Source organism: Carettochelys insculpta, chromosome 6, assembly GCF_033958435.1.
Source record: "Carettochelys insculpta isolate YL-2023 chromosome 6, ASM3395843v1, whole genome shotgun sequence".
Classification (NCBI taxonomy): Eukaryota; Metazoa; Chordata; order Testudines; family Carettochelyidae; genus Carettochelys; species Carettochelys insculpta.
In genome coordinates, this window is record NC_134142.1 from 97,873,633 (window position 1) to 98,017,811 (window position 144,179).

Below are 144,179 nucleotides of genomic sequence, written 5' to 3' on the forward strand. Positions count from 1 at the left end.
CAGGGGCTGGACAGAGCATCTCTCAACCCCTCAGCTGATGGTTGCCATGGAGGACCCTGCTATTTTGAAGTAGCGGGACGTGGATCGTTTACACATGCCCTACTTCAACGTTGAATGTCAAAGTAGGGCGCTGTTCCCATCTTCGGATGGGAATAGCAATTTCGACGTCTCACCACCTAACGTCGATTTCAATGTCGAAATAGCACATGGCGTGTGTAGATGCGACACGTACTATTTCAACATTGTGCCAGCTACTTCGAAGTAACCAGCTAGTGTAGACGCACCCTAAGAGTCAGAAGCAAGGCCCACCCAGTGAAGACAGAACAAGTCTTAACATTTACCTTCAGGGGCTTAGGATCAGTCCCAAAGATAGGTACATTAAAAATATGCTCATATGAAAAATATTCCTCTTTCAGTGATATTGAAATAATAAGATAAGACACATTTTGAATTTGTGCAAGTAAACATCGAAGTTATACTTTTTACCTAAATGAGGTATTCTAAGATGGAAAACTTCAACTTCTCTCATTCTTTGCAGCCAAGGGGAGACTTGTCCTCAAGACTGATGATAGAATTTTTGTGTCTTACTGTGCTTTGTTGCACCCTAACATGAGTCTTCAAAGTAAATTACCTTTGATTTTTTACTTTTAATCTGAGAGAAATAATAACCATATTATTAAACTGTACAAACGAGAAGCAGGGTCATATTAGTTTTCACATTTTCCACAATTGAATCTTATATACTTGTGTTAGTTTAGTACTTTATTTCTCCCCTATTATTAAATATTAAAAATAAAGACAATTTACGGCTACAGGTACAACCAGAACTGACACTGCAGTATCCTGTATGGATGCGAAAATTGAAGTTCAATTCTCTATGAGAACATTTAGTTTTTCTGCTGATTTAAAAAAAAATTATCCCCAAAAGGCATAAAAGCAGAAAAAATCTAATCCTAATAGTAATATACACATATTTGCCCATGCTTTGATCTATTGAGCCCAAGATAAAGGATGCACATTAGTGGACTAGGCAGAGTACTGTCATACAGAACTCTGCTATTCTTTCCCTGAACAAGCAATTCATGATATCATACTGTATATTTGATATATATCTGCATACATGGCAGCAGCCTGCATAAAGTTTAAGTATATGTACATACATATATATACACACACACATATATATATACATATATATACACACATACACACACAAAATTAAATTATTTGCACTGCTATAGAACATTTCAAGTCTATATTTTAAGAAGCCATAGAATCACTGTCTAGGTAGATCAAACAGAAAATAACGTTGACAGAGTTATTCATCTGCATGCTACATTTAGCATGGACGTAGTTATTCATTTAGTCTGGAAGTATGTGGCAATGGCCTTTTTGCATATAAAAATGACAAGACAATTCAAATAGCCACTTTTAAAAAATATAGCTGCAACATGGGCAATGCACTGATGTATTCTTTCAATGGAACTATTGTTCTTTGAACTTGCAGGTTTTGGCTTTATCTATAAAGACAGATGAATGAGACATGATGTGCAAACCTTGAACTGCATAGTATATATTGAACAGCCTTGTGTCCTCTTCCTAGATCACAACTACATCCACAATCTCACCAAGAGACTAGATCAATCCTGATGAACAGTAAGCTTGAGGGATCATTAACATCAATTTATGGTCACAAAGGCAACAAACAATCATACTTTTTTTTTCCCCATAGGCATTATAACGTCAATTGAGCAATCAAAAGCTGAAGAAGTAGCAGATATCATTTAACTTGTTTTTAGTCATGCCCTTAATACGAAAATTTTACAGGTGATGCATTTATTTTCAGTACGCTGTTGATGATCAGATGAATAGCATGAAAGTTCATTGCAATTTATTTTACTGGTGCACCCAAGCGCTCAAGCTCTCATTGCAGTTGCTGCTGAATTGGTAGCAACTTCTGGTATTGACACAGACCAGTGACAGATATGGCTATTCATTTTCTTCATTGGAAGCATATGTTTTCCAGTACCCAGCAAAGCTCACTATTTTCCAACTGCAGTGTATATACACACACTGATCCTCATTGCCAGATCTAACTTAGTTTGAGACCTGCATTAGTCAGTTATCATAGTCTTTTTGTGTTGCTATATGGTATCAAGGCCATTCATGGTGATATTGTTTCCCATTCTTTTTCCGCTCTCTCTGCAAATGCTCTAGTTCAGCCTCATACATCATTTCCTGGACTAAGTACTTCTCTCTTCTCATTCTGTCACACAAGTCTTTGGGCATGTCTGGGATCAGGTAAGCAATGAAAGACTTTATTCCAAAAACAAGGTGCTGAAAATGAGAAAGAAATAATTTGTTCATAGATGTGTACATGTTCAGTTTAGGGCCAAATGTTGATGCTCCAGAAGTCAATGGCAAAAGTGGGACCAGAATTTGAGTCATAATATAAGTAAGCATTAAAGCAACCTCATGTATAAGCAACATATTACAATACAGCAGGAACAAAGTGTAAGTAACAACTTCCTAAGAGCAAACCTAAGTTCTAATTATCTAAACTTAATGCACATTCAAGACTCATTTCTTCTTCTTCTATTACTTCACAGAGATTTGTCTTGACATCTACATGTCAGATGAGTTTGGACAGAGAAAATGAGGCCCTAGAAACTGTCTACAGAATTTGTGCAAACTTCCTCAACACAGATTGCCAGTAAGAGGCAATTAACCAGCAATGGTATTTTCTCATATGCCTAAATCTTTGTTGCTTCTCCATAGAGCATAAGATGTAATCACTTAGTTTATTGTGCTAACCAGCACTTTATGAGCCTCAGATCAGGATATCTGATTTACAAAAGGGAACAGCAGTAGTCGCAGTATTTCGCCCCTAGTACTTCACTAACCTCAAATACTATAATGAAAGCCAGCCGTGCAGCTAAGACATGCCAGAACTGCAAAGTGAACTCATAAGGAACTGAACTCCAGGGTGGCGCTCTATAATCTCGATATCTGTAATACAAAGAAAAACATACTCTTGTAAGAAAACACTTGGAATCCTGCAAATATCTCATCTATGCATTGTTACATGGTTGCTGGAATGAAAAGTCATCAGAATGATAAATAGTCTCAGCTATGTTAGTTTTTAGCTTCACAAAAAATGAGCAGTCCCATAACACCTTAAAGGCTAACAAATTTATTTACTAGGTAATCTGAGGAAGTGGGTCTCACCCATGAAAGTTCATTACCTAATAAATAAATTTGTTAGTGTTTAAGGTTCTACGGGCCTGCTTGTTTTCAATCAAAATGATCTGTGGCTTTAGAATATGACCAAACAATGAGGAATAAAGGAATGAAAATTATTTATTTTAAATACAAAATGTTTAAGGATGTATGATAACTATAAACATACTTCAGGAGCATTTCAGTTAAAAAGTTGGAAAATGATTCACAGTGCATGAGAGTACTGAATGTGGCTGAACTTAACATAGTGGATTCATTTCAAATCTTATGTGTCACTTTCATGCAGAAGAATCCTCCAGATTCATTTTGAGCTTCAAGTTCAAATGAATTTCTTCCTAAGCAGGCCTAAATTCATTAGATTTACTTCTGGAATGCTTCAAACAGTCTCAGCTAAGTGTCAATGTCTAGTAAACCTAGACATTGCATAGCCTTTTTTTTTTCCTTCGTCAAATTAAAGGAAAATGTTCTCTTCAGCCTGCATTGTGGGTCTCTGCTGCATTCCCTATACTCATTCTGCCTGCACAGCCTAATCTGACAGTAAATCCTGTGCTGGATTTTAAACCAGAAACATTATACCACTACTGTGCTCTTAATACAGGAATCCCTCAAAATACGCAACTTAAGAGCAGCTCAAAATCCTACTCCCCCCTGGACCTGCATGGCTCCGGTTCATCCCCCACCCCTGCAGCCTGGCTCATACCCCTGTGGCTGCAGATCACCACCCCCCCGGCACATGTGGTCCCAGCTCAACTCTATCCTCATACCCCCCTGCAACCTTAACCCACCCCAAGCTTAACCCCCCAGCCCTCTCCCACTTTCCCAATCCACTTCCAGCTTAACCTTCCCCAGCTGCCCCCCTCCAGCCCAGGACTTACCATTCAAATGGAGCTCCAGGTGCTCCCAATGCTTCCCTGGCCACATAACCTGCATTCCACCAGGGAAAAAAAGCCACCGCCCCCGACTTACACGAAATTCGAATTATGCGAGGGCGCATGGGAATGGAACCCTTGTGTAACTCAAGGGACTGATGTATAGAACTGCAGACCTAAGGTGCTTTATAAAAAGAGGCATCTCCATTTTACAGACAGGGAAATGGAAGTATTGGGACTTGAAATGACTTGTCCAAGCTCATGCAGTATGCCAGTGAAAGAGCCAGCAATAAAACGGAGGTCTTGTCTATTGAGTACAAGTTCAGTGCTTTATCCACTGGGCCACATTGTCTTCCTACAGAGTGGTGAAATCTCTAAATCAAACAAGTTTACAAGGATATTCGATCAACTAAAATACTACAAAAGCTACTTTTTCTGAATGTAACCTAAACCCTTACATCATAGATAGTCACATAAAGATAAACAAGTTGTGTTTTTAACACTCACCTGCAGTATCCTGAGTATCCCATTCCAAGCTCGCTCAAATCAAATACTGATAAACTGCTGTTGACGTATCCCTTTAAACATCTGGAAGAAAAAGACATAATCGAAATATTTTCTGAAAACAACAGTTGTGTATCATAGATTGTGCATGCAAAACATGCTTCACCCATCTCCTGCCATCACCAATGCATGTCCAGGGTTATGGCATGCCTTTCAAATTAGCATTTATTATTTTTAGTGGTAAGGTTTGTGGATGAGTCTCAAAGTCAATTATTGTTCAATGGTAAACCCTAAGACTATTTCTAAATGAATTTTGTGCATTCAAATGGAGTTGGATTCTGATTTTCACTCTTTTTCCAACCATCAGGTACAGTACAGTCAGTAGCAAATCAAGATTCTCCACAATGTCCTGGCAAAATACATGAACCTGAAGGGATCTACGGTAAAGAAAGTACATACAGATCATCTTGCAGAGCTGGCCAATAATGGAGCTAAATAGTGCCAACATGACGGTGATATTTATGATCTGGACTTACTCACTCCAAACAAAATGGAGAGTACCAAACTGCTTTCCACATGTGGCAAAGAGCCATCCGATGGCAAAAAGTTTTGGTCAGTACTGACACATACAGACCGATGACCTAGAGTTGAAAGGCTCCATATAGCCCTGAAAAAATTGCTGAGCCATCTACTCTTCCTCAGAAAACCTATCCTTCCTACTTAAACCAGTTTTGGCTTACAAGCGACTCCTGAAGGACAAAGCGATTTTAAGAAAGAATAATTAGAGCCCTTTAATCTGAGCTACAAAAAAGGTCTTTAAAAGATATGGTAGGAGCATCTGAGGAAGATATTGCAATATAGGTACCAAAAATCACCCTGTTAGTTTTCTTTTAAACTGGAAGTCGGTTGTCATCCTCACCAAAAATCACAATTTGTTCCTCTGAAAAGAGGAACTTTAAAAAGCACTGCCTTTTGCCTCCTCTGCTCCACAGTAATATACTGAGAGTTAATGGGTGAGAGCCACAGCATAATTTTAGTTGGGAGCTTGCCATGGTGAAGTATGATCGAGTTGCCATTGAAGACTGTTTAAGATTCCCACTGAATTCATTGTGAATTGAATGGCTTTGTGGCTTTATGTGATGAAAGTAAGTGCATATTAAGCAGCAGTCTGAAGGCAGGAATATGAAGAAATGCCTTTCCTGATAAGATGTATTGTCCCCCAGATGGGCCAGCATGAGCAGAAGCAGTATCATCCAGTGCAAAAATGATTCATGAGGATTATCTATCAAATCTAGTGAGACCAGAATCTAGCCAATCCACCATGACCTGAACTTTACCAGCCAACAAAGATGAAGAAACCAAAGAGGACACTGACAAGGTGGAAGGAAATTTTAACCATGCAGTAAAAACTAGGCAGGAGGAAACTATAAAGAATGTAACAAAGTTAAAACAATAAACCTTCTCAGAGGAACAAGGGCATATTTACCGCTGATGTTGCATCAATGCAACATATTTTAAAAATCACAAAGAAAACCATGAAATAAGAAAACATAATAAAATCCTGAAACATATTTACAAAGTTAGTCTGAACATTCCACGTACTGAATGCATAATTTTCAAGCCAAAGAACTCTAAATTGCAAGATACCAGCAATGAACAAGAGACAAAGCTGCACATCTTTTTAATCTAGTCATTAATTTTTAATAAGCACTTAAATGCTAAACAAGTACGGCATCAGTTCAAAAGACAACTTTTTCCTCAAATTTCACTCCTTCTATTTTTGTCGGGGTGATGGATGGGAACAATCAACCCTCCACAAAGGTAAAAAGCTAAATGTTAAGGAATAAATTCCAGCAGGAGGAAAAAAACCAACTGCTGTGACTTGAACACTCAGAATGACTTATACAGCCCACCTCAACAAAGGAAGAGAGAGGAAATGATGAATTCTGAAATGTCGAAGCCATTATTTTCAAAATATAGGAATAAAAGATGACAGTAAATTTCAATGATGATGATTGTAAATGCTTATTGCCCTTGACTTATTTTTGCCTGGTGTCTCAACATGACCAACTCTGATGAGCAGCCAAATAGGCCAAAGACAATGTCATGATGTAAAGATGAAAATAATGCTTTAACACTGACCACAGATATGTAATTAATTCATGGCACTCACTGTCATAAGAAAGTAATGCCACTGTACTCACAACCCTGCGGAACACATTGCTACAAGGCCAAAATGAAACACATTAAACATTTATGTGACTAATAAGGGTTACCACAGTTACATTAGGTAGGATAAACATTTGTCAGGGATATAAAGATCCTGCTTCAGCACGTAAGCCAGCCACAAATCGCCTATGGCAAGTTATTCCATAGTTGTCCAATATAGAGCCCTAGCACCTTCCTCTGAAGTATCTGAGATTCGCTCATCACAAGACAAGATACTAGAACAGATGGACAAGTGCTCCCACCTGCTCTGTCAAACTGAGGCGGTCTGTCTAATGGGATCCTTGCAGGGGTGCCTTCTGAATCCAGTACTACTATATAGTTTCATTAGTGGCTTTGATAGGAGACTGAAAAGTGCACTCATAAAATTCACAAATGACACAAAATTGGGAGGTGTTGCGAGCACTTAGGAGCACAAGGTTAGAAACCCAAAGGACCTTGAGAAACTGAAGAATTCTTCTGAAATCAACAAGATTATGTTCAATACAGATACATGCAAATTACTACAATTAGGAAGGAAAATCATGTGGACAACTACAAAATAAGGATTATTGCTGAAAATGATCTGTAGGCTCCTATGGATCATAAACTGAGTGAGTTAACAATGCAATGCAGTTATGAAAAAGTACATTAACAAGGAGTGTTTAGCTAAGAGATGGGTGGTAACTGCCCTTTTCTACTTGGCACTATGAGGCCTCAGCTGGATTAATGTGTCCAGCTCTGGATGCCGAATTTAAAGAAAGATGTGGACAACTTGCAGGGAGTCCAGAGGGAAGCCACAAAAATGATAGAGGTTTAGAAAACTTGACCAATGGGCAAATACTAAAAAATGGGCTCATTCAGTCTTGATAAAAGAAGACTGAGGGGGAATCCTGTAACAGTCTTAAAACCCAAAAACAAACAAACAAAAAGACAAACAAACCAACCCACCCTAAGGATAGGGCCTTTCATAAAGAAGCCAGGGATCATTTGTTCTCCATATCAGTTGGAGACAGGAAAACATATATTGTTCTTAATCTCCAGCAAAGGACATTTAGATTAGTCAAGAAGGAAAGCTACCAACTTCTAACTGGTTACTTTCAAGAGAGGATGTGGAATTCCCATCATTGGAAGCTTTTAAGAGCACGTTTGGACAAGCACCTATTAGAGTTGGTCTAAGTTTATTTGGTCCTATCTCAGCATATCATAGGGAGTTGGAATTGCTGACTTTTTGAGGTCCCTTCAGCCATACATTTCTATAATTCTATAACCTTTTCATACTTTGTGTCTTCAAGTAAATCACACTCCACCAAAATGCAAGATAAAAGTCTAAATTTTCAGGAGTGGTGATTCTGGCAGGGCATCACTATCCAGGAGCTCCAGCTTGAAAATGTAACACTTGCTCCCATCTGGATGTCTGAATTTTAGCACCTCAAAACTGACACACCAAAGTAACTACTCTCAAAAATTAGGGCTATATGTAAAAAAAGGTTAATAGGACCTCTAGCTTTTGCCATCATCCCCAGCTGACTAATGCTACAGCTCTTATTACTCTGTGTAACTCTTCATCACGTTTGATTATATATTTGAGAAAGAAAACAACTTTAAAGACAAAGTTTTTTGAGAACTTCTCTCCTATGTGAAATACACAAAACATGGGTAACAAGCCATCTATCAACGTGCTAGACTACGAACTGGAAGTCATCCATGAGTTCATGTACCTAGGCTCGACGATCTTGGACAACTTGTCACTTGATAGCGAGATCAACAAGCACATTGGAAAAGCCGCCACAACGTTCTCCAGGCTGATGAAGAGAGTATGGGCTAACAATAAGCTCACTGTACACTCCAAGATGCAGGTCTACACAGCCTGTGTTTTGAGCACACTGCTGTATGCCAGTGAAACATGGACTTTGCGCTCAAAACAAGAGCAGCGGCTCAACACATTCCACATGTGCTACCTTAGGTGCATATTCAGTATCTCATGGCAGGACAATGTCCCCAGTAGCGCAGTGCTTGAGAGGGCAGGCACCAACTCCATGTTTACCCTTCTCAAACAGAGGTGTATGCGCTGGCTGGGCCATGTCTCATGCATGACGGATGGCCGAATACTGAAGGACCTCCTCTTCGGCAAACTGGCATCTGGAAAGAGGCCGAAAGGGCGACCTAAATTGCGCTACAAGGACACGTGCAAGCGTGACCTCAGCACTCTCTCTATCAGTGTGAACACCTGGCATTCGCCTGCCTCAGACAGGCATGCCTAGAAACAGGGAGTGAAGGAAGCTCTTGTTATGTATGAAGCTACCTTGGGGAAGGAAGCAGAAGACAGGAGAGCTCTCAGGAAGATCCGTGCCTGTGATACCAGAGCGACATCTGCCTACTGCTGCTCACAGTGCGAAAAGGACTGCCACTCCCGCATTGGATTGTACAGCCACAGAAGACACCACTCGAATCAGTCCAACTGGGGCGCAAACCCATGATCCCTCAGGATCAAAGATGACTACTACTGCCTACTACCTTACTGCAGCAGGTAGTCTGAACAATTTCCATGCTAGGGTTATAAACTTTTTATGACTTGGTATTATGATGATCCAAAACACTTTAATCTAAAACTACAACTTGTGTAATGAGCACACATTTGTTTATTTCACAGTCTTCTCTGCTACAATTAATTACACAAATTAAATTTTGTATGGCCAAAGCGCCAACACACAGCACAGATATCAACTTTTTTGTTACACACTTAAATTTTACATGAGCCTATATGAATCTCTCAATTGTTCCATTCATCTTCTCTGTTCATGTTTAAACCAGTCACTGTATTTCAGGCTGGTGAAGGCAGTTGGAAAAGAAAAATCACGACTGTATTTTAAGAAGACATCTGTGGAAGTTGCTTAGAAAACTATGTGAAACATCAAGAACAAAATACTACTAATTCAGTGTACAGAATGAAGGCAGACAATGGGAAAAACACTTCTGCAGCAAGATAGTATGAGAAAGAAAGAAAGAAAGAAAGAAAGAAAAAAAGAAAAAGTAAATTTAGAAAATGTCTAAATTACTTTTCCTGTCTGTATCCTTCATCTGTACAAGGGCCGTATTTGTATGCATAGACAAAACGTGGGATATAGTCAGAAGTAATTGCAATAACAAAGGCATTAGTGATGACAGCCAGGACTCCAATTCCTTCAAGGATTCCATACCAGATACCTAGGAGAAAGAAAAATTAAAATCAAAAGAATGAGAATATTCTTTTATGCTGTTCTTCTGGTTTATTGAGAAATATGTTTGTGCCAGAAAAGCTATGCTCAGATCTAGAATGGGATTAAGCTAAACTTCAGAAGAATTTTGCAATTATGGGCTATGTTTGAACAACAGGTTTCTTCTAGTCTTAGTTCCAATCTCAAAATCCCAAATCCCCCAGTTTGGCATATCAAGAGAGTGAGGGTGACCAAACAAAGTGATACAATGGAGATTAGAAGGGAAAAATATTGGGAATGTTGCTTAACTGTATGGGGGTATGTATAGTGTTCCCAATGTAAAGTCTCATTTATGTAAGGGTTGTTCTTACTAAAAATCAGTGGGTTTTATTTTTGGCTGGCTAGCTCCTAGTACCAAAATGAAAATAATAGTCCATGAGAAATTGGGACCCAGAGAAAGTCCCCAGGAACGCTGAGAAGAAGCCAATGCTCCAGGTCACCCTGTCTGATGGGTGGGCAGGGTAATTAGGGAGTCAGTAGGCTGGGGGCATGGCTCAGTTCTCTCCTCCATGTGAGCAGAGGTTGCCTGGCTCAGACAGAGCAGGGCTGACCTAAGGAGAGAGCAGGGGCCTGAGCTGAGTTGGGGAGCAGAGACATCACCCAGAGAACAGATTTTGTTTTGGAAACAAGACTGCAGCTACAGGGCCTGAGACAGCCCAGAAAGGAGACCCTGAGACATAGCCCACAGAGCAGATACTGTGCTGGGAGGAGAGCTGCAAGCATAGAGTCAGAGGGGCTGTGGGGAAGCCCAGGGAGCTGGAGGCGGAGCAGCGGAAAGCAGAACTGAAGCTGGGACGGGAGCTGGACCAGGAGTAGTCTGGAGCCCAGTGTGGTGAGTCTCTGGGGAGATTGATTGGGGGGGGCGGGGTCTGGGGCAGAGGCCCAGCATACAGTCATCATCAGCCAAGAGTCTCACATGCCAGACTTAGAGGGGAATCATAACCACATCTGGGGGCTGAGGGTCTTGCCATACAGAAACTGAAAGTGTATGGACACAACCAGAGCAAATGTCTGATCTATGGCATCCCTGTAGAATTGCCAGGGCCTGGGAGGGAGGCCTGGGATCTATGAAGAGCAGACCGAACTGCACTTGCATCCCAGAGACATTGTGACATCTCCATGCCACACAGCAGGGTGTTGTGTTTTCCCTTAACCCTTCACATTTTCCCTTATTTCCTTTTTTTTTTTTTTTTTTTTTTTTTAAGGATTGCTGGTTAATCCATTGTATTTGCTTTGAATTGTGCATAATGATCAGTGGGTGATTGAAAAGTTTCTTGTGGTAAGAGCACCCAGAGTAGGAATGCCTTGGCCCCTACCCTAGATGACCCCAACAAGGTTGGGGGTCAAGTCCTCCAGGAATCCTGGGTGCAACCTTGTTGAGGTTATGAGGACTCAGCCAACAGGAGAGTAGAAGGGAGGCCTTGACATCTGGGACAACAGAGAGTAAAGGAAGTGGAAGTGTGGACTTGGATATTTTCATTAGCCCATTTTACTGGGTAGTGTAGAAGCCAGGAAAGTCCATCTCAATAGTGGGCCCATTCCCCCATTACACTTAGCTCAAGCAGAAAGTCTGGAAATTTCTATAAATCTGACACAGGCTGACACCAACCATAAACTTGTGTTACTCCTTATGAAGGCGATATGAGATATACTGTCATTCTGTCCCAGAGAACCCCAACACATGGCTATCAGAAGGGTAGCTTGTCAGTTTGCATCTTCAAAAACAATGAGAAGTCTTTTGGCACCTTACAGAATAACAGATTTACTGGAGCATAAGCTTTTGTGGGCAAAGACCCACTTCATCAGATGCATGACATCATGCATGCTCCAATGCATAGCTGTGTATTAACATAATTCCTGCCTGGGCACTCCCAGTTGTATCAACAGTACATCTTGAGTGTAGTAGGTCACCTTTATAAAGTCAAAACTCTTCATAAAGGTATAACTAAGTGCCAAAATGTATACATAGAAAGGCCTAAGAATAAGAAACTAAAAATGGCAAAAAGCGACTTAAATCCAATTTGAATTTTACTAGGACCAAACAGTCTCTGCTTATGACAAGATTCAGGTCAAAGAACTTCTGCTTTGAAAGCCTACTGACACTGAATAATTTTGGATATCATTTTAGGTCCAGAGTTCTTTTTTTCCCTCCAAAAATGTGACCTCAGAATAAGTAGGCCTAGTTTCCAAAGAGCTCACCACAGTGATCTGTCATTGGGAATTGTGGTGCTCACTACTTTTAGAAAATGAGGCAATTTACTTAGGTGACAAAATATAGTTTTAAAACCCAACTTCAGACTCCTAGGCTATGTCTATGCTACAGCAGTCTTTCAGAAGATGATCTTCCAGAAGAGCTTTCAAAAGAGTTTGTCCACATACCAAAAAGGGAATTGAAAGATTGAGCCACTCTTTTGAAAAAGCAGGCCACAGGTCAAAAAATCTGGTGCCATGAGGACTGCCCATTCAAGAAAAAAGCCCATAGAGCAGCTACACATGCTTTTTTTTTTTGAAAGAAGCTTTCCAAAGGAGGCGCTCTTCCTGATCCAGGAATGGAAGATGGCTTCCACAGGAAGAACTACATTCTTTCAATTTTGGATTGAAAGAGCACATTTTGTGCGTGGACACTCTGTGTATTCTTTTGAAAAAGGGCCTGATTTTCCAAAAGAATTTGCTAGTGGAGACTTTGCTAGCTATTGTTCAACATTTTGGTCACTGTTGATATTTGTAGTTAATCTGTTACACCCATTTCCTTTCAATTATTTATAAACTTTTCATGGTATTAGCAGTTTTAGAGAATAAAACACACACTGGTAATGCAGTGACTGGGTATCTTCATTATACTCTCTTACCTATATCTGTTGCCCTTGCAGGCATCGGTCTCCTCCACTGTGTAACAAACTTGTAAGCATCAAGCCTTATTTCTATAATATTGTTAAGTAAGGCCAGGAGAGGTGCCAGTGGAAAGGCAGCAACAAAGATGGTGGTAAAGCCAAACTGTAAAACTAACAACACATTGCCAGATTAGAATATGGAAACAAAAGTGGCCTTAAGAAGGAAAAATAAACTTTGGAACTGCTGCTGAGTTCAACAAGAAAGGCACATGTTTCTGCACATTTGCTCACCCATCTCTAAGTACTCATCCATTAAGCCGTGGAGGTTCATGGGCTGCAGATTCCAATCTTTTTCCCATTGAGGTAGCAAAATTTTATGCTCCAATAACTGTCCTCCTTTCTTGATCTTGCGTCGTGACCACCAGTTCTGTAGCAACCTACATTAGACAGATCATGAAGCTTATATCATCACTGATGCCCATTTAAATGTTTACAGGATTCGCTGATATCATCCTGAGTGAGCATCCTAGGCTATTTTGAACTGTTCCAAGCTACTCAAGAGGGCTTGCCTAAGGGGATGCTTTCTCAAGAGGTTTCCTCAGTATTCTTACAGAAGGCTATTCAAGGCAGAGCAGACAGCCTGACCTTACATATAACTAAAGCCACATGTTGAAGGTTGACTTTGAACTTCAGTGAGACATTAGGCACTGATAGGCTCCTTATTCTTGAGGTGAAGTTTTGATGTGCAAACCTAGAGGGATATTTTTAACCATACAGAGCTTTCTTGAAAGAACACTTATTAAATAATATTGTTCTCCCTTGGGGTAAGGATGTGTCTTTAATAAGGTTTTGGTGAACCTACAAATAGAAGTAGGATTATGACCAGCCCTTATGATGCTGTGCAGTGGTTATGTCATAGTGGAGTTATTAATAATGATTAGCTAAAGGCTGTAAAAAGCTAATCACAGAGGCACTGAGACCACTGACAATGGAGATTGAAGTCTCTGCTCTATAGCCTTGGCTGAAGGCCAGCTGGCTTTTAGCTTATGCAGGTAGAGCACATGGCTTTAGCCCCTAAGGTTGCCAGTTCATTAATTTACCCTCAACCTATTCCTACTTTCTGTTTATGAATAAATCTTTAGATTTTAGATTTTAAAGGACTGGGATTGTGTACTCTTGGGTAAGATCTGAGGTATACTTTAACGTGGGAATGTGTTTGGTTCTTTGGGACAGGATGAACTGTCTGGATTTGGTGAGATTGGTTTTCATAACCTCCCATCTGTGTAAGGATGAATACTGGTTGTGGCCCAAGAGAAGATGGACAGTGTAAGGGAATTGTGTGTGTGAGTTTTTGATGGCCAGTCTGGCAACTGAAGTGCTCTTTATGACTGGTTGGTGTGCCTTACAGCAGAGGACCTCCACTCTTGGGCTGTAAGTAGTCCTGTTATAAGCAACTCATCCTGATTTGACCCTCTCAGCATTGCCTGGGAAGCCTCACTTGTAAGGCTGATGAACTTGGGTTCTCAGCAGGAGGAAATGAAACTGCAACTTCAGAGGCTAAAGCAGTGTGCTCCACCTCATGAGCTAAAAGCCAGCTGGCTCCCAGCCAAGGCTGTAGAGCAAAGACTTCACTCTCCCTTGTCAGTGGTCACAGTGCCTCAGAGTTTACACAAGTACTAAGTATTATTTCAACTTGGGCAGTGGAAAATCAGAGACTGCAATTGTGTGTTCTCATTTGGAAGTCACTCAGAGTCACTCATTTTAGGGAGGCAACATTCACACTTCACTGGAAAGGGACTGTGCTGGAAAGTGCTTTCCAAAAGCTTTGTCAATCTGCTGTTATTCATTTCTAAATCCAGTTTATCCTTAGGATTTGCCTTTCTTTTGCTGCTGAAAAGGTCCCAAGGATAAACCAAGGCCTGTCTGACTGCCCAGACTATAGCTTCATGAAAGGGAAAACAATGCACTGAGGAAGCTTGTTCTCAAATATTTGTGAGATAAAGAAATTAAGATATGACTGAACAGGAAGCCTAATGATGCTCTATGTCTTTCTTTTATTCAGTGTTTCAGGTCTAGCAGCAACTGGCTAGTGCCACAAAATTTTTATCAGGTTGTTGGCTCACAATGAACACACTTTTTGGACAGGATTTCCATGCTGGAACTCTAGAATAGAATTTTGATGGGTCACAAGGAAATGTAGTATATTCTGCCAATGTCTTAAAGTTGTTAAAAATCTTGGCATAGCTGCTTTCTTTAGAAACTGCACATTTTGTTCAATATAGATTGTGAAAGCTAATTAATTTTAACAACATGAAGCGATTTGAATGGCTCAAGAATTCCACAAAGCCTTGCTGCTGAGCAGCAATTATTGGTGTACCTGGGAACAGCAAGGTCACAACATTTGATGGGGAAGTGAAATAACAAGGAAAATCTTTCTGAAATAGTTATTTTAGTCTGACTAGATAATTCTAGCACACAACTTACTGGGGAGGGGAACAGTGTGTTATGATGTTCCCTCAACTGCACTTGTGTGCTCTCTTACCTGTGCTTTTAAAGCTAACGATGAGTGCCAGGTAATACAGGCAAAGGAAGGCATTGCCTTCCCAAAAATACTTACCTTTTGTGCACATTTGAGGCTCAAACTACGGCTCTTATCTGTTCCAATCTGATATTACTTGCATGGAACTAAACTCTGTGCCAAGCACTCACTGCCTCTTTGAGGAAAGCAACATATAGAAAAGGTGTCAGGGTAAAGTATGGAACTGAATATAGGCATGAGTTCGAGTCCCACTCCAGGCACATTTCTGAGAATGCACATTGGGCATAGTAGTGTCACTGCACCTACACCATCCAGAGGCTCTTTCTGGAAATATTGGTTTGAACGCAAAGCTTCTGGTTTAAGAGCTGTTGATCAAAGAGGCTGTGATGAGCATCAGGGAATACCCCATATGAGAGCTTAATGCTAGGGACAGGTGTAAGTTCAGCATTGATCAAAGTGGTGCTAGGATATGTGGCTCTATATAAAACAGTCACAACAAACTCAATAACCCTGAACTGTTAGAGAAAAATCAAGACACATACCAGCTGCCAAATATTTTGAAATGATAATTAATCCAAAAGAAATATTTTGCAGACCTTTCTGCATTCCTATTAAAGCAAAACTGCTGGTTCAGCCTTAACTTTCCTGGAGCTACCATGCTACCATAAAATTGTTGTGCCACACTAGATGTAGAATTAGCAATGCAAGGTACATTCATCTGGTCAAGGGGCTCCTCAGAAACCATGCTGTCCCTCCTAAAATGGGGAAGTAATCTTAATAATCCCAGCTACAGTTACACTACAGTGCTGTGTCAACAGAATTCACTCTCAGGAGATATTTCCTGACAAAACTTCTGTTGACAGTATGCAGCCACACACAAAAGCTAATCGGAAGAGTGCTCAGCTCTATTTAGATAGCAGCTGGACTGCCCACTTGCTGTCTTGACAAAACAGGCACCTGTAAGCATAGCAGACAGGTCTGTCCATTGTTCTGGATGCCCTGTCTATCGAGAGAAACCCCACCCCTACCCCCGAGTATCTGCACAACATTTTTGTTGACAGAATCTGTCAACAGCAACGTTATGCTGACAAAAGTACTGTGTTTTGTCCAGAATAAACTGCATTTTGTGTGTGCATGCTCCACGAGTTTTGTTGACAAACCTGGGGTTTGCTGGCAAAACTTGCTAGTGTAACTATAGCCAAAGGTGCACAGAGAGCAAGGGTAGACACTGTGACTCAAATCAGCAATTGCTCATGAGGTTTCAGAAATACACCTTCCCTAAAATAAACTGCTTATAATTTCCAGAGCATACTACAGTCCATATGCACATGTAAATTGCTTTAAAAATGTATATGCTGCAAGATTTTATTGCAAATTTGGGATGTAAACTAGAACTCTGTATCCTAACCTTCCTAATCTTGAGTAAAATGTGGATCTAGATTTCAGCTTTGCTTGTGGCCCTCTCTTTCTACAATGAGCTGTACTCAGCCTTCAGATCTCAACACTTTATCCTGGGATATACTGAAATCCACTTTGGTACTCACATCCACATACTAAAAAAACAAGGGGACTGTGCTTGTTTGACATTCAAAAGATTTAAAACAAATCATAGTGTTCTGTATTTCTCGTACAGTTGTATGCTAAGGTGTAAATTTTGCTTAGCTAGTTAAGATTTATAATTAAAAGTCTAATCTGCCCTCACCTACATTTGGATTTTTTTTACTTCTGCATAGGATGTGATTTTTTATTTCTTTAATAAAATAATGCTCTCAACAGCTGAACTTACGGATAACCCAGTTCCATGAAGTTGTTCCACATTTGTTTTAAAACCATGATAACTCCCATTTGCAAGCAGAGGTCTATCAAACAGCCACTAGGATGACACTGAAAGAAAAGGAAAAAAAGTTATGTATTAGCATATATCTTTTTAGAACACTTTAATATTTTAAAGCATTCCCCTGGTTTTAATGCGTACTTCTGCATGAATGGACAGTGTTTAAATTCCCAGGATGAAGTGCTCACCTCACAGACATCAACAGGAGTATTGTCATTGATTTCAATGGAGGTAGACTACCACTCCTGGGCTGCGTCTACACGTGCACGCTACTTCGAAGTAGCGGCAGTAACTTCGAAATAGCACCCGTCACGTCTACACGTGTTGGGCGCTATTTCGAAGTTGAAATCGACGTTAGGCGGCGAGACGTCGAAGTCGCTAACCCCATGAGCGGATGGGAATAGCGCCCTACTTCGACGTTCAACATCGAAGTAGGGACGTGTAGACGATCCGCGTCCCGCAACATCGAAATAGCGGGGTCCTCCATGGCGGCCATCAGCTGGGGGGTTGAGAGATACTCTCTCTCCAGCCCTTGCGGGGCTCTGTGGTCACCGTGGGCAGCAGCCCTTAGCCCAGGGCTTCTGGCTGCTGCTGCTGCAGCTGGGGGTCCGTGCTGCATATACAGGGTCTGCAACTAGTTGTTGGCTCTGTGTATCTTGCACTGTTTAATGAAAGTGTGTCTGGGAGGGGCCCTTTAAGGGAGCGACTTGCTGTTGAGTCCGCCCCGTGACCCTGTCTGCAGCTGTGCCTGGCTCCCTTATTTCGATGTGTGCTACTTTGCTGTGTAGACGTTCCCTCGCTGTGCCTATTTCGATGTTGGGCTGAGCAACGTCGAAGTTGAACATCGACGTTGCCAGCCCTGGAGGACGTGTAGACGTTATTCATCGAAATAGCCTATTTCGATGTCGCAACATCGAAATAAGCTATTTCGAAGTTGGGTGCACGTGTAGACGTAGCCCTGTAGTTTAAAGTTGTTTCTAGGAAAATATGGCTGCAGCATATATTTTCCTTTTGGTTCACCTAATAGCAATTACAATTACAAGGGGCAAAAGCTGGGATTTGGACAATGGTGTTCTGGATGGTAACACTAACTCATTTCACAGCTGCCAAAAACATGCAACAAAATGAAGAACTATTTGACCTTGAATGACCTAAGCAGCATTCATAGTTTTGACTTGGAGTTTCAAGTCTCTAAACCTTAAACCAATCTGCTAAAATGGCTATGTTTACACCAGCCCCCCCTCCTTTCGAAAGGGGATGCTAATGATACACTTTGGGACATGCTAATGAGGTGCTGCAGTTAATATGCAGTGCCTCATTAGCATAATGGCGGCTGCAGCACTTCAAAAGTGCCACTTTCAACCGCACGCACCTAATGGCTGCCACAGCACTTGGAAAGTGCCACTTTTGATTACGCACAGCTTGTCTTCATGGAGTCCTTTTCGAAAGGACCCTGCAAACTTCGAAATCCCCTTATTCCTATCTGGTTATAGGAATAAGGGGATTTCCAAGTGGGCGGGGTCCTTTCAAAAAGGACCCTGTGAAGACAAGCCATGCGCGATCAAAAGTGGCACTTTCTGAGTGCTGCAGCAGCCATTAGGCTAATGAGGCGCTGCATATTAACTGCAGCACCTCATTAGCATCCCCCTTTTGAAAGTGAGGGGCTAGTGTAGACATAGACTTTGTGTTTTTAAATTAGATAATGAGTTATCAATCATATTTAATAATTCATACCAACTTTTTCAGACCTGGGCATCTAAAGTTATGCTCCTAAATCAATACATAGGAAGAGGCCTAAATTTCGGAGGCCCTGAGAAGCCTCGGCCCCCACTTAAATCAAGGGAGTTGGTATGGTTTATGGAAACTTTGATTCTAATTTGTAAAGAAATACTCGAGAGGTTGAACCTTTCTAGTCTGGCACTCTCTTGTACAGCAACATCCATGGTCCAGCATGATTTTAGTTAGCTGGATATCCACTAATCATAGTTGTGCCCAAGTTTCCTGTGGTCCCACAGCCATGAGTCCTGGCTCTGTGTGTTCTGTGCTGTTGTTTAGCTGTAATTTACCCCAAATGTCTCCTAAGAACCCAGTGGAAGTGTTGATAATGCTGCTAGACAATACTGACCTCCTGCAGTCTGGCAAATTCTCTTGTGTGGCACCCGTCAGCTCCTGAGGGTGCCAGACTAGAGACATTCAACCTGTACATTAGGAAAAACATGAGTCTATCAACATTAGCAGACTGCCTTTCCATTGTGCCTTCCATACAAGAGTCTCAACAGTCCTCACAAACACTAATGATTTCAACCTCTTAACAGGCCAAAGAGATAAGGTGGATTACTGCCTTCTTTCCACAAATAGGGGGACTGAAGTACTGAGAGGGGAGCATCCAGCCCCAAACTGCACAACAAAGCTGAAAGCTCAGAAGGGAAGCCATATTTTCCATTTCCAAGTCCTCTGCTATGAAAACATATCTGTCCTTCCTGACTACAACTTAATGGAAGAATAAATCATCACACATGACGTTAGTTTACATCTTTGAGACACACTACAGTTTTCTTTTTTGCACATAGGCTTTACAAGAAAAAAATGAAAATGTTTACCTCTTCCAGTCTCCACCTATTAAAAAGTTTGTTGTATTTTCCTGGACGGCCTGCAAATCTGTGAAATGAGATTTTTGTTTCTTAGTGGAAATTCCAAAAATATTTTGTATTACTAGAATTGTTGAATGTCTCTACTGATCAAACCTGTTAACTATCAACAGTTTAAATAATAAGTGGCTGAGGGCCATGTGTTCAAATATGGCATCTAAAGGGAGCTTGAATCTGGAGGGTAAAGGTTGTAGGAGTCATTTCAGAATCAAAACCAGTACAGACACTCACATTTTGCAGGTAGCCCAAACTCTAGAATTTTGCAGTTCTAGTCAAAGAACTCAACTATTTTGGAGACATAAATTAATTACTATTTCCAACAATATTATAAGGTTGGTAAATATTATCAAAGCTATTTTAAAAATGGTGAAATTGAATCAAGGTCAAGAGGTTTGCCCAAGAGTTCACAGTGAATTAGCGACAGGTACAGAAACAGAATCCAGGAATTCTGGCTCCCAATCCTGTCTGCAAATAGCTAAACAGCATTGGCTATTTATAGGATTTGTGTTCCAGGAAACATTACCATAAGGAGATAGAGGAGCAAAAAGGAATGGAACCAGGTCCAGATATTGTAATTTATCAGCCTGTTAGACAAAAATCTGTGTTTAGGGATCTAAATAACTGGCCTGATTTTCAGAGTAATTGAGCATCCCCAGTCCTATTATTGTCAATGAGAATACCAAATGCTCAGCACCCCTGGAGAAAAAAATAACAGATTGTTTTAGATCTTAACTTACGCCCTGACTTGAAAGTTTTGGATTTAGTATATTCCAAGCTCCAAAAACTCTGCTGATCCATACATCTCAAACTACTATCATGTTAAAATATTTTCCTTAAAGCAATCCAATATATTGCCGTAATGAAATATCTAGCACTATGGGTTTGACATGCATCCCCCCTATTCTTAGTAAATAAAATCATGACCATTAATAACTTACCTGCCAAGGAAGAAAGCAATATAAAAGATCGAGCTGTTTAAGTTGACAAACTGGAAGAGGAACATTTTCAAGGCAAAACTGTTTTCCCATTCAGATTCTGTTCTAGGATGCTCTAAAAGGAGTGACATATTATACATTACACATTAACAAATGAAATGAATTGCAAGTATCCTACAGAATTCCAGAGCCAGCACGCCTCCTATAGAATAAATGATAGGGTTGAAATTAATTTAACCCTTGAAGTAAATGTTTCTTTTTTCTTCAGTAATGTATGTACCCCAGCCATGGTAGGAATTGGTTTTACACACAAATAAAAAATTGTGTCCCTGAACAAGGAAACACCAAAGAAGTTTAAGTAAGAGTTCCAGCCTCCATTCTGATGACTCTCTCTTTTTGAATTCAGTTTGAATCTTTCTAATCCTTTGAGGAGATGGCTTAATTCTTCTCTTAGCACATTTCCTAAACATTAAGAAGAAGAGCTCTGTGTAGCTCAAAATTCTCTCTCTCTTACTAACAGAATTTTACTAGCACGTGTTACCTCAACCATGTTAGCTCTTTGAGTCTTCTCAGCAGCTGTGCATGATAGTGCTTAGCAGCAGCAGCTCAAACACAGAAGTGTGGTAGATAAGCATTAAAGTGATCAGCACTGGCAGCAACCTCTGCTTCTCTCAAACATTTGCATGTCTTATTCCATGCTATCCCCCGGGAAACATACTCACTTGTCAAGACCCATCTCTCTCATTGTTTCTCAGGTGTCAGGAAATTGACAACACCATGGAGGCAGATGGAATTAACTTAATTTTTTATTTAAAAAATAAATCTGCATACAGAACCTCAAAGAGTTTATTTAATTCCTCTCTCCCTCTCTTTACATGTTACTTGTCTACTTAGATTTTAGACTCTTTAGGGCGGGGATTCTATCTGGCCTAGAACTGATTGTTTATTATTGAAATGTAACTTTTAATGGAAATTTCAAACTGCTTTGAAAAGTTAATTATGGTATACAGTATGTGGTAAATTATTCAAAATCTTCAGAGTAACTTAGGAGTCTAAGCCACCATGAAATCAGCAAATACATTTTGGAGTGTTTAAAATAGATGTGGTCACAATTATTTCAGAGAAAAAACCCTGCATTTTTTCACTGCATTCTTTAATAGAAACTCCTTCAGAGTCTGGGTACAAGATGTTTAACTGGAATAAGCAAAATTAACCAAGATAGGACGCACTTTTCTAACATTGGGAGAGAGACTCAATCTTCTAATATTGATAGGGTTGCTTAGGGACAGAATAAACAAATACATTACAAGGCTGTGGTATGCGTTTCTTTGGATGATCCCAGCCTGTTGTAGATACATAGATTAAAGGAAAATCATCAAAACAGTATCTACCTATCTATGGTCAGGAAGTATCTAGCAATACTTGGGCAATAAAAAGTCATTCTTTGTAGGTGAAAAGGAGCCAAACATTTTCTTGTTGAACTCAGAAAACATTTCAGAGGGGTAGCTATGCCGACATGGCAGGTATTATTTTGAAATATGTTGGTATTCTGAAATAGCTGCCCATGTCTAAGAAATGCACCCATTGTCTTGAAACGGTTTTCAAGATAATGGGTGTGCTACTCTAGCATCCCTGTACTCATTGCAGGAGGAGTACAGGGGTGCCTTGAAATAACACTTTATTTTGGCATGGGGTGCCATTTAGACAGTGCCACATGCTGAAATAACCTATTTCAAAGTTAACTCGAAAGAAGTTGCGCAAATTGCATAGCTTATTTCAAGGTTAGGCTATCATGTAGACACAGACTATCTGTCAAACTAACAATAGATGTGGCACCTTAAAGACCAACAGATTTATTTGGGCATAAGCTTTCATGGGTAAAACCCACTTCTTCAGATGCTTATCCTCAGAAAACATTGCAGGTGAATTTAAATGTGACTAACATGGCATTCAAGGAAACAGAAGTGCTGGCTTTTTAAATTTTAGTACATTTGTTTTATTCTAGTTCCATTTTAACTGGCATTATGAATGAACGAACACTTTCCTGTGTGTTTGTCAGTAGGAAGACCTTGCAGTTTATCTGTATTTGCACACCAGAATTTGCCTTCACAAAGGAAGGCAGTTCTAAAAACTGGTGTTGGATTACTTTGGCAGGGTTTATGCTGTCTATCAACCAATTGTGTGGCATATTTGTTACAAGGGCTGTTATTGGGCAATCCTGCTGTCTACCACTGCTGGCTTTATGCAAGACCTCTTTGACCATTTTAACTTTGCCAGTGCAAAAAGTCCCTTTTAGGAGCTCTGAAAGAGCTCTTCTTACTACTAAGGCTCATATTAGTGTGGGGATGCCTGCAAATTGGAGGCAAATACATATTTCTTGATTCATACTTCTGCCCACCATCCCAGACCAATGAGATTAGAACTATGGAAGCACTCAGCCTGGGTATGTGGCCTGAACATTTTGGGGGGCAGTAGCTTGTAAGGAACTGCAGGTGCTTTTAGGTTTTACAGTTAGGGCAGGGGCATTTGGACTCTGAAGCACTATTATCACCTCTGGGCCCAAAAGTGGAGAGGCCTGTAATGGAAATGGGCTTATTAGCTTTCAGCTGTAAACAGGATTGCCCTAATGATTTTAGGAATTACTCTGTAATGTTCTGTTCATTTAGTCTGCAGTCTTTTGGCTAGTTTGATATCTGTTTGAATGGTCTGTCCTCACTAGTTCCTACCTTCAGCAGTCTTCTGACTGGCCTGTATACTGTGCTCAATAAGAAGCCTTTTTCCAAAGTCTGTTGTCTATGGAAACAAAACTTATGTTGTCATGACCTATTTCTGCAGGACCAGAAGCCATATTATGAAAGAGATCAGTGATGCTCTATTACACAAGATGTCAAAAGGACTTTCCATATATAACAGGGGGGAAAAAAAAGCTCTAAGATATGAATCACATCTTTGCTGTCTCTCTCACTCCCCTGTGATACTCAACAAAGTACTTTGATATAAATGTTTATAATAAATATGACTTTAACTGGGCACAAAATTATATAAAATAACTTGCATGACCCCAATGAATATCAATTTTTGTGGGTGCTTCCAACCCCAGGTTTCTTGCAATTTAGTATGAAATTGGAGTTTCATGCAAAATAAAGCTAATAAATGCAGGGCACCTACCACACGAGCTAAAACTTTTTTGTAGTCTCTCTGTAGAGAATTGTCATGTCTATATTATTATTGCACATGTAAAAATCCTGTCACCTCATGTTATGTTGAAAGACTGAAGTATTTCTGTGAATTACAGCATAATCAACTATATCATATTAAATTGGGAAAAATACACAAGATGAAATGTTAAGGATAAAATATTTGCCGAGCACCTGATTGGAATTTAAAAGGTAGCTTCCCTGGTCACAACTTGTTGGACTGAATTGTGATTGGAAGTTTACTTATGAATTTCTTTCACGAGTTAAAATTACAACTAGTCAAAAATTTGATGGAAAGTTTTTCCAGTTGAAAATGTTTTTTTGCCTATCCTGGGGGAAAAATACCCAACTCTGTGGGGAAAAAAACCTATACATCATTTTGATATGGTCAAAACATTCCTTTTAGCCTTTGTGGATGGAATATTTTGTTTTGTTACAAAATTTATATTTGTAAAAAAAAAACCCTAATAAGTTGAAATTCAAACAGAACTTTTCAATTAATCTTAAGTGAGGATATTTTTTTTAAAAAAAAAATTACGTTAATCGAAAATTTAGAAATTCTTTGTTGTATCCTAATTCTGAATGAAAACAAATGTCAAAATCTGAAATTCTTCCACAAAATGTAAATCCGAGGACTCACATAGCTCTAATCAGAGTGTGTTTCTAGAAAAGAGAGAGAAGTTTTTCTTCCCACTAATTGAGAACATTAATCATAGCATAATCTTAACATGATACATGTTCCCTTTTTATCAGTGGGATAGATTTTGCAAAAAGGCACTGTTTTTTCAGACTTCCAGCCCCACATGATAACTTTTGAAAACTAAAAAGAATTGATATTCTGGCACAAAATGTTAACAATTCTGATAGAGCTAGATGAAATATTTAGTTATTTGTATTCAGATAAAGGAACAATTTAGGCTTTGATTGTGCAGTCTGATCCACATAAGGTGGATGCCTGAGTCCATGTAGAGTTCTACTGATTTCAGTGGGATTCCATATGGACATTAATTGTTCTCCTGAAGTAAGCGGAGTTCAGTATGAGGCTTCTAGAAATAGCCCAAAGTTGGATCTTTCAACTGTGATCCAAACTTCTCTAAGGTCTGACAAGGGGGAATAATAGCAGAAGGAGGGAAAGGGGGCATCTTTTGCGCTGGAGATTTGGCACATCTCTTGTGGCTACTGACCAACAGTTTCCTTCCTGTTTGTTTTTCGTAACACGTGTAAGTAAATAGGTTACTCTTTAGTTGTAGGAAATGAAGAGTTTGGGAAAGAACATCATGAAACTATTATGCATGTTAAAATGTTTCTGATGGTTTGATATTGATATACAGAATTACACAATAGAGCTACAGAGGTCCATGTCAGCATTAAAGATTCACTTACCTAAATCTGTTAAAAGATAGGCAACTTTTTCATATACCTGCAATAAAAATAAGCAGCAACATAAATTATAGAAAAGATATTATATGGTTAAAATATCAGGATATCTATTAAATAAATATTTGAAAGAAACAAATATTTGTCTGTCCTACAATATCAAAATAACTGGGATAAGGGCAAGGAGCTGCATGGTTAAAAAAATATTTACCTATTTTATTCCCATTTTTTGGCTAATTATCCCCCCAAATTAGACTTATTTTTGTAGATTAATTTAAGCCCTCTACTCATTTATGGAAATATATTTCAATCTATGGAATGCACAAACTATTTGCAATTCATCATTTGCTATCTATCCTGTGTGACTGTTCAATTAAGTTGCATGGTATTGATTTTTTTCTGTTTGGATGGCCATATCTACAAGAAAATTGAGATGGCTATGAGAACACTTCTCATGCAAGTATATATTCACAAATACATTAAGGCCGTGTCTACACAAGCCCCAAACTTCGAAATAGCCATGCAAATGGCCATTTCGAAGTTTACTAATGAAGCGCTGAAATGCATATTCAGCACTTCATTAGCATGCGGGTGGCTGCGGCACTTTGAAATTGACGCGCCTCGCCCCGACGGGGCTCCTCTTCGAAAGGACACCACCTACTTCGAAGTCCCCTTATTCCCATGAGCTGATGGGAATAAGGGGACTTCGAAGTAGGCGGGGTGCTTTCGAAAAGGAGCCCCGTCGGGACGAGCCGCGCAGAGGTGAGGCGCGTCAATTTCGAAGTGCCGTGGCCGCCCGCATGCTAATGAAGCGCTGAATATGCATTTCAGAGCTTCATTAGTAAACTTTGAAATGGCCATTTGCGTGGCCATTTCGAAGTTTGGGGCTCGTGTAGATGTAGCCTAATATATAAACAAATAGCTGCATGACCATTAATGAGTTTCCTCCATACTGGAAGGAAAAAGTGTATGCACTGATCTGAAAATAGAGAGAAATCATACTTTTGTTACATTAGAATTTCCCTTTGCATTCATTTTTACGTGGAGACATGCTGTTTACTTAGCATTTACCTTACTTATCTATTTAATAGGGCTATTGTGATCCCCACCCATTCTAAAAGGAACTTCAGCCCTAAGGTATGGCTGACTTTGTAAAAACACAAATGTTTCCAAGATCATCTCCACGTTAATATTTTCAGTAGCTTGGTTTTGCTTTTGCAGTTATGTACTTTTTATGACCTGGAAACGGGGTAATTAAGAACCTCAAAAAGTTTGATAAGATTGTTTGGAAGAATGCTATTTACTTAGTAGAAAATGGAGGAAGTAAGAATGCTAGGTAAGCACTAATTTTACCTATTTACACTTGTAGTGTCATAGAGAAATGATAAATGCCATCAGCAGTGACACAGAACTTTTTATACTAATACAAAATCTGCAAATACATTTTAAACCTATAAGCATGTATTTTACTAGGGAGAAAAGCTAAACTGGTGCCACATTCTGGAATGTCTCTACGAATTTAGAATATTGATAACACAGCTGTGTTAGAAAGCCGTAATGTGATAACATTACTAAGAACCATTTTAAATTTGGGAAAGATACTAGAATTCCCAGTTAGGAAGAACAAAACCTCAATCCCTTTAGAAGGAATTGATTTACTTCCTCTAATTCTACAAAATCACGGAAAAATTGTGAAGCGTTTTGTGAGGCATTTTGTGAGGGTTTTTTTTTTGGGTACACTTTACACTTACTACCCCGAATTTGGAGATGCTTTTTTCTTCACACATCCCCTACCACAGACAGCATTGAGGTCACAATTCCAAACTGAACAGCATTGATTTTGCTAATGTACAAATGGTGTTCTCTGTCACTGAGACTTATTGGCATGGTCAAATATTTGTAGTGGGGAATTGCACAGGCAGCTGAAAAAGCTTTGAAACAGCATGCTACTGAAGAAAAGCGATTGCAACACCACCTGTGGCCATTGCTGTAACAACGATAAACAGTGTGCAGCTGTTTTCTATGTAATTTGATAAAACACATGCTTAACATGGAAAGTGTATTATAATCAGCTATTTGTAACAAAACAATTGAGCTATTTCAGTACAGTACAGAAAACTGCAAAGTTCATAAACAACTTCTGTTTCACCTAGCTATTGCCAAAGTTACCTCAGTTACAATTATACAGTCGTTGTTTTTAAATCTCTTTAAATCCTTGCCCTGCTTTTAAAATATTTTAAAACTTACAACATTGAGGGACATGATGATCATGAAATTGATACAGACTCCAGTGCCAGATGTTGCAAACTGCCAGTACTTTTTGATAAAATACCACTTGAAGGATGCAAATTGTTCCATAGCTACCAGGCGATAGACCACAACTGCAAACACTGCAGTGAGTACCAATGAAATCTGTGATGAAATAATGCATTTGTAATTAGAAGAAAACAATGTCTGTAAAAATAAACAGCTGAAATAAAGATCAATAGATCAAAAGGAGAGAGTCCAATTTTTTTCAGAGAGCAGTCTTAGACTAGGGACAAAATAATAAATTGCTGAATTCTCTGTTATGATAAAAAGATAAATATCCACTATATTATATTTTTGCAAAATTCTAAATTTGCAACCATGCCATATACATCTAAGAACTCCAATTCATCACCAACTTACCAAATATTAACAAGCATTCAGCCTGATCTGTTCTCACTTGCACATTAGACTAATGTAAATCTATTAATTTTAGAGGAAGTGCTCCTGATTTACAGATGAGATACAAGAATCAGATGTAAAATGGCCTTTCAATAGTATTAAAGACTTTACCATGAAGAATATTCCTGAGACAGAAACCATCAGTCGACTAAGTTTGTCAGGGAAGGGTTGGAAAGGTTCAGGTTTTCCTGTGATGGGATTTACTCGTTCCACTTGGGAGTATTTTGCTTCAAACTGAGGGCGCAGCTCTTCCTGCAATGACAGATTGGCATCAAATAAAGTAGCAAAACATCAGGCATTCAGTCCTAAGCGTGGGAACTAAGAGTGCAGGGAGAGCTGCAGTATCCTCTGGATTTAAGTGGTTTCCATTAGAGACAGGTTGTACCTCTCTGGTCCGGCACCCTTTGGACCTGATTGGTCCCAAACCAGGGAATGTGCCAGATAATAGAGGTAGAACAATTGGCTTCATTGACTCTCAGCACTCCCACAGTACAAACTATTTCAGCACCCCATGTCCAGTATAACATTCTGTAATGATAATGACTGTGAGATACATAGCTCCCTTTGTCCCAAAGTGATTCACATATTTTTAAAAGTAAATACCCAAATAACGGCCCTTGAATAAGCCTTAGAGGCACATTGTTACATTCACCCAGGGATCAGGAGCAGCACAAATCGCATCAGTAAATGCTTTCCTGCACTCACCAGCCACAGTACAAGCATCACATCCAGAGGTGACAGGAGGTTGGCTTGCCATGTCACTTACTCACTGGTTTCTCTGCTGAGATTGCTAAGAAAACAGTTGTGGTGGTAGATTTGTCACTTAGAAAATGTTCATTAGGAGCCAGACTAGTACCACCAACTCATCTCCAAGTGGTTCCTGAAGAGCCATGAGGAGATAACAACTCTGGGCCTCAGTTAACTGGGACCAGCTTTTTAACCATTATCCTAGTCACTTCTGACTAACATTTCAAGCTGGGTGCGAAGGGATAGAACTATTTGATATTCGTTGGTGCCCATGGCAGACTAACATAGCATAGTTCAAGGTCTAGGCTCCTGCCTCTTTCCAGAATGGCCTGCTTCTGGACTGAATCGGGAATTTGTAGTGCAGAGAGACCATGAGAGTTAAAGGCTGACTGGTAATATACAAAGGGAAAGATATCAGAACCAATCTTCCCTCTAATCTTTTTCATCCGTGGGCAGATTTTGTCCATCCATGTGCAGAATATTTTTTTAAATTCATTGAGCCATGTGCTAATGTGCACCACCCGCAGAAACTGAAAACATAGCTAGCTGTGAGTACTCTGCTAATCAGCAGGGCAGTATTTGACTCTCCCCTGAGCAGCTGTTTATACTTACCAGGACCATGCGCTGTTTGGCTTTCTAGCTCCAAACAGCATAATCTTCCCTAGCACTCAGAGGGATAGCGGAGCCTTTTGAGTGGAGGGATCCAGTAGCAATTTGAGGTCCCCTCAGGCAGATGCCACACAATACCTGTTGCTTCTTCCTTGATATTCCATTTAGTGAAGAAAGGGAGCTCTTTTTATCAATGACCTGAGTCTCATCAGATTTTGCTGCATTCAACAGCTCCTATAGTCCCTCAGTATTATAAGTCCCAGAATGCCTTTGCCTTATGCTACCTTAGAATAAGGCCACAGGCTGATACCTAAATCCCTCTTAAAGGGCCTGTTTACTCCAGACAGATATTCCTAGTTGCCCCCACCTGTAGCCAGACAAAGTCTCCCCCTTACAAGCCAGCTTGCTCGTTGCCCCCCCCACTGAGGAGCACACAGGGCACGGAAACGGCTGCTGACAGCACAGTCTTTGATGCCCTCATTGAGGCCCAGATATGCTATCTTATCGTGACCCTGAGAAGCAGAAAGTACAGCTAGAAGGCTAACAGCCCAGACTGTCAACATGAGAGGGGGGGGACCCTCAGAAATCACCCCAGCTGGCATTGATCAATATGATGCACACACACAATCACCCAGAAGGGGACGTGCCCCGCCCGCACAAAAGAATGTCCTGTACTCCTAAATTGCTTATCTCTTGTCTTACAAGTGCAAACTAAATAGAAATTCCCTTGTAACAAACTGGCGTGACAAAGACAGACCAGTATGATCTGGCACCATAGATAAGAAAGAGAATACATAACCCAAAAGGGGTAAAAAAGATGGGTCCAGCAGAACTCTAACTTGGAGTGCATTCAACCAACTTCCTGCTGGTCGGGTCAGGTGATTGACTCCCGAGGTCCACAACTGGGGACGCCCAACCTCGTATTCTTCTTTCCGCGGAATTGAGTGACCGATCCGGCTTGCCTACGCTGGTATCGAGAGACGCAGAGAGGGTAAAATACACCCATGCTAGGTCTCTGACTTTTTTTTGTGCACAGCTAAAGAATTAGAGCTCTGTAACTAGATGTCATTGTGCCAAGATATCATTGTGTTAGATGGTAACAGATATCTTTGTATTGGATTGTAACGTTAACTTGTTAACACCTGTACTTTGCTAGCATATAAGAAGTAAACAATAGCCTTTTGTAACCGCACGCTTATAACTGTAGCTTAAATAAACTTGTAACTAGTTAAGCTCTGAGCCTAACCATTTTGTTAACCCTTTTGTTACTGCAACACAGCCGGCACAACAAAAAGAACTTTAACCGTTCGGTTACTACAGCCTGGCCGTAGGTGAGAGTGCTAGGAGCTGCCTGCTCTAACAGTAAAAAACTGGGTTGTTTAGGACCCAGGGGAGTACCTCACCGCACATTACCTGGCCACCGGCTAACAGAATTGGCGCAGCGAGCAGGGTTGTGACACAGGCTGTACCGCAGTGACAAAATGAAATCAGTCATGATAAACAACATGGATTTCCCCAACATAGAGAAGGAATTCACCCGGGAAGGATGGGGTGACCCTAAATGGGATGAGGAAATGTTGGAAAAGTACTGGGGACAATCAGAGAAATTATGGTTGCAGCTCTGTAAGCAGAGAACTGCTTGTAAACTAAAAGAGAAAAAGGAATATTGGAGTAGTTTTGTATCTGGCTGTGAGATACAGCTTCTTGGACAAAAGCCCAGATTATAAGACCTTGAAGAAACTGCCCAACTCTGAAAGCTTTAGTTCAAGTTCTTAACTCTTTGTGGTACAAAGTGTAGTTGTGTAAACATTTATGTTGTGGTGTATGTGTATGTGTCATGGAGTTTTGTTCACATTAATTGTTTTGCTAACACGTGTTTGTGTCTTGTCATGGAGTTTTGTTCAATGTTGTCTGTCTGTTTGTCCTGCTGGTGCATCCATGAGGAGGGGACGCCTTCCGATATGGACACCTTTCAATATGGGAACAAAAGATCTAAATCCCTTTAGTAATACTTAAAATGGTAATATCCAATAAAATGTCATTTTGGAAAATAAGCGTGTGATTTGAGGTTAAGAGTAAGTGAGTAAGTCCTTAACTCTAAAGGGTCTGGAGAAAAGTCAGAGTCAGTAACTTGCAGAGTTTAGAAAGAACTGAGCATATTTGTAAATGGAATATTCCAATATGTAACCTGCCACCCCAAAGGGGGTAGAAAAGTATTCTTTTGTCTTTCAGAAACACAGAGAAAAGCTGGTAGTTACTGAAGAACAACCTAAACATCATGAATCTCCTTTTAAAATGAAGAACGTGGTTTTGTATGTTATGTTTGTGCTTATTTTATTAATAGCATTATCAAATTGTCTATGTTGGTAAGTTAGAATATATATGGGCTCATGAAAACAAAATGGTCTGTATATTGCTGCCTTATTAAATGCCTTGGCTGACACAGCAGCTAAAGCTGCAGACCTTTTCCCCTCTTGGACCACTTCCCTGTTTCCCATTTTTACAGATTCCCAGTCTCCTATTGCAACCCTTATTGATACTGTACTATTCCAAGATCAGGCCCTAAATTCAGAAGAAACTATCTGGAGACTGGATGAATGCCTTTTGCATCCTGAACACCTTTGGCGCTCCCTGAACGGCCGCCTGGTTGCACCCAAGATCCTTCTCCCTTATCTTGCTTGCATGCACCACAGCCTGACTCATTGAAGCGAAGCAGGGGGATGATTACTGCTGTTCAAGCAAATTGTTTTGCTTCCAAATTCTCCTAAGTAGCCCAAACTACTGTCTGGCTTGCCCTGTCTGCCAAGCCCATGACATGGGCAAACCTGTAAAGACAGTTCTGGCAACCAGATCTCTGCCTTTAGGACTGTTCCTGAAGTTATAAATGAGCTTCATTCAGCTACCCAAATGTAAATCTTTTTAAAATGTGCTGGTTATTGTTTGTTTGTTCTCGGGATGGGTAGAGGAATGTCCATGTTGGAAAGCTGATACCGCACAGAACTCCACCTTAATTAAGGAATCCCTATGGAAGGTGGGAATGCCTAGTGAGTACCACCATGCCCCCGAGCAACCCCTAAGTATAGGACATGCGTCAGCCCAGCAAAAGAATAACACCCCAGCTGCACAGCTAAATAACCTGGCAGATGCAGCAGCCCAGATCTCTGACATGAGACTCTGGGGCACACAGGGAGTGATGAGCTGGTGCGGCAAGCACATATCAGGGGGTGGCCTATCACCCACCAACAGGCCAGAGACCTGTTGTGAGCCTGTACTATCTGTGCTAAAACCTGAAAACACATAGCTGAAGGACAACGATTTGCCAGACTAAAAGATGGGAAAACACTATGGGCAACCTGGCAGGTTGATTACATTGGCCCACTTCCTACTACGAGGCAAAGGTGTAAGTACCTCCTGACTGGAATGGAAGTTGTTTCAGGAATTGGTTTTGCACACCCTGCCCCATTGGCAACAGGACTTTCCACCATTATGGGACTAAACCGCTTAACAGCAATTGTCCCTGTACCCCTGAGAAATCCAGTCCGACAACAGCTCACACTTTAAAAACAAAGTAGTACAAGAGTGGGCTACTAAGCATGGAATTCAATGGACTTACCACCGCCCTTGCCGACCCCTGTCCAATGGCATAGTCGAGCACTGGAATGGGCTGTTAAAAAGCCACTTGAAGCCCACGGATGGTACTTGGGAAAACACGCTGGATGAGGTGGTACAGCGACTAAACAACGAGCAAACCCCTACAGGCAGTCCAATCAGCAGAGGATTCTTCCCTACAGGGAAAAATTCCTCAAACTTCGGTTGCACCACTCAGGGACTCCAAATCTAATCCTGGAGATACTGTTGTAATTAAACACCCTAGCCTGGGAACACAGACTCATGTACTGCACTCATACAAAGGTGGGGGTGTAGACTGCTTTAGACTCTAAAAGGGAACCAATAACCATTACCGAGGCTTGGATCACATCCAAGACCGGCTGACCTTGTGTTTTCTCTCCAGAAAAGAAGGAACCACCTGGAATACACACCTCCCTGGGAGGAAGCAAGGCAACGGCCACCTGTAACATCAGTACACACCAAAGAACTTTAATGTACATAATATATGCATGCTGCTAGATGCCATATTAATACTAATAGACTTATAGTAATTGCTATAGGCCTAGTTGTGTTGTAGCTACCTTCAACCCAGATGACAGCATGGCACCTCAACTCCTCATCATCTTCCTGACTACCTCGCTGACCTCTGCTACACCTAAGCATCCCCTCAGGAATGCCATCCAGCCCATCATCTCCACCGCTGGTGCCACGGATTACTGGATGTGTACCCTGCTGAACTCCTCTACCACATTGGGAATTAAGTTTGTCCCTCTGAACCTGAATGATTGGTGGGAAGTTCTGGTTCTGGTTTTGTTATTGTACCCTGTAACAGGATGAGGCTTGCTGGGATTTGAGTCCCTGACAACCTTGTTATCCCGGGTGCTGGGAGGGTGGAACTGAATGTCTCGCTTGTAATTCCTCGGAGTGGAAGCCATCACGTGCGAGGAAGCTCCAAGGTTAAGCTGGGCCCTTCCGTCTCATCCTCCTAGCCAAGCTGGTGTGGGTAGAGGTAACCGGTTTAAACTTTCGTGGAACTGAGTGTCTTGCTTGTAATTCCTCGGAGTGGAAGCCATCGCGTGCGAGGAAGCTCCAAGGTTAAGCTGGGCCCTTCTGTCCCGTCCTCCCACCCATGCTGGTGTGGGTAGAAGTAACCGGTTTGAACTTTCTGGATTAGACCATAATTCCCATCTGCCTTTCTGTCTAATTGTTCTCTGTCTGAGTGGCAGCAAGGGATGGGTGGGTCTCGAAGTATGTAGTCCTGGCCCAACAAGGAAGAGTTTGTGCTGTAATTAACCAATCTCACTGCTTTTAGGTAAACGCTCAGAACAGATTAAACAGGATGTATCTGCCATCAAAGATGCAGTTAAAATCTTACATGCTGTAACTAAGAATGGAAAGATCTCATGGTTAAAATGGTTAGCTCAACAATTAGAATTTTCTCTTACTCCATTCCTGCATTCTATTGTAACCACTATTTTGATTGTGCTTATCATAGTAGTTGTGTTTTGTATAACACTGTGCATCGTCAGGAGACTAATTAATATGGCTATCTCCTCCACGCAAATCCGATACATGGAGCTGACAAGTGATCCTAGCCAGTTCCACGATTCCCCACATACTGATTGGATCATTGGGCACTTTTAGACTTCCCCCAAGGAGGGCAAAAGGTGCTGGCATCACCACCACCTTGGGTTCTGGGATGTAGTGTGGTGCATCAGGGGGTGGAATGTAGCCAGACAAAGTCTCCCCCTTACAAGCCAGCTTGCTCGTTGCCCCCCCCCACTGAGGAGCACACAGGGCACGGAAATGGCTGCTGACAGCACAGTCTTTGATGCCCTCATTGAGGCCCAGATATGCTAGCTTATCGTGACCCTGAGAAGCAGAAAGTACAGCTAGAAGGCTAACAGCCCAGACTGTCAACATGAGGGGGGGGGACCCTCAGAAATCACCCCAGCTGGCATTGATCAATATGATGCACACACACAATCACCCAGAAGGGGATGTGCCCCGCCCGCACAAAAGAATGTCCTGTACTCCTAAATTGCTTATCTCTTGTCTTACAAGTGCAAACTAAATAGAAATTCCCTTGTAACAAACTGGCGTGACAAAGACAGACCAGTATGATCTGGCACCATAGATAAGAAAGAGAATACATAACCCAAAAGGGGTATAAAAGATGGGCCCAGCAGAACTCTAACTTGGAGTGCATTCAACCAACTTCCTGCTGGTCGGGTCAGGTGATTGCCTCCCGAGGTCCACAACTGGGGATGCCCAACCTCGTATTCTTCTTTCCGTGGAATTGAGCGACCGATCTGGCTTGGCTACGCTGGTATCGAGAGATGCAGAGAGGGTAAGATACACCCATGCTAGGTCTCTGACTTTTTTTTGTGCACAGCTAAAGAATTAGAGCTCTGTAACTAGATGTCATTGTGCCAAGATATCATTGTGTTAGATGGTAACAGATATCTTTGTATTGGATTGTAACGTAACTTGTTAACACCTGTACTTTGCTAGCATATGAGCAGTAAACAATAGCCTTTTGTAACCACACGCTTATAACTGTAGCTTAAATAAACTTGTAACTAGTTAAGCTCTGAGCCTAACCATTTTGTTAACCCTTTTGTTACTGCAACACAGCCGGCACAACAAAAAGAACTTTAACCGTTCGGTTACTACAGCCTGGCCGTGGGTGAGAGTGCTAGGAGCTGCCTGCTCTAACAGTAAAAAACTGGGTTGTTTAGGACCCAGGGGAGTACCTCACCGCACATTACCTGGCCACCGGCTAACACCACCATCACACTTTACTAAATACAGACATTTACATCTATGCCAAGAGGTGAGTAGTATTTGGATGCATCTGTACTTGCAACAGACATTATTGATCGATTGCACCAGAGTTATATAAGCAAATTCAATTGTCCTAGCAGAGCACAAGAAATTATTACATACAGTCTTATTGTATTGATTACAAGATAATCATTAGATTGCTTATTTGAGATCTTACCTCTTCATCTTCCCAGTCTATTAGATCCCAGTCATAGGTAAGCACAGCTCTCCGCCTTTTCCAAAACTCCAGAAACACTGTAGCTGTGGAAATCATTAGTTGCACTTACTATTTGCCATAATTAAGCCATGAGCTTCAAAATAATACAGGCATGATCATTTTCATTACCATGATCTAAATGGCACATGTAGACTCTGAAAATTATAACTAATTCCAGAGTACATACGCCAGTGTAATTCCCTTGACAAACAGATTATTTTAACAGTTATTTCTGATTTCCAGAGGTGTATGAGAGCTTAGACTTCACTCTATAAAGCACTTACTGTCATCCAGTATGTGCTGGTAGTCTTTATTCACCCTGTTACAGTATTCTACAGCAGTTCTGTAAAACAGAGCAGTGGGCTGTAATGACGCCACTGCCAAAGACTACACACTTTGCACCTCTCTGATCTGCCACCATTTGGACCTGAGTGTCCTGAACCAGTAAAAAAGAGGAACTAAGTGGAAAGGACACAGTTATATAGGGGCTGTAGTCAGGGGAGCACATTGACTGTGGCAGTGGGAAGGGCACTTCTTCCTCATCCTCTACTTGGCCCTGGTCCTGACCTGCTGTGGCCCGGGAAGGGTGCCTAACCTTTGGCCCCATATTGGTACACACAGGGTCATTTAAAAAAAAAAGGAGCCAGTACTCAGCTGGCTCCTGGCCCCTTTTCACCGAGCCAATCCCATGGCTGAGGCTGCCGTGGCACAGAGAAAGCACTCGGTACAGATGACAAAATTTGTTTTGCACTTGCTGGGAAAAATAGAAATTAGACTGCTTTGAACTGCTTCCTGTAAAAACTAAATGCAGAATATTCTGAATGTACAAAATTATTTTCATTACCCTAAGGTTTCCTGTGGAAAAGCAAGGCATGTTAGTGAATGAGTAATCTGAGCACTGGCCTGAGACCTAAGAACTCAGAAGTCCTCAAAGAAGTTTCTCAGAGGCTCTCTCATATGAAAGCCAGTGGCTGTGGGAATTTCAGACTAATTTTGAACATTCAAGAATCTGGGTAACCTGGAGAACAGTCAGAGAATCTACCACTCTTATGATTTGCATTTGCCAAATTTCTGACTTATAAGAAAAGCTGTTTTCTATCCCTGCCCACTTTCCAGCATTCATTGCAGCTTGCCATGGAGTTCCCATAAACCGCTGGACTACAAGTGCCAAAATGGTAGATGTGGTGAAAATCTGAGGCCACAGATACGTAAAATGGATGAGCAGAATGGTTACAGAAGTAAGGAATAGCAAAAGATTTCCTGAAAACTGGTGCAACTCTATACTGAAGTGAAGCATCCATAAATATAGAAACTATTGAGGGCTAACATTACTGCAGCATGGGATGAAAATACTTGAACACATCTTGGATGGAGGGAATATGACAAAGGTGGAACCTTTCCCCCAAAAAGAACAGTTTGGCTTTAGAAAAGGACAAGAAGCCACAGATGCCATTCATCAAATGATAGACAAATGGCTTCTATAGACCTAGAAAAAGCAGATGAAGAAACGAACAGAAGAATGTTTACATTAATGCTGAAGAAATATGGAGTGCCTCAGGATTTAAGAACTATTGTGAAATATATCATACAGGTCAATTAAAATGATGATCAGAATGTGTTCTGGAATAAGTCCCTCTGAAGTAGAAGTCGGATGGCACCAGGGCTTGGCCCGCAGTTCCATGGCTGTTAGTTGTATTGATGGATTATGTCAGCGGGAGGATTCCAGTGGAAAAAGGTGAGAACTGCTTTATGCAGATGACACAGCAATACAGGTATCCTCAAAAGAATACCTAAAGGAAATGGTAAATAGTGTTATGGCTAGGTAAACTGGGATGTGGTGCAAATGATCATGATTAAAATTAAGATCTTGTGGGTTTGTTGAGAAGCCACAGAGAAACAGGATGCAGAGATTCAGGAAGCATATGACTGAACCAGACTGTCCAGTTCAAGTATGTTGGTGGCTGTGTTATGAAAGATGGCAAGTTTGAATATGAGATATAATCCAGACTGGGGAATGCTGGAAGAATGTGGTTCTCAGTGGTTATATATGACAAGTGTTTGTCTCTCAGACTGGAAGCTCAGCCGTACCCAAAACAATGGGGCACCGCACAGCGCTGTACATTGCAGAAGCTCAGGTGGTAAAGAGACAGCAGACTCAGTGCCAACAGGTGTTCAAGATGAGATTCTGACAGCAAAAGAGAGCATAAAGTGTGGCTGACAACATCCAGGAGATGAGGTGTATAAAGGATGAATGAAAAGCACCAGGTGAGGATAGCATAACAGGAGTGGGTGTTAGGAGACACCCAAAGAAAAATCAAGGAAGTGACGTATGGAGGATTTAATAACTATTGTTAACTATTTAGGTCATTAAAACAATGATTAGAATGTGTTTCAGAATGAGTCTCTCCAAAGTGATAGCTCGACAGTACCAGGGCTCAGACCACAGTGTCAGAACCACCACGTACTGAATCAGGAATGATATGCTTTCCAGCTGTCAATATAAAACAAATTTCCTCCCTAGAAAGTGGGTTTCTCTGATGACCTGTATGATTGGTGATAGATTACTACCCACACTACAGATGTCTTTATTATCTAATCAGCAATCAACCAAAATACTAATAACTATTTCTGGGCTAGTTTTACCACTGATACAACTCCACTGAACATAAGAAGGGCTCTTCCATCATTCTTCCAATCTTAGTATCACATCCATAAACTTATCTAATTCACTTTTGAACCCAGATTTACTTTTGGCCCTCATAGCATTCCCTGGCAATGAGTTCTATGGATTGACAACACATAGTGTGAAGAAAGACTTTCTCATATTTGTTATTCCTAATGTTTGCTTGTTATGTTTAAGAACTTCTGTATGTCACCTATTAATTTCATAAGGTGACTACCAGTTCTTGTGGTATGCAAAAGGACAACTAACACTTCCATATCATTCTTGATTTTATAGACCTCAAGATACAAAAAAATAAAAAAAAACTGCAAGACTGAAGTTACACCAACAATTAATCAGATCCATTACTAATCTGTCTAACGTATCTTTGAAAAGTGTGCAAATTTCCACCATGACTTTACATGCTTCTGGAGAATAATCTACTATCGCCTCTAGTTTCCCTTTTATACATGGGTATTTTAACCACCACACAATTGCTACCACCAGACAATATGTTCTTTTCTTGCATGACCTTCAGCAAAGTGTATCTATATTTTCTAGCTGGTGGACAGCAGTACCATACCACATCTTTGCTCTTCCCCTCTGCATTGCACCCATTTCCATGTGATAATTGCTCTTCCCAACTTCCCACCTTTATTCTGTGTGGAAGGTGGAATTGCAGTTCTGTAATTAACTCATTTTAGTGAGGAATAGAAGTTAATACATTGCTCTTCATGAACTATTGCTTCAAGACAGATGGGAAACATCATGAAAACCAGAAATGAATGGGAATGAGTCTCAAAGCCACAATGAAGGAATAACAACATGGCAATACAGATGTGACAGTGGGGATTCTTGTGTCCCTCATATCTTCATACTGGCTGTTCCTATGGCTTGAGCTATGTATTTTAAATAGCAGTAGAATCTTTAAATGAACAAAACAGTTGGTTTTCAAAAGAAACCTCATCACATTCATAGGTAATTCAAATACACTATGTAGGCCCCATAATCACTTGCATCAACTACATGGAGTTTACATCCATGTGTAATAATAAATCTATTGCCTAAAATTAGTTAAAATTTTCTTTCAACAAAAAACTACTTCCTAATGTATAAAGGTAGATTGCAGCTACTTAATGTATATGTCACTCATTTGGGCTATGGAAAAAGACTAGTCTCCTCTCCTTTCCTTCCCTCATTTCTGCTGATGCAGCTCTATCAATTGTTGCAATTATCAGAATCCTAATGTAGTTTGGCTTTTGATTTTTTTTTAACCCATCATTTCATTTAACCCTGCTCTGAACAGGCCTAGATGACACAGTGGTTAAGCCACTAGCAAGATATTAGAGACTTGCCTACAGTAGAGCTTCCAACATTGCTATTGCAGGTAGAAACGTGGGGGAAATTAAAGTTAGGTCCCAGACCTGCAATTAGCACTGTATGGACTGAACCATCCACCTGTGAGAAGCCACACTGGCTACAGGAGATTTCATGTGCGTCTGCCTACATCTAACACAAATAAGAGCTATCACTAATATACAAATAATGACACGACAGAAAGGCATGAAATAGTAGCTGCACTTGAGTCTTTCAAAAATGTCAAGGGGAAACAATAGTGCCATGGTATTCCACTCATGGAGTTATTCAGACTTCACTGGAACACCTCTCTGTTCTTCGCCAATACATACCAGTCTAAAATAAATACAAAATAAAATTACAGTGGCAAGTAGCCCTGACTACTTCACTATGTACAAAAATTAAACTGTGGCTGTTTGCTTTTTCCCACCCTCCCCATTTGATTTAAATCTAACCCCAAGATTACAAACACCACATAAAGAAGTCATCTGACATGCCATAATCAGATCTGGATATGAGTGTTATTTCCCTTCCCCGACAAAGTCTAGGTTTATGGTTTGATATACCAAATTTGGATCTAAGCCTGCATTTAAATTCCTTCAAATTAAGAGTGTGTGTTGACCTAGGGGCTTGGACTAATGCCCAACAGCTTGCCTATATACATATGCACTTCAAGCTAGATATATATTAAAAGTATGCCATAGTAGGGTTAACTGTTTTTATTCATCTTCCACAAACACTTCCCTTCAAACCCTAAGAACATAAGAATGGCCGCACTGGATCAGACCTAAGTTTCATTTTGCTCAGTATCCTGCTTTCCAACAATGGCCAATGCCAAGTGTCCTAGGTAGAATAAACAAGTGATCTATCCTCTGTCACCCATTCTCAATTTCTGGCAAAATGAGTCTAGGGACACCGTCCCCCGATGTCCTGGCTAATAGCTTTTGATGGACCTATCACACATGAACGTATCTAGTTCCTTTTTGAACTCTTTTATGGTCTTGGTCTTTACATCACCCTCTGGCAAGGAGTTCTACAGGTTGACTATTTCAGGTTGCAAAGTTTCTCTCAAAAATCAAAACAACCAATGAACCAAGCCTATCAGGACTACTGTCTAATTCAGAGAAGACCAATGCCCCATATAGTTGATAGAAATTTGATACCTTTCTCAAAATGTCCGTTTACAGATTCTGTAATTGTCACATAATCAATGGGCACTTGTTTACTCATTTGACAATGAAAGCTGCAATTTCTGTGAACTTGGTAATGTTAGCTCCTAACATAGACAACTGAGAAGCAAGTCAGTCTGGTTCTCAGGTGTTTTATTACACACAGGGAAATACAGCCCCACCTAGTTTCATTTCTACAGTGCATTCCCAATGAGCATGACACTTGCATTAACAGGACCTGCATTCTACTGTATTCACTAGACTAATTGCACTCTGTGCCACAGCAGTATTTGAAACCTACTTGCACGCACTGTAGAGCTAAAAGGTAAGTGCATTTTTGCTAATGAATTTGTTTAAATAATCACAGCAGCATTGACTTTTTTTAATAAGATGTGTGAGTGAATTTAGGGACTGGGTAACCCAACTCATAGCAAAACAATCCCTGATAGGAAAAAAGTAAAAGACAAATTAACTTGGGCCAGTAATTCCAAGGTTTAACAAAAGAGATAGGCAAAGATGAAAGAAACATTAAGAGAAGAAGAAAATATTCACTGTAATTCAAAATTTGATATTTGATTTTCCTGTACTTTTAAGTGACTTTAGCAAGTAATTTTAGGCTTTGTTCTTAAGGAATTTAGTCTAGGAATTGACAAATTATCCCCCCACCACCACCCAATTTAAATATTCCTCTGGAACTTTGAATATACTTAGAAGAAATCCAACATGCTGATTTTCTATAAGAAGTGAATTGCATTTTGAGTGTTTCTATATTGAGAGTACATACGAACGTGTGTAAGTTAATACTGATTTAGTTGTCAGTTATTCATGGAGGCAAAAGGATAACTGAATTTACAAAGACAATTTTTTTTCCAGAATGCAAGCACTGCAAAAAAAATTATAAAATGTTTCTAAGACAAAATAACTGACAAAAACAAACACAGCCATCTGTCTTCCAAAATAAACAACAAAGCAAAAAGAAAAAAAAAAAGAGAGAGGTTTTATTCATTGTTCAATGAGTTTAACAGGAAAACCCTCAGAAAAGAGCCTGATTTATCAAGGAAACAGACATGGGTACAACTATCCAATATATTCCCAATACTGTCCGTGGCAAATATATATTTTTTAATTCCAGTAGAAGAAATTCTATATATATTACTCATAGGGAAATACAGTAATTTTACTTTTGTTCATTCTGTTTTGTACCAGTGATAAAACAACATGCTTTGATTAAACTTAGAAAGCACAACATAGACAAAGGAACAGCTAGAATCTTTCAGATGCATAAACACAGTCCATCATGGCACTAGAATCAGAAATGTGCAGTTGATATTCTTGTGATTACCTGCTTCCTACAGAAATCTCTATTGTTTCCAAATACAGGTGTGTAAAAATGGTGTGAAGCTCTATGTATTTATACTTTGAACAAACATATATTGAATTTGTAGTTTCGAAGATCATGACACTGCCCCATGAGAAAATAACTCAGAGATTTCTATTGTTCTTTTGACATGTAAACTTCTGTCACCAGCCAATGACAGTTAGGCATGCAAATTCCTCCACTGATCAAGCTGAAAATAAATGACTGTTTCTCAAAATAGTTTTAGAAAATCACTTTGAATGTCTTTTTAATGTAAATAAAGTTCCTCTTCACAATTCACTAGTCTATTTTGCTCTACTGACAAGTGGACATAATTAAATAACTGCAGAGATGCTCAAATTAAAAAAAAAGGAAGAAATTAAATGCAGATGATAAAAGCAAGGCAGATCTTTACTACAAAGATGGTGGTAGAAATCCTGATCCACTGAAGTCAAGAGGGATGTGCCTACACCGCAGCTTGAATGGTACCTTTCAGCTCGGTAGAAAGGATCATCATAGCTCTGCTTGAGCTGGTGTGCTAAAAATAGCAAGGGGGATGCCAAAACCTTAAGTCTAAGGACAAGGCACTAGCTTGAGGCACTACCTTCACTGTTTATGGCCATATTACCATTTTCACGTGCTAGCAGAGCTAGCCTGAATCTGTCTATCTGGATTGGAAGGAATGGGTGCAGCTAGAGTGTATGTATGGTCTAGAAATTTTGGCATTGACTTCTATGAAGGCAGCATTTCAATGTGTATACATCACATATGCACACATTTGAATGTAGGAGGAGGAGCCATATACGTTATGAATACTGCCATGAAGATCGATAAAATACAGTCAGAGCTTTCAATCGTACTAACCACAGAACTAGTGAAAATCATTCTCTCTCTTTTCCTACATGTTCAGTTTTAAGCAAAATAAAACTAGTTAAAGCCCTTGATTAGCCCAAACCTTGTTCCAAATTGGACTCTAGGCTACAGTGACAAACTCGCAATGTCAAATGGCTCATTTAAGGATCTGCCTGCAGCTTCATCTACAGGCCTTGATCCTGCAATGAGATGCCTGGAGATGGACATCTGTGCTCGCACAGGTTCTCACTGACTTCAGGAGGGCTCCACACTGAGACAGGGCATGCACGTGCCATTGCAGGATTGGAACCATAATGAAGGGAGAGTAAATCAGAATTACTGAGGCTTTATATAGGTGTCAGCAAAATCAGACTCCTCACGACAGATCATTTTTCCTTTCCAAAAATATTTTATAATTAGTGGCTCAAGCTAATTAGAAAATTCTTTAGATTCTGGCTAATCTTCTGTTCATCAGATTTTGGCTACTCCAAGGTGCTTGAGCTGTAATAATTGCAGTTGTACTATAATACTGCTTTTTACATATTAGGCTCTAAGGGTGGATTCTAGGACTGTAGTATTGTTTCTAACCTGAATCTTAATGCTGCATTAAAAAAATCAACCAGTTAATTATTAAACACTAAGGTCTTCCAGGAAATATAACCTAAATATAGCCTTAGAACTACTATGAAAAATCTTTGTGGCAAGATTTCTCCCTTTTCGCCTCTTGGAAGAAAATTACAGGATTAAGGAGATCACAAAAACCACATTGTTTGCTAAGGATGCTGATTCTTCAGCCTTATGAGACAGAAACTAAAGGTGCAGTTAAAGTGAACTGTTAGTAATTTCCCTTGGTAGTTTCAAATTACAGTCAAGGTGAAATAAGAAATATGACAAAACTCACTTTGTTCAGTAATGACATGACTACTGAGACAAAGAAAAAAGAGTCATGCCAGTGAGCAAAAATAATGGTACTTTCAAGATGAAAGCAAATATTTGAAAGCTTGGTGAAAGTTCATTTAAAGTTCTCGTGGCTACATTTTTCTGTAATTATTACTCATTTTGGAAAAAAAATCCTTTTTCCCTACATATTGAAAACAAAACAACTTGAATTAACATAATTGTGTGAGTTTGCTGTTCAGTTACAAATTTGTGACTCCAGATACAAATATTAGCTCTAAACTGAAAGTGGCAATTCTTATTTTTGTAAAATACTACTACTACTACTAATAATAATAATAGTAATAAAAAAGAGCTTCTAACTTTTATTTTTATTTTAAAAAGTAAGGAACATGAATGGCAGATGAGCAACCTGTGCTGAGTGACTGATTAGTTTACCATAAGTGAAAAAATACATATGTAAACAGATTGCTGAAAGCTGAATCCTACAATTACACCTATATAAAAATTCCACTCCTGCGCCCTTCACCTTGCATACACTGCAGTCAGTGTGGGTTCTGTCACTGGCTGTAAAGAGAGCAGGGTTGGACCTAACATCAGAGTCATCGGCTAAAAGCTGAAACTGAATCATATAATCTGTCAAATGACAGAAGTCCCTGAAAAGAGGGTGACACAGAGACAAGCTGACTTACTCCAGTGGCACCCTATAGACTAACAGATCTCTTGGAGCATAATCTAAGCTAAGTTTATGCTCCAAGAGATCTGTTAGTCTATAGGGTGCCACAGGACTTCTTGCTCTCGAAGCTACAGACTTACTTGGCTACCTCTCTGATACTTTACTCCAGTGGTTACTGATAGAAACCCTTTACGCATCCCTCACCCCTGCTGTCCAGAGAGGAGTGTAGCAGTGGAAAAACTTACAGTTACAATGTATGAAGGTGAAAGGAAAATGAGTCAGAATGGTGCTGCAGGGTGAAAGAAGAAGGAGCCATGTCACTGCCTCTAGGTAGCTTGTCTCCTTCCTACAGACAACAAAACCTACATATAAACACAGTGGATTAATTAATGCTATTAAAAGTGGCACTAACCTCCACATTTTACTCTGATACCTGAGAAATAAGAACAGCATGACCCCTCAAGCTGTCACTACCATGGAACGCTAACTGTGCATATTTCAAAATGTCTTTCTGAGAGCCAAGAGATTGGGAATCAGAATTCTTGTTGACCTTTGGCTGAACACTTGAATATCAGGGCAGAATGCACAATTTTGGTACTGCACAGGAGAAACACTGCTTCAGAAATGCAGCTTTGCTAATTCCATGGGCTATCTCAGGTGCTGAACTGTCATGAATCCCTGGCACCAGCTCTGTTCATGTGGTGGTCTCTCCCCCACCCCGCCCCCCACAAGGCCACAAAACAGGGAAGGGGAATTGTCAGATCCTGGGAACACACAACGTAGATGCTCTGTTACTTAGCAATTCAGCCTCGCCACACCCTTATTACTCACCTATTGCTGGGTGCTACTCTCTGATGAGAAAGCATTCCCTTTTAGGCATCAGTCCTTGCACAAGGGGTTCTTGTTTACATGCAATAGCAAGTTGTTACAGACTGTCAGCTGTAGAGTGGAGGGGAGTGTGCACATTTGCCTTTGGAAGCTTTCCAAAAGCTTTGTTGCTCAACACTAGCACTTTGAGAGAACATTAATACTACTCAGGAGCATTAAGTTCTCAACATGCAGAGCTTCATGTGGGTGTACACTGCAATTAAACACCAACAGCCAGCTTGGGTCAGCTGAGTCAGGCTTATGGGGGCACAGCTAAAAATCTATGATGTACATGTTTGAGCCTGGGCCACAGCCCCAGTTCTGAGACCCTCCCCACCCACAAAGCCATGGGTCTGAATGTCTACACCACAATTTTACAGCCACTGCCCAGTCCTAGCCTGACACAGCTGACAAAGGCCAGCCACAGTGGCTTAATTACAGCATAGCCATACCTTTAGGAACCTCCATGACTTTACTTCTGTAGTATTATGTTGCTGTAACTTTTCACCAACATGTTTGGGTCTTCACTGTCCAGCCCTCAGTTTCACACCATAAATTACATCTTAAAACTTTTACTTCTTTCAGGCTTTCTACATTAAGAAACAAACCACAAAGCCAATACTATGCTGCCTTCCAGTGGAATTATTCTGATTTTGCTGCTGACTAGTTTATGTTGGACCAGAAGCAACAGTTACATGAGTAAAACCAATATAGCAGAAACAGAAAATAGCTCAAGTACAGATATGACTCAATCCACATACCCAGAAACTTCACAGCAGCTAGGTCTTACTGGAAATACAGAAATAATGTTTTCTGCTAAAAGCCTTGTCACACCAACAACGACGAATGAAAAGGCAAGAACAAAAAGTAGAGTAACAATGAGTAACACTCAAAGGAACAGTGTACCTCAGGAAATCACTAATGGCACAGTGAAATTTTTGTCTTCCAATGTGTCTCAGACATCACAAGATGCTACAAATACCTCTACCACAAATGCCAACAGAATCTCACCATCTTCCACAATACCCATAACCAGAAGTGGCTTTCCCACAGTGACTAAGAGCAACACTCTTACAAGGGCAGTTGTATCAATGAAAACAGAATCAAAAAGCACTACTTCAGTCACCCACACCAATTCTACTGAAACAATCACCACTGAATACTCTTTGAAGAACTCAACAGAAGTCTCCTCCACAAAGAGTCCATCAAATACACTGATCACAACATCCACACTCAAGAGTGGCAGTGTGACAACCGACTTCAAAACCATTTCAGAGACTACATATGCACAGCGGAATTTCACCAACCATTCTATAGTCCCATCAAATCAAAAAAACCCAAACAAAGGTAAAGATTTAATTAGAGTAATAAGAAGTCAAAATAATGATGCTGAATACTAAAATGTTTACAATGTTTGGGGGATTGTAAAGATGTGTGAACTGCTTCAGATAAAAACAGATCTCGTTTAAGTTTTCTGAAGTTAAAACTATATTAGATAACTTTTACCAAATATAATTTTTAGAAATTTCTGAATTTCTTGGGTTTAGATGAAAGCAAAGGCAGGAATACTTTTTTACTCATTTCAATTTCAACAGGAAGTCACGTATTCTGGGCTGCACTGCAGCTACTTTGAACTGCATAGACAGATTTAATCTAAAGTGTTGAGGACAGCATGTTGTGGTGGAAGCTTACAATGAAATAACAAAGTTTGTATTATTTATATTACAGTGAATCCTAGATCCCTTATTAAAGTCATAAATACATTGTGACACTAATACCTCTATATACATGGGAAGATCCAAAGACCCTACAATCTAAATAAAACTGTAGTAAAAGTAGTGGAGAGGAAAACACTATTAGCTTCATTTTACAAATGGGGAACTGAGGTGCAAAGAGATTAATGATAATATATGTAAGCAGGGTTGGAGCTTAAGAGCCACTGAAAGTCTTTTAGATACTTATGAAAATTATACTGAGTTACTTGTCTAAGATCAGATAGGAAGTCTGTAAATCAATCTGAGGACTTCTGAAACCTGAGGCCAGTTTAACCAAAGGCCTATGATATTTGTGAATTGGCATATTGACAAATATCTTGTTTCTGAACTATACTGATCTATAGAAACTATCATGGGACTATTCCTAGTAGACTGCTTACTTCTAAGGAATGGTCCACTGAAAACTGTTGAAAATGTTTTGTTTTGTTTTGCTTTCCAACACTTGTCTGCATTCAAACTCATTGAATTTTGTGTTTCACTTTATATTAAATTCTACTCATTTATCTACCTATTCATTGTACAGAAAATTTAATGCAGCTCTGTTGGGTTTGATGAATGTGCAAGCTTCCCTTCCCAGTCTCCTCAGCTTCTGCATATATGAATGAAATCTGTGCAGTCTCCATACTCTACATATTTACAGCAGCAAATTAATCATTTCTTAAACATGAAGAACACTTTTGTGACTAAAGTCTTCAATTTATAAATAATAGCCAAAGGGATTATCTGTCCTGTATTTTATTACTATCAATTTGGTTCAGTCTAAGGAACCACAGTATAAAATCAAAAATAGCACTTCTCTACTCTGCTCTTTGAGAGTGGTGCTTCAGTGAATTAAAAAACAACACTTAAAAAACATGGTATTTTTATATCATTAATTTGCTTGCAGGCTTTCAACTTCAGACAGAAATGCTTTTCCAGCACATATAGTACCATCTGCATTAAGGCTACTGTCATACTTTCAAGCTTCTTTCTGAAGCTGTAATAATTATAATGTATCACAACTTTTTGCCTGAAGCTATTCCAAAAGAGGGCATTTAACAAACAGAGGTGAAAATTCAAAGAAAAGTTTTATAAACACAAGAAAAATGTTGAGGAGAAAAAATAATTTTGCTACTTCAAAACTAAAAAAACATACAGACAATATTTTCTGTTTCTGATTTTGGATTCCCAAAGGGTCGCAAAAATTGGGCACAAAAAAAAAAACGGAGGCACCTATAATTACAGGCTGTCTTAATAGCTTGATCTAAATTCTTACACTTGTTATGTTAAAGAGGTCTTACTAGAGGATAGTTCAAGGCCTTCTGATTGAAGCAGTTGGTTGGGGACCACAACTCCTGAGTTCTATTGATAGCTGTGGGTCAAATACTTGCTTGACTGGGAAAAATTATACCAAAATATTTTTGTGCCACACTTTTCCCACTTGTGTGTAAGAGAAACTAAGATTTCTTTGTCTCACAGGTTTGCTGAGGGGCTGACATAACTATTGCCTATAAAGTGATGTATTCAATTCATGTAAAATGACAGCTGTGGGTTTGGCCCCATAGATTTATACATTTTGATTTGAATAAACTCTTTATTCTTTTCTCCCCTTCCAGAGAATCGCCGCCATGCAGGAGTGATGGTTGGTACAATTGTCGGAGTCATTCTAGGATCTGTGTTTATTGGTCTGATTGGGTACTTTATATGTGGGAAGAGAATCCCTGACTCATTTTCCCATAGACGACTTCAGGAGGACACAAGGCGCGAACCAGGTAAAGAATATCACAAGTATTCTGGTAGTACAGGCTGAATCTTTCTGGCACCCTTTGCAGCCTGATCAGTACCAAACAAGACAACAGGATGGATTGTGGGAAGTCACGATTGTCTAACAGCACTACAAACACTTCCACTGCTTACTGGCCTCTTTGAAGACATTAGGGGTAAATTACAGCTAAATAGCAGCACAGAACCCTGAGATCCAGGACTCATGGCTGTAAACAAACTTTAGGGACCACGTTAAACTTGGCCGCACCCATGATAAGTGGATGTCCAGCTAACTAAAATTATGCTGGATAATGGATGCTGCTGGACGAGAGCGTACTGGCCTTGAGAAGTTCAACCTGTAGGAGGAATTCTTCAATCCTGCGCAGAGCACTTGAGATGAAATTTTTGCCCCATGGAAGTCTATTGGCTTCAGTGGAGCTAGGATTTCACTGCTATTCTTTTTTACTTAGACTGTATAGATGATAAATGCTTTTAAAGTCTATTCAGAGCTTTTTGCTATTCATAAACAGAGCAAGAGGGTTTAAAAAACCACTTAGGTACATTTTGTATAGAAACAGAAAGATAGGCTTGCTAGTCTATATACTATCAAAACAAAAAAGCAGTCCAGTAGCACTTTAAAGACAAACAAAATAATAATGTAACAATATAATAAAATAGGCTCATTGCCTAATAAATTATTTTGTTAGTGTTTAAAGTGCTACTGGACCGCTTTTTTGTTTTGTATAGAAAGAAACCTAGAGAAGGTGTGCTCTGCACTAGGGCTGATATGCTTACCAGCCTGTTTACTCATTAACTTATTACCTGATCTCTGGCAGCAGCCAGACACACTCTGCTGGAGCAGCCCCAGCTGCGGAGGGGCTGGCAGACCAGACAGCAGGGCATTACAGCCATGGCAGGATCCCACGGTCACAGCAGGACCAGGTGTCAAGAGCTGAATCAAAATGGTTAACTGCTCTCATCTGTTTTAGCATCCCACGGCAAAGCCCTACCTACTATGCTGTGTCCTCACTGTTCTGCAATAGCCTGCATGTGTGTGCAGGCATATCCCATTGTTCTTTGTGAGAAGACACTCTAAGATGGCATTCTCAGTCATGAGTGGAAGGATTTTATTGGAGGACTATCAGAGGGAATTGTGGGAAGGGTATTGGAGGACTATCAGCAATGAAACAATTTTGCCTATGTCTTCACTGCAAAGTTTGTTTGCAGCCCACATTAAAACAGAACTTGGGTTCTCACCCATACAACCATGTGGGTAAGAGCTAGCATAAGCAAAAAGCAGCCCCAGTGTCACATGAACTTGCTGTGTGGATGCTAGAGCAGTTTGGGCCAAAATCCAGGTTTAACTGTACAGTGAAGATATTCCCTTTAGACTCTGATATCATTTCATAGGTTCCAAGTAGCTATAACAGCATGCAGTACCTTGACCCAAGCTGAATAAGTTCCTACTAAGTAGAATTTACTGAGTTGAACACACAGCAGTCATTGGCAATCAGTATAATTAAGCTAAAGGTTATATACTAAATCACCCATACATGAATCCAGGATGATACTATCCATGTGTTTTCATAACTTCAGTTTCCCTAAAATATCCATGCTCACAAATTAACATGGGTTACACAGAATCACTTTGAGGAACTAAGGTAAAATTGTAATAAAAGAAGAACATCAATAAGATGTATTATCAAATAAAGTATCTACTAAAGAACGCCACTAGCATATAATTCACAAGTTAAGAGTCTGGCACTCAACATATTAATCAGTCATACTTCGCTTTCTAGCACAGGCTAAAGAGGTTTCTAATCTTCATTCCCTCCGATAATCAATAAAAACAACCACAAGACAGCAACATCTCAGCATAGAGATCTAAAATATTTATATCAAACACAGAAAAGCATATTTTCATCAGTTTCTCTTACAGACAATAGAGCATGGTGTTTAATAAAATATGCCCTATGCATAATTATTAGCACACTTCCCGAACCTTTTTTCTTCCATGTCTCAAAACGTGGTGTGATCCAATTATTGTATTTGAATTTTTCAATACAATCCATGTTTTTTTTAAACAGGAAACTAATCTCTAATTTAACTAGAAATGTATGAACACAAATGCACCCACCCACCCACTGTTCTTCCTATGTAATATACAACAGGAAAAAAAAAGAGTTCCCACATTCAAAATATGCAGGGAAGTGAATTAAATGTAATTTATTTTATATCTAAAATATCTCTCAACACATTGGTCATGTCTACGCTAGCCCCAAACTTCAAAATGGCCATGTAAATGGTCATTTTGAAGTTTACTAATGAAGTGCTGAAATACATATTCAGCGCTTCATTAGCATGCGGGCGGCCACGGCACTTCGAAATTGACGCAATTCACCGCTGTGCGGCTCATCCCAATGGGCTCCTTTTCGAAAGGACCCCACCTACTTCGAAGTCCCCTTATTCCCATCTGCTCACAGGAATAAGGGGACTTCGAAGTAGGCAGGGTCCCTTCGAAAAGGAGCCCCGTACGGATGAGCTGCGCGGTGGCGAGCCGTGTCAATTTTGAAGTGCTGCAGCCACCCGCATGCTAATGAGGCAGTGAAGATGTATTTCAGCGCTTCATTAGTAAACTTCGAAATGGCCATTTGCATGGCCATTTTGAAGTTTGGGGCTTGTGTAGACACAGCCATTAGGAATTACATTCTTACATATACCTACATGGGAAAATCATAATTTGCCAAACACTGGCATTTTATGGCTATGCTGAAAGTAGAACAGAAAACACTGGATGTGGTTTAATTAAACTGCAATTTTATTCTTAAGTGCCTTGGCAGATCTGTACAATGCAGGTAAGTCCACATTCAGTTCAATATATATCTAAGCAGCTTCCCTCACCTCTCCCCCTTGCCTTTCTGGGTCCCCAAGCAATCTAAATGAGGGGTGAGGCTGTAAACCATACATGGGTTGGTTTGCTGCCATACCAATTGCAGAAGCCCTGAACTGACCTCCTGCTCATTTCTGCTTCTTTAAAGAATACCTTCTTCAAATCCTTAACCAATCTATTTTATGTGATCAATATATCCCAATCCCACTGAGTGACTCCACTGGACATGTGCTTCTCACTTACATCTGAGTTGTGACATCATATCCTAACTCCTGTTTAATGTTTGCCCAACTAAGGCCCATGGAATATGCTCTGGAGAAGGTAACACTGCACCCCACCCCATCTCCCCAGCCCACACCACTTGATGTTGGCCAATCTGGCAGTGAGGGAAAAATTCCTTCCCAGACCCCCTGAGAAAAGGGATTTTCTTGCATTTTAAGAATCTATATAGTCCCTCTCCTTTTCTGGTCACCTAAGGGAAGGGTGAGTCAGCATCTTCATGTTGAAGTGGCCTGCAATTACAATATAAAGTCACAACCTGGCTCTCTAGGCCTAAATGGAGCACTCACTTTTTCTGGCAAGTCAGACAATGGCTCCCACTGTTTCATGCGCAGAGTGGTCACTCATGTACAGTTGTTCAATTATTAGTAGTACCAATTGAACCTCTGTAATCCAGGATTCTGCCATCTGGCAACGTCCATGGTCTGCCATCAGCGGCGACTCTTTGGGTGTTTCAGGACTGGAGCACTCATGGGATAAAACCAGTGCCAAGCTCTCCCTTCTATCCACCAGTCCCACACATGGCAACTTCTTCTCTGCCCTACCAGAGTTTCTGGAGTGTCACAAAAGTACTCCATCTGCAGAAGAAGTGGCAGCTGGCACCTGCTGCTGGTGACAAGGAACATGGATGGCAGCAGAGAAGCTTGGAGCTATGGCCTGTGCCTGGGACCCTGGACAGGGGCTGGTGGCAGGGACGCTCAATGGTAATGAGGCTCCACAGGCCTGGAATCATACTGGGTGCAAAGCCTGGTGGTGATGCAGCATCCTTACCTTATGCCTCCGGAGACCCCCAGTAGTTTGCCATGTCCTCCCCTAGTTCCGCAGCTTCTCTAGTTCAGCAGTCAGGTATAGAGGGTGTCACATTAGAGAGGTTCAGTCTGTATATAGCTAAATTACAGTAGCACCTAGACGCTCCAATCAAGACCATGGCCCCATTGTGCCAATTGTTTTAACATGTAATGCTAAGTTCTGTTGCAGATATTATACTGCTTTATTGTCTATGTTCTGTAAAAATGTTACTAGTAGAGCCATCATTAGCTGTGCAGGCAAGTAATGCACTTTTTAGGCACAAAAGTTCATAATTAAATACCCAGGTAAGTGTACATGATAACTAATAGCTAAACATGGACCAGTTCTGCCAGAACTGTGAACCTGAACTATACAATATACCTTCTGACTATCAACTGTTTTACGAACACATATGCATGAATGTTGTAAACAAAATCAAGCGTAAAATCACTGAAGTATTCATATACAGACATTTCTAGGTTTACATTCAGGTCTTAAAAAATGTTGCTGTTTTGGTCATTTAAAGAAATCTAATATCCTATGGACCAGTTAGAGTCAATCGAGTCCTAGGTTTGCTTGGAAAATTTATCTTTGAGTAAAACATATAATAATTAACAGCTATGTTTTTAGATATTCTTTTGAAACTGAAAAGAGAAAAGATGGTGTTATTACTAATGCATCAGACTTGTAATTACAATATTTTCAATATTTTACAATATTTATTGTAATTACAATATTTAGGTTCTATTCTTGACTCTTAAGCTGTGTCTACACGTGCACGCGACTTCGAAGTAGCGGCACTAACTTCGAAATAGCGCCCGCCGCGGCTACACGCGTCGGGCGCTATTTCGAAGTTAACTTCGACGTTAGGCGGCGAGACGTCGAAGTCGCTAACCTCATGAGGGGATCGGAATAGCGCCCTACTTCGACGTTCAACGTCGAAGTAGGGACCGTGTAGATAATCCGCGTCCCGCAACGTCTAAATTGTGGGGTCCGCCATGGCGACCATCAGCTGAGGGGTTGAGAGACGCTGTCTCTCCAGCCCCTGCGGGGCTCTATGGTCACCGTGTGCAGCAGCCCTTAGCCCAGGGCTTCTGGCTGCTGCTGCTGCAGCGGGGGATTCATGCTGCATGCACAGGGTCTGCAACTCGTTGTCGGCTCTATGTATCTTGTGCTGTTTAGTGCAAGTGTGTCTGGGAGGGGCCCTTTAAGGGAGCGGCTGGCTGTTGAGTCCGCCCTGTGACCCTGTCTGCAACTGTGCCTGGCACCCTTATTTCGATGTGTGCTACTGTGGCGTGTAGACGTTCCCTCGCTGCGCCTATTTCGATGTGGTGCTGCGCAACGTCGATGTTGAACATCGACGTTGCCAGCCCTGGAGGACGTGTAGACGTTATTCATTGAAATAGCCTATTTTGATGTCGCCACATCGAAATAGGCTACTTCGATGTAGGCTTCACGTGTAGACATAGCCTTATACAGATATCTTATATGGGGGCCATCCACAGAAGATCCAAGTCAAAGTGTATTGAAGTCAATAGAAGGACTTTTATTGACGTGAATGGGCTTTGAATTGTGTCCCTGAATTTTCTTTGTCTTAATTCCTTATCTATAAAAAGGGGATAACATTTATTTCCTTAGGTGTTGCAAGACTAAATTTATTAATATTGAGAAACGTGGATACTATACTGGTAAGCACGATTGAAAAGCTCTATAAATACTCAAAATGTGTTTTTCCAGGTCTCCGATTAGATACGCCATCTTACGATGCAAGCTTTGGTGATTTGTCTTACTACAATCCCAGCACAACAAGTGAGTCAGCAGCACAGAACATCAAAGGAAGACCATCTGATGTCATTCCAATGGGTGACATGACTCCATCTCAACCTCCAGCCTAATTGCTGGGGATAATGTCCACTGGCTTCAAATTTCAAATTCGTTTATGATCTATGTGCCTTGTTTTATATACATTGCAAGTTTATTTCCCCTGAAATAATCTTATGGCTATTAATGTGAAAGGCTTTAAATAGCATATCTGAAATTGCAAGATATATTAACACATGCCAGTTATACACTGCAGTGCCACTGCACCTCTCCCACTGGTTGTAATTGAACTAATTGAGTGCTCAGTCTGCTTCTGTGTTAAAAGGCACTGTGCTATGTTTCCATGATACAATATTGGCAAACTACACAGAAACAGGCAAAACCCTGTTTGTAACACCTGGGCAGCTTCCTTTGGCTTCTGCTGAGGTTGCAAAGTTGTAAACAGAGCACAATATGACCAGGATTCTAAGGAAAAAACAGCTCCAAGACGAAATGACCATGTTGAAAAGCTGTTATTCCGTCAGATGTGCAGCTCAGAGGATTTCCTCCCTGCTTAGATATTTGTACCTTCCTGGGAGAAAAAGCTATAGGTCACTGGTTTTAATTACCTTACTTAAAGCTTACAATTTTCCAGCCAAAAGTGAATTACTATTTATCATGAAGAGAATTTGCTTACAATTACTACAGAAGGGAGAGCACAAGAATGAAGAGAAGCACACTCAACACTTTCTCCTCTGCACCAGTTGGCCTATTATCTGCATTGCAGAGTAGGATCTGTAGAAATGATGCAGCATATTTTGGGATGGGCTATGTGGGAGAAATGAATTCTCTTTAGGGAAAAAAAAATGAAAAGAATGCAGGGAACTGCAGAGTAGTTTACAATTTTTGCTCATTCAGCAAGAGTCCAAAAGTCACTGAGATATCCAAAATAATAGGATAATGTACCTGTTTATCACCACCTAAACTGCCTAACAACATAACAGCTTTAGGAAGGCAGAATATTTTTGATAAGTACATAATGCTTATGGCTCTCAAAGATTAAAAGGACATATATTTGTTGCTGTGCCTCACAGTGAATATTATTAAGAGTGGACATTTTTGGCCAAATTATTGGAGTTACACCCATGAATACCAGCTGAGAACCTGGCCAAATATGTGTTGAGTTCACAAGGGAAAAAGAAATAGAATATTGAATTCTATTCCTCTGCAACTGTGATAATCTAATGTAAATGGATATAGTTGAGCATATAAGATAAGGATGCCTATGGAAAAACAACATTAAAATCTCCATCACTGGGCTGTGTATTCAAGCACTTTGGACTGTCTGAAATTTGACCATGAGAAGAAATATAATTTCCCTTGGCTGTTTTTCTGGTATCCACTCTGCTTTAGAGAGTATCATATGGTTGATACAGGACCAATAACTGACAAGTAATTGCTAGAGGGCCTCTCAGTCAGCTAACAGTACTGTCTGCATCAGAGAAAATAGAGAAGTAGCCTTTGGATTTCAGAGAAGCCAAAAAATACTCAGGGAAGAATTTCATAATTCTGGGTGTTCATCTTAAGCAAAAACTGATCCAAGTATTACCTGGGTGATAGCTAATGAATGTATGCAGGGCCTGCATGTCATACGCAGAAGGACAAATCATATGGTTATGAATGAAAACTATCTGCAGATTTATGTAATTATATAATAACAGGAACTGTTGTGAGCCTACAACAGTATGGTAGGGATGTAACAATGAATGGCCACAGCTGGAAGCATTACAAGAGCACACTCCAGATGTTTTCATGGTTTTTGTCCCTTGTTAATCATCTCTTTTTTTGTAGTAAATAAGTTGCTTGCATATCTGTTTTTGCCAGCAAGGACATCAAAACATGAGTGATGTTCAACCATACACTTTGCAGTAACACTTTTGAAATGCCATCTCTTTCCCTTTGTGCTTGGCACAGCTGGGAGAGTGAGCAGAGCAGTCAGACTGCCTGGCCCTCTCTCAACCGAATGGCCAACTGGAAGCTCTGCAAACAGGACTGCCCAGTGAACTGGAAGCTCTGTCTGTCGACAAATGGTCCTGGAGTTTCTGCACGGCTGTTTTGTTGACAGAAAACTGTCGAGAAAGGCATTATACCTGAACAAGGAGAGGCATAATGCTGCTGGCAGGTGTGCTGAGTTTTATCAACAGACTGCTAACAAAACATTTTGCATGTAGATGCTGCCTGAATTTTTCAGAAAAAAGCCCAGTTTTGCCAGAAAAAACCCTCTTGTGTTAGACACAGACCATTTGTGTGGCATTTAAGCACTTGACAATGGTACAACATTGGTTAGAATAGAGGCAGCGCTCTGTGTGGACCAATGTTAAGGTCTCAGGTACAAATTTGCAGCACTTTCACAGTAAGAACTATCTATCCATTTATCCCAAGTATTTATAGCCTGCAAATCTTTATACTACCTAATGCTGCCATGGACTTCCCATTTAAAAACTCATATCAATGAAAGCTCATTGGCTGAGGCCTTCAGTGTTGTAAAAACTCCATCCGCCTTCTTTTGAGAAAGCAAGGGTTACTTAATGGCAACTGCTCTTCAAGAGTGGCCTCTGAGCATTTATCCTTAGTTTGATGCTGCCCGACAATGTTACAGAGAATGAAGAGGTCCCCCTACAAGAACACAATCATTATTTGAAATCTTCTTGTCAATAATTAATACTAAATCCTTAACTCACTTCAATTAACCTTCTACTATAAGCTTACAAACCTTTTAATCTTACAGTGTTTTTCATTGGAAACTGATTTTGGTCCCAAACCTTCAAGTTGCTCTGTTTGAGTGGAACCCCATGAGACTCTGTACACATGGCATAAATTGCAGGATTAAAGACCTTGCTTTTCTAGTCCTTACGTTCTGAATGTAAATTAGTAGTGGGATTTTTTTTTAAATTTCCTACTAGTACAGAAACCTGATTTGATGAAAATAGGAAAAATATAAACAAACATATATTATTTGTTTAAAATTCTATTTAACTTCAAATCCCTCTAAAATAATAGCTAACCATGGAAGGAGAGGTGAGCAGAACACTTTTAGGCTACATCAACACAACTGCAGTCTTTCAAAAATCATCCTTCTGGAAGATCTCTTCCGAAAGACCTTCTTTCCAAATAGTGTCTCCATATACACAAAAACGGATCAAAAGAGCAATCTGGTTTTTCAACAGAGACTGTCCACACAGCCCTCACCCTTTTGAAAGAATGGGCCAAAAATTCAAAAATCAGAAAAATCAAAAACAGAGTGTCTACACGTTTTCTTTCAAAAGGGGGCACTCTCCCTGCAGTGGGAGTGGAAGAGCGCTTTTGAAAGGAAAGCTACATTCTTTCAATTTAATTTCAAAATAATGCTTTTTGTGCATATACCCTCCATTGGATATTTTGAAAGAGCCCCCTTCTTTCTGTTTTGAAAGACCTTGCTCAGTGTAGACATGGCCTTAGGAAGGAAAATGGACTTACCCCATATTGCCATAAAAATAGCAAAGAAGACAGTCCCTCCATTATCAAACAAATGTGTGACCTAAATGGAAATAAAACAAAATAGAAAATAAATATTTAAGCATAACAATACCATCTTACATTTATATACTATCTTCTTCCACCTGCAAAGCCTCACCCCCCCAAAAAGAATTGCAAAGAACTTTACAGGTCTTATAGGCATCTGAACAGGGAGCCCTAAACCCACATAAAGGTCTAATGAGTTTATAAATCATGATAAATCCCAAAATGAAGAATAAAGCCATCCTGATATTAACAAAAGTTCATGTCAAAATGAAATAATTACAGTACTAAGGTTTACATAACATTTTCCACCTCTCAACCACTTCATTGTTTGTTTCATCCTATTGTGCATTTTCTACTAACAGTATCAAATTTTTGGGACAGATTTGTTTTACCTGCAAAGTTCAGAGCTCATGATGGATGGTAGATAAATTGTAATTGAAAACTGTCACATATCTATGTCAGTTTGCTTGCCCCAACAGGGTCCGTCTTCCCAATTTTGATAATCATATATTTTGTGTATAGTTCAAGGTTCACTGTATCCATCAGAGGAATACAGACTCTTCCATAGTATAAATCTAGAATCACTGTGTGTGAGTTACTTTTGGCAATAGTATAAGGAGGCTGAGATGAAGAATAATTTCTTCTTCTGAAGGGGGATTTTGACAAAGGACAATTGTAAAATTTGGTGAAGGGTAAAGGTCTGAAATATAGTCTGCTGAAAAGAATGCTATATTTGGTGAGCATCAGTGACTAGATTCTCAAGTTTCAAGTATCATTTGAAAGATGACATAGATTTATTATACCGTAGTAAACCTGAGAGAGAGAGAGAATTTACAAGCATGTTTGATAAAGCACCAAATAGGGGAAAACACACACACACACACACACACACACACACACACACACACAAAGAAAAGAATTTATAAGTGGGTTTAACAATTAATGTAAATATTGTTTCTGAGTATTTTCATTGTTTCAAAGAAGAATTAAGAGCTTCATTTTGGTACAGACTTCAGTTTTGATTATAGTTTAATTACACTGATTTTGTTCATCATGTAAAGCCCAGTCTTGCAGACTCCTACTTCTTCAAGTAACTCTTATTCCTGAAGGTAAGAAAGTTGACTTCACTGGGATAGCTTGAATAAGATCCATTTGAAAGAGTAAAGGTTTGCAATATCAGGTCCTTATGTTGTAACTGACAATACTGTGACCGTTAGAAATGCTATGCTTGTGAAGTCACAAGGGTTACGAGATATTTAAGTGACTGGCAGTTATGTATCTACTATTAGCAAAAGTATTACACCTAATAGGAGCTTTTGTTTGTCACTACGGTTTTCCTCTGTACTTAGCTCCAATTCTGTAAACAGACAAATCTCAATTTTTTCTTTTCAAATGAAAGACTGCCATCATCATTGCATCTCCTTTGTAAAATAAACACTGAGAAGGTGACAGGATATTTTGTAACAGGGAAGATAATTAAACATTAGAAAAAAAATACCTCTCTTGAAATCCTCATCATTTATAAATTCAGGAGAAAAATTCAAAAAGAGTATGAATGCTGTATGACTTTTCAGTATGTCTGATTTTTTCTTGAACACAAACACTTTTAATATTGAGTAGAGTTATTAAATAGATAAGTTTTACTAGCATACGAGGATTTGTTTATTTTACTGTGCTGATGGAAACTGAAAAGTTGTTACCTAATTGCAGTGATCAGTATGTTCTTTGTATGAATGACATAATTGTCTGAAACCTGTAAGCAAATATGCCTTTGACTTCATTTTTTTTGTTTTGTTTTTGTTTTAATAAAAATAACATACAAGCAAACTATTTCATGTGACTGAAAATCTGATTGGAAAATGAAAGTGGCAAAATTTACAGATTTTTGCAACTCAGTAAAATTGACAGGGAGCTTCAGATTTTTCAGGTGCTGTAGGTTGGGAAAATCAGTGCAATAAAGACAGGTGTAAACAATACACCTCTTTAAGGAAATGTTAAAAAATGTTACTCCTCAGAAGATTTTGCTTGACTAGACCGAGAGTTTCTGGCTCTAGTTCATGCATTTTCTTTGGAATGCTCTGATCATTGTGGGCCTGTTGTCTTACTACCACACCAGATAATGATTTTATCCTAAAGTTAAGCAGGAGTGGGTTGAGCAGGCAGGGACTTTTAGCTGAAAAGTCAGAAGCTACAGAGAGCAAGGCTAGTGAGTCAGGAAATGTGCTGCAATAGGGCAATGTGGAAGGCAAGACAAAAGCATAAAACCAAGGTGCTGACTGATTGTCAAAGAGCTCTTCAAAATCAAGGCTGTGAACCCAGGTAACCTGGCCAAATTACACCTTATATAATTGTGTTCTGTCTCCTTAAACTAACAATCCACTACTAGTCAGTTACGTTATTCTTAACAGGACATACCAAAAGAAATGGCATGGTCCAAATTGTGCTCCTTATAAGCTGCCAGGGGTGGGGGGGTGGGGGGGCAGAGATGAGATAAGGAAGTAGGCTAGTACATTCACAACATTCTCATCCATCTCCCCAGATAATGCTAGGGATCTCTGCAAGACCTGGCATCTACCTATCGACAGGAGGGAAGTGGTGTGCAAGGGACAAGAATTGCAGGAGGAAAAGCGCATTATTTCCACTAACCCCCTCTAGCCTTGTGAGGAATCACCAGGGCTGTGTTAACTTTCTTCTGAAGTTTGGGGCTCATAGACCTACCACTTAAGTAACGCCACCCCAGTACCATAGCTAGGAACTATTCATGTTCCATTTAACCCAATGAGGCTTGCAGGTGGCAAGAGGAAGGGAAAAATATCCCCCATTCTCTGCCAATTTGATCCATGGGAGAAAAAATTCCTTCCAAATCCCCTTAACAGGAGATCAGTTAGACCCACAGCATGTCAGCTGTGGTTCTCATTCCTAGTTTAGGTGGATAGGACTGATTGCTGGAACAAAGCCAAAGGAAGCTTCCATATGACCCCTGTGCTGGGTGAAATCCCGGAAGGTGGGGAACCCTGCCCAGTCAGCACCCATCTCACTCACCTGGCCAGTAAGTGCCAGAGACTTCTATGGGGAAAGCTATCTTATGCCCCTTGACGTGTGTTCCCCTCTCTTGCTACCCAGCTGTATTCCTTTCACGTCTGTTCCCATCAATTTCCTGCACCCAGTGAGGTGGGAAGACGGCAAACAGGTCAGGCCTGGAATGAGCTCTCTCCCCCAGGCTAATATTTATAAGGGCTTGTGATATTTACTGCACTAAACCTGCATCTTCAAAAATACTACATTGGAGATTGCACTGTACCTTCCAGTCAACTACCAGGCAGGGGTGCTGTGTACAGTTAAACAGGTGCACTTTACAGGCAAATGCATTTCTGGGATGGGCAGCACAACACAGTTTGTTCAATGTTTTGTGTGCATTTGATGAAAGATATTACATGTGGTATATTTACAATTTTTACGAGAGCTGATCAGAAAAAAAGCTTTAATGGAACTATTTTTATCAAAAAGGGTAACAAACAGAGTAATAATAAAGCGAGTCCCTGAAATCAAGTTAGTTTCATTAACATTTTGTTTTAGGAGGCAGGGGGGCAGGGAATAAAACTAAGCTCCAGCAACACCAAAACAACTCATTTCCACATTTTGAAATTAAACTTTTTGATTTGTCTTTTTGAAATTATGTTTTGTTTGGATTGTTTATATTATAAAATAAAATAAAATATTTTGATCTAAATTGTTTGGCATTTTCACTTCATGAAAAATTTCTACATGTTTTGAATTTAATCCCATTCTGAAATGAAACCAAATTTTCAAAATCTTTTTAAACACTGACTTTCTCTCTCAAATTATTACCATTATGCCTTAAAGTAAAAGCCATTCAAATTTCTCTAAACAATACTGAGCTCTGAACAAGAATTTTTTTATTGCATTGAATAATTTTAAGAAAGAAAAACTGAGACTGGTTCCAGTACTGTTAATATAACACAAGCCAAAGTTGCTTGATATATGCCTTCATTTATATACATTTCTTGCATTCAAAAGTAGTCAATGCTCAAGTTTGGTGGAAAGTTTCCTGTAGCACAGTGGTGCTCAAACTCCCCCACATCCTCTGCTCAATGCTAACCTTTCCACAGACCATCAGCCAACCCCCATGATGACAAAACACATTCACCTATATCTAAATACCTTAAATACTAAATTATTTATATTAGTCTGCTGGAGTATAAAAATATAGATATACGGGGTAACACAGAGTGGATACAGGCCAGGAAGGGCCCTCTGCTGCAGGAGCACATCCTGAGCCCATGGCCCACCTGCGACATGGTTGTGGAACACTAGTGGCCTGTGGAACACACTTTGAGAACCACTGCTGTACCAGAAGATTTGACTGTGTTACAACATTGTGCTGATTGGGACTGAACAAAGTCCAGCACAGGAACATTATTCATAATTCTCTATAATGAAAAAAAATCCTTTAAGAAGAACAGAAATTCAGTCATCAACACCACAAAGAAAAATGAGAACTTAATCATAAGTAATGTAGAAAACACTATCGGGGGCAGGGGAAAAAAAAAGCCATCATATAGCACTTTAAAGACTAACAAAATAAATTATGAGGTGGTAACAGAGAGAAAGCTGTGTTAGTCTATATACTACCAAAAAAAAAGCAGTCCAGTAGCATTTTAAAGACTAACAAAATAATTTATTAGGTGATGAGCTTTCGTGGGACATACGTACTTCTTCAGATCATAACCATACCAGAACAGACTCAATATTTAAGGCACAGAGAACCAAAAATAGTAATCAAGGTGTTCACAACACACCTGTTAATGCATCCCAGAATCATGTTTGCTTTTTTTGCAACAGCAAGACAGTAAGACACAAACCTTCAGGTCATTAACAGAATGGTCCACTCCATTAAAATGCTCACCTTGATAATATTTTTCTGATTTGTCAACCTAGATTACTATTTTTGGTTCTCTGTGCCTTAAATATTGCTACTGGACTGCTCTTTTGTTTTTAAATTATTAGGTGATGAGTTTTCATGGGGCAGACCCACTTCTCCAGAAAAGTTTGCTGTATCATTATGCTTCTTCAGATGGACAAAAACAGAGATAAAAAGAAAATGCTCTCAAAAACTAATTTTTATAATCAGCTGTGATTGTTTCATCATCAATGAAACACAAATTATTTGTTTAATAGATGCTGAGTATAAAGGCTGCAGATATTTTTGTCACTGAATGGTTAGCAGAATATTATCACCTTGCAGAGGAGCCATTGCTGAAGTAAAAGTACTAAGCATTATGCAGAGAGAATTGACTTTTAGATAGGATCACCTTGCAGCTGAAAACTACTAATTACCTTTGCATAGATGCAGCTTTCATTGAGTTTTTGCAATGTGCAATTGCGTTCACACATAGGGCACATGATGGTTTCATTTGCTTCACAGATCTCTTTGCTTTAGCAGAAAGGTAAGAAAATAAAGGTTATAAAAAGGCTTTCAGAATCCTTAAACAGTTTTCCAGACTCAAGTTTATAGTCTTTATTTATTTATAACATGCCTAGACCATGAAATAGACTAATCAAAAATCAAATTAAATTGATCATCAAAAATTAAAGAGCCAAATCCTCATCCAACTTAAATAAAGAGGAGGTCTGCATATGACTTCAGCAGCAACAGTGTTTGTCTTTTCGCAAACATAATATCATCACTGGATGTGATACTGCAGTCCTTATTTCTGCAAAGCACATGTGACTTTCAATGGAAGCATTATATACAGTAGACCTGAAGGACTGTTCCCAGACTGATAATGACTTATGCTTATATTTAACAAAGTTAAGGAAACTAGATCTTCAGCTGATGTAGACTCTACCTCGAGCAACATTAATGGAGCTGTACCAATTTAGATCATCTGAAAGATCTGGTCAACCATGTTTAAAGAAAAAAAACCACACACACACACATATATGTACAATGAAAAAGGCTGAAATCCCAGCCCAAGAAAAGTCAATGGGAGATTTAGATTTACTTATATAGAGTCAGGATTTCACCCATGATATTGAATATCAAAAATATCCAATGCAGATGGCAGCTAGTTTTATGGGGGAGGGGTGAGCTCAAAGGGTAGGGAACTTGTAGCATTTGTATTTCCAATATTTGTGTTTACATTTCTCCCATGATTGTATGATTTAGGGGGACAAAATATAACTAGAGCCATTCTTCTAGTGGCATTTCAGTCACAGGTTGGAAAAAAATATCTTCAGATATCATATTAGCTTAGGCTTTCAAAAGACCCTGGGATTTACTAAGGTGCTTTAGTACATGAGTAGTCTCAGGAGACTATCTTCATTCTTAAAATTAAGCACGTTATTGAATGCCTTGGTCAGAACATACATGAAAATATAGCAGATATAGGGATGTTTTTTCAAGCAAAGTCTGCAGTGTTTAACAGGATGTGGGTTTAAGGCCAGACGGGACCATCAGATCACCTATCTCATCTCTTGTATATCACCAATAGGCCACCAAAACCACCTAGCACCTGCACATTAATCTGAACCGAAATTAAAACAAAGTATTACATCTGACAGAAGATTATACAATTACATGCCACAGACACAGAATCAGAAGGACCCAGGTTCACTACTGTCCAAGGCCCCTACAATGGCAAGGAAATGATTAAATGAGAGATACCCAGATACTCTTGGCAAGTGACCTGCACTTAACAGGCTGCAGAGAAAGGTAAAAAATTCCCATGTCACTGTCAGTGTGAACTGCAAGTAATATGTTACCAATCTGACACAGACCTTGAGCACACGAGCAAGAACCAGACTACCAAGCTTGTTTGGTGCCACCTCAGCACCCTTCCCTGATGAACGTCCCATCTCTAGGCATGACTATCCTTCAGAGGAAGGATACTGAAAGCATTAGCATAATGGCGGCCGCGGCAATTCAAAAGCGTGGCTTTTTGAATTGCGCGGCACCCGTGGAGACGGCATCTTCCAAAAGGACCCCCCCCCAGTTTTCAAAAGCCCTTCTTCTGATCAGATAGGAAGAAGCCTTTCGAAAACTGGGAGGGGGTCCTTTCGGAAGGTCCCGTCTCCATGGACGGGGCGCGATTTGAAAAGCCGCACTTTAGAATCACGGTGGCTGCCATTATGCTAATGAGGTGCTACATATTCATTGCAGCACCTCATTAGAATATTTCGAACCTGCTCATTAACATGCCCGTTTTGAAAGGAAGGGGCACGTGTAGACCCAGCCCAAAAGAAACTTCTCCCATAATACTGTCGGGTGCCTATGTGTGGCCAGTTGAAACACTGAACCATGAGCTTTTAGGATCAGTAATGGGGACGGAGAGTGTAATACCTCACTGTCCCACAAGATGCCAGATTTTTATTGTAGCTAAGGGTGGTGTAAAAAATGATAGAAAGAATTGTCCCTCTTTAGCCTAATGATTCAGATCACATCCAAATCCCTTTTTCCTTCCACCAGGAAGGGGAATGAGGGAACACATGAATGGTATTCTCATCTGCAAAGCCTTGCCCTTCCCTTGCAGGCTGTTATCTTCTGAGTCCACCACACCCACCCATTTGGGTGTTCCTCTCAGAGCCGGCCCCTTTGAGTCTCTAATACACATTGGTCATGAGCCACAAGTGACTACAAAATTACCAATTCTATTTAACACACCTTTCAAGTTCATGTCGTAAGTCCTTATCTTTGGCATTCTGGCCCAGTCTAACTTACCTTATACCAGATAAATTGGGGTTTCAGTAGCTGTCTAAGCCAGTAAACAAAGTATAATACAAATGAAAAAAAGGATCCAGTTCAACATTTGTAAAGTGTTGTATAAATGCTAGGTGATATTAGTAATTTATTGTTTGGATGTGCACACTGTAGATGGTACAAGTCTGTGTTTTTACCAGAAAGAAAACAATGAACATTAGGAAGTTTAATTTCATGCCAGTGCATTTCATGTTGTGTGTCAGCCTCTCAAACTTACCTCATGGGAAAAAACCAATGAAACACCTCAACAAAATAAAATATATGATATTAATAGAAATACACTGTCTGATATAACAGACAATGTCATCTGAAACAGTCAAACTTGACAAAGCTTTATTTAAGCGCTGCAGGAAAACAATATAAGGCCACGTCTACACTTGCAGGAATATCGACCCGGTCAGGGTTGATCTTTGGGAGTTTGATCTCATGTGCCTGGTGGAGATCAATCTGTCTGGGGTTGGCAGTCAACCCCTGTACTCCTCACTATCACAAGGCTCTCACCGACCTCCCTCAGTGAGGACAGTCAGGTAAGATGATTTCTGATATGTCAATTCTAGCTACACAATCACTGTAGCTAAAATTGCATATCTGAAATTGACTTACCGCCTAGTGTAGACTAAGCCTAAGACTTTGTAAAGTACAAGATAAAGACAATTTAAAGAAAAAAGAAGTACTCATTGTTAAAAGGCTAAAATACATCAATATTCTACACAATTGGCTCCATAAAGGTAATAGTCTGAGCATGTGCAGACTATGATTTATGTTCTATTCCCATGCATTAGTGATCTGCACCAAGGAGCTAATCACTCCTAATGGAAAGCTTTGGAAAGAAAAGTATCTCTTTAGAAACTTCTTACGACGAATCAGATATTTGCCTTAGCACAATTTCTCTTCACTGTTTTCTTAAGCAAACATCATCAATTCCTTATGGGACGGACCCACATCAGGAGAAATTCACTTTGAAGCTTCCATAGGTTGCATGCTGCACTTCACTCTCACACCATTTGACTACATTTGACTTCTAACTCATTTGACTACAAGGGAGTTGGCTCTTAATTTACACCAATGTAGCTGAAAAAAGAATTATGTTCAGAGTTTCAATGACATGGGAGAGAGTTTTCATGAGTTTGCCTCAAAATAGTGAGACTCATTACTGGGAGGCCTTTTGCAATTACCCATCTTCCACATAAATTTGCTATATTTTCTTGTATACAGAGTTGAAAATGCTGCAAATATATCCACAAATTGAGGTACTGTGAGTGGTAAATGTCCAGCTTTTGATGTAAATGGTAATATAGAGGGGGTGTAGCTGATGACATAATCGAGACCTCAGTTTGATTACTATGAAATGCTGTAAGTTTAGCAAACATTTAAAATCTGATTGAAGTGGTGCAACATTTAGTTTAGGTCATCTCTGGCTGTTACTGCAAGGATAACTGTCTTAAAACAGGATTTTATTGTCATCATACCTTACTTGGCTAGAATCCATGGTAAACAATCCATAAAGGAAAACAAACAGCCCGACAAGTGCAGCAGGAATGAGCATTCCAGTATACCATCCCAACCAAGCAAAATAAAGGCCAATTTTTTCACCAAAATACCTCCTGTGTGAAACAGCAAAAAGAAATAGTTGGACGTAAGTGATCATGACCCTCTTGATAGACATATAAGAATCCTAAAAAGAAATAATAATTAGTTTTTTTTAAATTTTATTTATTATCTTTTTAGTAGCATTTTGTCCCAAATACATTTGATTTCAGTCTGGTATTATTCTTTAGTGGAAAAAATTGAATTCTAACAAAGAATATATCCCCTGGCCTCCGGCAGGCCACTGGCACTTTATTTAGCTGCCTGTCTGCAGGCACAGCCATTTGCACCTCTTGTTAGCCGCTGATGGCCTTTCTTGGCCAATGGGAGCTGAGGGAAGTGACGTCTCCATCCACACCAGATCAACCAAGGAGCTAATCTCTCTAGGCTGTAACAGACTTCCACTGCATTTCCCATAACCTGATGTGGACGCTGACATGGGAAGATCTGCCTGAAGAGAATGACAGACAGCAGCTCTATGATTCCTGATTGGCTTCCCACCTAGGTAAACCCAAGGTATATATTCCAGAAAGTATCCTGGTGACCGTGTGCCTCTTTTGTAGCTGCCATGACTTTTCCTGCCCCTTCATCTTGATCTCCTGGCTTGACCTTGGCTCAATTTGGACTTTGACTCCTGATTCAAACCCTGACACGTGGCTCTGAGTGTGACCCATGGTATCAGCCCTGGCCTTGACTGCCCTTGTTGGGATCCTGACCAAGTAGGTGACAGAGGTTCTGTGCTCACGTAATAGGCAGTGTGCTATGAAAACACCAACATATGCTGGATTGTTACACATATCTACTGTTAGAGCCAAGTGGTAACATATAGGGTACTTGAGTTCAAAATTCAGCCTAGATTCTTCAAAAGTGGGTGAAAAGTTGCCAGAAGAGCTGAGATGGCAGTGAACTTGGCCAGAAAATAAGGGATCATGCCAACAAATTGGTCAAACACTGGCACTAATTATATGGAAACTTATTGTAAGAATTCTTTTCATTTTAGTAATCCCTGGTGTTAATAATAGGACAGGTAAAGGAAATTATACATAAATTCCAACACTGATTCTATCAAAACTATGTTTAATATAAAAATAGTCAACACTTCTCTTATAAACCTCACCCTTGCAAACTGTGGCAGGAGTTATTTGGCACTACTTTGATTTAAAAAAAAAAAAGGCTTTGGTTAAGGTAAGGATCTGTCCGCACTAAGATGGCAGAACTGAGCCTTAGGTCTCCACTCTCTAATTGTTCCATGAGCGAGATCTCTGCACCTTCATGGAACCCCTGAAACAGGTAAGAGTACAGAAGGATTCCACCAGCACTGAACAACAAGGAGGACTGAGGCCACCATGCATTGTATGAGATGTAGCTAAACTATCAATGAAGCAAAAACACATTTTTGCTCAAAAATTTTATTTTAAATATAAAATCGTAACTTTCAGCAGAAGGTATAGTCTGCCACTGCCTTGCTTTTCATATATTTGAAATAAGTTATGTTACATTGTGGGGGTACCTGATTAAATCCAGAGGCTGATATTTGTACCACATACCCCACCGTGCCCAGCGCTCATACAACAAGTGCCTGTGATTCTGAGCTCCATGTGTTTTAATGGGATGTCTACTCTTGTGGCTTCCCTGCAACACAGAAAGAAATTAAATATATATTTTGCCACTGGGAAAGAAAGAGGAATTAAAAAGAATGCATTTAGATTGAAATGCAAATAAAGACTTTTTTATGACACAGATTCATTAGTTCATTTATTACTAGTAGTTATAGAAAAGGCAGTCCTGAATAGATTATGAAGCCTGATACAGCAGCGGTGGTTATAAACTTCTCTGTGAAGACAAATTCCCTCAGAGACAGATTTAAAGACCAGTTCCAAAATACTCTTTCCTCACTAACTAGACCCATGGTTTTTCAACTAGTGTGCTGTGGCACACCCATGTGCTGAGGGAACTGCGTTGACCTGGGTGAAAGGTAGCAAGATATATGGATATATATAAATTTGGGAAGGCTCGCCAATCTGACAAAGTTGAAGATTATAGGTTCGCACCTCCCCCAGGCTAACTGTGAAGTCCAAGGCAGAGCCTCAGGCTGAAGCTGGAGGTGAGTTTTTGGGATTCCCAGTAGGTACACAGACAACAATTTTAGCGGCACTTATGGTTTGTTTATTTAACAGCACAATGGTATATATGCAGCACTAAACCAATACAAACTACAATATATCTATATTGCGGTTAGCACTTGGATTACAATGAAAAGATTTTACTTAACAATATCTCTAATACCTATTGTTTTATTAACTGCACTCATGGTTTAAACCTATGCTAGGTAAACAGGATGCAATGCTCACTGACTCCTTTTGAGCTCTTTAGAACCTGAGACCAGCTCACTTCCACCTGTCAGAAAGGAGCTATTGCAGTGGTTCGGAAAAGGAAGAAGTTAGCAGAGAGTTCTAGGGAATATCAAGAGTAGGAAACAACAAAGGAGAGAGAGAGAGAGAGAGCGGGTGATAGACACCCTGCTGGTGGAGGTCCGTCTGGCACAATTTAACATGCATCGCGTTGAGCTTTCTACGCTACCTTCTGTTTCTCCCAAAGGATTTTTATACCCTTTTCCCTTCATGTGGACTAAATTAGGGTCCGACCCAATCAGATCTTGAATACCTGCTGAGACCCCTGTGTTTTCAATGTGTTTTCCTTATTCTAATCATCCTGTTGTTTTCAAGAAAGAAGCTCAAGGGGAAACTCCCGTCCGGGCCCCTTTACCTGAATGTATTGGATGATCTCATGTTATTTCCTATAAGTGAGGAAAAGTTTGGGTGTATTTTGATGTTTGAGTGGTACTTTTAGATGGCACAGACTGATATGACGCAGTTAAACTTACATATGGAAAGTTAATTTGCCCAAGCTTTCCCTCCCGTGCCCTATTTACCAGGCAGGCCCCTTGCTTTACTGCTGACAGGAAAAATAGATAGGCATAGATCCTTCTAGGCCTCAGTTAGCTAGACTATCACGGCTTCTTAATATCTAACCTAGATCATATATTATAAGCTAAGTGCAGGCTACAACTGTCTAAGTGTGCCATGGAAACTGATGAAATTTCATGGCACACTTAAATGACCCTACACCAACTGGAGGCTCAAGCAGCAAGACTGACTGAGTCCCAGCTGGTGTGAGGTTGGTCAATTTCCCCTCACAGAGACCTTGCAAAGCCATTGCTGGGGGGAAATTGACCGACCCTGCACCAGCTGGGGGCTTCTATCTGGATTCATTTACAACCTGAATGCACTGCATTACACGTGGGTAAAAAATTATGACCGAGAATTTTCAGACCTTTCCTAAGTGAAGTCACTAGTGTTCTGTGGTTCCACATTTAAATCTGAGCATAAGGAAATATCCCAGTTGAAGGCGATGTTTTCATTTAATAAGGCATACAGTTCTACTGACCATTCTCTTTCATTTAATGGCATTGTGAATTAGGGATGGATTTAATATACTATTTTGAAGGGAATGTATTGTCCATTAGATGCTCTGAAGTGCCTCTGGGTTGAATTTGTTTTAAAAGTTCAAGAACCCAATCATTTTTATTGTCACTTTATTGAAAATATTTTTTCATTATTTAAAAATGATACTTTACATTTCCTTCTCTAACCCAGAACAGATTAAGAACATGAAATGATTTACAGCATAGTACACGATAGCACAAGCTGCACCTGATTTTCAGTATAAATTGAACCTCTCTAATCTGGCACACTAGGGCTACGTCTACACTAGAAGCATCTATTGACAGAAGTTACTGTTGATAGAGAAATCTCGACAGAATCTCTATTCTGGTGAAGGTCTATTCAGTCAGGGTGGATGTGGACCTTGCCAGCTTTGGCCTTCCCCTTTACTGAGACTCCCTCTTTAATTCCTCCTCTGGAACCACCCCCGCCCCGCCCCTTCCCCCAACTCATGCATCTGACAAAGCAGATCTTTGCCCACGAAAGCTTACGTTCCAAAATATCTGTTAGTCTATAAGGTGCCACAGGACTTCTTTTTGTTTTTGAAGATACAGACTAACTCAGCTACCTCTCTGATACTTGCTACACACAACTTGCTCTGTCAATGGATAATTGCCAGACTGCATTGCCCTCTGGTGACAGAAAGCGGAATGGCAGCTCTGCAAACGGATGCCCCGCAACCCAGAAGCCCTCTCTGTCAACAAAAGTGCTTATACTGCACTAGTATTATTCCTCAAATTTTTGAAGGATAATGCAGTTGAGACAAATGTGGAGTTCTGTTGAGATTCTGTCAACAGAACGCTTTGTGTGTGTAGCTGCTCCCTGAATTATGTCGACAGAAAGCCCCCTCTGTCGACAAAACTCTGGTGTAGGCAAAGCCTAGGACTCTCATCCAGCAACCTCCATAATCTGGCACAGTTTTAGCTAGCCAGATGGCCACTGAGCATGGGTGTGGCCAAGTTGTCCGTGGTCCTATAATGTTGGCTTGGCCAAGTTGTCCGTGGTTCTATAACGTTGGTTTACAGCTACCAGTCCTGGCGCTCAGTGTTCTGTGCTGTTAGTTAGCTGTAGTTTACCCCTCAGTGTTATCTAAGAGCCCAGGAAGCAGTGGAAGTGTTGGTAATGTGCTAGACAATATTGACCTTCTTGGTCCAGCAAATTCTCTCATTTGTCACCCACCAGGTTCCGAGAGTGCCAGACTAAAGATGTTCAACCTGTACCACAAAATGTGAATGCCAAGAACCAGGAGTGTGCCTACATAGTGTGAACTGTAAAATGTATCTGATAGTACACTTTTCTATTGCATTATTTCTGTGCCTGCAACTGGTGGAGGGTCAGCAGTGAAAGAGATGTGGAAAAAAAAAACAATGGATAAGACTGGAAACCGGCTTCCATCCCACTATAAAAAACATTTTTATCCTATTCAGGCAAGTGCCTTCTCTCTGGAGTGCGCTACCCTTCATTCCCAAGTGAACCAGCAATGATCTAGAAACTGGCTAGATGAGTTATAGTTCACGATTTCAGAAAGGAGTCCAGCATTGAATGAAATCCACCTCACAGCTTGACTGCTCAAGCCTACCAAGTCGTAGCTACAAAGTTAGGAGGAGAGGCACAGTCAGCTTCCTTCATAGGAGGCACAATATTGGACTTTATAACTCTAACTAAGTCAAGGATGTCCCTTCAAGGTTAGCAGTGACACATATAGGCTACGTCTACACGTGAAGCCTACATCGAAGTAGCCTATTTCGATGTGGCAACATCAAAATAGTCTATTTCGATGAATAATGTCTACACGTCCTCCAGGGCTGGCAACGTCGATGTTCAACATCGACGTTGCGCAGCACCACATCGAAATAGGCGCAGCGAGAGAACGTCTACATGCCACAGTAGCACACATCGAAATAAGGGTGCCAGGCACAGCTGCAGACAGGGTCACAGGGCGGACTCAACAGCCAGCTGCTCCCTTAAAGGGCCCCTCCCAGACACACTTGCACTAAACAGCACAAGATACACAGAGCCGACAACGAGTTGCAGACCCTGTGCATGCAGCATGAATCCCCCGCTGCAGCAGCAGCAGCCAGAAGCCCTGGGCTAAGGGCTGCTGCACACGGTGACCATAGAGTCCCGCACGGGCTGGAGAGACAGCGTCTCTCAACCCCCCAGCTGATGGCTGCCATGGAGGACCCCACAATTTCGACGTTGCAGGACGCGGATTGTCTACACGGTCCCTACTTCGACGTTCAACGTCGAAGTAGGGCGCTATTCCGATCCCCTCATGAGGTTAGCGACTTCGACGTCTCGCCGCCTAACGTCGAAGTTAACTTCGAAATAGCGCCCGACGCGTGTAGCCGCGACGGGAGCTATTTCGATGTTAGTGCCGCTACTTCGAAGTAGCGTGCACGTGTAGACACAGCTATAGTTAAACCTTGTAAAGATTTTACTCTCTCTTTTTTTAACCATTTGTCAAACTTGTTTGAGTTTGTGAACACTTCCCTGTAACATTAATGCGTAGTTCCCAAACTGTCCTCAACCCTCTTCCCAACCCAGTAAGGAAGTAAGAATTAATTTAAATAAAGACAAAAGAATCTTAGCTCATGTAGTAGAGCACATGGCTTTAGCCCCTAAGGTTGCAGGTTTAGTCCCCCCCGTTAAGTGGGGACTCATCCATGATGAAATGCTGAAATGTCTCAGAAGCTTGAGATGGGCTTCCTCCTCCGAGGGAAGTATGTAACCCCAGAGGCACTGAGACCACTGATAATGGAGAGTGAAGTCTTTGCTATACTGCCTTAGCTGGGAGCCAGCTGGCTTTTAGCTCATGCAGCAGAGGCATGTGGCTTTGAGAAAGGTAACAGGTTCAATCCTTCCTGCCAATGGCCCAGGCCTGTTGTTTTTACAGGAACATAGGGTCATGTTTTACTCAGAGGCACCGAGGTAACCCCAAAGTTAGTATGGCACCATATGGGTAATTCAATATAAAAATTAGCCTAATGTGGGTTTCTAGTTAAAGAGGAGCCTCATTCCCACCTATCCTGCAATGCAAGGTTGGTATAAATGGGTGCCATAGAAAAAGCAGAATTGTGCTCAAATCTCAGCACAGAATTAGAATTAGAATCTCTCTCTTTTCTTCTTTCACTGCTTTGCCACAGCAAAATGTTGACACAGTAATACGCATATTTGGGTTGCTCTTTTAATTGACTGTATTGCACTGGGTTGGAAATTAAAAAGAAAAAGTATATTATTCTGCCTTTTATGCAGGTCCTAATGCTGAACCTTTCATTGCAAAGTCAATAAAATAATGGCTCACTAAAGTGATTTTGTTAAAGTAACAGTTTTCTACAGAACTAGAGATAGTTATTCACACTACAAAAATAAGCATGTAAGTGAGAACATGTGAGACAGTGTTGTAAGCATCCAGAGCTAGGGCAGTGCCTGTAGCGCCCGGGGTGGGGCGGGGACGGGACGGTAGCCACACCGGGAGTCCTGGGAAGCCCAGCCCTTGGCTCAGGGCAGCGCAGCAACAAAAAGGGGTGCACTAGTGGCCCAGTCCTCAGTCCAGGGCGGGGCACCAGTTCACAGTTTAGTACAAGCCCGGCCCACCCCTCAGTCCAGGGCGGGGCAGCAGTTCACAGTTTAGTGTACAAGCCCAGCCCTCAGTTTGGGGCAGGGCAGCAGCACAAGGGTTTGGAGCACAGGCCCGGCAAGGGCTTGCCCCATCAAGGAGGGGGTAGGGGGTCGCAGGCCCTCCCACTCCACTGCGACCTGGCCCGGGGCCCTGTGGGTCGCTCACACACGACCACGGCAGTGGGGATCCAGGCCGCAACACACCGCCATTGGTTTGGGAGCGTCGTTCCCTGGGCCACTTCCTACCTCCGCCTCCACCGGGGGAAGGTCCCAGTCCATCTGGTCAGGGGGTCCCGTGGGGTCAGACCCTCCTGATCGTCCACCTTTGGGGGCTCCGGCCAGTCGGTCATGTCCACATGATTGGGGTAGTCTGGCGGCGGTAGCATGGTGGGCCCGAGGCGATCCTGGGCCTGGGGGCTGCCGGGGTCTGCCGGAGCTCTGGGGCAGGCCGCTCCTGGGGCCTCGGGGTCACTCACCCTCGTCGGTCTGGCAGGGCCCGGGGTTTCCTCCAAGGCTGGGGGGGGGTCTCCAGTGGCATGAGGGTCCTGGCAGGTCTGGGAAGTCCGGGTAGGTCCCCTGGGGCATCCGGATCCGTGGCTGGCCTGGCTGGTCTGGGCCGCTGGGGGCTTGCTCCTCTGGACCAGTCGAGCGGTAGCGGGCTCTCTGCCCCTGGCGCCGGGGAGCTCGCGAAGGCGCAACCCCCTCCCCCGCCTGAAGGCCCAGGCTTTAGTGGGTCCCGAGCCCCGCCCTTGGCCTTCTGGCGCTGGGTCCCGCCCTCTGAGGGGCAGGCCACTGGTGTTCTGGCTCCGGGCCCGCCCACCAGGGCCTCTGCGCAGCCTCCTCTGCCTCTGAGTCAGCAGGAGGCCACACCGGCTCACTACTTTGTGGTTGTAGAAGTGAGAATAAGCTCTCATACTGATGGTTTTTTATTTCCACTGGAATGGTTAGTATTCCCCTCAAGTCAATGCCATCTAGCATTACAATGAAAATGTGAAAGGAATGTGAGAGTACTTCTCTTTTATCTTCCCCTGCCTTAAAGTGTTAATGCCAAAAACAGTTTTTATCCAGACTCCTGGGAAATTGAAGTCACTTTCAAACACAGTGTGGTATGTCACATCCTCAGCTAAAGCAATCTCACATCTCAGAGTCACAACTGTCCACATTACTTGTCTGATCATGACATCAAACTCAGTTTGAAGTTATTAGGAAGATCAAAGACTTATTTCCTTCTTTCAGCCATGTAGGGCCTGATCCATGCCTTCAGAAACCAATGAGACTCTTTCCATTGATTTAAAATGGCATTGATTTAAATGGACATTATAGCAGATCCATAACTGACTGATGTGACTATTCTCAAAATAAAGTTCTATACAACTATTCACAACTATTTTGCACTGAAAATTTTAATATTAATTTTCTTGTATTAGATCAACTGAAAAGTAAATTAGAAAAACAGAACATTTTGTATACAACATGCAACAATAATTTAAACAATTAGAACAATTTATGTTCTCTAATAAACCCACTGGCAATGACCATTTAAAAATGTACGTAATACAGTACCATTCTCAGGCCATTCCTACACAGGCCACTTTCTGTGAAGGTGGCATGCTAATAAATGGCCCAAAATATGCTAATAAGGCACAGATGCAAATTCCCCACACCTCATTAGCATAAGGTCACGTGATTTGGAGTCTGCAAGACGTTCTTCTGGACTCCAAAATGCTGTTTAAAAGCGTGGCCCCTGAAGGGGTCTTCCAGAAGGAAGTTCTTCTTCCGGAGGCCCCTTTTTCCTGAAAATTTTTGGGAAGAAGGGGCCTCTGGAAGGAGGACTTCCTCCGGAAGACCCCCCGGGGGCCGCATGTCTAAACGGCATTTTGGAGCCCAGAAGAACGTCTTCTGAACTCCAAATCACGTGACCTCATGCTAATGAGGTGTGGGGAATTTGCATCCGCACCTCAGGCCATTATTAGCATGCCACTTTCGAAGAAAGTGGCCTGTGTAGAAACGGCCTCAACAAGTGGGAAAGTTCCCAGAAAGTTAATGTACATTGGACTACCTAAACATCCAAGCTAGAGCCATAACTATGTAAGCAGCATTATAAATAATAAGCCAGACCAGAATGCAAAAGAAAACAAAAAAAGTTTAAATAGGATCTCGTTGTTAAAATAACTTTTCCTTCATTTAAAGTAAATAATATAAAGTAAATAAGTAAAATAACTTTTACTTTAAATATAATACTTAAGGCAAAACTAAATCAGCTACCTCATGGGGTGGAAATGCAGCTTCATATGTTCCATTATTGAGTAACCTATTAATACCTAGGCAGAAGAAAAAAATGAGTTTCAATATCAGATTTATACATGTTTTTTCAAGAACTATTACATTTCAGACTACGAACTGAAGAAATGTGACAATGCTGAATACAACTTCAATTTCTGTAAGCACTTCTAATGTAGTAGTAGTGTTACCACTGGTTTGAATTTATCTCATAAGACAACACTGCGCATACACAGAAAAATGCTTTCATTGTCTAAACAAGTATTTCTATTTATCCATTAAATGTATACAATATTTTAAAATATAGTTATCAGAAAACACTGTTGAATTACACTGCATGACTTAGCAAATAAAGGTGTGCAATACTCTATGAGCTCTATACTATGAGTACGGGCAATATTTATCTAGTGTATTTAAGGAACACTTTTTCTTTATATTGACAAAAACAGTACTCATCATAAGACACAATTTGTTTTTTCTAATTGTTAGAATTCTTACCCATTTTCGATTTTCCATCTTCATACTTTGTTCTTTGTAGCATGTGATGTACTATTCTACTTCTTGTGGAGTTGCTGAAGAAGCTGTCTTTATTATTGATTGTAAAACTGTTAAAATGATTGATACCTTTTTATATTTCTGATAATACTTAGCTCTTGAAGCACAACTACACAACAGTTTCTTTTTACCATACTGTACATATATAATGATAGTGATTCACACTTATTACATAAGACATAGTGTTTTACATCTTCAAAGAGTTGTTTCGACACTCTGGAGAAACAGTACGTGTTGTCCGCATGTTACTGACAGGAGAATGATCACAGAGGTTAAGACAAATTCTTGCTGCGTGGCTCGAGGTGAGCTGGCAGAATTCCTGGGCCCAGAGCAGGTGGAAGGGGAGGCCAGCTTCCTGCGTCTGGAAGAGGCAGGGCTTAATAGAGAAGGTGTGGAGCTGGGGACAACCAGCCCTCAGCACCGCCGCCAGTCTTTAGTGCTTTGGTGATACGTAGCACTTGCAGTAGCCAGTAGCCCAGGGCCCTTTTGAATTGCCAGAACCCAGAGCAGTTTTCCCTTTTGTCCCCCATTGGCTGGCCTGAGTGGCCCACGATTTGGGATGATTCCATTTTTTGTGTGTTCAACTACGAACACCTTGCACCTGATTTTCAGAAGTACTGAATTTTCTCAAATCCAGTTAAAGAGAATGCGAGTTACAGAAGCTCAGCACAATCCAGGGTCAGAGAAGTACTGGAAAGGCAATTTAACCAAGGTCTAAGTACACTTGGTTCATCACTATCTTGGGGGCAGTGAGTGGCATTTGATCTCAAGATCGTGTCTACACCTCCAGTTCTGTGACTCTGTGGTAAGTGCAACTCTAATGCAAGTCACCATTAGGGCTGAAATGTGTCAAGTTGGGCCCCCAAATTAGAAAACAGTTCTGAACTTTTTGGCCTAAGTGATTGATCTAATGCCACAGTGACTTACTTGGTGGGTTTAGAATTTGGCTGCTCCCAGTGCCACATGCCAGTTACTAGATTTCACATGAATTGATGGATCCATTTAATAGAAGTCAAAACTTAACTGTAGTATATTAAAATCTTTATCTTGCAAAAGAGGCAGAGTACATCACAAATCATTTAAAACCCTACCTCTGTTTTACATTATTAACAAGGGCCATTATTCTATAGTACAGGAAATCAGAGGTAGTAGGTTAGCAATTTTATAATTTTTAGGTTGTATATAGAAGATTAAAGATTTTCTTTACATATCTATGGCAGGAGCATTTGTTGCATACAGAGCTGATTAAAATACAAAGTCACTGTTTTCAATGTGTTCCTAAGGATTTCCTTTTGTTTCAGAAGAGGGAATTCTCTCATTTTTAGCCTAGCTGTTTCTTGAAGTATATCAAAATAAATTCTGACATATTTGCATTTAATAACGTAGGAAGAGTCTGAATAGCATGCTCTGTATTCGAGTCATATACTGCCCCTATGCTATATTACTGAAGAGATATCAGTGGAAGCCACTAAGGCTGGGGTGTCCAATCTCTTTTCGTTGAGGGCCACATGGCAATTTTTTAAATGTTACAGGGGGCTGAACACAATATAGCCCCAAATCTGCCCTCCCCAAGGCTTCACTCCTCTCAGCCACAAACCCGTCCCCAGGCTTAATCCCACCACCCAACCACCCCACCCCCAGGCTTAACTAAAACATAAAATGCCAAACAAGTCACTTTGCAATAACAAGAGTGGATCTAATTTTCTCCACATACACATTTTTCAAGCATCATTGTTCAATTCGTGTTTCATACTGTAAAAAAATACACAAGCCCCCAGGCTTAAACCTCCCCAGAGCCGCAAAACACCATGGCCCCCCAACCCCCCACCCAACCTAGGATTCACTTATGTTGCACAGGAACTCTGTGTGTTCCTTCATGGTCTCCTCTTCACCACAGCTGCATATCTCCCCCAGACCTCCGGATCCCGACATGTACAGCAGAGCAAGGATAGCTCTCAGTACCCTGCTGCACTGAAACAATAGGATTTTATTTAAGTGGTTTAATGGCCATTAAACCAATTAAATTGGGTACTATGCTTTCAGTACAGCAGGCAGGCGGAGTCAGGTGGCTCTGGTGTAAGCCACAAATGGCTCCTTAAAGAGCCACATGTGGCTTGGAGCCACTCAGCTGCCTGTTAAAAATGGTGCTGCTGCTAGCTCCCTCGGCCTGATAAAAAGGCTCCGCAAGCTGGATTCAGGCCCACGGGCTACATATTGGACACCCTACCCTATGCTATACTACTGAACAGACATCAATGGAAGCCACTAGTGGGTGCTGAATGACAGAAATGCCTTTAAGAGAAAACAATCAGAAAAGAGCAAATCTGACCCCATGTGTTTCTCAGGGACCATCCGTTAACGATTGCCTCTCTGTCACCTGGAGAGAAGAAATGAGAAAACGAAACGTGCACATGGATCTCTTATGTTGTACTTCCAGCACCAACACTTACTGGTGGATCCGCGCTCGGCTAAAGGGTGCTGTGTAACAATCTGTCTCTTCTAAGTCAGGGAGGGCCTCCTTGTCAAGCTTCATTGGATTTCTGGGCAACCAACTTTTCAGCTCTCTCATATTCCTCTGCAAACTGGAACAATGACAAGTTAGGCTTTTGCTCCCAGCTGCACATCACTTTTGTTGCTCTATATGCTGGAGGAGAATGAACTAGAAGCATGAAATGAAAGCAAAAGGGGACTTATTTTTCTCGAAACTACAAAACCCAAATAAAAAGTCAATGCTTATATCATGTGTGACATGATTTTTCAGACTTTACTCAAGCAACATTCCCATCTCACTGCCATTGATGGGTGTTTTTTCAAGCAAGGATGACAGGATTTGGCTGAGTTAAGGCAACACACTGAGGAGGATGGCAATGACATACTGCTTTAGAGACTGGCTCTCTGATGAGTTGCAATTCTTTCCCAAAGTAGCTCCTTTGGAAGAGCAATTACAATGTCAATGTCCCCTCACCCTCTTACTCGAAAATGTTTTATCAAATTCTCTAGGTACCTCACATGCAAAATTCCCTCAAACTGAGAATTATAAATACAGCTCTTAATTGCACGTGATTGCAAATCAACCTAATTGCTGGCACATTCAATTACATCACCATATGATTTGTAAAGCTCTGTCAAATTCTATCCCTTCAGAGTATAACCACAAGTCAAAGAAACAAGAATATTTCAGAGGACGAGGGGCACAATTGTTAAACAATCACCATTTAGACAAAAAATAGATGATAACTGTCTGCAATTTTTAAAAGGTTCAGATTTTATATAGGCAAGAGTGTCTGACTCGCTTTAGAGATATACTTACTTAAGAAAGTCAAAACTCAGGAGAAATTAGACATAGAAATTCCCCAGCAATGACCACTTCTTCTTTTCATATTTGCCTGACCCACTATTCTCTGCACAGTGAGTCTCACCTCTCTCTGAGGTCAATGGGAATTGTGTATGTTCAAGGAATACTGGATTGGGTCTCATGTTATGATGGCATAACATGGTTTATCTTTGGAGGCATGGTTGAATTTCAAGGCACTCTAACTACAGTCGTATTTTTCAATGGGTTTGAGGTCTGGTTTCTGTATTTTGTATGCAAAAAATAAACCCAAGGTGCAAATATGGGTACTTGCTCTTACAACTGTCTTTAGATTGCTAATTGAGTACAGTAGTGAGAGATACAGCTATTTGAAATGAGCCCACTTTTCAGTTATGAGAGCAACAACGTAGGCAAGCACTTTGCACCTACAATTTTCACTTAGAAAGGGAGATTACTCTTCAGCAAAGAAGCAGAATATAAAAAACACCAAGAATTTCTAAATTTCCATGGACTTTGTTAACCTATTGTATTTGAGGGATGTGATTTCATCCATAACAGTTTTCAGTATCTAGCTTTTAGTATTAAAATGTATGAAAAGGACAATAGTTATTTAGATCAAAATTAGCTTTACAACGCATCTATCAACTTTAGATCCACAAAGGATGATTTAAATTAAATGTGATGGATATTGGATCAGGACTGACCCTGCTGCCACTGCCTGGGTAATCAGCCCTGCAGCAAATGGCCCCAGCCTCTTAGCCAGCCATTGCCTGTTGGTTAACCCAATGTGCCAGTTAGCCAGGTGCTACAGTTTTACTGTAGTTTATTCTGTACTAGATATTGCACATAAATAAATTAAACAAATGGAGAACAATTAGTAAGTTACACATGCTTATATCAGAACCAGGAACAGTTTTATGATAGACAAATAGTTCAATACTCCAAAATTCAGACATTTTGAACATAAAAAAACTGAATATTACTACACTCATATGCAATGGAACAACATCAAGGCTTAGGGGCACAAAGTACTAGAATTAAGTCCCAAACTCTCTCCTAAGTTATGTTGTCAAACCCAGCTACGGCAACTCGCATACAAGCAAGGCCATTGTCAGTTCTACAGAACACAGATGAAGGAAGATTGGTATGTATTCTCTGCAATACTGAAGTAGTAAAAACTACAATTAGAAGTAAAAACTAGATTTAAAAACTAGAGTTGAGCAAATAGATGATTTTTGTTGAGGAGACAAACAAAAAATAGAAAAAGATTAATTTAAAACTTTTTTCCTCTTCGGTTTCATTTTCGTGTGTTTTAACTCCACCCTTTTAGTATAGCTACTTACATTTCAAAATGAAATACTGTTTGGAAATGAAAATATAAATCATTTCATTTTTAAAATACTGAAAAATACATTTCCTATTATTTTCTTCAGATAGAACAATTCACGAAGTGGGATTTGAATTCACAATTAGTTTACATAGACTATAAACAGCAATTTTTCAGAATAAAGAACTATTCATCCACAAAACTTTATCAGATAGAAACATCCTTTAGAGATGACAACTATATTATAATAAATAGCGTACAAGATTTTTGCACCTACAATTAAAATATTTTATTAAGCATTCATTTATATGCATTGAATTAAATTTATTTTGCTGATTTTCCCCAATATTAGGCTAGAAAGAAAAAACAATCTGAGAAATCAGAGACAGAAGACAAAGAAAGATCTCCTACACCATCTAGTCTGAAGCCAGGAAGAATTCAGACAATATTTGATATGTGCATTCTTTATCTGATAAATTACAATGTTTTTACCTACAGACTTTTCAAATAAGTTATTTACCCTTCTAAAGACAGATATATTTGATACACAGACCACAGAGCTCTGATTTCAAATATTCCATTGACTTCAATGGGAGTCCCATGCATGGAGAACTTTCAGGACTGGACCTTATCACACCTCTTAATTGATTACATTCTTTACTTACAATACGTACCTATTCCTAACGAAAGATGGCTATCTTTGGATTAGATCCTCAGCTGGTGCAAACAGGCATAGTTCTGCTAAACTTACAGGAGTTGAGACAGTTTACACCGGCTGACAATTCAGTGTTACAACCACAATCCACCTCCTACTGAAGACAGTGGAAAGTCTCCAATTATCTGCTGTGAAAACTGGATAAGGCCACATGGCCACATAGTACAGAGATGTACACAAAATACTGGGGTTTACCATGCAAATACATTTTTGAAAGCTAGAATTAAGGATGGTTTCTGCAAGGAGGGTGGTAGTAGAAATCTTATTTCAACACAAAATATTAATTAAAACACCCACTTATTTCCATTGTTCTGCGCCAAGAGTGGAACCTGTTATTTTTGCCATTTTGCTGCAACACAATCAACATTTCATCCTGGAACAAGACTGAAATAAAATTGCTCATTTTACACAGCTTTAATATGGCACTTTTGCTGACTATAGCCCTCTTCCCATCCCCTGCAGCTAGAGGGAAAACTGGTGCCTCTCTGCTATCCTGATCATCTAGTCTGACCTCCTACACATACAGGCCACAGAACCTAGGTCCCTATAACTTGCCCATAACCACTGGCTAACTTATTAAAGTCCTAAACACTTGGCTTTAAGACTTCAAGTTACAGAAAATGCAGCACTTATTTTAGTTCAAACCAGCAAGTGACTGGCTTGCTCCTAGCTGGGAAGTAAGCCAAAAATAAAAGCAAACTCAAAGACAAAAAACAAAACACCCAAACCAACAACAAAAGCCAGGATCTCTGTCAATCTGACTTATGGGAAAATCTTTCCTGAGCCCACAGGGTTGATTTCAATTGCTTATTCTAGATATTTGTGTTATTAAATAGGATCATGAATCCACCTAATATCCACATTTTTATTACACCCAGAAATCTGCCAGAAGACTTTAATATGGAACTTAGTATGTATTAAGGCATAGTACCATTGCATTTGCCTTAATAGTGAACAATGTAAGGGCTTTGTTTTGAACTGTACACTAATATGAAGCAAGCACATGCATGACAGGGGAGAGGAGAAAAGCAGTTGTAAATTTATGTTATATATTATTCCTGTTTGATTTTACTATTTTGATTTATAAACCAAAAATTTTTATCAGTGAGATTGATATTAGTCAGATTATTTATTTATTTATTTATTTATTTATTTAACAGGTGGTTTTGCACATCCAGCAATAAATTAACTGAACATTGCACAGGAAATAGTGAAGTGTGGTAGGATTTACACCCATTTACTGGATATATGTCACCTCACGATGGGATGCAGAGAGTGTCTTGATACCATAAAGGACTTGGATCAGCCAATCTTGAAACCCACAAGAGGAGAGAATTCCTGGTATAATGCTAAATGGAGCACAGGATCTGGTCCAAGAGGTGAAGATAACTGAACCACTTGATAATAGCAGTAATAATATAATGAAATATAAAATTGCTGTGGAGGAGAAAACACTACAGCAGTCCAAAATTGCAGCATTTAAATTTCAGAATGGGGGACTACAGAAACATGAAGAAGTTAATTGAACAGAAATTCAAAGGTGCATTATCAAAAGTGAAATCTCTGCAAGCTGCACGAAAACTCTAAAGACACCATAATTGAGGCTCAACTTAAAACATGGTAAGAGAGCCAGAAAAGTGCCAATGTGGATAAATAACAAAGAGAAAGAAGCAGTGAGACACAAAAAGTGGAAGTAAAATCCTAGTGAGGAAAATAGAAAGGAGCATGAACTCTAGAAAAGTGTAAAAATGTAATTAGGAAGGACAAAAAAGAATGTGAAGGATAGTTAGCTAAAAACTCGAAGTAATACAAGTTGGCCCTTCCTAGTCCAGCACCCTCAGGACCTGACCAGGAGGGAATTTGTCAGACCAGAGGAGGTCAAGTCCCACCCAGCTCCACTTTCAGCCTGGGACTTTCAGCTTACTGCCAATAGCACTGCTTGAGCTGCCCACCTTGGCTGAGCTATCAGCACTATGCTGTAATGTCCTGGCCGGGCTCCTAGTTGCTGCCATCCCTGTTCAGGCTGTCAGCCCTGCTACCACCACCCCCGGCTGGGCACCTGGCTGCAAGCCATGGCCACACTGTTACCAGCCCCAGCCAGGCTGGTGTCTGCCTGCTGCCTCCCGCTTGCCTAAGATAACCTTCAGGATAGCCCAGCACAGTAATATGAATAGCCTGTTCCAACCTTTGTGAATTGGCTGGTACCAGAAATATGCGTTTCACCTAAGGCGAAAACACCGAGGTTATAATGTTCAAGTTTTCTACCAATGATTGCTGTCCTACGCTCCTGGCAATCACTGCTACCAAGAAGCATCTACACGTTCCAGGATGCAAAGCATACTTTCTGTTTAACCACTGATTTCCCCTTGTGGTTAGGGATTGTTTTCTCTCCCCCTCTTCTTCTGAAGAAAGCAGTGTTGTCTCTAAGTAGGGCTGCTTTGTCACTGAGAATATAGGAGCTGGTGGTGTTCTAATTCAGCAGATAGATGAACATCATGCCTGGTACACCTATCTGCAGGGTTGTGGCTAAATGCTTCCAGTAGTATCCTGCATCTGCTATCACGGGCCCATAACCACAGGACTTTCATCAAGAGATAAATCCTTAGCATCAAGAGATATACCTTCGCATATGAATGGATTTAAGTGTGGCTGGCTTGTGAATTCCAAGCCCACTCTCTCTTCTCATACCGACCATTGTGCACAGGCATGAGAACTGCAGCATGTGCACTGTAGGGACAGAGTGAACAGTAATAAGTCACCAGGACAAAAGTTCCGAAGGAACTCAAATGTGAAATTGAGTAACTGTACTTTGAAACCTGTCAGCTTCTGTATCAAATGACTGGAGGATAGCTAAAGTGATGCTAATTTTTAAAAGGGCTCCAGAGGTGATCCTGGCAATTACAGCCTGGTACACCTAACTTTAATATCAGGCAGTCTGGTTGAAACTACAGTAAAGAACAAAATTGTCACAACATAGACTAATATAGTGCATTGGGGGAAGAGGGAATGTTGCTTTTGTAAAGGGAAATCATTATCACCAAACCATTAGAGGTCTTTGAAGGGGTCAACAAGCCTGTGGACAAGGGAGATCCAGTGGATATAGTCTACTTAGATTTTCAGAAAGCCTTTGACAAGAAGCCTCAATGAAGTTTCATAAGAAAAATAAAGAGTCATGGGATAAGAGGGAAGATCATCACATGGTTTAGTAACTGGTTAAAAGACTAGAAACAAAGGGTAGGAATATATGGTCAGTTTTCAGAATGAAGAGTAGTAAATAACCATGTCCCCCAACTGCCTGTGCTGGGACCAGTCTTATTCAACATGCTCATAAATGATGTAAGGAAAGACATAAACTGTGTGGTGGCAAAAATGCACCAAAAATACAAAACTATTCAAGATAGTTAAGTCTCAAGCAAAGAGTTTCAAAAGGATGTCATAAAACTCAATGATTGGGCAAGAATGGTAAACGAACTTCAATGTAGATAACATCAATTTAATGCACATTGGGAAACATAATCTGAACTATACATACAAAATATTGTTATCTAAATTAGCAGTTACCACTCAAGAAAAAGATCTTGGAGTCATTGTGGATAATTCCCTGAAAACATCCACTCATTTTATAGCACCAATCAAAAAAGTCAACAGATTGTTTAGGATCATTAAGATAATAAGAACATCTATTGTCTCTATATAAATCTATGGTATACCCACATCTCAAACACTTCATGCCTAGATGTGGTCACTCCTTAAAAAAAGATATATTGGAACTGGAAAAAGTTCAAAAAAGGGCAACAAAATGATTAGCAGAATGGAATGGCTACCATATGAGGAGAGATAAATAAGATTATGATTTTCAGCTTGGAAAACAAGTGACAGAGGAGATATGATGGAGATCTATAAAATAATGAATGTTATGGAGAATGTAAATAAGGAAGTATCATTTACTCCTTCTCATATTACAAGAACTAGGAACCACTATTTGAAATGAATAGGCAGCAGGTTTAAAAATGAACAAAAGGAAGTATTTTTTTTTCACACAAAGCACAAACAGCCTGTGGAACTCCCTCCTAGATCATATTGTGAAGACCAACACTATTATAGGGCTCAAAAAAGAACTAGATTGAACTAGATAGAAGAGAGGTCTATCAATGGCTTTTAGCCAGGGTTAGATAACCTTTAGTCTGACCCAATATTGGCTGTTCCTATTAGAAGACAATGTGCTAGTGGAAAGTATGTTTTTGCAAAACAGCAATGCAATTTTCATAATGGAAGGCCTTAATAAAATGCTGTCTTTAATATGAAATCTCTGCTGATAGACTGAATGAGACCATTGTTTTGACATGAGAAGTATTTCACTTGCAATGTGAGAACTCGCAGAGCCCGAATATACAGTATCATGTAACAGCTAACTATTTTAGGGCATTGTTTACGTTAACACGTTTTTGATTTCCATGAATCCAATTTTGTTGCTTTAGTTTCTTTGGCTAAATTTACAACTGCTAATGTTTAGCCGGTGACTATATGGCAAGATTAGAAGTTATGCATCACCCACCAACCTGCCCATGGTTTTGCTCCTCCAGTCAGTGTAATAACATTTTTTCCTGAAAGAATAGCAGAAGTAATCTGAGAACAATCAATTTACAGACAGCTGAAAAGGATTCCCACATTATAGAAGAACATATACCATGCAAATTTACACACTAAAGAGTGAGAAAACATTCTAAAATTGAAATACAGTAATTCATTATTCTGATCTGTACCTGTTGGAATTTGAAATGGTTCCTATGACTCTGTGAAAATGAATCAAAATTTTATATATCTGATCTATAAAGGCTTGGCCATGTCCAAATACTGACTCATTCACTGATGTTTCATGCAAGTTTTGTCTGAAAAAACTTTTAATGAGATACAGCCCTCTCTTGTGTTTTTAATTCTATAGGACTCATTTTCAAAATCAGCAATTGCTTTAATTCTGTATTAAAGGCTATATACAGTCTCTTAAATCTGTACATGTGTGTCTCATTGACATTCATTACCATTTTGCATGCAAATCAAGATCAGTATATGACCCCAAGATTCATTAAGCAATAACAGGAACAAATTGTTTTAATATTTCAGATCTTTTCTCTCCTCCTTTTGCTGGACACTGTAACATCTAAGGAAACAAAGTCATGTAATTTCCTATGAAATCTTCCCAGACAACAGTTATTCTGGAAACACAATACACATAGACTACATCTACACCACAGAGACCTTTTGAACGAAGGTCTTGCAGAAGACCTCTTCCAAAATAACTTCTTTGAAAGTGTGTCCACACACAAAAAAGAAGGTCGAAAGAGTGATCTACTGTGTCAAAAGAAAGCATCCACACAGCCCCACACTTTTTCAGAAGAACAGGCCAGGGACTGAAAACTCAGGCCCCATAAGGACGGCTCTTAGGGGAAAAAAGGGCCTGAGGAGCATCTACATACTTTTTCTTTCAAAAGAAGCTTTCAAAAGGGGGCGCTCTTCCTGAAAGGGGAAAGGAAGAGCAATTTCAAAAGAACATTTTTTGTGTGTAGACGCTCCACAGGATCTTTCGAAAGAGCCCCCTTTAGAAAGAACTTATTAGTGTAGATACAACCATGCAGATGTGCAGAAAACATTTTTTTCACTTCCCACTGCTGTTCTACATGCTCCTCCTCCTATATCAAGTAACTTTTTAATTCTGCAAGTGGCTTAAGCCCTGATCCTGAAATCTCATTTAGGTGAGTGTGCCCTTATGTCAGCACAGAAACCCACTGAAGAAATAGGGCACTATCTGCATGTATCAGTTTGCTGGCTCAGTCCTTACTTCGTACACACTAGTCTCCAGAGGGTATAAGCTGCTTAGAACCTTTACGTCACTGTACACTGAGATAAGAATAAAGCAATATTTTTGAATATCAGTACTCAAAATGAATAGTCAAAACTTTTTTAGCCAATCTTCAAGAAGTATTTTCCTATCTTGCACAGGATTATCATTAAAGATTAGATATAATATTTCAGTTCTGGATGTTAAACATATGAGATCTTCATCAGCCAGTAACTTACAGTAGAATAAATGAAGATGTAGGATTATGATATTTGACCTTTCAAAAAAGAGGACATCCCAAGAGGGAGTGTATTACAGTAGGGTCTCAACATCTGCCCGTGCCACATTTGCGAATTTAATTATTTGGGAAGTGACAGCGGCTGCCACGGCTTCCCGGGGGACAGGAGTGTTGGCGACTGCTGCTGCTTCCCCCAGGGCCAGACTGCCCACACACACTGCTTCCTGGGGCTCTGAGCCGCAACCCCCCATTTGCAAAAATCATCATTTGCAAGGGTTCTGAACACAGAACCCTTATGAATGTTGGGACCCTACTGTAATATCTACCTCTCGGCCTTTTGGCTAAGATCATGTGTGTATAGAGATACAGATATAGATTTAGATATTTATATATCTACAAAACACATTAACACAGGGTGAGTTGGTAGGTACTGATACAGACACGCTGCTTCTCAGGGGTCTCCTCTTTTTCATATGGTAACCCTATAAGATGTGTTATGAAGAAACCATATAAAGTTAACAAATCCCATTTGGCCAATATTGGAAGTACATTTATAGCACAAGAGGGGAAATGCTCTGTCTAAAAGCTGGGGTAATTGACATAATGCTTACGCATAAAGTGTTTCTTAGGGCTATCTGAAACCTGTGTGTCTGCTAATACTTCTTAGAAATTCGGCAGCCTGATTTTGGATGTTCCCACACAGAAATATAAAGGGAGCACAGAAACCCCAGGAGTTAACAAGGTGTTTCTTGATATTATACTCATGAATCACGGCATCTTTCATTACCGTTAATTGCCCTTAACTGTTCCATTCAGGAGTTCAGCTGAACTACATGTAGAGGCCATTACTCATTATACAGATCAAAATTTCTGTTTTACAAAAGATACTTTTTATGCATGCATAAAAACATTTTGCTGTCTCTTATATACCTCTTTTAAACTTGCAACATTTTTCGTTTTCATAGAACATTCAGGCATGTCCCATTAAAAACATATATACAAATAATTTGTGGTCACTGATATAATTCTGTGAAAAATTCTGTCAAAGGGAACAATCATTGCAAAGCATTTTAGAACTTTATTGATAACTATTCTCATATGACATTTCTTTATTTTTCATTCCATACTGCACTAAGCCTCAAAGAACAATTGTTAGAAACGGAGCTGGGAGAATAACTGATGATTTGGTTCACTCCTGGTTATGTTGGCGAGGGTGAAGGGGAGAGCATAAAAATTTGGTTCAGACAGAACTGAAAATGAAGCTTTCCAGGATTTTCACCAAATTGAAAAGTTGGGAAATTTTAATTTTCAGTTACATGAAAGATTTAGTTCACCCCAGCTGTGACTATTTTATATGAAGAGAGGGAATAGGAAAGACCTATCCAGAATATTTCATTCATATAAGCATTTATAAAATGTTTTTAATTCCTACTGAAATCAACATAACTTTGCTGTTACAATCAACCTGAATTTGCATTTTTCTATGAAAAAATGTTTCAGCCAAAAAATTTTGCCCCACTATAGTTGTAATACATATTATGCATTGACATATCTTTTACCCATCAAGCTGATTGGCAGTTTCACACTGAGTTCCTTAAGATCCAGCTCAGATTCTTTGGGTAGCCCCCTCAGGATGGAAACAAATGAAATTCTTTTTCAGCTACATTTATGCTATGCCTAGGGCCAAATCCTTCTCCCCTTTCATGGATAATTCTGTTGATTTCAATGGCACTACTGATATGAGGTGAGTAATTGAGAGAGTGGAGAGATAGATCAGGTGTTCAGATCAAATAGTCTCTTTGGGGTTATGCCTACTGGTAGTATCATTAAAAAGCAAGTTTGTGACCCACCCTTATATCGGTAATCAGGTGAGTAAGAAGGTGTAACACATGAGGCTTGATAAGCACCTTGGTTTGATAAGCACAGTAGTTGCTTCTGTGGGGCAACTACTCCCTCTCTCAAGAAGATGGAAGGGAGTAGGTTGGAGAACGCACAGAGCCTTAGTCCATTGTGATCCATGAAGGAGGAGAGATAATCTGCTGCTAATACAGAGCAAGAATAGGATACTTGCCCTCCCTACCACTGCATACTTTGTGAGAAAACTGTATTTCTCAGGTGTATAAGACAACATCCTCTCTCCAATGGATGAGAAGTGTTACCTCAGCAACAGACACAGAATATGTTATCATGCTTGGAAATGATTCTTTGAGTAAAATGTCAGTACAAATATTCACTTTATAGTCTTTTTAATATATTTATATTGTATCTATGCAAGTGGTGTCACTCTGCTTTTTAGAACCTCATTTTCAAGTATCTGAAGTTAATGAAACGTGGTGTTATAAATGTAGCAAAGGACTAGCCAAGGAGGCAAAAGCTACAAAATGAAAGGTGTGAGTGGGAGGATGGGCAGGAGGAACATGCACACTGTGAACTAAGAGCTTTATAAAAAAAGAGTTGATTTTAGAAAAATGAGTAATTAGATTGCAATACAATTGTTAGCATACACAAACATTTGAAGGAAATGGGCCTCATTTCATAACTTTCTCTCTAAAGGAAGGAAGTCAGCCTGATCAACTGCCTAAATAATTATTGTACTTGAAGTCTATTAACAACAAGATGGAAGAAAAAACAATATTAGGAAATAGAAAAATTGATTCTAGTGAAATATAGACTTAATGGCCCCAATCCAGCAAATGCATTCAAGTCTTTGGGACCACTCACATTCATAAATGCAGGATTAGGCCCAAAGTGCATGATCCCACTAACTTTAAAAAAAAAGATATTTTGGGAAAACCAACGTAAATTTAGCTAGCATCCAAGTTGCAGGATTAGTCACGCAGTGGTTTATTTTTATATTGTATTGCGTGCTGTATATACTTCCCATTCTAGCTATCAGAGTTCTGTGAACACTTCAAAGGCAGAGTAGAACGCCAAGTATGAGTAGTCCTATAAAACACTCATCAGTTCCCATGCTTTTATTAATTTGTTTTTCATTGACATAAATAAGCAGTTATGAGAAGGCTGGGTTGTTTACAGGAATGTTAATGGGAGCTTTAATCATTCTCTTCTGCCTTGGCTAGATGTCTCATTTGCTGACAAGGTCAGAGCTAGCAGACAACTATTCGGTTTTGCACTCAAATTAAACAAAAAACAATGCTTCCCAAAAAGTGTTTTTATGTTTGATCTTTTTTTAACTATTTCAGTGTTCTGCCTTAATCAGCAATAGAACTTGCACTTTCGTCCTCAAAGTGCTCCAAAGATATTAGCCAATTCACTCTCAACATTCCTATCAGCTAGGAGAACACACATCCTCCTTGCTACAGAGAAAGCTTGCTCACACTGAAGACAATTAACTTCAGTGAGGTCAGAATGTGACCTGAAAAAAGCATGATTTTTTTTTTAAATGAATGGACTTAATGTACCTATATAGACACCTCAGTTTGCACAAGGAAACTGGGTATTTTCCTTCCACAACTTAGCAATGACAATTAAAACAGGCTCATGTAGCTTTGGCAATGCAGCAGCAGGAATCAAAGAGAACCAGGATTAAAACGCCAGATTCTTACTCCTGTAATCAGACTACTAGGCTGCACCACTCTGCCATGACCAGCTTTAAGAGTCTGGCAGTTGACTAGCTCTACTAGTTCATCTAATTATATTTTCATCAGGGGTTTGTGTGTATCTTGATGTCTGGCACAAGGCTGAAATAAGTTGTTGGAGAAACTGACAGCACCTCTAACAAATAAAAGAATATCTACTGAGAAGTGAAGCCCTTATCTTTGTGGATGTATCATGACTAGGCATTACACATTTATGGGAATAAATCTACATTCTCTATGAAGAAGCCAAATATGGAATTCATCTCTAAGATTTACAACTGCTAACTGGGAAATTCAGTTATATTCCCCATCTGTCAGAAAGCAACAAATAACTGCTGACCTGTCTACATGAACTTCAGTCTTCAGTTAAGTATCGGAGGGGTAGCCCTGTTAGTCTGGATCTGTAACAGCAACGAAGGGTCCTGTGGCACCTTATAGACTAACAGAAAAGTTTTGAGCATGAGCTTTCGTGAGCACAGACTCACTTCATCAGATGCTGGTCTTAGAATCCCTGGGCAGATGTTCCTCTCATATGATAAAAGTTGCTCAAATGGAGGAAAACTGAGCATCCCCCACGGGGTTTCTCTCTGATGGTCAGCGATGGGTTTGCTCTCTGAAGATAGATTGATGAACCCAGCTTCCCAAACCCTATTGATCTCAGGTGTTAGCTGGAGACCAGAGCTATTTCTGTAGAGGCCTCATGCTTCTGCGCTAGTTCCAAAATTGTCACACTAGAAAGAAAATTCATTTGGATTCTGAAATTTTGGCAAAAATGAATATTTAAAATGTTGATAATGAATCATTGAAGTGAGAGAGAAGCACAAATGGCTATATCAAAAATCTTCCTTGGTCAAATGGTAAATGATCACTACTCAAGTTGTTCTCTGTGGAAGGGGATTTGGGAGGTGATTCAGTCAACACATATAAATTTCATAATGACATAGGGATGGGTGCTTACGTCTCTTTTCAGTTGAAGATAGGCAGGCTGCCTATGAGTTTCTGGGTGCAATCTAAGCTTAAGACCTATTTACCCAAGAGATTCTCTTTCTCTGCCCAGGACATACTGTCATAGTAGAAATCAGCAGAGGGACTTGAGTGAGAGCTCAACTGGTATAAGTGAGAAGGTGCTGCGCTAATGGAATTCTCAGTTTGTGCCTCACAACTTGGGAATTTGATTGTCACCTTGGTCTGATGTATTCAATGACTCTCAGCACAGACTTAAAGGCTTTTCTTTCCCCCAGCCCCAGGCATTTAATAATGCTGGGAAATCGTAAACATGGGGGAATTTCTGCAGGAAAGTGGAAACTGAATGTTATATCTACTGGCTTTGTGAAAGGTTATTTTAAATTGTACTTTCTACAACAATACATTTGTGTTGTCATTTTTAAGTTAAAATGTGCTTAAAGTTTATGGGCATGTTGCCTTCTAGCATTTATATAACTCTAAGTAAATAAGGAGACAGAAATTCATCAATATGGAAGCAAAGTGAACAGACTCCCACAACACAAGGGCTGTGGCTTTCCTCACAATGTCAGGGTTTTACATCTGAAACAGTGAGCACTAGTTGTTTGTCACTTCCCTTGCCTTTGGCTGTAATTCCTGTCACCGTCTGGCTGTAATCCATCATTCTGAAGAAGATTCCATGCTCCTAAACTTAAAACCACAAACCACAGACCTTTGAGACTGTGAAAAGACTTCCAGAAATCCTTCTTGAAAAATGTGTGTGATTTGCTTTCAGCATGAGGATCTTCTAGAAACTGATGAATCTGGCCTTACAAAATCTTTTCTTTTGAAGACATCAGAAAAGAGGAATTTAGTTTTAAAGACATAAGAGGCTTGAATAGTAGGATGGAATTTCATGTTACCTTAAGCCCAATTAATATAGTTAAATAGAAAAGCATAAAAGTCAAAATATTAAAAATAAAATAGCTGCCACCATACCTGAAAGGCATCCTGATGTTCATTCTTTCTGCATATTTGCACAATGTATCCCATGGACAGTGAATTTTGACAAACATTATATCGTTGCTCGTAATAGCTGGCTACAATGGGTAATAACATAAACATACATTAACAATTTACAGTAAACTCTTTCATCTCTGGCAGCCCTGGAACCAGGAGGTTGCCAGATATTCAAATATTCTGAACAGAGAGGTATACCTAGCAATGCATAACACTAAAGAAAAAACAAGATTACATATTAAGAAACAAACAAATATATGCAGAGTACTTTATTTAGCAGTAACAGTAGTATTGTACAGTGTAAACTTATACTGTACTTGCTGTATTTATTTGTATTTACTTTCACTATACTGTACTTACAGAAAATGTAACTGAAATTTATTTATGATTAAAATACTGGTTATTTGAGCATTCTGGATGTTAGAATGCCAGATATGAGTTTACTGTAGTACCATGTGGCAGTCTGCTTTCTGAAAATATGCATGTGTGCCAACTTCTGCTTGCAGGAGTATGTGTTTTGCTTTTACTGAAGACTATGGCATCATTTAGAGTTGTAAGTAAAGAGAAGGATATGGTAAGAGACTGAGGCAACTAGGCTTATTTAGTCAGCGGAAGAGTGGGGGCAGCCTTCAACTGGTGCTGAAGCTGGCATCCAGGGGACTCTCACTCCTTCACTGCAAGGCCTATGTAATCCAGCCCAAAAAAAAAAAAAAAAAAAAAAAAAGGATTCGGATAATTCAGACTGGAAAGCTCAGGTATACCAATGAATCTGACAAAAAGATGTCCTAGCCAATATTTCATTACAGACAGCTGGAACAATTGGCATAAAGGGGTTACAAAAGTGCCCCACGCTTTGTTAGTTGGGGGCGAATTTGTATGTAGTTTCAGCATTTTGCGGAAACGGGCTGAATTACATCCACTACACTGACAGACTGCTTCCAATTTATAAATAGAGGCAGATGTCCTTTATCAGTGGATGTGATCCCGCAGTTCTATCTGACTGAAAACTGCCATGTTGAACCAAAGATATTTCTGCCTGAGGCTAGACAGCTGGGTCCACTACAATACTTCCTACATATGTCTAAAAGGAAATGCTACTTTTATTCAATAAGTCTTGAATGAGGATTAATCCTTTAGATGCTTAACTTTTAAGACAGACAAAGCTGATGAAGAAATATCTTTTATTCTTGTGGTAGGAGCTACTTTTTGAACTTATATAGAAGTTTTCTTCATGTCTATTTAACATTGAAAACTTGCTACTTTCACCAACAGAAGATGCTCCAATAAAAGATGTTATTTTTGTCCCTCTAATATCCTGGCACACCTCATGTGGCTACAACAACACTGCAAGCAAGATTTAAAACACAGATAATAGGGAGGAAATGTTGACCACATAGGGCACAATGATGTTTTTAAGTATATTGGTTTGTGCAGTGGTGCTCTGGGGCAAGATGGGAAAGGGTACAGCTTTGTACCCTGGATGGGGCAGGTTCAAGAGCACAAGGGGCTGTGCCAAGGGCATTGTGCCCTCAGTGCCACCCAGATCACAGTGCTGGATCCCCTGTATTCCCTCCAGCTATGTGCAATGGTGCATCGGTGCTGCCGTGGCACTTCAAAGGGGCCCGGAGCTCTGGCCACCACAGCTACCAAAATAGCATCAGTGATGGGTGCAGCTCTGGGCCCCTTTGAAATGCCAGGCCCTGGGACAACTGCCATCTTTGTCTCCCCGCTACTCGTGACAGTGGGTCTGGTTTTCTGTGGAAGCTTAAAAAGTGTCATATTAAAATATCTGGAAAAAATTAAGTGATTTGAAGAACAAATGCCTTAGAGTTTAAAAGATTCACTGTTTTAAGTCATTTAACAGATTTATCATGTTGGTTTACACATTTTTCTTTTAAAATTCTTGTCAAGTTTAAACATTTAATATTTTGCTCAGAGAATTATCTGATTTTCAAACTGAGCTCTGAATTTAGAAAGTTTTGGTTTGTAAAATGTCAGGGTTTTGGGAGATATTGGTTCTGTTTTCAAAATATCAGAAATTTTCATATTGTATTGTTTTGCTAGATTAGATCAAATAGAAACAAAACATTAACAGGTTAATTTCAAAAATTGCTAATTTCATTGTGAGAAATTTCACTAGGAGATTGTGTTGTTATGTGCAAAAATGACTTGAAACAGTCAAACAAATGTATTTAAGTAAGGCCCTATACTGGTCTCCATTTAACTGATGTAAGTCAGAAGAAATTGCACTGAATGAAATGAAAGTTCACAAAAGAGAGGAGAATGATGTGCAGATCTTGGTTCAGAATTGCCTCTGTATATAAATATTCCTGCTCTGTAATCTGTAAGTCAGGAAACAGAGTATATTTTCCTTAAAATACTTCTGATTTTAAATGCCTTAGCTTAGATGTTTTGAGCTATTATAGCTGTCAGATTAGTAGTACTTGGGGGCATGTAGAGAATTATAGCAATAGATAAACGTTATTTTACCTCACTGCTATCTGGGACCCAACATCAACACCAGTTAAGCATACTGTTAAAATGGTTGTAAGCAAATCAGTTGGGACTTACCAACTTCATCATTTTGGCAAGATTTCCTAAAGTAGAGTGAAAGTAGGGGACTGGGTGGGAAAAGGTTTTCTCTTCCCATATGAAAAAAATTAAGAATTCAAATATTTATCCTTTCAAAGGAAAAACCAGAAGAGCCAGTACCTTGGCACTGAGGTGGATGTTGAGATCCACATTTAACTCCCTGGGCTGAATCAGTGAAAGAAGGTTGAAAGGGGACTCTTTTGCACCTATTAATGCTCTTTGGACTGACTAGTGAGTGGAGCTATGTTTTTACTTCACAGTGTGCTCATCTGTGCCAAATGAGGGAGTGACAAAGACAACTGAAGCAGACAAGGCCCAGCAGACCACTGTACTACTCCATTTATCAGTTCAAATAGATTTAAATAGAATAAGTCCAAAATAAACAAAGTCAATGCAGTCCCTTTCTCTTTTAGGTGATAATATAAACCAGTGAAAGCTTGGTCAGCACTCACAATAATTTTGAAAGTCTGCTGTTAATTAGGAATATTCTTAAAATGTAATAGTTTATCACAATAATTTCATTTAAGAAAGAATACATACAAGAACACTTACCTCTCTTTCTAACATTAAGCCTTCTGCCCGCAGGTTCTTTTCAAAAGTGTTTCTTTTTTCTATTTGCAGACTTGACTTTTTGTAGACCAAGATGTAATCAATGCGTTTTTTACCATCTTTGAAAAAAAGGCCTGATGATGCTGTAGCATTCATCTCACTCTGAAAAACAAAATTGGTTACAAATAAGATTACACATTAAAAAATGTAAAAAACTAAACAAATACTGCACAGTGCAAGGCACATGTTCATAGTGTTGCATGTGACCCGCTAATTAGAGAAGCAGGCATGGACAAAGCTGACAACTCTTTTCCAGAATCTCATGTTGAATTACAAACACATTTTAGTTATTACATTTGCCAAGAAAATCTTCAAGCATGAACTGAATACCAAACTCCTATACAGCTTTTGGAGTTTGCTGAATGCCTGAAACAGCTCTGCATTATGAAGTGCCACCCCATTCATTTCAACAGATGCTACATCAGATGCTACTTTAAATATCAACACTTAGGTAGTTCACTGCTTATCAATCACATCATTGAAGAAAGGAGATGTGCCAGCTACAGAGTTCTTCACATGCATTTCCCAAAATGTGGGAAGCAAAGGTATTGAAGCAATGTGACAAAAATAGGCATAAATCATTTAACACAACATAGCAAGTGGAAGAAAAGATTGGGTTCATTCTTTTAAATAGGGACTCAATTTTCAAATGTTTAAGAGTGATGTCATGCAAAAACAAAACCCCCTGACAAACTCATAGTATCAAAGACATGGCAGAAAGCTCAACTTTTGTCTTACTCTCAGACCTGGAAAGTGACTCTTATTCACTCTTGTTAACAAAAAAGATAAAAGAGTCAAGTAAAAATGTCTACAAAGTTTAATGACAATTGCAGGAAACGTTGTTTTAGAGCTTTATAATACAAAGAGTCGGTTTGAATAACCCGTGGAACTCCTTGCTGGAGGATGTTGTGAAGGTCAAGACTATAGTAGAGTTTAAAAAAGACCAAGATAAATTCATGGAGGATAGGTCCATCAATGGCTATGAGCCAGGAGGAGCATGGAGGGTGTTCCTAGCCTCAGTTTGCCAGAGGCTGGAAATGGGCGACAGGGAATTGATCACTTGATGATTGCCTGTTCTGTTCATTCCCTATGGGGCACCTGGCATTGGCCACTGTTGGAAGACAAGATACTGGGCTTGATGGACCTATGGTCTGTCCCAGTATGGCGGTTCTTATGTTCTTATGGTATGCCTCTGGAAACCAGATTTAGAATGGGATCATTGTTACTCTGACAAGTCTGGAGTAACATTCTAACAAAAGCACAACCAGGGCTGTAATCTGACATTGATTTTTGGAACAGACAATAGTGAGTAATATTGTATATGGGGAACACTTAGAGCAGTGGGTAAACATTTTATCTTCATCAAAAAAAAAAGGATAAAACCCATATGCTATAAAGAGACACCATTGGGTTACTAGTCGCTATGGGAGGGTTTGGTTTAATTGCTTATCTGCAATTTTTGTCTTTCTTAAACTTCTCCTCTTGTGCTTATAGGTTAATCCCACAGCCGGGAATTTGTTTTTTTAACTTTTATACTTTATTTCCCCCACGAACAATAGCTTTTTTCCATTCTGACTCTAGGGCACTGTCTACACCTAGTAAAAACTTCGAAATGGCCACACTAATGGCCAAATCGAGGAATGCTAATGAGGCACTGAAATGCACATTTAGTGCCTCACGAGCATGCTGGCGGTCGTGACACTTTGAAACTGCTGCGGTTCACTCCCATGCAGCTCGGCTACACTGGGGTCCTTTTCAAAAGGACCCCACCAATATCAAAATCCCCTTATTCTCATGAGCTCATTTGGCCATTCGATTTAGCCATTAGCATGGCCGTTTTGTTCTGAGTTTTTACTAAGTGTAGACGTAGCCTAGATGTTCAGAAAGCTGGAAATCTAACAGAGAAGACACTTACAAAACCCTCTGGAAAACAGAGGCATGGATTTTGAACAAACACATGTACAGGGCCCCACCCCACAAAGAGTTTCATTTCTGCCACTCCATTGCAAAACTAAGACATGCTATATCGGCGTTACACATGGCCAAAACCTCACTTTTGTTTTAATATGCATTTGCCATATAGGAAATTTTCTTGATGAGATCACAGGGTTCACGTACAGTAATTTAGGTTTCTCATTGTGGGGATTCCAGTACTTGGAGCTGTTTGTATATTTCTGCCAAATTTCTCTTATGATAACCAGAAATAGTCATTTCATTAGGCATTGCAGCACTGCAAGTATTCCTTCAAAATATCTGGTGAAAAACTTCTTATACCTTATACCACTAAGCTAAGTGCTTCTGGAGCCCTGCCTAGCCATTTATAGAATCAGACCTGCTGACAGGAATTCTGGGCCCCAGGACAGCATAATAAATAGGTTCCCTGTCACCATCCCTCAGACAGAGCCACAACCCCTCAATAAGACGACTCACTGGTCAGTTGAAAACCCATCCCCCACCTGCCTAGAGTGCCCCTTCCACCCTCCTTCCACCCCTCACATCCTTGCACAGCTCTACCCCTGGCAGTCCTGTGTCCAGCTGGGATCCTTTCCCTTCCCTGCCCTGCAGTTCTGCAGATCCAAGCTCCAGGGCTCCCAGCAGTCCTACCATGCTGCTACAGCAGCACTATTTAAAAGTCCCCAGGCAGGGCTACAGCAGTGGCAGTGGCTGCAGTAGCTCTTGGCCCCTTACGCCATTGCCCCCTTTGCCCTCCCCTGTCAGTGGGCCTGTACAGAATCCAACAGGTTATAAAATACCAACCACTACCTTACAAAAGTACAAAAGCAGCCCACAAAGAAAGAGTTAAGGTAAAATTCTGAATCTTGCTGCTATGTGCATTTTGTTTGTTACAATATTTTCCATACGTCTTTCTACTTTGTACAACCTTTCCAAATTCTCTGCAGATTGCCTTGGCTACATAGCCATGGAAAACTCTGGTCCATGGTGGTATAAAATACATCTCTTTGGCCTGTTGAAAGCTGTCTTTAACAGCAGGCACTGTTGTCTAATACAGTAAAACGAGTGCTAGGAGACCTGAAATGCTAGATGTTCAGTACTGTGGGTCGTTTTAAACTACCATATTCCATATAACAGTTGCTTTAATGAAAAACTGCCCGCTGTGGTGTTACTGACACATCATTCATTATTTAACTGCTGATACTTATCAGTACTGATATAATCTCAATGGCTTCATGTTTTTCTGAACTCATAATAGTCGGTAAGCAAAAAGGGTTATGCAACCACAGAACTGATTGTCTGAGAAAGGACACCTAAGGCAAGTTATATATCAGATCCAACTGTGGAATTTAGAGATGAACCAGAACTGAAAATCCCCATTATCAAACCTTCACGTTTGAAATGAAACAGAAACATAATCATAAACATATCTTGGTTTGCAAAAACTAAAGCTAGCTAATGAGGGGCTTTTGTAAGCCAAAAATCAAAACAATCTTTCTTAGACCCTGTGAAGCAACTTGAGAGTATCCTTTCATTTAGCAAGATTTAATAAATTAGGCATTGTGCTTCAACTCCAGGTTTCACGTTGGAGTTATCCCATGACCTGAGCAACTGGTGATCATGTCTCCTTTTCCTTACACGAGTCAAATTTTTCAAAATCAAACACAAACAGGCTCTGGGAGAAGTTCAGTATATTAAGAATTCCATATCATATGGAAATTTGAAGTGTAGCTGTGGTCAGAACAAGTAATTGTAAAAACATCATCCTTCTCAATACATACACGCTGCACGGGTAAGATTAACTTCTTAGAAAGTGCAGCAAAGTTGCCGCACCAAATACCCCCTTCTGAGCATCAGAGGTGTCACAGCCCCGTCTCAGTTCCAGCCCTTCGCTGCAGCCATCCTTTGGCCTACCCCTTATGTAGGAGTGCCCTAGCCCTCCAGCCAGACTACTTTAGATTTCTGCCCCTTCTGTGGACAGAAAACCTTTCCTAAAAACCAACAGAAAAGCATGAAAAACCAAACCATTCAGTCCACCTGGGCTCAGCTGGCTGATGCCTTGTCACAGGCATACTTCTGCTGCATTAGATGGTTCTCCTGTCTAAACACAGGCTACTGTGCTTCAATAAATTCCATAAGCCAATGTCAAGCACGCTCCTTTCCTCACTCTGGGTTTAAGTAAGCTACAACTCCTGAGGTCCCTATCTCAAGTCTAGTTTCCAGTTTATGCCTAGAGAAGACTGTCCACTTAAGGCTGCATCTAGACTTGCCTTGAAGGTTGACGGCTGTTCCACAATTTTTGGTACGCCAATTGCTTACCAAAAATCTACTTTGCAGCAGTCGACTTCTGTGTCTGTCTTCACCGCAGAAGGTCAACAGAAGTGCTCCTCCCATCGACCATCCTTACTACCATGTGGCTCAGGAGGTGTTCCAGGGTCAACAATGACCCTGGACCATGCCGTTTTGTGCTTGCACAAAACAGCACCTTGGAAGATCAACCCAGAGCGGCTGATCTTCTCCAGTACGTGTAGATGGATGTAGCCTCATTCCCAGCTGCTTCACAGAGATAGGGACCCCTTGCCCAGCACTCTTCTGGGTCTCCAACTGGGCTCACCCAGCTCTTTATGAAAAAAAAATATCTCTCCTCATTCCCAAAGCTAGGCTTCACCTCTAGTCTTCCTTCCAGTGCAAACAGACAGCTTAAATGGCTTCTCAAATCCTTATTAATCCTTTCATGGCACATGTGGGTTAACATCCTATCAGAAAGGGGCAATTTAAAAGACTTTTTCATTAGTGGACTCTGGAGAGCCTTTTTTAAAGTAAGTTTCTAGCCTTCACATTTGCAAAGGAAAGTTTACTGACTTAGAGGCTCAAAAACTAGAATGAAAATAAAAATATTCCCAAACTCAGTATTTTTTTAAAATCTGATTTTAAGGCAATCCCTTGATTTTTTTACCTGGCTCGCATGCTGGTGATCTGGAAAAAAGACATTTTTATCCATCTGAAGCCAGAACTTTGGATGACTGGAAGGGACAGGTCTCGACTTCACTATAATTATGTCTACTTTAATTAGTTTAATAGGTACTGAAAAAATGAACATACATGAATATTGATTATGATACATTATACATCGTTTTGTTTCCTCCACTATAAACCCCCTTCATTTTATGTGATCAGTACCTTATTTTCTGAGTATTACCCAAGATTTCAGTGGCATCAGTGGGACACCTCATGAAATAAGGTTCGATTTGGAATAAAGGGTGGCAGACTCAGGCCCATTGGGATTTTTGTAAAATAGCTTCAGAGTGACTGCTTGCAAAGTAAGGCTTGGGCTATACTAGGCAGGTAAGTCAATTGCAGATACACAATTCTTGCTACAGCAGTTGCTTAGTTAGAATCAACTTACCTCTATCAATTTAACTGGCCATCCACATAGAGGGAAGTTCACAGGAGAAACTCTCCCTTTAACCTCCTTTACTTCTCCTGATAGCCAGAAGTATAGGGGTCAACTACCAATCCTAGATATTTCAATTTCACATGTCTCTACTAGGTGCATGAAATTGAACTCTGGAAGAGGAACTCTTAACAGGTCAACCTTCCCTGCAGTACAGAAAAGCCCTAACGTACTACACTCAACACGAGAAAGTGTCAGAATGCGCCCAACAGGAGTTCTAAAATGATTCCAACAGAGTACACTGTACAGCCTAAGCTATACAAGTTCAATGCTATCTAGGGGCCACTTGGGGGGGGCAGCACGCTGTGGAGAGACTGATTTAAGTTTCACAACTTCATCTACATGATTATCGTACTGAAGTCAACATACTTCAATCTACTCACTATGGTGACTTTGATGCAGTATGTCAACATGAAACACTCTCCCTTCAACTTTCCTTGCACATTTGTGAAGTACTGGGGTTGATGGAACAATGATCAGTGGTTGATTCGATCACTATCCTGCCAATCACGCCCAAAGGTGAGAGGGGTCCTGGGGGAGCCATCAACCATGTGCCCCTGCTTTGCTCAGCTTCTGTCAGTCCCCCTGCTCCACCCCGACTGCCTCTTTTTCTGACAATGCTGCACTGCTTCCAGTGAGTGTAGGGGTTGTCTCACCCCCTCCCCCAAATGGTGCAGCCCTAGTGTGAATCTAGAGCAAGCTTGCACTGCTCTCAGACTGTAGCACTGGCAGTAAGCAGGGGTAGGGACAGAAGCTGGGGGGAGGGGGTGCATGCAACCCCTCACCCATCCCTACACATCATGCCTGATCAGGATAGCCGTGAACAGGCCTTCTGTTGTATTGACTCAGGTTATCTTAAATTATTTGCAGTAGAATCTTCATTTATATTGTGAACTTAAACTTCTTTATGAAAATGGATATTTGTTAAAATTAAACATTTACTATTTTAATATAATGGAAAACTTTTTTGCAATAAGAAAGTTGCGAAAAGTTTCTCAGAGAAAAAGTGTGATTGCTCATAAAAATGCTGCCAGCTTTGCTTACGGGGCAACAGCACATGCATTAAGTAACACTATCTCTGAAGCTGCAGTATTCTCTATACCTCCTTATATTCTGTATAGGGAATACAATACACATTCAGGTAATGTTATTTAGACATCTAAGGCAGAGGTGTCCACATGTGGCCTGGGGGCCAGAATCTGGCCCACAGAGCCTTCTCATCCAGCACGTGGAGCAGGAAGTGGCGCTATGTTGAAAAGCGGCTGGGCACCTCTGAGCCACTTGTGGCTCTTTAAGGGGCCATTTGCAGCTCCCAATGCTGCTGCCATTCACTCTTCCTCTGGCTCCTTGTCCTGCTGCACTAAAAGAGTAAAACTGACATGTAATTGGTTTAACAGCCAGCAGGAGGGATGTGGTCTTTAAACCAATTAAATTTGAGTCCCATCATTTCAGTGTGGCATGATGAGCTGCCCCCTGCCATGCTGTACATGGGGGAAGGGAGCAGGAGGGCAGGAAGGAGCTGCACAACCATGCTGAGGAGGAGACAGCAGCCCAGCAAAGGAGCAGTGGGGGGCAGAAGCACCCAGAGCTCCTGTGTATAGTATATTAATCATGGGTTTGGGGCTGTGAGGGGTTTAAATGTGGGGGGGAGGCAGCAGTTTGGGGCTCTGAGGGATTCAAGCCTGGGGGGAAAGTGGGGTGGCATTTTGGGGCTGTGAGGAGTTTAAGCTTGGGGGCTAGGAGGGCAGAAGTTTGGGGCTATTTTGTGTTCAGCCCATGGAACACATAAAAAAATGCCATGTGGCCCTCAGTGAAAAAAGGTTGGCCACCCCAATCACAGTTAAGAGGGGTTACTGCAAAGGTAACCCTCTGATTCCTCAAAATGTTCCCTCTGTCAGTTTTTACATGCATATATGAAGGACTAAATGCAACCGCTGCATAATCAATTTTTGAAAAAGAGAGAAACCCAGTACTGACCACATTTCTGCTGGTAAATATTTGCCATTTCTTGAATTATTTGCATTACTTAGGATGAGCAGTAAAATAGCTTGACAGTAACATTTTTAAGCCATTATATGCATCTCCAGTACTGCATATATAATGAAAATGTGTATTTAGGTAACATCATGCTTTCTTGTACCTGCAGCCATTAAACATTATATTTGCTTTAGTTAAAACATACCCATTTACTAAACTGCAACATGAAGTGTTCAGAAAAAGTACCTTTTCTGTTGTAGATCAAAATTAGAGTTTTGCATCCAAACACAGCTAGAAGCAACGAAGATACTGTAGGACAGCATTTTTCAACCTTTTTTCATAAAGTACTCATTTAAAACAATATAAACACCCCGGGTACCCACAATTTTCAGACATATATATCTATATAAATATAGCTATAGATATATAATTTACAAATTTATTTTATATAGCTATATTTTACACACACACACATACACACACACACACACAGATAAAAATAAATATATAATATATGGCTTAATGCCCTCCCCCTCCCTCACAGCCAGGCATTCCCAGCCCTGCGCAGCCCAATCCCCCACCCTTTCCTCAGAGCCAGGCCCCCAGCTGCCCCAAATCAATTCCCCTCCCCCAGAGCCAGACTCCCCCAGACCTCCAACCTAATCCAACCCTCCACCTCCACCTCAGAGGCAGGAACTCTAATCCAACACTCCCACCCCACTCTAACGCAATTCCTGGGACTCACTGGAGCCGCTGCCACTACCACTGCCACTATGAGCTTCTCCTTCCAATTGCTGGGGTGAATGTGGAATGGTAGGCAGCACTCCTGGCACATGTCTCCAAGCAGGAGCTGCATTTCACTGTTCAAAGAGCTGAACATGGCTCGAGAGCTGTTTGCCCCCAGACTTCTCTCACGTACTCCTAGGGGTAGGCGTACCAAGGGTTGAGAGGAACTGCTGTAGGAGACTCTAACCAGAGCCTCTGTTTAAAAAAAAAATCCTTCAGACGAACAAAATGATCTTCCCCTCTATGGTTTCTGTGTCCTCCTTTCATTTGAAGCTTCAAAATGCTGGCTCACTTGCTTAGCAGTAAGTTTTAGAAAAGAGACTGTTGTAGACTGATTCCTTCCAATGTGACTTACTCCACAGGGATTAATTAAAAAATAAAATGAAAAAAGAAGAGTCATTTGAGACATCGTGAATTTGCCTGGCATGGGTTTTAGACACAGTGAGAACCCAGAAACGTCAATTATGTGAAGACAGTGGACATTGCAGTTTTACTTTGTTGTGTTTGATTCATCGCCTCCATATTCACTCATATATCAACTTATTGACATTTGTTAAGAACCCAAATCCAGCAAACCTTATTCAGGCAGGACTGCAACTGGTAAGCAAACTGTGGGAAAGCCTGAATTATAGGGCTCTACCTTTATTGCTGATTTATTATTAATAATCTAATGAATCATTGGACACGATGAAAACTTTCCACAAAATGAATCTGGGGATTTCTGATGGTTTCACTGGACAGATTTCAGTAACCTTTCCTACTGTGTGAAAGTGTAATGTTCGAAAATTAAATAGCACTTTACAACTCTAAGTAACCATAAAATCTGTTTGTTTTCAGATGTTTTCCAACAACAACTACACATTGTAACAAACTTATTCAAACATGTTATATAATGATCTGTTAATAAAGTGACACTAGTGCAGCCTGTAACATGGATGACCATGCGTTACTAAAGTATTTTCATTTACAAGTAATTTAATCAATAGTTGTAAAGCACACATAAATGAAAACACCATTGAAAGGGTGACTATAAGTGGACAGAGAGAGAAAAAATATGGAGAGCTCGATTGTCCCTTTAAGCATGGCCTTGAGGAAGTGGTACTGACCCATAGGACCCAAGATTTCTATTCACTGAACACACACACACACCTGCTCCCTCTCCCCTACCCCTTGGACCCTCAGCTTTTGAGGCTATGGCAGGGGAGCAGGAAGTTAGGTGATGGTCTTACCTCTTTCTTACCTCTTGTGTGGAACTGCACACGGAGAGAACAGTCACTGGGTTGCTGATCAGTGGCTTGTGACTACAAACTGGCCTTTTGAAAGGAATTCAAGGGCATGAGTATTACACGTTAAGTTCAGTGACAGTCTCAGCCACAAGTTGCAATGGGAATATTCACTTACATAAATGCTGAGAAATATAGCCCTTAAGCCTTGAACAATAACAACAACAAAAACCCTGAAATGCAATCATCTGACTTGTTCCTGCAATCTGGTATGAACACTCAGACTCACGTCTGCAATTGATTTGCAGCAACAAAACCCTTGGGTGTAAATTGCACCCAGAAAAGGGAGGCCAGTCTTTTAAAACAATATCCTAAAAATCTCCTTCATTTAAGAGTAATGAAGTTCAGAGTCAAGTGTATATTTCCAAGAAGAAATGATCAGGATGACAGCTTGTGAATTTGGTGTGACAGCTCACTACGCTCAACAAAAATCATCATGAAGGACTATTACTACTAATGAAACTACATATTAAAACAAGATTTACACAGATGTCTTGCAATTTTTCAGTGAATCTACAAGAAAAAGAAACAGACTTTGTGGGTGGCTAATGAAACCAAAAATCGTTTTATGACGCCTCCAAGGGAGCAGGAGTTCAGAGCTAACTACTCATTCTGGCGATATGAAGTACCATAAATAATAAACAATGCTGTGAAATTATAGACCATTGTCTATCCCCCCAAACAAAAATCCCCACCCCACCCTTTCTAAATCAAACACAGCATTCTAGCTTACCAAGATGCAGCTTTTGTGTGGACAGACACCAGAGCCATTTATTTTAGTGGTTTGTGAATTGCAAAGCCCACTTGGAATACCGAATAAATAATCAACACCACCCAATAGATCATGGATTTATTATTTTGCCTTAGTAGAAGATGAGACGACTAAGGACCAGAGGATGAAATTCTGGTTCAAATAACAATAAACATATAGCTGACTTCAACAAGGGCAGGATTTTGCTCAGAGGGTTTAGATGCCTTGTCAATATTACAGCATTAGTTTGGGACATCAGCTGAAATACAATATAGGTTCCTGATTTCCAGCCCTATGTCTTAAGTATGATTAGCCTTCTTCCCCTATAAATCTGCAGCAAGGTTACACATACATTTTGTCTATAAATTGTAACTGTACCTTACAACTGTAAATCCAACATTTTCAAATTTGGTTGCCCAAAATTAAGTTTCCAAATACACATTTAAGACACCTAAATAAAATCAACCTCATTTCCAGATGGCTTGAGTATTCACAATCCCCGTGAAGTACTTGGAAAATTTGGTTATTTAGGTACATATCTAAATACAGATGTAGAGGCTTAGCTTCAGGCATCCACTTTTGATCATTTTGGCTTCCAGTATAATTTCTCCACCCACTATCTTCTTGTCATAAAAATAAAACTGTTTGTACTGTAGAACACTGAGTGCTGTACCACATGCTAGCAAAAGTAGGAACATGCATACAAATTAGAGACAACCAGTGTGCAAAGGTAGCAAATACTAGTGAAGTAACTGATTTACAACCAAACAATTCTTTCTACTGTTAACAGCTTTTCAAATCTACCTCAGAAGAACAAAACAAAAACAAAAACAGAAAAACAGGCCTGGAAATGATCTAAGAATAAGAGCCCTTATTGGAAGTTGGGACTTTCCCTACCATAATATATGAACGTCTTCAAATTTAAATCAATAGCAACCACTATCAATATGTAGGGTCTATCCCTTGCCAATCTTGTGAACAGCCAACAAGTCAATAAGGTACCACCTCACAGAGACTCCTGCAGAGCTATAAGTATACCAAGAAAAAGCTTTAAAACTGAGGATCTCTAGAGCAAGAAAGGGATGTGTGTGATGTAGCGGGAATGTGGCAGCTGATGAGGTAAAGAGGTTTCCCCTGTGTAGCTACCACCAGACTAAACAAATGGCACAGCATATTGGCATTGTCACCATCTTTCAATATGTATGGCACTTGTTGCGGTCTACGAAAACATCAGCTGCTGAGTTTCACCTGAAACACACATGCGTTTGGAATAATGCCCAGGATAGGCTGGGGCTGTTACAGGCAGGAAAGAAGGGATGGTCAGTGCCCCAAGGAGTTTGCAGTTGGACAGAATAACATACATTCGTATGACAGAGAAAATGAACAACAAAAGAGTTACGAAGGGTCCTGTGGCACCTTATAGACTAACAGAAAAGTTTAGAGCATGAGCTTTCGTGAGTTAACTCACTTCTTCAGATGCATCTGAAGAAGTGAGTTAACTCACGAAAGCTCATGCTCTAAACTTTTCTGTTAGTCTATAAGGTGCCACAGGACCCTTCGTTGCTCTACAGATCCAGACTAACACGACTACCCCTCTGATACTTGACAACAAAACAGTTATGTCTTTAGACTAGTCAAACCGTGTAATAAGTGGAATAAGTCATGGAGGCAACCTGAGGGATAGATAAATATGGACTATGGATATAATTTTGACAGAGCGAAAGGGAGAAGAATAGTATAAAGACTGCACGAAAATCTTAGTTTTTGCACATAAAAATGTGCAAAATGTAAACTTAGCTTTGTGGAATGAACTGGAGATGGAATAAGAATGTTTTGTACAGTAAAATCCTTGATCAGTAACGATTCCCCACTGTTCTTAGGGCTGCAGAAAATGCGAGTAAGCAGTACAGTCTTAGTTGCTGACTAATTGGTGAAGTGATCATGGTTTGATATTGTGAATATCTGTTTCTCAATAATGTTCAGCCTGAACTTCATAACTATTTGATGTACAGAAAACTGAAATAGAAGGACTGTTATCATTTCTATGATTAATGCCAAAATTCAGGGGTTTATGACTCAACTTTCCAGCCTGAATTACTGGCTAGAAACAAATTGCTACTAGAGTTAATTTGCATTGTTTTTCCCCTCCCAGGATGAGTCAGAAGCTCCCAAATTTATGTTCACTTTTGTTTTAGAATGATATAAATTTGAACACAAAACTCCAGAATGTTGCACATTACTATTCATACATACCATATGAAATAACATAGGCAAGCATTTTTGAAAATGTTCAGGCTATGATTATGTGATTGTTTCTGGATAATCTAATATATTTCTGGATTTTGTGTTAAAAGTAAAACCATACTCCTTTCTAACCTTTCTGCAATCATTATTTGTCAAGAATATTCCAAGATGGAAGTGTTGCTATCTGGAAATTATTATAGCATATTGCTCAGTCAATATCTGTATTCCCACTGACTTGTCTTTTGAGAGATGACTGGAACGGAATCCTTTCCCTAAAATCAAGAAATGACAGAACCACTTTAAGTGCCGCTTTAAAAAAAATAATAGGAAGAATCTTGGGTAGGCTGACTATAGTTAGTGTACAGGTTGAACCTCTAAAATGCAGAACTCTCTCATCTAGCAAAATCCATAACCTGTTACGATTTAAGTTAGCAGTTACTTATCATGGCTGTGGCCAAGTTTCCCGTGGTCCCATAAAGTTTGTTTACAGCCAACAGTTTTGGACCTCAGTATTCTGTGCTGTTATTTAGCTGTAATATACCCTACATGTCTTCTAAGAGTCCAGTAAGCAGAGGAAGTGTTGGTAATGCTGCTAGACACTACTGACCTCCATAGTCCAGCACCCATCAGTCCTGAGAGTGCCAGATTAGAGAGGTTCAATCTGTAGTCTGAAAAGGATTAAGTGAAGTTCATATAATCCATGAACATATGATTGTCTTTCTTAATAAAGTAGCATTTTGACTATTAATGTAGCACCTTTATACAAGAAATCTTTTCATAAAGAGCGTTCCTTCTGCCGCCCCCAACTCAGTACCACAGATCACTCAATTTAGAAAAATGTGCGCGTGTGTGTGTGAGGATGCGTAGGATTAATAGAAGGCCTATCACATAAATGTATTATGGCAGGAGCCAGCAAACCCAGGAGAACACCAGGAAATAACAGGTAGTGAAGTGCCTCCCTCAGAATATTGGCCTTGCCCGGAGTTATTTGCTCTTGAGATCTGACACAACCAAATCCCGAAGTGCTATGGCTCCTGGAAAAATATTTCCCAATATTGTGATATCCTTCACCATTCATTCACTAGTAAAATTCCTTAGCAAGGAATTTTCCTAAATATTTACTGAGCTATTTATTTAACAAAACCTCAAAGTGACTGTGAGCTGTGCAACTATGAAGTGTATGCATTTACGAGATCAGGAAATCCATTTTAGATTCATTATTCCGCCCTTCCCTACCTCTCTTGTTGGACCATTAATATTTTGAGTTTTCTTTGTTCAGATTACATTAGCCTGCTATTGGTTTTCTGTCAAGATGTTCTACTCTCTTGTGAACCCCCTTTCAGATCATAATGCCCTCCAGTATGGTTATTTTATGTACTGATGCACTTTTACAGACACATCCTTCCCTTCTGATGTTCACTCTTGGCTCTCAAATGTATTGATAGCTGAAGGAATATGAATCAAATGTCCTATGTGAGGAGGGTAATAAAGTAGTGTGAACTAACAAAAGAATACCCAGGATCAGGGTCATTCTTAGTGATATGTAGCATGCACAGCTACGTAGGACTGCCAAAAATTTGGGGCACCACTGGGACAGCAGGTAAGAGGTGGTCAGCCTCCACACACCCAGCCTGCATTGCATAGTCTTAGGCAGAAGCCATAATCAGAGAGCTGAATGCTCTGGTACAGCAACACATTCTGCATAAGGGAAAGGGTACAGGGGTCTATGTGGGGAACTGTCTCTCTCGGCTACCATGAGGTGGGTCGATATGCAGACAATTACATTTTACAATACTTTTGAAAGCCCCTTAAATACAACATGATTATAATATATTTTTATGAAGTATACTCTGAAATATAATACAACACTTAAGGTTTGCCATAAACGTAGCTCCTCTTTCAAGAAAGCACAGTTACACATCCAGACTACCAGTTAAACCTTTTCATGCTCGGTAAGTTTTTTATTCAGAAGTTTTATACACTTTTTAAACATTCAAAATTGAGCAGGGTTGACACACTGAGTTTCTTACAGCTATCCTATTCTACTACAGCTATTGATCTTCGCCTCCTTTTCATGATTCAAATATTATTCATTTTGATCAGCTTCTTCCATTCATTTTGCTCAAATATTCTTGGACTTTGGCAGAAGTTTAGTTCCTTATGAAAACTCACTCACTGCTGAATGTTTGTCCCATTTCATTTTAATTTGCTCTATTTTATTCTTATTATGTATGCTTATCTGGCATCAACAAAGATTGATCCTGCTTGAGGCAGGGGGATGGATTTGCTGACCTCCTAAGGTCCCTGATTCTATGAGCAAGAAGAGTTTCAGCTTCTAAAATACTGGACTATTAGATGAATACTCAATAGTATTTTCTTTATTGTGTTTCTAAGAAATGTAAGACTTCTCCGCAACAAAAGAAAAAAAAAGGGAAAAGATTTTTTTAAAATAAATATTAGTTTAGATATAGAAATGAAACGTGTCCATGGAAATGCCACATCATAGGAAACTATGTACAGGTTGAAGACTGACAAATTTGGTTGGGAGACGTGTACAGCTAAAATCAGTGATGGCTTCTCCAGGTGACTGCAGCTCTTAGAAAGAGGTGTGAGGTAAAAGATCTGAATCCTGAGCATGGCTCTAGAAGAGTACCTGGACTCCATTCAGAATTTTTAGGCTTAAAAAAATCCAGTGATTTACTGCCTAGATCTCTTCCTGACAGCACTTGCATGAGTTGAAAAGTTGGGATACGCAACTGGAGTTGTAACATGTGTCCATGATTTATGGAGCTGACTTATTTTTGGGAATCTCTGTTTTTGGGTGCTTATCTTCAGAAACTTAAATGAAACCTTGTTTGCCCAAAGGGCTGAGCACCCATGCTCTGACAGTTTGGCCTCTTTTAACTATCTCATCTGGGGACTATAACGGGATGAAGTCAACCACCCTGGCACTTCCAGCTGGTAGATGAGGGAACTAGCTCGTTCTTCAGCCTGATGTTTCTCTCTGGCCAGTGTGTTTTCTGCCACTGCTCCCTGCTTTACCTCATACTCAGGTCAGGACCTGTTTTGCTCCCAGGATTTCTGGGTCCTCTTCAGGACACTGGCCTCCATCAGTGGTCACTAAATTTCCCCTGTAATCACCTTGCACCTTCTGGACCTCCGCTTCACTGCCCACAGTCTGGAAGGAGTCAAGCTGTAACCTTCCCTAACCTCCCTTCAGCCTGCCTAGCGCTGCCATATATAAGGTGCCGGCTCTCTCTGGGAGCTGGTCCTGCACTTTCCCTGGTCAGGATCTAACTGACTCTATTTGGTTCAAACAGCTCCTAATATAGAGGGCTGTTGCAGCAAGCTGCCCTCCGATTGGCTCCATCCATTGGTTGGGGGCATGGCACAGACTCATTCTCACCTGCTTTAATCCCTTCCTTACAGTGAAAGCACTCACCTCACTACAGGGACCCTAAACACAACGTCCACAAACGTAGTTACTTTTGAAAACATAACAAAACAAAACAAAACAAAACAAAACAAAACACAGTCCTCTAACTTTGCAACCTGAATCTCTCGGATCAAATATTTTTAAACTTAGCTTTTATTGAATATGAAAGTGAATACAATCACTACAATATCCCATCATTACATTCCAATTATTTTATTTTATGCTACCCCTAAATATGCTACCGAATAGCATATTGAAAACAAAATTACTTTGTAGCAATTGCACAGGGGAAATGGTGGTTTTCTCAGCAGACAGCCATGGCTTTTAGTGCCTGTGAAGGTCATATATGCAATACTCATTTATTCTTATCCTGCATTGACAGTGCATTCCCTTGACAGATGCCTTAGAGGAACTTTCAGTATTCTTGATGTGAACAAAAATATATTACACAAACCACCATATGCCAACACAATACACATCTTTCAATAAGTCATTGTGAAGCATAATGTCACAGACCTAACAGTTAGCATCACCATATTTCATAATGACAGAAGAGATACTGATCTTGGAACAAATCATTTCTTTTTAGTACATAGACAATTATGCTGATGTATGTTTAATCTTCATTGTTATTGTGGACAAGAGTCCTTACTCAATCTCTCTCTTCATCACCCCCTTTGTAAGACAAAAGGCCAAGGTCTTGCCTCTAAAATGACTGCAGTTTCCACTGAAATGGATACAGAATTCATGTGCATATCTGAAAATAGAAGCTGATCAAAATAGTAACACAAACAAACACGAGAAAAGATAGGAATTGATGACTCCAGTTTTTAATCTCACCAGTTTATGTGAACAGCATCTCATAATGTGTAGGGTATCACAGCAGGAAGAGTTTACAGACCGTACAAACTGCTGACCATCTGTGGTGCAGTATCCTGAAGAACTCTGGTGATGACAATAGTGTGATCTACAGCATAAGCTTTTTTCAGTAACTACAAGATTCTTTTCCTAGCACATACACAATGCTCATTTCACAAGTTGCCAAAAGCATGATGGGACTTAGGTTTCTGTAATGGCATGATGCTGACAATACCTGGTGTGAACATGTAGAATGAAGTACCTGTGGTTCAGCCCCACTAGATGCTGGTTTGTGGAACTTATTTGTGTTTGCTTAAAATAAAGCCGTCTTAATTTGGTTTGTGACCTGATTATGTATTAAGATAAACCAAATTAAGGGCACCATATCCTGAGGGTATACACAGAGAGATTTAATGCAGTTTGACTAGTCCACATTTAATCTGAATTAACTGAAGTGTGAGTTTCCTTTGCTGAGTGTCCCCATGTAGAAAAGCCTTAAGAGAAATTCAATTTGCTAAACAGGATGAAATTAGTGTTTTTATTCTGCTTGTATTCTTGATTATAGTAGATTTTTCCAGTGCATTTGTGGTGCCTTTGTGTGTTGCAGTTATTTGGAATAATCTTGCCTTCCATTATTTATGGTGTCCTGCAACTGATATTTGGAGTAGTTTTTTTTTCCTTAATTTTCTAGATCATTTTTTACTTTCTGCACTAAGCTTGTGAACACATCAACTACTGAGACAGACACAACTGACTTTACTTCTATTTTATACATTGTGGCTCATATATTTTCAATCTTTTATATTATCCAAGTTTTCAAATGTTTAGAAGACCACCAGTGCTTGTTTTTGTGGGTTACTAAAACACAATCTTAGTCCTTTGAATATAATTATAGTTACAGTGTACTTAAGCCCCTATTTATATAGGGCCCTCCTGTCAATGTTCCTGTAGGTCATGCTCATCATAACATAGAAGTCTTTTACTTTGTTTTCTGTGGAGATGCCTGAATCAAAGGCCTTGACACTCAAAGGCTGGCAAAAACTAAAAGTTGCCAGTGAGTGCTCAAACTGGCTCAGTCTGTTGACAGATCATGTCCACATTGGGGGCACCATCATCAGCAATGAGAACAATGCACTGTGGGTGTGTATCCCACAGTGTAGTGTCGTGATAAATCCCTGCACACCTTGGGATTCCCTCCAAATTCTCCCACAGCCTCCTGAGCTACTGGGAGGAGCATCAAGAGAAGCCCTGTGAGCGTTCCCCACTGAGGAATGCCAAAGCAGCGAAGTAGTCTATCCTACATCACCTGAGAAGAAAGAGCAAAAGGGAGTGCACACTCATTTGTGAGATATGTCCCAGAGCTTTGCAAGAGGAAGGGTGCATGCCTGCTGGAGAGCAGAGCTGAAAACACTGAAATCAGTCCTGTCAACAAAACAAAGAGTGGCCTTTACTCTGGGGTTGTGTCTACACTACGGAGTTTTGTTGACAGAAGGGGTCTTCTATTGACATAACTCAGGGAGCGTCTATACACACACACACACACACACACACACACGGTGCTCTGTCAACAGAGTCCCAACAGAACTTTGCATTTGTCTTCACGGCGTTAGTCTTCAAAAATTTGAAGACTAACACTCTGTCAAAAGAAGTGAAGTGCAGACACTTCTGTCAACAGAAAGGGCTTCCAGTTCACCGGGCAGCCCTGGTTGCAGTTTCCAGTCAGCCGTTCTGTCAACAGAAGGTCGGGCAGTCTGGCTGCTCTCTGTCGACAGAGCAGATTGCTCTGTTAATTTGCTTTTGTGTATAGATGTACTCTGTAGACAATTTCCAATGACATGATTCTGTCAACAGATGTTACTGTCAACAGACGATTCTCATGTAGATGCAGCCTGGCTCTCTATTGACAGTAAAGGGGGAGGGAAAGAAAAAAAATGTCCTCTCCTGGAGTGGAAGTTTTTTGTCACCAAAGTTGTGTTTTTACTGACAAAATTTGCATAGTTGTATGTATAATCTCATTCTTTTTGGCACGAAAACTTAGCCGTGGAGACAAAGAAATATTTTGAGATGTTCTTGCATTCCATCTTTTGCAGATTTTATGCTCTGAAACCTCAAGAGTGCTTCTGACCTTAATTTTATTGCTCACTTGTGCTTTTATTGTTTGCTATCATAGTGTTGCCCTTAATTCTACAGAGAACACTATTTTTAAATCCAGCTGTAACAAAACGATACCCTTTAAAGTAAATCTATAATATTTTTCAGAATTTAAGCACATTTTTACAATTCATATAATGTAATAAACTCCTCAGCCCAATTACCTTCAAAGATGACTTAGTCCGAGGTTCTGTTTTCTGTCTAGTAAGCGTGTTTTGAATAAGCAGTGATTGATCTGTGCGAGAATCATAATTCCCATGTTCTGAATCATCTGTATAAGTATCTTTGTCTTTTCCTATATCTGAGGGAAAACAAAGCAAAACAGATGGGTTCATCTGAGATTATAATACTTTTTGTGCAATTATATCTATAGTTTAGAAAAGAACGCTCCCTTTAAGCACCCACATTTGAGGTTTATAATATTCCCCATGTCCTAATAGACATTTGACCTGAAATTTTATTATGCTTGGTCTCCATTTAGATGTGAAGGCTTTTTTTTGAGGGGGGGGGAAAGGGGGGTGGTATTAGAATTTACATAAAATCTGTTCTGCAGCATTGTAGTTATCCAAGTGAAAAAGCATCACATTTTCAGCCACTAGAGAAAAACACATTTAGGCTCTTGTGTTTTTATATAACCTTATAATACTTTGGACTTTACACTTCCAGTTTGGTGTACAGCCCACTGACAATGTGGCCTCATGAAAGCAGAAGACCTGGATTCTATTCCCAATTCTGTCATAGGCCTGCTGTGTGACATTGGGCAACAACACATAACAACATTCGGGAAGCCTCTTTCCATTATCTGTAAAAGGAGCATAATGAGTTACTTCCCTTAATTTAATTTTAGGCATTATGTAGATCCTTCAGATAGGGCCAATGGAAGCTGAAGATATTTAGCTTGTTGCAGGAGGTACATAGCACTTCACAGACCTGTCTTGAAGTGTACAGCAATTGTGGTTAGCCAGTACTCAAATATCTTCATAAAACTAAGACAACTTTGGACAACTGAGGGCCTACTACCCAGTGTAACATGCCTTCCTCCCTTACAGGTTACCTGCTACCTAGTACTGCCACAAGTGACTTTCTAGAAAAATTCAATGAGATATAGGAGTCAGAGTTGGAGTTCTAATATTTCCTGATTTGCTGGGTGGCCTTGCAAGATGCACTTCTGCCTCATCCCATGCAATCGTTCCACTAGGGAACACAATTATCGTATGGAACTAACAGAGGCATTGCACAGGTTAATGTAAAGCACTATGTAAACATTGAGATTGACTGAGATTTGTATTATGATAGCTTGTCATGGCTCCAGCAAAGATCAGGCATCCATTGAGGAAGGCACTTTAAATCACAGTGCAAAAGATGGTCTTTGACTCAAAGAGCTAAAATATGAACACTGTTGTACCTTTCTTTCATACGTGTAGCCAAAGCAAGGAGGCAAGAAAGGCTACAAACCCACCAATCTTTCCATAGCTTTTCTAATTATCTATAATTTAAACTGTATATACATTTGGGACAACTCCAGTGCAATCTATACCTAGACAATCTATACCTAGACTTCCATACCTAGCAAGTAAAGATGTTAAGATGGATAAGAACTACTTTCTGCTTCTCATCAATAACATTTGTGGCAAAGGCCCTTCTTCTCCTTGCTTGTTTCTCCATTTCTACTCCCCGCCCTTGGCAGGATGGGCCTCAGGTAAAGCACCCTCTATTGGCTTTCCCCAGAGTAGTGGACTGAGGTTCATCTTCCCTTTGGGGTTGGGAGCCCAGCCTCTACACTTCTGCTATCTTCAGCTTAGTAGCCACCTGGGTGTGCATAGGTCTCTCTCCTCCCCCGCCCCCTTCTCCTAGGAAAGTAGGGTGTTAAAAGTCTTAGGCAGCCGAGAAGTGGAATTAGATGATCCTAATTGGTCCAAGGAAGCCCTATGTCAGCTGACCGGCATGAGACAACTCCTTTTCATCTGATCCTGCTTGACTTGAAGTAAATTCCCTATTTAATAGGGGAATGGCCTTTTTACCCTTCTAGGGCTGAGAACTGAGAAGAGCATTTAACCCAATAATTTTAAACTTTAAACATGCATGCCAAAACAAGTAATAGATGCTATGGGAAGCACAGTCTTCAATTTTGTCCACTGAGAATTACAGCCACCGTAAGATGGTACATTTCATTTAATTGCATACATGAGTACTTGAATGCCACACAGTAACTCTTACAGGAAAAACAAATAATCCAGGTTATATTATTCAGCCTATAAACATTGAGAAACATTGTTAAATTAGCAGTTTCTTGAGGAACTGTATATTAATATCAACATTATAAATAACAAGCACCCAAGTTACTCTGATTCAGCTATAAAATAGATCTGTGGTATTCATTAAAATCAGATGCCTGCACCAGTTGGTTGTTAAGACTACGATGCTGCAGATTTCTCTGCCTGATTATTAGTATGCAAACATATCATTGTGTCTTTTCTGTTTTATTTTTAAAAGGAGAAGAAAGCCATTCTCCCAAAAGCAGTTGCAATTTTATCCAGTGTGACAGGGTATTACTGCCCTAGGACAGTCTATTACTATTAACTATATGAAAAAAAATCCAAACAAGTAGTAACCAATAGGCCATATTAAAACCATTACAAGACATAGAAGAGACCTCAAACCACAAGGGGTGGGGGTCGAAAGCATATTTAGAAGTAACGATAATAAATATAAACATAAATTAATTGTGGTAAGAATATTATTAAAAGAAGGCAAAGAGCGTGACGAAACAAGAACTGGAGGGTTTGGGTAACAGCTTTAACATTTAGGATTCTGAGACAACAATGCAGATAGAGCTCAATCCTATAAGCTACTGAGCACCCTGTGGCGAAGTTGATGACAACTGAAATCATTCATCACCTCTTAACATGAAATTCATGGAAAAGAGACCAGTGAAATGCAGAGAAGAAAAAAGGCAGACATGATTCTACAACTATTGCCGTTAATAATTCCATTATCTTCAGAATGACTACATGCATAACTAGGGTCCTAGGAAATTCACAGTATGAAAACTGTCACAGACTGTGAAATCTGGTCTCCCACCATGAAGGCTAGTCTTTTATGTGCTTTTAACTATATTAAACAGACTTTACAGGGGAGACCAGTGCTCTAAAACTGGGTGTCCTCACCCAAAAGGAGTTTCAAGATTGTTTTAGAAGAGGCACGAGTACTCAGCTGGCTCCTCCCCACTCCACCAGCTAATCCCATGGTAAGGGCTGCCAAAATGAAAGCAGTGGGTATGGTATTGAAACCCTTATTTCTGCACTGCCTTCAGAGCTAGGCAGCTGGAGATAGCAGCTATTTGTCAAACATCTAGCTCTGAAGGTATTGCCCTGCCAGCAGCAGTGCAGAAAGTAAGGATGGTATTACCATACTATGTCACCCTGACCTCTGGGCTGCTATTTTCGGAGCTGAGCATCTGGATAGTAGTGGCTTCTGACTGAAGGAGTAGCTCTGCAGGCAGCAGTTCTACCAGCAGAGCTGGGTTCCCTGTCACCAACAGCAGTGGTGTAGTACTGTAATCCTCCACTACAATAACCTTGTAACCCTCCTTCCCTCAACTCCTTTTTGTGTTGCAATTCTTAGAACACCATGAAATATCAGATTTAAATAACTGAAATAATGTAATTTATGATTTTTAAAATCCTACAACCATGAAATTAACTAAAATTGACTGGTTTTTTTAGAGCTTTATGCTTAAATAAAGCACACTTGAAGAAAGTTTTGCAGGTTCAGATGTCTGTGAATTGCAGGACTTACTTAAAGTGGTCAACACTTGTTGAAGATTCTGAAATATCTCACATCATTTGCTGAAAGCACAATTACTGCTGTGTATTAAACCATACTAGCTGACCAAGACACAACCTCTTATTTATACCACTTGTTTTCTAAAAGAAGATTATATTCCCTTCAGATATCTACTATTTCATTTGAAATACAGATATAAGAAAGGCTTTAGCAGCAGCATGTAATCATTCTGACAGTGCGGGCAGAATCGCGGGTGATGAAACCCCCCGCTGACCCCGCATGAGCAATCCGTTCGGATCCCCACAGGGCCTCAGACGAGGGCACAGAGGAGCCGGCAGAAAGCCCGCCCAAGGGCCGCTCCGCTCCTCCGCAGACCAACCCCACCCACCTCCGGCAGGGGGCCTAAGACACAACGCCAGAGACCGGGGAAGAAGCTGACCACTGGCAGGGTAGGAGCTGGCAAGGGATTGCTTGTGACGAGGGTAAAGCACGAAGAGGAAGGTTATAATAAACAACAATTATATTTATTAATGCCAACGATAATTAACAGGTCAACAATATAATAATTAAACTACTACTTTATAACTACCACTCTATATGCTATCTTATTTACCTAGGTTTTAACTTACAATGAGTATAGTTAAGGGTCCCATTGATGAAGCCACTTTGAGACTTCCCTTGCTAAATACAAGGACAAAAATTTAATGAGCCCTTTTGCCTTCTCTGAGCAATAAGGGGGGGTTTAATTTGCCCCCCTCAATTACCCTGGGTAACTGGGTAGGTTACCCTATTGGATACCTCGCGGTCCAGCCGAACAAGGCTCCTTTCCCACTGGCTTATTCAGTGGGGCTTGGAGAAAAAGGGGAAAAGGAGAGAAGTAGGGACAAAGAGGTAAAAAGGAATATAACTATGGGGATTTAACTTAACAAGTTTAACTATGGGCTTTGTTAAACAAATGTGCGGTCCAGATAATGGTTTTTTGTTAGATTTAAGCTCACGAAGCCCGGTTTAAAAGTCAGAAAGTTAGTATTCCGGGATGTGGGGTTTTACGTGTCCGTGTGGTCCGTTGGTCGAGTCCAGTAGTCACGTCCGGTAGTGGAAGGCTGAGGCGGTGACAGCGAGGGCGGTGGTGCTGCGTGAGTCGCAGACCTTGAGCCTCAGTTGGAATGGGCGCAGTACCCCACCCTATTGATGGGGCCAGTTCGTCCCACTCCACGTCCGCTCTCAGCCTGTTGTTGACGGCGAGATCGAAGGTGCCGCAGTGATTTATGTGGCAGACCCTGGGTGCTAAGGGGTGAGGGCGCAGTATCCCACCCTAAAGGTGGGACCAGTTCGACCCTCACCTAAATTTACCTCAGGGTTATCTGCCTAAGCTCTTTTAGAGAGGGTTATTTCAAGAGTGATTTCAAGCAAAATGCCTCAGCAGAGCGGACTCTGCTGGGCGGCTGCAGAACTGCAGGCTCTGGAGACAGCTCTTCGCAAATCAGGAGCTCTTCACAAAGTCTTCTGAAGCAGCTGGCAGGCTGGGCGAATGGGAACGGACTAACCCCCGAGCGCTGCGGGGCACCGCCTTATATTTCCTGTACTCATGAATATTTATGATTACATTAACATACGAAAGTTCTGAGGGGCCTGTTTTCAATCAGGTCCCTCTCCAGGAGCTGCCTTACCTTTGACCAATGAGGGACCTGGATTTTGAAATTCATGATTTGAAATGTCTGTGAGTTCAGGTTACCGGTAAAACCAACCGAGACAGAGTGACCGTTACTGGGGCTGCTAACTGGCAGCCTATGTACCTTTTAGAGTCTACCTGCCCCTGTGATGATATTAATGGCCGAAGGCTTGTATCCCCTGGCCCACGGGGACGATTATGCCCAAGGGATGAAAAATCCCTGACACATTCCACTAGAAAGATCAATACATTTTGAATGAGAGCAAAAAGGATTTTAATAGAAAAGAAAAAAGTTTAGCACATTTTGACTGCACTTGTGTTTCTTATTTACTTTATACGTCTCAATCACATACAGTGTACAGTAAAAGATAATGAAGATGTGAAGAACAGCAGACGGGAAGGAAGAGAATGCGATCCTGGATTTTAAAAGAGAATGTGTACATTTTTGTGACTCATCATTATTCATAAGCATTTAGTGTAAAGGCGGATATAAAAACTTAACTACATCCATGTAAGCACCAAGGAGAAAAGCTGACCCAATTCAGTGCTTGTACAGCGTAGGCTGAGTTGAAAGATCGGCATGCAATGTATTAGGTGTACAAGTAAGGGCATGAGTTCAACCAACTTTATCAGATTTCCATAACACTGCATCTGTAATCAAAAATTAATTTTCATAGTTTGAATGATCTTTCTGATATAGAAATGTTCAGTGCATTATCGAATCAGGTCCAAAGTTCCCACAAAAGGGAGCACAGTACCTATTTTTATTCTGAGGTTTCAGATACAACTGACAAGGTATACTAGATTAGTCACCTTATTTCAGGATTAGTGTTATTCATGCCAATTTTCTGCGCATATATATTTTTACTGGAGACAGGAATTCTCCACCATGCAGTATTTGTTCTTCTTATTGATTTCTCTCATCCAATCAATGATTATTCTTCATTGTGCTACATTAAGTGGAGCTTTCCTCAAAGTCCAAAGATAAATTAATTGTTTTGGGCAGTTTCAGTTCCACCATAATCTTGAAAGGTCACATCACAGTCACATCCAGCTTCCCCAGCACTAAATGTCACCATAGATAACATTGAAAAGAAAAAAAGCTATTTTCCATAATTTGTGATTTTAAAACTTTTAAAACTAATGTTCTTCACTTATACCAGCACTTATCTTCCTCCACCACAATTCACACTGTAAAATACAAAAGTAAGTAAACATTTAACTGCTATTTGGTATTGCTAAAGGCCAAAAAAGAGACATCCCTGTGATGTATGTTTAAGAAGTTTAATTGTCCAGGTTTTTTTTTTTTTTTTAAATTCAGCCTACCCAAAAAAGGCAGGTAAAGGAATTCACAGTCCCAGGTTTACACTCTATTTGGAGGGTTGTAAAATAATGAAACAGCAAAAAAAGCCTCTATTTGCCTGCTAAACAAAACAAACAAACAAAAACAGTCATGTAGCACTTAAAAGACTAACGAAATGGCTACATCTACACTATCCCAAAACTTCGAAATGGCCATGCAAATGGCCATTTCAAAATTTACTAATGAAGTGCTGAAATACATATGCAGTGCCTCATTAGAATGCTGGCAGGCGCGGCACTTCAAAATTGCCGCAGCTCACCCAGACGGCGGTCCTTTTCGAAAGGACCCCGGCCACTTTGAAATCCCCTGATTCCTACCTGCATGGCCATTTCGAAGTTTTGGGATAGTGTAGACACGGCCAATAAATTATTAGGTGATGAGCTTTTGTGGGACAGAACCACTTCTTCAGATCATAGCCTTACCAGAACAGACTCAATATATAAAGCACAGAGGTCCAAAAATTGTTATCAAAGTTGACAAATTTGATAATTTTTGGACCTCTGTGCTTTATATATTGAGTCTGTTCTGGTATGTCTATGATCTGAAGAAGTGGGTCTGTCCCAGGAAAGCTCATCGCTTAATAAATTATTTTATTAGTCTTTAAAGTGCTACATGACTGCTTTTTCGTTTTCATAGAATACAAACTAATATGGCTACCTCTCTGTCACCATTTGCCTGCAACTTCAAGGAACAACTATCAGAACAGACTGGCTGCTTCCTCAGGCTCTCCACCTTGTGGGAAATTTACTTCTTATTTCATTCCCTTATTTTTCCATCATGGACTTGCCAGAAGCTATGACTACTAACATGGCTGTCATAGTTGATTACTGGCAACTAACTGGCCTTGCTTTTCTGGTTTTTGAAGAGCCACTGGAACCATCAAAAGCTGGCTTGGTTATTCCACTGCTGAGAAGGAGGGAGCTCCAGATCATTATTCTTGTGGAATTTGAGCATCTGGTTTAATGCCAGGAACTGCAGACTAGGCTTGTTTGCAAACCTCAGACACTTCCAAGGCAATTTCCTCTTCCTTAGTGATGGTTTCCCACAGCTATTTTGAGAGACTGGGATAATGTAATGCCAATAAAAGAGGTTTCCTTTCTCATCTCTTAGGCTACAGTTACACTAGCAAATTTTGCTGGCAAAACTCCGCTTTTGTCAACAAAACTCATGGAGCGTGTACGCACAAAATGGGATTTGTCAATAGTATCTCAACAAAACAGAGCACTTTTACTGGCAGCGTTCTGCCTGAAAGCTTTGAGGCACAATGTTGTTGACAGATTCTGTTGGGGGCAGCTCCATTCCAGAAAGGGTGAAGCAAAGGGCAGTCAGCCCTCAGCACTGGGTCCCACCCCTCAGGAGTTGTGTGGAACAAGGTTACCACAGCATTTCAAAGGAGCTCTGAAGCTCCCAGCCAGGGCCATTGCTACTGATGCAGAATGACTGGCAGCAGCTGGGAGCTCAGGGCCCCTTTGAAATGCCAGGCCCCTAAGCAGTTGCCCCCCTTGTCTCCCAGTTGGCAGGTCTGCCTACTGGGAGATAAATGCCTGGATGGAGCATTTCAAGTTTGCTCTGAGTGCAGAAACATATGATCATTTGCTTTACATGCCAGAATAAAACTTGACGGTTTCAAAATCCATAGCTGGGAGCTGAGGGGGAAGAAGAGGACTGCTGAAGCAAATTCAGAGCGTTTTGTGTCATATTTATCCAACTGTACTGCAAATGGTGATGCTACTGAGTGATAAAAAAGCTTCTAAGTTAGTGTTTCACTGTATATTCCACTTAGTGAATTCAGTAGGTACAGGCTCCCACTGACCAAGCGCTATCCACAGTGGCATCCTGTTAGGAAAAATCCTATATCATTTGGGGTGTGTTTTTCATAACCTCAAGTGACAGAAGATTTAGGAATGAAAGTATCAGTGCAGAAAAAAAAACTTACTCTATGGATTCTCAGTGGGCTTATGCATTGATTAAAGTGCTACTTAAGAGCAGAATTACAAACATATTTTATTGCTGACAGATGCAGAGAGGCATTAGTAGCATTACCAAAAGCATCTAAGCAGGTTAGTTGCCAAGGTGTTTTTTTGAAAAATATATCCATAGATGCCTTCATAAATCTGGCACCAATCTTTGAGAGAGTGCACATTAAATCTTTAAAAAGGGATGTGGGGGGAAGCAAGTGGTACCAATGTGCAGTACATGTGGAAGGTAGATTGGTGAGCAAAGCATGCTGTGTATCAGATGTTTTCTTGCTCTGCAGTGCTCTAATCCTCCCACTATCCTTGTGTCTTAAAATACACAGGGCAGGACTACACTACAGGGGAAAGTTGAATTAAGATATGCAATTCCAGCTGCATTAATTACATAGAGATAGAGAATGTACCTTAATTTGGGCTCCAACTCCACCTCCAATAATGGAGGTTGACTTCCTTTAGTCCAAAGGGGAGGGGGATAGACAGGAGTACTGTAGTCAACAGGGAGCTATTAGGTGGGAAAATTGAACTCTGTAAAAGATACCACAGCAGGGTCGATTTTTCCTGTAGTGAAGACACACCCTCAATCTCAAACACAGAGGCATTCCCAAAGAAAGCATAGACAGTGCAATGAGGTTATTGTTTTCCTTTTCTGTTTGGTTTTGTGCCTATACACCTAAGTCAATTCTATTTGCTCCAAAACATGTAGTAGAGGAAAACATGTCATATGGTGGTTATAACTGAAGGCAATGCTTGTATATAAAGGGAAAAGTAGGAATGGAAGTGGTTTAGTATTGAGGACAAAGTAAAATGAACATCAAACGATTGTCAGCTATATAAATAACTCTCATGTGGCAGTTTTAAGCACAATGGTAAGAAGCTCATTAAAACTAATTAACATTAATTTTGCTAGCTCTCATCAACCCATTAGGAAATAAAAAAAACATTTTATGCAATAGCTACTGCTATCTAAATGCTACAGAAGCTCAGAAGAGGACATTTGGGAGGTATTTGTAGAAATTCAACATTACTTGAACGGTCAGCATCTTGGCTTTTGGATCCAAAAGCTTCTACAGGTTGAACCTCTCTACTCCAGAATGTTCTCATTTGGCAACAGCCATAATTCAATGTGATTTTAGTTAGCCGGATGACCACTTACTGGGGTGTGGCCAATTCTCCCACAGTTTCATAAAGTTTGTTTACAGCCAGCCATCCTGGCTCTCATTGTTCTGTGCTGTTATTTAGCTGTACTTTACTCCTACATGTCTTCTAAGAACCCAGCAAGCAATGGAATTGTTGGTAATGTTGCTAGACATTATCGATCTCCTGTGGTTCGGCAAATTCTCTTGTTTGTCATCAATGAGGCCCCAAGGATGCCAGAGTAGAGAGGTTTAATCTGCAGTAGAAATCCCAGAACAGCAGATTCTAACACATTTACAATTAAACTGAAAAATAATTCTTAAAAGTTTCCCTTTAATTTCCTAACTCCCATTAATGAATTCAGCTGCATTATCTTTAAAGCTGAAAACAATTTCCTTTATAGGCCTATACCTATGTACAATCCACTCTCTATTAACTCCCAGATAGTATAAATGGCCAGATCCTTGGGCCAGATCCTTGGCTGGTGTAAATCACTGTTAACTGAAGGCACATTTAAGTTTACTTAATGAAGTTGGTAAAGCTGTATGAATCAAATCCATCAGATGAACTAGCTCAATATAAGTTAAAAGGGTTTTATGGAATATACCTTTAAGGGGGTGGAGGTGGGGAAACATGGTAGAGGTAACTAGAATGCAACCCTGAACACATACTTCTTTTCAAAACCAAATAGGCACAGAAGGTTTGATTTTCAAAAGGCACAAACTGAGGGTAAAGGCCCAGTTCCCATTCTGAATCACTGGGTGCCTGCATGTTTTACGTGGCATCTACACTATGACATAAAATCAATTAGCCTGATTTTTCCCAGTGCCTGTCCTCACTGTACATTCTATTAGCTCAATTTCTGAACCACTAAAATCAAGCTGATATCGAAATCCTAAAATCATAGTAACTCAATGGGTGTAGAGTTCAATTCAAATTTAAAATTCCAAATGAAGGATAGTGAGGATACGGCATGTCTTTAAATCAAATTCATTAGCCTCCACAGATGTTTTGTATATGCCCCACAATGCACCACAGTTCTCCACTCTGGCCTCTTACAGCTCCACTGATCTCAGATGAAGAAGATTTAGGCAACAGGATCGTTACAATTCAGCACCTACAAACCCATGGCTGTAGGGTCATGAAAAGCTGAAAAAAATCTTCTCTCTTTTGCTTTGCTAGAAGTGCAGCTGTGGGGTCCATGCTTCTGCATATACCACTACTAACTGCCTTTTCTGTGTGCTGCCTGGTGCCAGCTGCTGTCCCACACCCACGTGTGAGGTAGGCTGCGGGTGGGCATTGTGCTTGTTTGGTAGTACGAGAAACTTCTTTTTAGCCATTTACTTGTTGTCCTGACCCCCACATCCCTTGCCTTCCCTCCCCCAGAAACAAGACAGAGCCTGGAACATTCCCGTGCCCAGCCGCATCATGCGGCTTGACACAGAACCAAAAAAAGGACGTGCTGTGCAAGGTGCCAGGCAGATTGCACATGGTGAGGGTCAAAATTTTTGGTGGCTGGCTCTGGGTGGGGGGTCCTGTAGCCGCTCAGGGGATGTCTCCCTGGGCGGTCATGATTTTTGGAGCTGGCTGTGGCCAGGGGTCTTGTAGCCTGAGCCATACATGTCTTAGTGAAGGCAATGTATTGGTTATACATTTACCACAGTTGTCAAAGTAAGGCTTGCAGCAGAGAATATTCTTGTCCTAAGGGGCTTCTTTTCCAGGTGGAAACCTGGCTGTACTCTGGGGTCTTTTAGCGTGATGAATCATTTGAGTTTCAGTGTGACAACTGTGTGTATTTAGATATAAGGGTCTTCTTTGGTAGGAGGCCTAAATCCACATTCAGTTTCCTGAAAGGTCCTCTATGGATGGTCACAATTTTCATGGCTATCAACAATGTACTGTCTTTTAGCCACCCTGGGCCATTACTGATGATTCATTTGGATTTCAGTGTAACAATGTGTCTACTTAAGTGTAAGGGTCTTCTTTTGCAGGTGGCCTAAATCCAGATTCAGTGTCCTGAAAGGGCCTCCATGGGCGAGGTCATGATTTTCGTGGCTGTCAAAAGTATATTGTCTTTTAGTCACCCTGGGCCATTACTGATGATTCATTCGAGTTTCAGTGTAGCACCTGTGTCCACTTAGAGTCTGCTTTCCCAGGAGGTGTAAATCAATATCCAAGCCCAAAATAAAGTCTAGGCACACAGTTTCAGTGTACCACCCCTGTCTACTTAAACATACTTTACATGGCAGGAGAAAAAGAGGAATGAAATGTGGGAAGATGGCATCATATACCCACAACTACTTGTGCAGCCAGAATGCAATGGGGCTCAGGAAACTGTGGGATAGGTTCCCACAATACACTGCTGCAGCACTCGATTTAAGCTACTTGTGTGTGGCAGCAGTAAGTCAATTTGTGGGGAGCATGTGGGAAGGTGAAGATGCTTAAAACTGAATGGATAAAACACAGCATTAAGAAACTGATTTTAAGAAAATTGATTTTATCTTATAGTGTAGATGCAGCCTTAATGTCAGAGTAATGTATTGGAGTGGAAAGACACCAGGGTGGTCTTGCAAGTTTCATCTTCCATGTTTTTTGTGTAATCGTTCATAGAAATACTAGAGGAAAGCTATAGTCTCATTTTTGTCTATTTTGTTTATTGTGGATCATTTTAAAAATATGTAATTATTTCTATAATATAATATAATATAATATTACAGGAATAAGAATGCTTCCTTTCCTCACTTTTTACAATTTCTTATAAGACTGTGCACAACATTGTATGCACACATGTGTATAAAAGACATGTTTAATGTTCATATGATAATGCCTCGTTTAGTATCAGCCATTACTAACAGTTCACAGCTAGATGAATTGTAGTGAAAGGTGGCAGTATGTTGACTGTTCATGATCCCAGGCTTAATCCTTAACATTGGCCAGTTTCCTACGTGTTTCTGGCCACAGTTTTCAAAATATTACACTTGTACACTGTTGTATTGGCCCCTTAACAGCGAGCCTCTTTCTTCAGAAAGATATCCATGGACTATAGGAAATGCCCCAGAGACTTTTTGAATAACCAAAAGCCAGAATTTGTCACAAACAGAATGGACTTGTCTACCCTAGCTCCCTACTTCGAAGGGAGCATGGTAAGTAAGGTGTTGGGAGATTATTAATGAAGTGCTGTGCTGCAAATGCAGCAATTCATTAAGCTAATTCTCTCCCGCAGCAACTCCAAAGTATTAAACTTTGAAGTGCCGGGTTGCATGTAGCCACGGCTAACCTGCCAGTACTTCGAATTTTGAGGAGTAAAGGGACTCCAAAATTTTGAGGAGTAAAGGGACTTCGAAGTTGCTCAAGCACTTTGAAGTACCGGCAGGTTAGCCATGGCTACACGCGAGCCGACACTTCGAAGTTTAACACTTCAGAGTTGCCACGGGGGAGAATGAGCTTAATGAAGTGCTGCATATGCGGCACAGCACTTCATTAATAATCTCCCAACACCCTACTTACCATCCTCCCTTTGAAGTAGGAAGCCAGTGTAGACAAGCCCAATGAGTAGAAAGCTGAGGAAAAACAGTGCTAAACTTTGAAGGTCAGGCAAATAGTTCTATAAGGAATAGATCGGTTGTCAAATCTCTGAGCTTATGCTTTGAAAGCTCCTGTCTCCCCCATTAACACAAGGGCCCTCAAACTCTGTATACTGACTCTGAGGATGTAGGGAAATTACCATGTCAGAGATCTGAAGATGAGGTACTGCATGATCCTGCCCTGAGTATAGAAGCACCTGGTTTGGTATCCCCATCAAAGATTCTTTATATCTTCAACTAATTTAAGGCCCTATCCAAAACTCAGTGAAATTGACAGGCGTTTTTCTAATGACTTCAAGTGACTTTTGGATCAGAACTTTAATTCTTCTCTCATGTTCTTTAATTCTTCTCTCATTTGTTCATAGCTACCATTCAAATTAAGGAAAACACAAAGGATCCATCTTAAAAAAAGCAGCTAAGATGCTGCTAAATTAAAAATTTAACATACTCTCCTGCCTAATTAAAAATTTACCACACTCACTTAATTCAGCCCCATCTTTAGTGTTCTCATGGGGCAATTGTAAGAGGTTCACTGAGGAAATGAAAACCATTAATCAAATATATTATTCAAGCTACATCAAAATGTACTAGCATGGACTGAAGCATTTAACAGTGCTTTGTCATTCTCACTTGTTTAGAGATCAACGCTTTAAAAGCAAGATCCTTCTGCTTGCTGTTTTTCAAAATTAAAAAGGAAAGTGGAGTCTAATCTTACTGCACGATATGTAACTTAAAAAAGAACAGTAACCAAACTGAATTTTAAAGATCACTGAATTGGTTACTTTGGTTTTTATTTTCAGCTAGACTTCACTTTTCTCCAGCATCCTTTGGTTTACAAAACTGAAAGTTGAATTCCTACTATTTTAAAATGATTTTCACTGTTTATATTTGGATTTTATTTTCCATTTTTAGCACTTACTTCTTGCTTGGAGAAAAGCAAATGCATTCAACTCTTGGTTACACTGCTATAAAACCAAAGCAATTTTTACTTCAATGCAACTGAAGGCACATTTTGGCTCAGAGTGTGTAGGCTGTTCTGCTGACCAAATTTGCTGAGCAGGCAGCATCTCACCTGTGATTCAGGGCAATATCATAACAATAACTTTATCCATAGCAACAAAGCCCCTTAATACTGTTCACTCAGGGCAGGTCTGCACACAATCTTTGTACTAATTAAACTATATCTATTTAGAAATACCATTCAATCCCCACAACAGCGTACGGCAGATACAGTTATACTAGTATAAAGGTACATATTTCAGTAAATTAAAACAAATATACTAAAAGCACTTCCAAATGTTGTACAGACAAATCATGAGAATCAACTTCTGAAGAAACTGAGCAGATTCTGGTTAGTGAATGGAGAGTACAGCAGTTAACAAATCAAATACAGGTTGAATCTCTCCAATTTGGCACACACTTATCCAGCAACATCCATAATCTGGCATGATTTTCATCAGCCAAGCAACCACTTACGGGTATGGCAAATTTTCCCCGGCCCCATAAAGTTTGTTTATAACCACCAGACCTGGCTCTCAGTGTTCTGTGCTGTTATTTAGCTGTAATTTATCCCCATGTGTCTTCTAAGAGCCCAGAAAGCAGTGGAAGTGTTGGTAACGTGCTAGACAATATTGACATCCCATGGTCCAGCAAATTGTCTTGTTCAGCAACAGTCAGGTCCCAAGCGTGTCAGACAAGTGAGGTTCACCCTGTAGCATGTAATGAGCAAGGACAGGATTGGTCCTCAGTGCACGTTGGCTGACTTATCTCAGTGAAGTTTAATCTCAGTGATTAAAAATGTCAGCAGTGTTAACTATGTCATCTTTCCTTTAAAAAGGCCAAGAGGGTCTCAAATCAGCACAGTTCACCCAAAGTGGCATTTTAGTTTGATGCCATAAAGTGTGTGGGATTCCAGAAACATGATCATAATCAACTTCAAAACAAGATGCCAAGTCCCAGTGTTCTCAGCAGAGCCCATGGGAACAGTATTAACAAAAAATCAAAACATGAATTTTAAGTCAAACTCATATGTTAGTCCAAATCATGATTTTGGAATATTTAGGCATAGCAATTAACATTGCTATCCAAACAAAAAGGCACCTACACCAATGTGCCACCATTCCCTTTTTGACTTCACTTGTCCCTTTTCAACCAGAAGACCCCACCTACCTTCCCAAATACTATATTCAGGGAAATGAGAGAAACCAAGGCTGAAATATTAGGATGATAAAAATTACAGAAATGCCCTTTAACAGAAAATAAAAATCAATAGATGCATGTATGAAGACTGATCTGTTGTAGGAATATGAAGCTCATATTATTAGTCATAGGCCATTTCTACACAGGCCACTTCCTTCGGAAGTGGAATGCTAATACACGGAGTGAAAAATGCTAATGAGGGGCGGATGCAAATTCCCTGTGCCTCATTAGCGTAACATCACATGATTTGGAGTCCGGAAGACCGTTCTTCCAGACTCCAAAATGCCGTGTAGATGCGTGGCCCTGCGGGGGGAAGAACTTTTGGGAAGAAGGGGCCTCCAGAAGAAGGGTGTCCTTCCAGAAGCCCTTCCATGGGGCCGCGCTTCTACACGGCATTTTGGAGTCCAGAAGAATGGTCTTCTGGACTCCAAATCATGTGATGTTATGTTAATGAGGTGCGGGGAATTTGCATCCATGCCCCATTAGCACATTTCGCTCCACGTATTAGCATGTGTAGAAACAGCCATATTAAGTTGACTAACAAAAGTTTTCATAATTGTTGCTTAAGTTACATCTAAAAACTATATGTCTTTGTATCTACACTACAAAAATCACTTCAAAGTAAGCACCTTCAAAGTTGAGCATCTACACATAACCTACTTTGAAATTAGGGCTGTACTCCATTCCCAGGAGTTAACCTCAAAGTAAGGGAAAAAAATAAGTGTAGACTCTCTGGTGGCTACTTCAAAGTAGTGCCTAACTTGGAAGTTAACTTTGAAGTTAGTTCCTAGTGTAGACACACCCTTTGTGTTCTCCCAAATATCTGAATTGTGCTTACATGCAGTTGTGTTTGCACAACCACTTATATTGTATACAACAATACATATTTTACATAGGGTTAAATATTCTTCTTTGAGTGCATGCGTGGATATTCATTTTGTAGAAGCAAATAAGATTTGAAACCCTTTTGAAATGTGTAGGAGTGATTTCTTCCTCATATTATTTGATCTTCAGAAAAAGATTTAAGTGGCATCATTACTAAGAGAACATGCTTTAAATCTGACAATTTTCCGATATTTTCAAAACTGCAATAATTGTATTCCTGTTTTCTCCAGAATACTATAGTTCTCTAGAATAGTATGTTAATATAGTTCTCTATAATAGTGTAGATCTTTAAAGAAGTCCCTACACAGCATTCATGAGCCATCCTAAAACATTTCATGAACAAAATAAATACATACATGAATAGCTAGTAAGAAGGGTACTAACGCAAATTTTAAATTTCTAAGAGATTATATGATACTGTGCAGTGATTGAAAATAATATTTTCATACTTACAAAAATAATCTTCACAATATTTAATATTTAAGTGTCTGGTAAAAGTGTGGGGGAAAATCTATCCATTTACATCTTAAATTCTATTGGCTATTCTCTAGAAATTTCATACAAGTGCCTTGCAAACTGGCAAAAGAAAAATTAAGAGAGGCCCATTTAAATCATCAGAAGAGACAAGGGAAGACAGAAAAGCTTTATGGAAATTCTATCAATTATTTTGAGATCTACTCAAAACCATATAATCAATTCTTTCCCCTCAACAAGTATTTTCTTGCCAGAATCTTTCAGGGTTTTTATGAAACAAATTAAAAATCTATGTTCATATATCCTGTGTGTCTGTACTTCCTTCCCAAGTCAATATTTGTTACATAATCTGTTATTTTGCAGACTGATATTATACTTCATATTCTGTTTTGGAGAGAATGAAAGTAGGAAGTGTCAATGCTCTTTGACTACAAACAGAAGTTGTCAACATGCATATGTGAATTTTTAATGAACAAAAAATAAGCCTTTACAAGATTTTGAAAATGATTTTTATATATTGTTGTTTTAACTTATTAAGGCTTGAATTTTCTGCCCAAAAATTAGAATCAATCAGCTTCAAGAATAGACGTTTCAACCACAAAGTTAAAACAAGAAAAATGTATTTAAAAAATAATATAAAAATAAATAAAAAACTGCTGCTTGAGAAACTCACCTAAAAAAGGATCACTGTATTCTGCATTAGACAACTTGAGTAAGTTGTTTTCCAGGGTCTCCATCACTGTGGCTGAAATGAATGTAAAATTCCAACAATGTAATATTTTTGTGTTGTAAACAACACAAACGATTTTTGCAACTATTCACTCAGATGGGCCAAAGCAAGGCATTAAATGTAGAACATTTTCTGCAAGGGAGTACAAAGCATCGCTGCATTAGCAGTCTCTGTGGTTCTTGTCCTGCTGAATCCTAAACTCATGGGAGGACAATGGCTCAAAGGAGTTTGGAAATGAAAGCTGGTAGATTTTTTTATCAGATGGATTTTGCAATATTTGTCAAATGCTGTAAATTATTCAAAGAATATTTGTTGAAACTATTCAGCCAGTTCTACTGCTACCTCTGTCTGGGATTTCATGTGGGCATGGCACTGCTATCTACATGCTATCTCCCTAGTCCAAGGACGACTTTCCATATCAGAGTCTACATTAGACCCTTGTCTCAGGCCTGAGTTTATTGGTTAAACAAGAATGAAGGCAACACATAATTCCTCTGACCTGCAAGGGCTACAGTTCCCAGCAAAAGGATTTTCTCATATTTCTCACCTGCCAATGCCATTCAGGTCTTTGTTCTGATCTAGGGTATCCAGCAAGAGACAAGTCTGTTCCCCGCAGGTTAAAGAGCTAAGCTCCTGTGTAGGGTGAAGACACTGATCCTGCTCCCTTCAGATCTCTAGCTAAACTGAGTTCTCACAAGCATTTATAAGATCAAGAGTTGTTCAAGCTATCAGACTGACTCCTAGCCCCACAGCTTCATCTGGAAGCTGTTGGTTAGTCACAGACTGGGCCCATCTCTCCTTAAAAGGGCCAGTCACCTGAAACAGCAATAGTCACTGACTAGGACTTACACAGCTACTTGAAATGTTTCTCAATCATTTACACGGTTTTGCCAAGCTGGATTTGAGCTTATGATGTGATATGGGAACAAGAAATAGAAGAATGTTTTAAAACTCACATCACAAACCAGAACTAAAGAATATGATAAGCTCACACAACTGTTTAAGGGGAATAAACAACAAAACAAAGGAATGATAGGAGCGCACCTAAGTCATGTACATATAGAAATTTAAAATGAGCTGGCAAGCGGGCCAATGTGAAGCTGGAAGTTCTCAATGTAGTGTATACCAGCACCATCACTGGTGAAACATACATTCCATGAGCAGATAAATCTGCATCAGTTTGTCAATACACACATTTTCTTTATACTCTTAAATCACTATGAGTTATCAGTGCCTGAACCTAATGATCCTGGAAATGGTGACAAAAACAAATATACCAAGATAAAAGCCAAGGCCCTTGCGCCTTTATGGAGGCCCATTTATTTCAGTGGGTTTTTTTGGGGGTGGGGATGAGGGGTCCCCTGTGTATGCACAGCCAGTTTTAGACAGATGACCTAAGATAGCCATTGTCCTCCTTATTAACAGGTTTGCCATTGTCACAAGTCATGACATTTTTAACCCGGTGCACCGTGCATTCATTCCAAGGTACAGGGATATGTTTGTATATTTAGATCACATACCATAAATACAATGAGTGAGATCCAGGGCACACTGAAGTCCACAGGATCCTCACCATAATTTCTTTGAGGCCAGGATATTACACAAGATTTTCATCATGTATTGAAAAACAATAACACAACACCTCTATTTTCTAATATCCCCCTAAAAATAATTTCCAGGCATGCTTTAAATATGAAATAAGCTATACAGCAGGACACAGATGCAATAGTGATTCATCTAAGTAATCTGTAAATAGATTATGATTTCATAATTTTGCCCAAAATAAAAATTACAAACCCAGGCCCATCAGAGTTTAGGGAAAAGAACCATATATTTGAAGGAAGATGGTGTAAATGGATAGCAACTGCTCACCTCTTTCTGACACTACATTGACTGTAGCCGTTGAAGTCCCAGCACTTAGAGGCCGAGGCTGTGGCTGGACCCTGTTTGGCTGCAGAAATGAAGAATGCTTGCTCAGACAGTGAGGATGTGTTTGGCTCTGTGCTAAGCATGGCATAGATCTTCTAGAGGGCTTCAATGGAGGCTCTTTCACAGTCTCACTCCTGCTTGTGTTCATACCTGAAACATACAAAGAATTCAGAACCAGAAGCTGTGTAATGTTATGTATTTTGAAAGAAAGAGAATGGTAACTGTTTGGTGTTAATTAGGAAGATTCAAATTTTGTCTCTACTGAACAACAAGCTTTTCAATATTATTTACTGCTCTGTCATATCAAACATTTCATCCATAAACATCAAAGTGTTTTCTTCTAAGTGTTAACTCAAACTCACAATATCCCTGTCAAGCAGACAAAAATATTTTTGTACCTCTCTGATGAGTGAGTAAATGAAAATACAGAGTTAAAAGCCATATTTTTTCAGCAGGAGAATTTTAATTTCAGAGAGGCAATTTGAACTGCAAAAAGTTGACAATTCTAACACCTCAGGTGAAATGCAGTTCAAACCTGCTCCTCTAAGAACCTGACTAAGAGTGAAAATTAATTGACAGGTGCAAGTCTTTTGGCTCTCCACTGTAAATTAAAGTCCAAATTTTTCTCAATTGCAGGAGGCATAATAGTTGCCACTTCATTTCTACATAAAGCCTTCTCATCCATAAGAAAGTGGGTGTTTCTGTTTGAAAGCAGGTACTAGCCCTGAAAAGGAAAGTAGACCTGTCTGAGCCACAACTTCAATATCTTAGTACCTCTGGAACACATTACCAGATTGGAAAGTCAGAGTGCTAGATATGAACAAAAACAAAATATGTATGTAAAGTTCACAAAACAAACTCCCTAATTAGGGCACTGAACTTGTCAGAGAGTATGATGGATGAGTCACACAACACTATTGAAAATCACTTTTTGACAATCCCCATACCCTGATACACAAACAGTCCCATACACATGCTGCATGCTGCTGCTTTATCTACTAAAGAAGAGGAACAGATTTTACTACCATCATCATGCAGGGGAATACTAGGAAGACAGTTATTTATTCTGGAATCAATGGTTTGCTAACCAACTCTAGTCACGTTTAGATGCTGTCCATGGCCTCAAGAATTTACCATCTAGAATTAAGATGCAAGATAATGAATGAGTCTGAGAACAATGAATTTTAGAGAAGGGTGAATTAGAGACAGGATTACAATAGAATAATGCAAAAATTCAAGTACATTGTTCAGTCACCCTTTTTCTTTACTTATTTATTTTCCTCTAGTCTTATATGCTTGACATCAGGATGATTACTAAGGTAAATTTACTGGAGTAAAGTGGTTTGGATTGGCAAGTTCTCCCAAGAACATGTATTCAGCATCTAGCTAATAAGCTTACTGCCTTACTCAGTGACTACCTCTATAGATCTTATCCACCCCTATGAAAACTGGTTCAAAATATATTCAACAACTTAAAGTAGTGTGTTCTAGCTGTATATGGCTACGTCTACATGTGAAGCCTACATCGAAATAGCTTATTTCGATGTAGCAACATCGAAATAGGCTATTTCGATGAATAACGTCTACACGTCCTCCAGGGCTGGCAATGTCGATGTTCAACTTCGACGTTGCGCGGCACCACATCGAAATAGGCGCTGCGAGGGAATGTCTACACGCCAAAGTAGCACACATCGAAATAAGGGTGCCAGGCACAGCTGCAGACAGGGTCACAGGGCGGACTCAACAGCAAGCCGCTCCCTTAAAGGGCCCCTCCCAGACACAGTTGCACTATACAACACAAGATCCACAGAGCCTACAACTGGTTGCAGACCCTGTGCCTGCAGCATGGATCCCCAGCTGCCACAGCAGCAGCCAGAAGCCCTGGGCTAAGGGCTGCTGCCCACGGTGACCATAGAGCCCCGCAGGGGCTGGAGAGAGAGCATCTCTCCACCCCCCAGCTGATGGCCGCCATGGAGGACCCGGCAATTTCGACGTTGCGGGACGCGGATCGTCTACACGGTCCCTACTTCGACGTTGAACGTCGAAGTAGGGCGCTATTCCGATCCCCTCATGAGGTTAGCGACTTCGACGTCTCACCGCCTAACGTCGAAGTTAACTTCGAAATAGCGCCCGACGCGTGTAGCCGCGACGGGCGCTATTTCGAAGTTAGTGCCGCTACTTCGAAGTAGCGTGCACTTGTAGACACAGCTTATATAACATTTGTGACTGAGATATTTAGCCATATTGAAAGTCAAATGTAATACTCAAACACATACTCTATATGCTTTACATCTCAGTGGCTTTTTGCTTAGCTGTTAGCAGTCAGGCCTTTTCACCTTGAGAGGATGAAGCTGAGCATATTTAATGAAACCCTACTCTGCTATGTGCTTATGTGCCATTTGATCCTAAAGGCCTTGAGCACTTCATTACAATCTCTTTTTTAGCAGGAAGTTCTTATGAAAACACAGTAAATAAGTTTATCAGGTTGCTGTCAGATACAATAATTAGGAAACATTAAATCAGCTTTTGAACACACATCAGGAAAACTGACCTATCCTTCTGATAGAAATTCCTTCCTCCAAAGCTTGCTTTCTGTATGTTTTTCTTTACTGAAATACCACAGTATGTGGATGCTGGGTGATTTAATAGCTCTGATTATCAGTGAATGGTATAGCGCTTCTGTTAAAATGCAGTATGAGATGCTACACATATATGTTAGGTGGCCTTATGCCACCTGTCTTAACAGTTACTCATTTTTCAAAGCACAGTTTGGTGGCATAACTGGCACTCTCTAGTTTGAGCAGAGCACGATAAAATACTAATTATTTTCCAACAGAAGATATAGATCTTTCCATTTTAGAGTAATTTTACCACTATTCATCTTGTTTTCTTCTCCCCTTAAAAAGTGATTTACTCAGGCTGCAGCTACACTGCATTTTGCTTTCAGAAGCAGATTGCAACAAAAGTGCAAGATCAGATATGCAGATGAGGCGTGGATTTACCTATCTCATGCTTCATTTGAATATTTGTGTGAGCTCGCTTTCAGAAGAGCCCTTTCTGAAAGCAAAAACTGCCATGTAGACAGGGTTCCTTCAAAAACAAACCCTGTTTTCAGAAGAACCCTTCCTCCTATTTTGTTTCAGAAACAACAGTTCTTTCAAAAATGGGGTTTGTTTTCAAAGGAACTTCATCTACATGGCTGTTTTTGCTTCTGGAAAAGGGTCTTCCGGAAACAAGATTGCATGAGAATATGCAAATGAGGCACGAGATATGTAAATCCACACCTCAACTGCATTTCTGATCTCACTCATTTGCATTCTGCTTTTCAAAGGGAAAGCAGTTTAGCTGCATCTTCAGTGTCCCAGGTCCTCAGATGGCTGACATGTCAAAGCCTTTATTAATGCTTGAGTTTTTCACTATCAAGTTTGATAAGTTATCTTTCCTCAAAGCAGTTCCTCACGGGTCCAGTTTCCTAAAACAGGTTATTTTTACTGCTTTCCTCTCAACTCTTTGTAATTTGTTCACGTTTTTCTTAAGTGTGGTGCCTAGAACTGGACCAAGTACTCAAACTGCGGCCTCACCTGTACTCCGTAGCTTTGGTCAGTTATCTCCCATGTCACATATGAGACATGGCTTTTAATATGCTCCAGAATATTAACCTTTTACTCAGCTGCATCTCATTGCTGGCTCACATGCAATTTGTGATCCGCTATAACCCTTAAATCATTTTCTGCAAATTACAAATTATATGCTTATAAACTGATACCATATGCAGTTACCATAATTAGTAACTCAGTCAAGACTGGTAATGGTAATTTGCATTCATGATATATTCCAGACATAGTAAAATATCCTAAATATTTCAGATACTATAAAACATATCTGTACATTTTAACAAAACAAACCAGTAGTCATGTAGCACTCTAAAGACTAACACAATTTATTAGGTGATAAGCTTTCATGGGGCAGACCCACTTTGTCAGATCTGGAGATACAGTATTTCCAGTACAGACAGTTATAACTATATACCGGTATCTCCAGATCTGACTAAGACGATTTGCCCCATGAAAGCTCATCACCTAATAAATTATTTTGTTAGCCTTTAGAATGCTGCATGTCTGCTGGTTTGTTTTGTTAGAATACAGACTAACATGGCTACCTCTCTGTTACTGTACATTTTAAATAAGCAATAGGAACTAATGGTACATTCTCTGTCAATGAGATTAAAATTCATTAACAAGACAAATCCAACAGCTTCATTAATTTTAAACCAAGTCTTGGATACTAATCATGCTTCATACATTAAGGCAGAAGAATGAATACAGAAACCCAAACACATAAATTCCATTGTCTTGTTTATGTGCCCAGATCTGCCAAAATGCTTTAGCTACATAAATGGTGCCAAAAGACATCAAAATGAATTTGATGGTGGGGTTTTCTGATAGGTCGGAATTTGACCTTTATATCAGATATAAAACAAAGGAATTAAGGCCGTATTCCATTTTATTAATAAATTGCATAATCACTTGCTTCACCACACTTTGGTTCATTATAAAATATACTCAAGAGACCAGATAACTAAGCCAGTCATGGTTTTTATATGGTATGGGGACAAAGGTTCTATACAATATCATTCTCTAAATATCAATCCCATGTATCTATTTTACATTTATTTCACACAGAAGCTGTGCTCCACAAAATTTCATCTCTAAAGCCATCTTTTTATACCCTATTTGTTTACCAGTGAAAAGTACTATACATGTTACCTAGAACTGCATTCACTCTGCTTTTTTACCTTGTTTCTGGTACCAGGATGTTCCTCTATTTCTTGTATTCAAAACCCATGCAAGTGTGATACTAAAGGGGGTGAGGACACCTCCTAGACCTGCCTGTATAAAGATAAATACATTTGTGAGGGCAACTCCCTTTCTGTAGGCTATGAGTGAACAATTACATGTCTGCACACTGTCTGTTTTCTATCTACATAAGCCAAGACTTATTTCAGTTAAAATAAAGTGTTACGGATTACTTAGCATAAGTAAATAGGATTATAATAAATGTACAGGGCAATTTGAGCTATATAACTGTTGTATTAATTCTTAATATATAGTTAAATGGTTGGAATATATGTATAGTGGGTAATATCAGCATAATACTGTATATATGTATACTAATCAGTATACATTAGTCAACAAACTGATCTTTGGAAAGATTTAAATGCTTCAAAAGACATTAACTTGTGATGTACTTTTTAGAAAGCACATTGACTATCATTTTTTCATGCTGCCTTATTAACACTATCACACAGCAAACAACATAGATGAAAGCAGAGTCTTAAACAAGTTTAGATTCAAAGAACCATATATCTTATTTACTCTAGACTTAACTCATTGCTAGTAATTTATTCCTTCTAGGACTTTTTCTACTTGGCTTATCAAGAACACCTTGTCCATTCTGAGAACACTTCATCCAGTTCTCTGAGAACCAAAACAAAAACTCAGTTCAACTCCAGATTTTGTCATTCAAATGAGGTTCCTGTTTTGGCACACAGCACAAATAAGCTGAGTTGATCAGACTCAGAGTGGGTATAAGGCATAACACACATGCACAGTTACACAGAAAAAATCTCCTCCTTTATATACATTTGCACATTACTTAGCATTTACTAAACATCATGCCTTGCATTTTGATAAAACCCATCCACATGCAGCATGTGCTGTCTAAGCTTGACCTAGTTTTTGCCTCATTTCTAGTTTTCTAACTTATCTTGTCCTTTCTTAGTAAATCCCTCTCCAGGTGTTCTCCTTCTGAGCCCTAGCTGGCACAGATACTGTCTCTTTAGCCTACTGACCTATATATTTATCTTATTTAGCACAAACATTCTGTTTTCAACCTAATGATCCATTTACTTCGCTGACCCTACCTTCTCAGAGTTGAGCCCTGTGTAGCTTAAAAGCTTTCTCTCACCAACAGAAGTTGATTTAATAACTTTTAATAACTCATCTACCTTGTGCCTACAGTTGCCAGGCATCTGGCTTTCAACCAGAATGCCCAGTCAAAAAAGAGACCCTAGCAAGTCTGGTCAGCAACACTGATGGGACCATTTGAATTCTGATCATTGGTGCATCTGGGCTAAGGCAGGCTCCCTGCCTGCCCTGGCTCTTTGCAGCTCCCAAAATGGTCAGTCTGTGCCAACTCCTTGAGGTGTTCAGGTACAAGGAAGGTCAGCAAAGTGCCGCACACTGCTCCCATCCTGTGCGCCATCTCCACAGCTCCCAATGGCCAGAATCTGTGGCCAATGGGGGCAGCAAGAGTGACACCTGCAGGCATGGGCAGCACACAGCAGACAAAGCCATCTGGCCATTCCTCCTAGTCACCTGGCCATTAGCATACCTAGAATCAAAATACCAGAACTGACTTTCTTCCTTAATGTATTCCGAGACTCAGAAGTTGTGTGTCGATATCCCTTATTCCACATGATCGCGTGGAGTACTGAGGTCTCCACAGAGAAGTCAATTTTAACAGATTGTCAATCCATTGGACAGATGGTTTATTTCCTAGGCATATTCCAAGACACAAATTCACTACTTTAATTACTCTATTTAAATGCACTCAAGAATTAAAATGCATTCAATATATCATTTGGTAAAAGACTTCAGGACACATTGTAAAAGATCAGTGTTTGTGTGCATATACACTTGTATCTAAACACTCATTATATAGTTGATCTATGTACACACTTTATCACATTGATTATGTAAATGTATGTCTCCCATTCTGTGCACTATTGTATAAAGTATCCATCCTGAAGTACAAAGTAAATAACCTCTTAGCTAGCTAGTCAAGTTGTTACTCTAGCTTTCTGTGCAGAGAAACAAATGGAAGAGCATGAATTTGATTTTCATTGCTACTCAGTGCCAATGAGTAAACAATGGAGCCGAGCAAATAGTGATGAAACACTGCTAATACTCAGCTTTTGCATTCCTTTTGGTACATTGGTTGTCATGAATATAGTATGACTGGTTTTTATTTTCCATTCACTTTTCACTGAAGTCAATGGGATTGCATAAATATAGTTAATCTGTATTTATAAGTATGTGAGTGAGAAGGAAATCAGGGCCCCAAGTTCAGATAGAACAAAAAATATACATTAATCCCACATTCTAAAATATTCACACACACACATAAAATCACTTTGGGTGTGTCTACAT

At 40.1% G+C, this 144,179-nt stretch overlaps 2 protein-coding genes across 2 annotated transcripts; one reads left to right on the forward strand and one right to left on the reverse strand.

Moving 5' to 3' along the window:
- Positions 1-1,398: 1,398 nt before the first annotated feature.
- Positions 1,399-98,445, reverse strand: ANO3 (anoctamin 3). The gene is made up of 23 exons (XM_074999005.1): positions 98,287-98,445; positions 95,122-95,222; positions 88,067-88,111; positions 80,603-80,734; positions 78,096-78,202; positions 77,583-77,638; positions 69,704-69,825; positions 68,076-68,210; positions 64,185-64,281; positions 58,782-58,842; positions 36,115-36,197; positions 28,257-28,397; positions 27,684-27,848; positions 25,443-25,479; positions 20,866-20,977; positions 19,880-19,937; positions 17,232-17,329; positions 13,198-13,343; positions 12,925-13,077; positions 9,878-10,025; positions 4,617-4,697; positions 2,904-3,009; positions 1,399-2,337 (listed from the first exon to the last, which is right to left on the reverse strand). The coding sequence occupies exons 1-23, from the start codon at positions 98,437-98,439 to the stop codon at positions 2,155-2,157; spliced, it is 2,520 nt and encodes an 839-aa protein (XP_074855106.1). The 5' UTR covers positions 98,440-98,445; the 3' UTR covers positions 1,399-2,154.
- MUC15 (mucin 15, cell surface associated) lies at positions 46,613-55,545 on the forward strand. The gene is made up of 3 exons (XM_074999006.1): positions 46,613-47,336; positions 49,360-49,515; positions 55,203-55,545. The coding sequence occupies exons 1-3, from the start codon at positions 46,613-46,615 to the stop codon at positions 55,358-55,360; spliced, it is 1,038 nt and encodes a 345-aa protein (XP_074855107.1). The 3' UTR covers positions 55,361-55,545.
- Positions 98,446-144,179: the final 45,734 nt, after the last annotated feature.

Bases quoted from the DNA above. Each gene is read 5' to 3' on its own strand.
- MUC15 (XM_074999006.1), top strand. From the start codon at position 46,613: ATGCTGCCTTCCAGTGGAATTATTCTGATTTTGCTGCTGACTAGTTTA. The intron at 47,337-49,359 runs GTAAAGATTTAA...CTCCCCTTCCAG, and splicing joins TCAAAAAAACCCAAACAAAG to AGAATCGCCGCCATGCAGGA. The intron at 49,516-55,202 runs GTAAAGAATATC...GTGTTTTTCCAG, and splicing joins GGACACAAGGCGCGAACCAG to GTCTCCGATTAGATACGCCA.
- ANO3 (XM_074999005.1), bottom strand. From the start codon at position 98,439: ATGAATGCTACAGCATCATCAGGCCTTTTTTTCAAAGATGGTAAAAAA. The intron at 25,480-27,683 runs GTAAGTTTTAAA...TTTTTATTGCAG, and splicing joins TCATCATGTCCCTCAATGTT to GTATATGAAAAAGTTGCCTA. The intron at 19,938-20,865 runs GTAAGTTATTAA...CTCATTTCACAG, and splicing joins ATTGCTTTCTTCCTTGGCAG to ATTTGCAGGCCGTCCAGGAA.